This window comes from Balaenoptera physalus (assembly GCF_965194825.1).
Source record: "Balaenoptera physalus genome assembly, contig: HAP1_SCAFFOLD_789, whole genome shotgun sequence".
Taxonomy (NCBI): domain Eukaryota; kingdom Metazoa; phylum Chordata; class Mammalia; order Artiodactyla; family Balaenopteridae; genus Balaenoptera; species Balaenoptera physalus.
Genome location: NW_028125988.1, coordinates 1 through 144,179, shown reverse-complemented (window position 1 = coordinate 144,179; position 144,179 = coordinate 1). Strand labels below are relative to the sequence as shown.

The 144,179-nt window shown below is 35.6% G+C and overlaps 1 long non-coding RNA gene and 1 pseudogene across 2 annotated transcripts; both read left to right on the top strand.

Annotated features, from left to right (window-relative positions):
- Window positions 1-57,023: 57,023 nt before the first annotated feature.
- Window positions 57,024-57,889, top strand: LOC309653663 (mitochondrial proton/calcium exchanger protein pseudogene; annotated as a pseudogene). Its single transcript has 2 exons — window positions 57,024-57,707; window positions 57,830-57,889. The product of its transcript is annotated as a mitochondrial proton/calcium exchanger protein pseudogene (transcript).
- Window positions 57,890-72,242: 14,353 nt separating this feature from the next.
- On the top strand, window positions 72,243-133,886 carry LOC309653662. Its single transcript, XR_014259350.1, has 6 exons — window positions 72,243-72,257; window positions 72,291-72,491; window positions 92,868-92,938; window positions 98,856-98,914; window positions 104,984-105,046; window positions 132,205-133,886. It is a non-coding gene; the product is annotated as an uncharacterized lncRNA (long non-coding RNA).
- Window positions 133,887-144,179: the final 10,293 nt, after the last annotated feature.

Here is a 144,179-nt window from a genome sequence, read left to right as displayed (position 1 = left end):
ATTTGATTAAGGACTTAAAGAAAGATCTGCATTTGAGGTTAAAACAAAACAAAAAAACAAAAACAAAAAACTTGCTGTTAAGATTTCAGTTGAAAAAGCCATTTTAGGATATATTTAATGACACATCTTGATGGAAAGTCAAATGTAATGTAAATGTTACATAGATCATTTTCTCACGATTGGCTTATCAAATCTAGGTGACCCTCTAATCTTCATTCAAAAACAAACATTTACTTTAGTATAAAATGGGAAGTCGAGGCTTGCTGCTGCCATAAAACTGTGCCAAGCAGATCTCACCTGGTGGGGGAACACAGTTGACTGACAACTCTAGAGGATTCCTCTCTGTATCTACCACTGCATATGCTCCAAAGCCACCTTCCCACAGCTTTTCCTGGCTAATGACTGAGCAGAGCAAGGTGCTACTGAAGCCTGTTCCTGATCATTATAGGAGCGCACATCAGGCTTGGGAATATTGCATTGGCCGGGCCAAAACATGTTCAGAATTGGGCCTCTGTCTGTGACTCTTTTACCCAATCTTCCTTCTCTCCTTTCTTTCATAAGAGTCAGAAGCTTATAGTGACTGAAGCCTCTCCCTGCCTATTCCTGCTTCCTCCCCTCATATTGCAGAAGTGTTTTGTCCTATAAATCTCTTTCACATCTAATCCCATCTTGGCAGATTCAAAGTATCACTAATTTAATTTTTATATTAGCTTCAGGGGAAATATGTTTATATACATATATATATTTCTCATTCTTTTATAGGTAAAATGTATTATTATAATTAATAGATCCAATTTCTAATGCTTAAAAATATGCTTTACAGAATATCATAAGTAAAAAACTTTGAAAGGAAACATATTAATAGTTTATAGAATTCCAATGTGTGAATAACATTTACATCAAAGATTCATGTGGACTTTTTTTCTTCCCTTCTATTTAAGACACAACAATGTCTCTGTAGAGTGAGGGGGTGGGGGGAGAACTCTGCTATTTCTGAAGAAAGAGACATTTTTTATTTTGAAGCAAAGTGGAAAGCAGAACATTTGGAAATATCTGAGCACTGAAAAGATCATTTTCATATTCCCAGTCTGTATATGCAAAGTGAATTCAATTTTGTGTCCATTCAAGCAAAATATTGAATTAACCCAAACTGAAGTAAATAAGATATGATTTTTAAATAAAACTAAGAGAAAATAACACATAATCTATCATTTAGCAAAGCAACCATTTTATCATATTTTATTGGAAGCTTTTGTTTATTACAAACCACTAGTTTTGAGTGTAGGATATGAGGATTTGGGGCTATATTCATGTTCCTCATTTAGAAAAGCTAAGGGAAAATTCTGTCACTCTGCCCAAAGTTCATTAGATCAACATGTGTACTTTGATCCAAGGGACCACTAACTTATTGACTGGGTATCGAGTAGTTCGGCAAGAGAGTTCTGCATAGGAGGAATGAAAGTTTTTACTGAACTAATCAGAGCCCTGATTGCAAATACAGTAGAGGCAGAGACTTTGCTATGTTCAGGGCTGTATCTTTTTGTCTTATAATAATACCTGACAAAGAGTAGTGACTTGTTGAATAACAATGAATTCTAGGTAATTTGGGTGTAAAATATAAGAGAGTGGCAGCAGGGACAGGAGCTAAAAGATGAATTAAGATGATATATTAAGCTTGAAACATGAGGCAGGAGAAGCTCTACTTAAGTTGAAGGCTTGATTGAAAAATATTAAGAATTAGATGAGGGAAGGCTATGGAGAACGGAGAGAAGTTACATAGTAGTGACTTGTTGCAGAAGCAGAGACTGAGAATAGCCAAGACATGATAATGATGAGAAACTAGCTTGAGGAAGAATGCTTATGATGAGTTAACTGGCCACTTCTAAAAGGTCATTACTTCTATTAAACAAGAATAGGTCCTGATGAAAATGAAACGTTTAAAAATAGAGAAAATGTGGAGAAAATGAAAATTTCCATAGATACCATCAGTGCAGCTCAATTATGTGAATTGTTTCTGAGCACCAAGAGTTACTGTTTTTTCCTTAATAGTGGTTTGGTCTTCATTGGGTTTATCTATGGGGTCTTTGCTGTTCCAGTAATATTCACAGTAGTGAAATCTTCACTAATCTGTGTGACATATACATGTTTCCAAACCTTACACCCCCAAATAACCTAACACAGATATCATTATGTCATTTAAAAGGAATTGCTATCACAAGCCAATTAAATTAGGAAATATCAGTAATGGGGTATAATTTGTTATTAATACTAAGCATAATTAGACAAAGTAGATGGAAATAGCTGAACCATTATTTTGTGGGAAATACATTACTCCTAAAATATGTGTATATAGAAAATATTTGTAATGTGGTTGATTGTCTAATATCTGAAAGAATTGAAGGATGCTGTTTTAAGACCTTCCTTGACTGAGGAAAGGATGCAAACAGATAATGTCACTCCATCTATTGAAGAGTAGAGAAGCTCAGAAATTTTTTCTCTATTGCATTGTTCTATAAATCAAGAACTAGAGCTCAGGTATAACTTTTTAATTTTTTCAATTTCCCTGGGAATAGAGCAACAGTCTCTAAGGGTCTGAAAAGTCCTTTTTTCTAGTACATCTCACAGCATCATTCAGAAATATGTTGTAATCACTTGCCAAGTTAGGTGCTTGCTTAATGTCAGCAATTTTCTTTCTGAAACCAATTTTGCACTCAGCATCAGGAGGAAATATTGAACGGAGGCTGCGTGCCCTTTGTGGTTGGAAAATTTATATTTCCTGGGATTGAAAAAAAGCAACCACATTTATTGTCATGGGATCTTGAGAAGAAGTAAGAAGAAAATGAAATATAGAAACATTGTATTATTTGAATGTTCTAGAACAATTTCTCAACCTGCTTCTTTCTTTACCAAAAAAAAAAATCTAGAATTTGAACAGGGAAATCACCTCTTACTCTATTATGTGAAAAATTAAGATATGCTACAGTAAACATCTCAGGAGAATTTATAACAGAAGAAATACTGTCTTTGTATCCTTGCGTTCATGGTTGGAAGATCAATTTTAACTAATCAGTTCTAAAAAATGCACAGCTAAATGTTCATAAAAATGTTGATTACATTTTATATCTTTTTAAAAATAATCAAACTTCAAATTCCCTTTCTTAGATACTCAGTAAAAATTGTTAGGAGCCAAAAAATTTTCTGTGAGCTATACCATTTTAAATATCTGAAGTAATTTGACGTATTATATAAAAAGGCTTTTTCACTTAAAAATCTATCCTTTAAAAATAATTTTACAACAAGTAATGTCATTCATCTTAGAAGAACTATTAATTGAAATAGAAGTATCAATGGCAACAGTTACAGGAACTCAATGATGAATATTTTTTCTGTACCATGTCCTGAGTTCAGTATTGTACATACATTATCCAATTTCATGCTGATAATTGTAAATTGAATTGTAAATTTTATTAATCATACTTTATATATTTGAAGAAATGAGATGCAAAGAAATTAAGTAAATGCCTCACAGTTTTAAAGATATGAAACACAAAAACATGTGTCAAATCCAGATATTTCACTCTAAAGCACATATCTTTTCCAAATTATTATGCTCTATAAAAGAGAAAATCTATTCAATATTTTATCTATACTTATAATTGTGATATAAACACTGACTTGTTGTTACTAATAATCTGGTAAGATCCATCTAAACCATGTAATAATTACCTGAAGTAACTCCTACATTTAGGCTTTTTCAAATGGCAGAGGGTTTTTTGAGGATAATGGAATGCAGACACTGGGATTAAAACATGGGTTTAATATATAGTAATTTAAATATGAATGTAGGTAATTATAAATACTATTTTCTTTTAAATTATTTATTTAATTTATTTATTTTTGGCTGCTTTGGGTCTTTGTTACTGCACGTGGGCTTTTTCTAGTTGCAGTGAGCTGGGGCTACTCTTTGTTGCAATGCGCGGGCTTCTCATTGTCGTGGCTTCTCTTGCTGCGGAGCACGGGCTCTAGGGGCGCGCGCTTCAGTAGCTGTGGTTCGCAGGCTCTAGAGAGCAGGCTCAGTAGTTGTGGCACACGGGCTTAGCTGCTCTGTGGCATGTGGGATCTTCCTGGACCAGGGCTCGAACCCGTGTTCCCTGCATTGGCAGGCGGATTCTTAACCACCGCGCCACCAGGGAAGCCCATAAATACTAATTTTAATTTAAAAATATAATAGGGACACTGTCAATGTGGCGAAAGCAGTGGTCTATTTCCATCCAGCCTGAGTTGTTCTTTTTTCTTTCTTCCTTGAGCACCCTTTGTTTCCTTACCTACGGTCAGTTTTATGATTAACTATGTACATGTTACTTCTCACTTAAAACTCCTTTCCATATTTGCAGAGTCTTTATCCTGGAAATGTTGTGAGAGTTTCCTTTCCTACAATCTACTCTGCCATACTGGTTTAATTTGTTAAACATGGCAAGTGTTTTGTCTGTTTGCTTCACTGGGCAGCTTTCTCTAAAACCTGAATTACTGCACTCCTTCAACTCTAGCTGAGACATCATCATTTTCTCCAGGAGCTGAGGTGAAGGATGGCATTTTATTCTACCACTTTTGTAGGAAGAGGCACTTTATTGTCAAGTTCGAGTGGAAAATATCTCCTATGACTCTTTCTATTTAATATCATTGAACATTTTTCTGGCCACAGATTCTCAGCTACTTCCTAACCACATCATTCTCAGTAACGTGCCGGCTACCCCTACAGCACCCTGGGGTTTGCCATTTTGCCTGAATTTCCTTAACCTCCTGTCAATTCACCGAAGAGCATTTTCCTAGCCCCAGCATCCTATGCCAACCTCCAAATAAGTCCTTTTAAGTGAATGAACTAATTGGTTCTTGTTTTTGTGTATGTGTGACATATTATACTCAAGCTTAATTTTCCATTTAAAAGATAGAAATATGTTAAAACCACACCAAGACTGCTGTGCAAAATCTATATCTGCCTTAAGATTAAAATCAAGTGTTTTTTAAAACAAATTACCATGGGTCAAGGTATTCTAAAGAAAAATAATCAACAGAAATCTCAGTTAAATAGAGTTAGGAGACCAGAATTGGGAGCTCTCACACCCTGTGAACATAGCTGATTCCAACCGGAAGAAGAGATTCTTCTTTCTTCCAGGCAAGGACTCAGCCAGTGAAAAGCCACGGACTCTTTGTTTACTGCAGCCCTCCCTGAACTGCAATTCTCCGCTGATCCTAAATAAACATTTTTCTTTTCCCCTAGAGGAATAACTGGCAGTCCATTTGTTTTAGATTAACAATTCTCTATACTGGTTCAATACCATCTCTTCATTGTTTAGGTTTGCTGTATAAACCTAAATTTCAGAATTCCTGCCTAACAATCTCTGCTATAATATATAACTGAAATTTGGGGGAACTTTGTTACTGAAGTATGTAATAAAAATAAAATTATTAAAACTCTCAAATAATCATAATAGTAAGATATCAAAAAGAAATATAATAATATAGCAAAAATAAATTAGCATCTTCCTCTAGATTGTTATTTAAGGAAGGAGCACTAACTCTTTAATTTTGGAGCGATAATTTTTTTCTTCTTTTATTTTTGTTTTCTTTCATGTATTTAACTATATAATTTCCCTGGTGATGGATCAGAAATCTGAAATTGCAAGTAAATGTACTCCAAAATGGAAATGCACACAGGTTCATGTCTTCAAAGGTAAACATTAAAGACAAAGGGACTGTCAGTAAAATCCGTACAGAAATTATTATACTTTTTAATCTGCATACCTCCATGCATGATGGAGTAACCATTGACTAGGAACACTCTCCTCATTTGACTATGCATAACTGATTAAAAGGAGTTGCAAAGAGGCATGTTCTGAAAAAAACAGTAGTCCCTCCTGTTCGCCACACTCCATGACACAGAAATTTCAGCCACAAAGAAAAGACCAAGCAAGTCAGAGCAATGTTATTTTCTCCCAATGAAAACAACTTCAAAACCAAGTGAATCCCTCAAAAGAGAGCCAACTTCCCATATTTATAATTGGTTTAAAATTATATTTAGTTATGAATCTCACATTATTAATATACTAAGAGGTGACCTTAGAATGGGTAACCCTACACAAACAATTATAAACTCTAAACTTCATTAATCGTACAATCTGAAACAAATTTCTGTAATTTTCTGGTCCCTCTTCACTGATACCTAAACAAAATACTTTAAATATATAAAAAGAACATGCACATAAAAGCAATAAAGTATTTTAACATGCTCTACATTTAAAGCATCTGTGGAAATAATTTTCTACCACTTTTGGTAATTCAGAGCTGGGACCAGATAATTTGATTATGTGCTTAATGTGCAAGATGAACAAATTAATACAATATGCATCTCTCAAACTACCTTAGGCTGTAGAGTGCAGTAAGAACCAATCCAAAGGTAAGCTGATTTTCTGTAATGAAGTGGTAAAAAGAAGAAACTAATGAAAATTGGATACATGGCTTAGAAGAAAATCCTGAAAACTTTAAAATGGTTGTACTGAAAAGAGACATATTTTGGTCAGGAAACTTCATTGGCTACAGTCTATAGATTTAACCAATAAAGCAACTAATCCATATATACATTAAGATTTTCAAAAATTATATCTCAAACTTTCTAATTATATATCATTTGCAGAACTCTTCATATATGTTTTTGTTTCATACGTTTTACAGAAATGTTTATCGAAGCCAAGGATCTAACGTGAATAATCAACTGAGTAACAGTTCCGGTAGAAAGACAAAAGAATATTTTATAGGTAAAATGATTCCAGATGGCCCATGTGAAAAAGAATAAAATATCCAAATAGATTAATAAATAATTATACTATATCTACTCTTCAAAAAACTCCCAATATGTCCAATTTATAACAAGAATTTAAAAATTTGTTTCACTAGAATTTAATGCCTTTAATTTTAATGGGGAAAAAGGTAATTTTTCTCATACATATTTTTTGAGTTTAATAAATTATTCTTTTTAATGGTTGATATTGAATTTCATTTGAAAACTGAAATTTTCTCTAAGTAGTCTGTTAGTGCATTTAAAATTTATTCATAAACCTAATAGGTTTTAGTTTTATTTGTTTTTATTCTTTATTCCAAACTCTGGTGGAAGGTTTGGTTACATAAAATGTATCTCATAGCATTAGACTCTGGAGCATAAATCAAATTGCACAGTTTTCTCCAGTTCAGTTGAGGGTGGGCAGCTTTATGTACCCCTGGGTATGGTGAACCTAATGCAGGAAGCATGTGGATCTGAGAGTTGAAATGACTGGGTGGTGACCTGCCTAGACATTCTTTACGGGGGCCAGTGAGCCCATCTCCAGCTGCCTAAGTGTTGGCTGACATCAGTTTACTCCAGGGACTTGCCCTAGTCTGTCTGATGACAGCCTGTGTTCAATAAAATGTTTGCATATGAATCCTTGTCTTAAGCTCTGCTTCTTGGAAACTCAAATTAAAGGCTCTTATTATAAAGAATAAGCAGCATTTTTTTCTGAAATTCCTTTTCTTTCTTTTCTCTGTTTTCAATATAAAGTGGGTTGTTGTTTTCTTCTCTGGTACTTCAGATTCTCCCTCTCTCTATCCAACATTTATTGTCAGTCTGTCATATGTTAGGAATTATTGTAACAAATTTTCATAGTGATTTTAGCAGGTAGGTACCATTATCCTGCCTTTTTTTTTTCGAACTGATGATGTGCCTGGAATTTAGACACTAGAGATATTTGCCCAGGGACATTGTTTAATAAGTGATAGAGTTGAGATTTGAATCTGGGCTGACTTAGAGAGTAGCCAAACCATTAACTGCTGAGTGACCATGCTGCCTCTTATAATTTAGGGAGCCCAATATTGGTGAGTAGCTGGGTATATCCCCAGCTCTCTGATAGTCCATTTAGATGCTGATTGAATCTCCATTTCAAATTTTCAAGCATAGGGCAGTTTGACAAATTATAACTCTATATACGGAGAGAATGTATATGAAAATATTTTAGACTTCTAAGTAATTTAATGAAGTTCAGCCAGGTATGTAATCGTGGGACAATTCCTTTGCAGAGAGATTACAGAAAAGTCATAAAGATTTTTTAAAAAAAAGCAAAAGAAAAATTGGGGGTGGTAGTTCTGTTAGACATTTATTTTGTTCTTTTCACCTACCTACCAAGTTAGTGAATTTCTGCCAATGTGTAGTAGGCTTTGTTTCAGTCTACGTTGCCCTGCTTCCTTGCTTATGGTCTTCTCTCTTTTGTTCTGGGTTTCAACCCTACACATATAAGTGATCAACACAAGTCTGAGGGCAGGTGTTACTTAATGGACTCTGACTCTGCTTTTATTTTTTTCTCTTAATTCATGTTAGCTTTTTTTAATCCAAATATAGGGACTTAACCTCTTGATAATTACTTCTATTTGCCATAATAGTCTTTTGTTTAGAAAGCTTTGTGTACTTACTACTGTTGTTTCTCAATTTATTCATGAGTTATTTCCAATTTCTCTTAAAAAATGCTAGAACTGTTTTTATGCTTATACTTGTGTTTTACTTTTTTTTTCTTGAAACCTCTAAATTTTTAATATTTGAATTATATATGTATTTTTATATATCTGCAGTCTCTTGGCTATTTACTTGCAAAAGTACAGGGACTAACCCAAATATTTTTACTTATAACAGCATATTACCTGGCAAGTCTTCAAATTTCCCAGTGTTATATTTAAAGACCAAGAATTAAGTAATAAAATAGAAAAAAAGATATTCAAAAGATAAATTTTTAAAATTTCATTACTGGACTTTAATTGGAAAGAATACAAGTTTAAATGAAGACTATAAATTGTCCTTGGAATCCTTACATCTTTCTCCTGCCAAATTGTGCTTGGAGCATTTTTACAAAATTAATTGTACAACCTCATTAATGAGTATTCTTGTTTGCAGCTTGTCATAATTGTTAGAGGTCATTATGATTCTGTCATGTTATTTCAATCACTTATTTGGATGTAACAAATCTCTATGTTATTTGTATAATTTGGTGAAAATGAGGACATTAAAATTAAAATGAGTATATTAAAATTAGTTTCTTGGGAAAAAACATATCTCATTACTCTTGAATGAGTTGCATGTCTTTGTTCATGTTTCTAAGTATTTTTATTATAAAACAATTGTTTTCATAATAGGCATTGATAAATATTAAATAAGATTATCAGTTGTTTTTGACATTCAAATGCATAGGTCTCCTTTCTTTAACAGAAATGATCAGATAGTACACATTGATTTGATAACTATAAACTGAAAAACGTAGTTTTTTGATGTTAAAACCAACAAAACAAAAATTGTGAAGATATACGGAAAGCACAGAATGAATTGATTGGGGTTATTAAGAACAAGTGAGAAAGTGCAGTTAATAAAACTACTGCATATATATTACATATGTGTTATCCATATCCATGTTTATGAATATACATACACATGTGTGTGTGTGAGTGTGTGCATGTGTGTGTCTATATATTTCTTCTATAATTTAGTGTTGGAAGATGAACCTTCATAAAAACCTATTCTTGTGAGTAAAAACTAGGATTATAATTATTCCATACATTATATTTTTGTTTTACATTAGAGTAACCAAAAGAATCTTCAGATAAAATAAATTATTCCCTGACTGTGTCAGAATAACTTATATGAAAATTTTAATAAAAGACATTCTGGGAAAATCAGGTTTTGTGTTTTGTAACTATTAGCATGTGTAGTCCTTTAGTTGTCATCTCAAATTAAATTATTTTGAGAGAAATTATATTGGTTCCAGGAAACTATACAATAATTATTATATTTAAGGATGTAAATTATGAATAAATGGTCAACTAGTAAGTAAAAACAATTTACAGGAAACAATTTTTTCTTAAATTAGACACCAATTTCATGGGGGTAAGTTTTGTATGCTTGTAAAAATAAGATAAATCACATTATATTTCAAAATGATTTTGACTGCATGACAAAGAGCAGGCTTTCCCCAGATTGAGTTTGCTCTTAGACTAGGCCCCATACTTTCTTTCATCTGAACCATATATAAGGAGGTAAGAGAGGGTGATGATGATAAGGTCCCTGGGAACCAGACCTGAAAGGTAATAATGAATTAAAATGTAGATACAAAGAATTTTAAATCGTTAAGTATTTGGGGCATGCCTTATTTTTTACATTTCCGCAGAAAGTTGCAGCTAAAAACAACACAAATTTACTACCTTAACAGTTCTATAGCTTAGGAGCCTAACATGGATCTCACTGGATTAAAACTGAGGTGTTGACAGAGCTGTGTTTCTCTCTGGAGACTATAAAGGAGAATTTGCTTCATCGATTTTTCCAGTTTCTGGAGGCCACCTGCATTCCTTAGCTCTTGGCCCCATTCCTCCATGAAAGACAACAAAATTGCATCTCTCTGGCCATTCTTGCATAGTCACATCTCTCTTTCTGACCACGGCCAGGAAAGGTTCTCTGCTTTTAAGGATGCATATGATTAGACTAGATCCATCTGAATAATCCAGGATAATCTCCCCATCTCAAGGTACTCAATCACATTCGCAGAGTCCCTTTGGACATATAAGGTCCATATAAAGTAACATATACATATAAGGTAACATACATAAATCCTAGGGATAGCAACATAGACATCTGTGGGGGTCATCCTTCTGCCTACCACAGTGTGCAATTTCAGATTCATAATGAGGTCTTTCTCAATAATGATTTTTTAAAGTATTACATTCTCTAAAAGAAGAAAGTCATGAAATTTAATTATTTAATCACAGTCAGGGAAACTGGGTATGGGCTTTAACATGGTCGTCATACAGTATATACAGCTGTGGCAAATGTTAAACAGGAAGCTCACCAGCAGCCATTGGGAGGGTGCATCCCTTTGCCATGGGCAGTTCTAGTGAATTCCTGAGACCATATTTCAGTGATGCAAAATAGAAAACGTCTATATAAAATATGTCAAAAAGCCTATTCCTGGGCATTAAATAATTATCTATAGTAAATGTAACTCACACTCCAATGGACACAAACATTATGTACTAATATAGCCAAACTTTCAAGTTTTGACTTACGTAAGGCAACAGTAGGATTATAGCTGAAAAAGGTTTGAAAAGGGAGCAAAAAAATTGGAACATGCTTTTAAATTTTTATAATCATGACTATGAGTCGATCATTTAGCCACCTTATTCAGAGCTGACTCACAGAATGTGTTGCCCAGGCTAGAAATGTTACTATTTCACTCAAACAATTAGGGGAAAAAATGGTATAAAAAGTGACTCAGATGCAGACAGTATCTCATATTTCTTTTGTTCCCTCTCAATTTCTTCTTCATCAACTTCTGTTAACTGTTTTGCTTTGGTTTTTTACTTATTATCAAGCACTTTCCTACACAACATATGATTTATAGTAACATTTATATGTGAAAAATATATATTAAGCTGCTATTAGTATTTCGAATCCAATTAGTTCTAAATGTGTAAATAAAGTATTTAGGTTTCCAAAGTCTTTAAAATTTATCATATTGACTTCTTTTACATAATTTAATTACATATGGGGTAGGGAAGAGATCAATTGATTGTATTAGATGTATGATGGCATTTCTTTTCTTTTTATTTTAATTAATTAATTTATTTTTTGGCTGCATTGGGTCTTCACTTCTGTGCACGGGCTTTCTCTAGTTGCGGCGAGCGGGGGCTATTCTTTGTTGCAGTGCATGGGCTTCTCATTGCAGTGGCTTCTCTTGTTGCAGAGCACAGGTTTTAGGCACACAGGCTTCAGTAGTTGCGACATGTGGGCTCAGTAGTTGTGGCACACAGGCTTAGTTGCTCTGCAGCATGTGGGATCTTCCCAGACCAGGGATCGAACCTGTGTCCCCTGCATTGGGAGGGGGATACTTAACCACTGCGCCACCAGGGAAGTCCCTATGATGATATTAATTTGCCTTTTTTCTGCATTTGAGAATTCAGAGCAATTAAAAGATTAATCATAATATAAATACTAAAGTTTATTCTTCAGATTTATTATGAAAGACTATTATAATCATGTAAGAATTGGAGAAATCAAATTTCTTATAGTATAATAAAGTCATCAGAGTAGGCAGATGGAGAGCCAAGATAACCTTATGGAAGAATTCAAATGCTATAGAAATTAAAAGGTTTTTTGCAATATCAAAAGGCAAAGAGTAGCTTACATCTTTTAAAATTTATTATCATATATTTAACAGTAATTTAATATATAGGTCTATTCATCCCTTATTTTATTTATTCCTAATGGTCATTTAAGAGCCATATTTGTTATTATGATTTAATATTTAGCCTACTCTGCCATATCAATCGAAAAAGACAGAATGAGGACTTAAAACTTCCTTAATGATTTGATGATTAAATGAAAACCTACCACTTTCTTATATTTAGCAGATTTGGAGGAGAATGTTTTTTAATCCTCTTATAAATAATTCACAATTTCTCTCTCTCCCCACCCCTCTCTCTCTCTTTTCCAATCCAGGTACAGTGATGTAGTTATTGCTCTGTTGACTTGTTATTTTGAACTAACTTTTCTACTGGGAAATTATACCTGTCAGTAGAGTTCTTAAAGGGATTTGTATTAAGCCTTCCACAGATACTCTGATATTAAAATCATGTCTGAGTAAACAGGTGCATTCTGTGTAGTTAAGATCAAATGCTGCTATAAATATGCCCAGCCGTGTAATCCAATTTACTATTCACTTCGGAGCTGATATGAAGGTCAAAGGTGCCTGGCAATATGTTTGGGATTAGGATTATTTGTAGGTTATTTATTCTCCAGAAGTAGTGTAATATCTTCAGATAGAATGTATTATTTCTTACAAACTCCACCAATCAAAAAAGGACTGCTTTACATATTGATTTCTGTTGCCTTTTATTGTGTACACACAGAATCAATCCTTTGTTATTATAGAGCCAATTATAGGATCAAACCATAATTTGTTTTTATTTATTCTTTTTTAGTCAATACCTTGACCATTATAGCCAGGCTATGTTTTGTAATTTTTAAAGAAATGCCCTAATTGTAACTCATAAGCAATTTCCATTATTCTCATGATATCTGTATTATATAGATAAAAACAGTCACTAACAGTTATAAAGGATAACCAGGAAATATATGGTCATAAAAATGTGCTAGATGACATGCAGTTACAGAATATTCATTTAAATTGATCAGCATTGTTTTATCCACATACCAGTGGTTCTCAACTGTCAGTCAGAGTAACCTGGCAAGATTTTTTAAAATACATATACCCGATATACACCTGGAGATTCCTCTCTCTCTCTCTCTCTCTTTCATTACCCAGATGATACAAATGTGCAACCAAGTTTAAGAACTACTGATTTCGGTGAGAATACACCAGAGAGATGGAACAAATTATCAGTGTCCACAAAATGCAAGCGGTTGGCTGATTTGACTGAAAACTAGTTCCTAGCATTTTAATAGATTTTTGTCTCGAGTTGTAAGACAGAGTTAACATTTTCAGACAAGAACTAAGAGGGAGCATTTAATTAATCCAATGAACTGCAAGAGGAATGAATGAGTATTGCCCACTAGACTATGCTCTTCATGGAAGGAGGAATAACCCCTAATTTAAAATCTTTAGAAATATTTTGAGTGATGGAATAAATGAATAAACAAATACTTGTTTTCATTCATCCCTTCAATATGTTGTCATTAATGAGAAAGAGAAAAAAGTTTGTTATGCTTTCTATTTCCAAAAATATGTTTAAAAGTGTTAATAATTAGCAAATTATTATCAAATAATTATCAAATAGTTAGCAAATTCCAATTTCATATGATTACTTTGTCACAATAAATGAAGAAAGAATTTCATAATACTTTGTCATTATGGCAAAAACTCTGTAAGTTAATAGAAAACTATTACCATCAGTGTTATATATATGGTGCACTTATGGCAAATGACATTTTCATAATTCAATAAAAATAAAAGTAAATTATTTCACAGCTCAGATGTGCAGTAGAACTTATAATAACCCAAATCTATAAAGTGTATATATTTGTGATATACTTCCTTATCAAAAATTTCATAAATAACAGTAGAAATTATATTAGGATTTGTTGAAAGCATTTAAACCTTGAACTAAGAAAACTGATTTCTAATACTTTGTTGTAAATGATGAGTTGGATTACATATATTTCATAAGCTCTCTAGACTTCAATTGCCTATATGGCTGTGTTTACAAGGAACTAAAAATCATAAAATAAAACAAAAAGTTGATTTAAAAAAACAAAACTAAGTTTGTGATCCTAAGCGTCTTTTTGGAAAGGCCATTTAGAAACCTTTGTGATAGATTAGGAGATGCATTATGAAGGCCTGGATTGCTGGGGCAGATGGCGAGAAAGGATTTCAAAAGTATTTAGAAAGGGGGGAAAATGAAGAACTGAGATATGTTTGCTTTAGCATTTGTGAATTTAGTAGGGCTCTACTATCTAAAATTTATTTCATTTCTCGGAAATTCCTAAGGGAAAAACAAAGGATTCTCACATTTTCTCATCTCTCATCAGTAAGATTTTAAATAAAAATATATGGATGAGGTAATACTTTAGTGTGTTTAATGTTTATTCATTTTTCTATTAAAATATGTCACATCGCTTCTATGCTGTACTGGCGAGAGAATTAAACGCCTAGGACTATATTAAGCACTTGAGAGAGAGGCTTGTTAGTATGGAAAGGGAAAGGGAATTTGAATCCATGCCTGGTCGCAGAGAGGCCACATTCACATCTGAACTATCTGGGTTTTGAGAAATGTGGCACGACATGGAAAAGGGACAGTGGTTAGTTTGTCACCTTCTCCCTAACATTCACCACCACCACTACTGCCACAAGGACAGCACAAGGGCAACCATGCAGAGCACACAAATCCGTAACAGCCAGATATTCAGGAAGCACTTGTCTCTGCCCTGGGGGTAGGAGTCTTTCCTGGAGCCTGTCGCATACATTGCCCCAGGGTCCCTATCAGCTATTCAGTTAAGACCAAGGTCACTCTTCAGTGACATCTACAGGGAGTTTGCATTGGATCTTCAGGTTAGAATCCTTAATCCTTCACTAGTTCAATAAAGAAATGATGGTTTATTTTTCATCCAAAACTTATCTCCTTCAAAATTATAATCTCTAAAATGCATTCTTGATCATCTCCACAATGGGAGTATGAGTGTCTTGACTATGACTTGCCAGATCCCACAAAAGGTCTTCGGTCTCCTATTCCTCCTCTTCCCCTAATGATCCTCTTGCATTTCCTACTAGAGGAAACTGAGAAATCTTGAAAGCCTTATTTGAAGCACAGTTGTTAACTGTAATATGGATTCCAAGCCTGAGCTATCTCTTTTCCGTTAGCTACCCAAAAGGTAGAACCATAAATTCCCTGGGCCTTTTCTCTGATTTTACTTTATAAAGCAATATGGTTTATTTTCCCATTATGAGCCAAAATATGACATACCACAACGTCTAAATCCTCTAAAGGGATTGGGTCGCCCATGTTTTTATCCTGGTACCACACTCTGCTGACATAGTATTTTTCCTATCTATTTTTATTATGCTGCCCCCTACCCCCGGTAAACAGACAACATGACATTTACTGCTTGTTTAGGAGCATAATAGTTTTCATGGGTTGAATTGTGTTCTTCAAAAATTCATACGTTGAATTCCTAACACCCTATACCCCAGAATGTGACATCAGTTGGAGATAGGGTCTTTATAGAGGTAATCCTGTAAAATGAGGTCTTTAGGGCAGGCTCTAATCCAACAAGATGTCCTAAAAAAAAAAGAGGAGAAACTTATAACAGACATACACATAGTGAGATGCAATGAGAAGATGAAGGTAGAGATTATGGCAATGTTTCTGCGGGCCAAGGAACAACAAAGACTGCCAGCAAACCATAAGAATCTAGGAGAGAGGCATGAAAAAATTCTTCCTCACAGGCTTCAGAGGGAACCAACCCTGCTGACACCTTGATGGCGTACTTCTAGTCTCCAGAACTGTGGGACAATAAATTTGTTTTTTAAGCCACTCAGTTTGTGGTACTTTGTTGTGGCAGTCCTAGCAAACTAATGTTCTTGGTGATATAATTCCTTTATGTTCCTTTATCCTTTAGTCAAAGGTAGAGATTTGTGGAGATATGTATTATACTGATTTGTTTGTATTTTTCTTTTTGGGGTACAGCCTTCCTGAAATATTATTAGAGTTCGACAGATTTTCAGTTTGTAAAATTCTGTGAATGTCTTTAACTCTAAGCATATATATTAAACTTTTTATATATATATACACATATACATATGTACATATACGTATGTATATAACTTTAAATATAAGTATACATATTATTACAGTCTTTCCAGTGTAAAGCATTTCTACTAATAGCCTGCATTCAAAGACTCACTTCTGATTTTTGTATATCCAAGTGGGAAATTCATCATTAAAAAAGCAATTTTTCCTTCTTTTTCTTTTAACCATCCATTCAAAATGAAGACTTTCTTTTTTTTTTTTTTTTTTAATTTTAGCAATTTCATGTATCTTTATTTATTTATTTTATTTATTTATGGCTGTGTTGGGTCTTCGTTTCTGTGCGAGGGCTTTCTCTAGTTGCGGCAAGTGGGGGCCACTCTTCATCGCGGTGCACGGGCCTCTCTATCGCGGCCTCTCTTGTTGCGGAGCACAGGCTCCAGACGCGCAGGCTCAGTAATTGTGGCACACGGGCCTAGTTGCTCCGCGGCATGTGGGATCTTCCCAGACCAGGGCTCGAACCCGTGTCTCCTGCATTGGCAGGCAGATTCTCAACCACTGCGCCACCAGGGAAGCCCCCAAAATGAAGACTTTCTAATCCCCATAGGGAAATTACTGAGAACACCAAATAAAATTGTCCATCATGACAAGTATTTGATAAGATTTTGACTAACAAACATTAAAATCCACATATATCATCTCTAATGGTCTGACATATTTCATATCTGAATACTCTCAATAATTAATTATCTTGAACAAGTTCTATTCTTAATGTGTTGGCTGAGTTCATAAATTTAGAATTAACATTTCTACATTCTTGAATAAAAAACATATTATCCTAATATTTTTTAATCTTCCTTGCTTCTCTAAGGACTTGAAGTCCTCATGATTCACCCTCAGGATAACGGGACAGTATTCCTTAGAAAAACCCAAATGATTTCCCAGCTGGCTCATAATTGAAGCATACTACTTTCCCAAACAATATTCACGAATCACTGATACATTCTACCAGTCGCAGAGTGAGGATTCTACTCCTTCCTTCTACAGAGACATTTTTGTTCCTTCTTCCATTTCATTCAGCTCTGTGTCTCCCAAATAAACTTTCCTTAAATCTTCAACTCTCATCTGGGTCATAGCAATTGGCTCACAATTTCTTTGGGTATAGCTTTCAAGGAGATAGTGTGCCCTCAATTTTTTGCTGAGGATGTGCTGGTGTACTAAGAGTAAAATCGTGTAGCAGGGAGTCAGTACTTCTGTTATGCTACATCCAATAATGGATGTTGACATTCTGTTCTACTAGATTTATGTCCCAGCTTTGCTCTGTGGCATCCAGTTCAGCACCTGTAGGTACCTATGTGATTTGTCTATTTTTTGACGACAAATAAAAGGGTACTTCAGATAAATATATCCTTTGTATGTATTTATGACAACCCAGATCAACAAAATCTAATATATAAATTGGTTATCGTATCTTGCTAATTCCTTTTAATTTTTGGTTCTTCAGGCCTCCCAGAAAACTTTGCAAAAACTAGTAATATTAGGTAAGTTTACTGTATTATTTAACTTCATGGAAGTATTTCTATCATTTCTCTTGTAAGGTGTAGGTTTTAGTGGATGCCATTTGTCAAGTTAAAATTATTTTCTTCTATTTTTTGCAACCTAGGAATTTTTACATCATAATCTATGTGGAATTTTATCAAAAGTTTTCTACGTCAATTGAACTGATCATTTTTTCCCATTTTCATTGGTTGAAGTGGTAAAGTACATTATTTCCTGGGCTATCCAGGGAGATCTTAAGAATAATTTAAGGGTTCTACTAATTTTGAGAGTGAAGGAAGATTTATATAATGTTACATTATTTTAGGAATTATCATCTAAGGTACTTCAAGGAACGCAAGTGAAATATTTGAATTGACTTTTAATTTTTAAAAAAAATTTTCTAGTAACTTTCCTTTTGAATATATCCTAAGACTCCAAAATATATCATGCTTACATAGAAAAGTAAGCCCATTAATGCATGTGTAAGTACAACTAAATACATATATATACATATATATGTACTCATATATACATATACATACACACATTTTCATAGATGTGTATATATATGTTATATACATAGTATATATACATATAAATATGCACAATGTGTATGTATGTAAATATTTATATGTAAACAATATGTCTAAGATTTATCATCTGGGAATCACATTCAGGCAAATACATCTAAAAAAAATATTTTGTACTACTTAGAAGCATAGGTTCAGAATTTGACAGCTCCTGATTTTGGCTTTGAAATTACTAGTTATGTAATATTAGGCAAATAATTTAATCTTCTGAACCTCTTTTGCCACATCTATAATTTGGGAGACCTATATGTATAGCACAAATTTGTTGTGATGTTTAAATACAATGATATTTGTAGAGTGGCTAGCACAGGACCTTATACACAGCAAGTGCTCAAAACGCTATTATTATTTTCTTTGAAAAAATATATATTGTGCACATTTAGAATAAAAGTCACTCTACGAGGTAAGATCAAATTGACTAGAGCACCTCAAAAATTGAGTTGTGTAGATATTTTTCTCAGTTTCAACTTGCGGTAGTTTTAGTTATTTACTTGTTGAACATTTATTAAAATTTGTATAATGGGAAAATTAAAATCATCCTTGCCAACACTGTAGATATCAACTGAGAAATTAATTATGTCATGTCTAAAGCATCACTTTGAAATCCAGGATGCCAATTAAATTTTAAAATATTTAAAATGCAAATATGCAAACCTTTCTGGGTTTCAAATTTCTATCAAACCAGAGGAAAAAGTTCTGGTATAACTACTCATTCAGATTTTTAAGTATATGAGTTTATGATAATGGTATTAATTTTTCTTTAATTTAGAGAATAATTTTATATATCCTCATATATCATTATCTGGACATAGGGTAATAAGGTACTAGCTGGAAACAGAATAGTGCTAACACTAGTATTATTATTCTTGTTATTTCACAACAGGCTCGCAATTCAAAATCTATTAAACGTGCATCAATTTGCTAGGCTTTCCATAACAAAATACCACAGACGAGGTGGCTTAAACAACAGAATTTCTTTATCCTTACAATATGGAGTCCAGGAGTCTGAGATTAAGGTGTTGGCAGGGTTGGTTTCTCCTAGGCCTCTCTCCTTGGCTTGCCGATGGCCGTCTTTTCCTTGCTTTGTCTTCACATGGTTGTCTCTGTGCGCACACACGTCTGCTGTCTCTCTCTGTGTCCTAATCTCTTTCTATAACAACACCAGATATATTAGACTAAGGCCTACTTTAATGACCCCATTTAACTTATTTACCTCTTTAAAGACTTCAAATATTGTCACACTCTGAGGCACTGGGAGTCAGGGATTCAACATATGAATTTTATGAGGATACAAATCAGCCCATAACACATTGTTTATTATGCTACCAAATAAAGTATCAATTCAACTTGGAGCCTTCATTTATTTTATGGAAAATCAGCAGAATGGTACTGTATTTATAGAAATGTAAAACAAGTCACCTATTTCTGTCTGTGAGTATTGGTGGACACCTATGCACATGCATATGTGAAAACAAAAGCTATAAAGCCAGCGTATGTCTCAACACATGTGCTCTTGTGTACTTGTATTTTTAAGAGGATTGCCTTTCAAAGAGTTAGAACAGAGTTTCATTGCTTTAATATGGAGTTAGACTAGATGTCTGGTGGCCCACATATAGTGTTATTTAGGATTAATTATTTCAGCCTATGTTCAGTGCTATGATATTGTCTCCCAGACACAGAGGTCTGATAACCCCTGGCAGATAGGAGAGGGGGTGTGACACTGAAATAAATGGATATTTGTGCTGTCACCCACATTTAGAGTAATGAAGAAGCTTTGAATTTGAGGAAGAGCATATGCTCCCCCATTATTCTTTAAAGAGTTTACTGAGATATAATTGGTATAAAAGAAAAAGTGAACATACTTAATATATACAATTTGATAAGTCTGGAATTATGCATAACCTTGTGAAACCATTACCACAAGCACGGTAATACACAAGATCTTCATTTTAGATATGAGGACATAGATAACTGAAACTGAAGGGATGAATAAAGATATCCCACGCAAATGATAAAAAAGAAAACAGGGGTAGCTATGTTTATATCAGACAAAATAGACTTTAAGTCAAAATTTGTCACTAACGACAAAGAAGGTCCTTATAGAATAATAAAAGGATCTCCCTCATTATTTTTTTTATTGAAGTATAGTTGATTTACAGTGTTGTGTTAGTTTTCCCCCTTATTGTTTAAGCTTTGGAAATCAGGACACAGAAATTAAGAATCTGGTGAATGGAGGACTCAGAGTTCAGTTCAAACCAAAAAGAAATGGATGGATTGTAACTGAGCAGACCTTGAACATATGAAAACTTCCAGGGATCCTGATATTTGTCTTGGACCCTTGGGCCCTGAGAGTAATCACTTTTTTACCATGGGGAAGCCACTTTCTGTATTGCACTTCACTTCTATCTTAAGCCTCTAGAAAAGTTTTGTTTAAAATTGCAGCCAAGTAAAGGCTAAGTTCTGATCAGTGGCAGAAGTGACTTATGTCCAATTTTGGTGAAAAGTTGGTATGGGGAAACGCAACACAATCTGTGACTCTATGGAAATATGTATTGACCCCCAATGTGTTAAAGCAGCAATCAAATAAGACTTTCTGGGAGAGGAAACAAACAAACACCTGGATAGACATTATGACTGTGCAAATATCATGCAGGGATTCTCAGAAATGCCTTGCAGAAGAGAATTTAGTTTAAAAAACTGCTAATTGATTATTAGGACTCACATTTGTCGTAATCTGGATACTACAGTAAATAGATATACACAGAAACGTGAGATTTTCAGACATACCAATACCTGACCAATAACTCCCGAACTACACCCTATAATAATAGCTCTTTTATAAGTGTTTTTACTGCAATAATCAAAAACAATAACACCTCTTTTTATATGTACTTTTAATGTTTCCCCAATGAAGATAAGGGTAAGAGAAAAGAGGAAAGAATCTAGCATGTGTAATTTTATTTCCTGTATGAAGTCTACTAGCTGATCACATTTACATATGTATGTCTACCAGATCTTTCTCTCTGCGTGTCTCTCTGTGTGTCTCTCTGTCTCTTTCTGTCTTTGTCTCTCTGACACTATGAACACAGAACACCTAATTTTAGAAATGTATTTTATTTTTATCATCATGCCCTAAAAGTAAACATACCATTGGTTACGCAGTCCAGCTCCTATCCATCTCCAAGACCAGAATCTTCTCCCACCTCAAACAAAAAATAACAAAACAAAAACAAACACATCAATTGTAGCAAATTTCTACCACTATGTAAAATATGAGCATGTCCCAGAAATAGAACTAGTCCATGCTTTACTAAAAATATATTTCTTCATTAAAAGTGAAATATCAAATGTTACTAGGTCACATTCAAACAAGGCATATTTATATTGCTTCAGTTATAATTATAGTCATTCACAGCTAAAATATCTGGGATTGGTTTATGCAGATATTTATATTAGTCACCAGTTTTTCATTCAGCTTATATTGTTGACTACATTAATGAAAAATATATCAAAAATACTTAATTCTGGCAGGACTCTGAACTTCACTGTTTTCCTGAAAATATACTTTTGTGGGACAAATTGCCAATAAAAGTTTTCTGGATTTTGGAAGGCATGGCATGGTATCATAGTCAATAGAGAAATGAGGCCTGTGACATTTCCTTCACTATTACAAATATTTTGCATTACAATTATTCTTTTAGTAAATCATTAAATAGGTGTTTCAAATTTTTCTATTATGGTAGAATTGATTTTCACATTGTTTTGATATCCTGTGGACATTACCTCAGAAGTGTAAATGTGACCTTGAGATGCCTCTTCATTTTTATTTAATAAATCGAGACAAAAGCCCCCAGACGCATGCATGAACCCAACACTCTACATTTCAAATGTGTTAGAAGCTCTATTAAGAAATAATAAGATTTTAGCCACATTCCCCGCAGCACTTTGGGGTACTGCTGCTTCATGAGATTTTCTCTAAAGTAACCTTTCAAAGTCAGCCACAAAAGCTCTTATTCTAGATCATACTGGCATCTGACCTTTGTAAACTTACACACAAGAAAAAAATAGGAAAAAGGAAGATGCTAAGGGAGACATGGTTATCTATTTCAGACTGCAGTTATACCCACAAGCTACAGAGATATCGTGACCTATAAAGTTCAGAGTTGTGTTGATTCTTCCTAACAATTACCCACAGCTATTATGATTTTTCTCCCATTACTAAATATGTCATTACTGAGATAGCTGCTCCAGTTTGAGACGGTAGAAGATTTAACCAGTAACTCATATGTAAAAGATAGGGGGAGGAGGAGAAGTGGTTGATTTGATTACTGCCATTTTAAACTGCTAATAGGCCAGTGATAAGATGTCTCATTCTCTCTGAAACTTTATCGTTATTCAGGCACTACTCACAGTGTTTTATTCTCATATATTTCCTTGAGATATAGTATTTTTTTTCTTCTTTTAAATTGGCTCTGAGATGGCCAATGTCCAATCTAATTATGTGATAATGACAGTATTATCAGACCGTAACTGGGCTTCATTAATGTGTCTCATGATGATTTTCAGTCTCTGGTGGCACGTTATGAAGGAAGGAACTTGGGTGTTCCAGATTACATCTGAATGTAACAGTTACGATCCACAGCCAGGGGAAAAGAAGGTATCAGAGACACCCTTAAGCTTTTTCTACAGACTTTGCTTCCCCAAACCTAAGCATCCATCAATTCCTTCATAAAATCCACCATAGACCTTCAACATAATGAAAAAAACAAGGTCCTGACTTGACAAAAAAATGTGTAAGATCATTTGAACTGCCAACGTTGATATACTTTGGTAGAAGTATACAGAAGTCCATGTACAGAACACCGCCAGCTTGATTATCCATAAACAGGTTCAAACTGTTTAGACAGAAGAAACACTTAAAAGGTTTGCACATTTTTAACTGTGTTCACCTACACAAGTAGTAATACTCAAATGGGTATTATCAAGTTAGCACAGATTACAATTCCCCTGATGTGTCCTGTTTACTTCTTATAGTTTCTATTTAAAATAACTGTGTGTGTGTGTGCGTGTGTGTGTGTGTGTGTTTATGTGAAGCATGTATTAGGTTAACAACTAAATTGCTGTAAGTGAGAATCAACTAAAACTTTAAGATTTACTTATGACCAAAAATTGGTCTTATTAATATGACCTAGATTAAAAAATATGGGTAAGACATATCTGTCCCACACTTTTACAATTTAGGAGTTTTGAGAAATAAAGCTTTGTTATGTAAACAAAACACTTTTTTTTTTTTTTTCCTGAGGGAAAATGAGCCTTGTTGAATAGGCAATTGTAACTGAATCGCCAGGGATGTCACAAGGGCTCCACTCTAAATAGGATGTTAAATGGAATATGTTATTATATTTTCAAAGTAGAGACTAGGTTGAGGTTTATATTTGTATTTTTGAGTATATGTGATTGCTTTCTTATATCTAATAAAATAAATAAGGCTTGAGCATTCTTAGGGCCCAGGGCAAAAATAATAATCAAGACCCATATAATATATGTTTCAATATTTAAAAGTTATAAATCAAGTTAAACTGTTAAATAAAATATGCTTTGTTCTCCCACTTTGACAAATATGCTGTCTTAATAAAAGCCAGATGTGAACTACAATTCTTGGATCCTCAAAGTTCAACCCCAGATTGTGAGGGCATGAGGCAAGCTGGCCCCCAGACCTTGTCCCATAAGAGGCCTTGTGGGCAGGAGTTCAGCTGACCTGTCCAAGCTCAGTCTACCACCATTCCTCCTGCAGAAAGCTTCTTATTGGCCACTATGGTCTCTAGTTTTGTACACTGTACATGTAGCTCACACAAAAGACAGAGCTGAAGGAGAGGAACGTGGGTCCTGGAAGCAGCCTCAGAGCCCTCTGGGGACAGAATTCTAAGTCTCAATGTACCACAGCATGATCTAAAAGGTGGGGGTAAAGTGGATGTCATCGGCTCCAATTAGCCCCATCCCCTTAGCCTTGTTAAGTTCCTTTTCCTATGGGGAGGAAGATGGCCAGAGCAACAGCCATGGTGAAGCCCTCTAAAGCCCAGGGCCCAAGGCAGGGTATTCTCTGGCTCAAGCTTACAGTATTAGTTTCTATATATATATCGGTACTTGCGTGTTACCATAGAGTGATTTCAATTTAATACTGAGATAATAGAAAGATAGTGGTCTGCATAATGGAGGGGTCATTTGTTAGCTTATTCAGTAGGAAGACTAACTCTTTTTATAGAAAGTATCTAAAGCTCCCCAAAACCCCCTCTCTATTCACAAAAGAATACTGAATTTCTTCCATGCTAGAAAACAAGAAATATTGTGTAGTGATTAGAAAGAAGACAAATAAAGAAAAATAGCAATAAGGAAGAAAACAGAGAACCCAAACTTCACATACTTCCAGAGACCATTCTAGAGGGAAATGAAGATTTTTATAGAAATAGAAGCTAAGGAACAGATATTTAAGAATGCGCTTGGAACAACTGTGTGTAAAATAAAGTTTAGTACAAAAGTCCAGGGAAAAATATTTTGTATGAAAATAAGACCTCATTGAATATACGAAAATTGGATGCCAAAAAAAATATTTATTGGACTAATGTCATTTCCTTAGGCACTCTGATGAATACCAGTTCTTTAACTAAAGAAAGCTAGAGATTAACATCAGAAGGCTCAGTATAGCCTTTTTATTTTATTACATATAATTATTTTGGCCAGCTGTATAGCTTTTATTCAGAATACAGTTTCATTTAAATCTCAGCAGATGCATTTTATATGTTTATAACTTTCTGGGTTGAAAAAACAAAACCTCTTCCATCTAGTGCAGTAATTGAATATTTGGACCAGATGATCATTACATGTCTATTGCCAGTAAGATTCTCATGCAAGATTCATCACAAGAAGGCAAGTTGCATAGTTGATAATAAAGTTCTCAATGAACACTACTTTTGACTGAGTGTGTTTCTTGTTAACCCAGCAACGCACCATAGAGGTAAGTATTGGGACTTCATATGGACAACTTATAGAAATGTAAATTTGCTACTTCTATATCCAATCCATTTCTAAACATGATATATTTTAGATAAACATTTACTTTCTGTCTGAATAAAACATTTCTCCCAGGCAAGTGAGATGACTTTATATCATTATTAGCATGCACCAGAGAACATTTTTATGTTTTCCTTATCAATGTATTCTTAATTCCCTGTAAAACATTTTAAGAAAAATAAAAGAGAAATTAAGCTTAGACTATTCCCATGTATAGGCCTGAAGTCCCTTAAGATTCAATAATCACCACATAATTCTGTCCTCTTTTTGCATATAAAGCGTACAATAAAAGTAAATAAATTGAGAGTTAATTATTGGTCTCAAGAAAGTCACACAAATATCATTGCTCACCTTTCTCAAAAAGATATATTTTACTTATTATTGTATGGAATATGTAATGCTTAGAACTCTCTTGTGAGATATTTATAAAACTTATCTGTTTAATGTTTCAAGTTATTATTAAGGCAGAAGCCATTTCAAAAGGTATAAAAAGATGTCATTACTGCCCATGATTTCTGATCCAGGAACGGTTAGAAACGTGTAGACTGTAGTACTTCTGCAGCATACTGCAGGTAGTAGACAAAACCAGGCGCGTCACCTGCCCCCCCCCCTTAGGTAGGTATCCAAAATTTCACATGGTTACATAAAAAATGTCTCACCTTCCCAAAAAAGACTAAAGTCAGTGTGTTAAAATTACATAATACGAGTATTTTGAATACAGAATAAGCATTTCAATTTTTTTTTTAATCTCTCGATTCCCTAAAATGTATAATTTGTTAATTATTTTCAAAGAACAACAAAAAATAGAAGCTACCTGTGCTTATGGGAGGTACCTAATATAAATTGTTGAAAAATATAGGGGAAGTCAATGGAGAAAGATTATAAAATTCCATCAACTTGTGGGCACAGAGCACAGGGTCATATTCTTGAGAGCAGGCTGGAGCTCTAGAGGTTATAGGTACAACATTCAGTGAGAGATATACTTACCATTTCTCCAATAGTCAACTCCTATCCATCTCATTTTGCTGATGAAGAGGGTTGAGTTTCATCTCCTCGGGTTCCAAAATGACTTACAGGTAGAGAAATCTTGTCATGCTTGCCTGCTAGCCCATTCTTCTCCCTCTCCATCACCTCCTGGAGCAAGAAAGAACAGCCTGTGAGACTGAAAAGTTTTGCGTCCTCCCCCTCCTTGCCTTGTAATGGAGCGCAGCACCTCATGGGGGCTTACAGGTAGAGCTGACCCACATTTAAAATTAACAGGACTATGACAGTTTAGTGAAATCAATCAACTTCACTGAAAAGAATTTCTCATGTTGTTCCCTAACAGATTTCTTAGAGCAAAAATTAATTGAGGGACTCCTCATTTTATCTTAAAAATGAAGACTGCTTAAGATAAAAGAAAAATCCTTATTCAACAGTGTTTTAGGATGTGATGATAGATGAAAAGGGATCTAAAAATTTCACCAACTGTCCAGGGATCTGGCCATCTCTGTACAGAAGTCTTCAAAAATAAACTCATGGGCTTCCCTGGTGGCGCAGTGGTTGAGAGTCTGCCTGCCAATGCAGGGGACACGGGTTCGAGCCCTGGTTTGGGAAGATCCCACGTGCTGCGGAGCAGCTGGGCCTGCGCGTCTGGAGCCTGTGCTCCGCAAGGAGAGGCCGCGATAGTGAGAGGCCCGCGCACCGCGATGAGGAGTGGTCCCCGCTTGCCACAGCTGGAGAAAGCCCTCGCGCAGAAACGAAGACCCAACACAGCCATAAATAAATAAATAAATAAATAAATACTTTTAAAAAATAAATAAATAAATAAACTCATTAATTAAAGGATGGATGATCATAAGGATAACATTTCAAGGCCTGTGCGGGACTTATTTTACCTGTTAGTAACTCTTTTTTAATGTGGGAGAGTGCCTCTTTCTGACTTGACATTAAAGTGTCCATATTTCTGTAAAAGTGCTTTGACCTTTAGCAGTGTGGTATGATCAAAGGTATTATAAACTGATTTGGGTTTTTTAAAAAAAAAAGACACATGGGCTTTTCAGAGATTTAGAACTAGGTATCTGTTTGCAAAAACTGCATTCCTATATTTCAAGCACAAAATTTAAAACAATTAATTGAGACATAAGCCTACCCTTTGGAAAGAAATGTAAATGCGCGCACACAAACACACACACACACCTGTATACACACACATCACACACACACTCCTGATTTTCTGAAGCTTTTCTTTCAAACATGAATGCTTCAGGAGTAAAGTTGTAGGCAGAAAGAGACATGTTTTCAGTACGAAAAAACTCAAAAGTTGTGGCATTTATCAATTTGAAGCTGCTCACAAATTTGACAAAGCCAAAATGTGATTACTGTTTTAAACCAGTAATTTTAAATTTTAGCACTTAAAAGAAAAAAAAACCAAACATGTCTATTCTACTGTCCTGGAAATTGGCAGTACAACAACATAATCACAGAAAATATGCCAAGAATATAGATCAGGTTTTGGGTATTTAAAACAGATTTTTTTCTGAGAATAAAAAGTTGAAGAGGAAAAAGAACCAGGTTTTAAACTATTTGCATGGTCCCAATTTCTGAGCTGAGATGCAAAAAACTAAAAGACCTTACATATTACGTTTCATATATATGTATGAAATATGTATATGTATGCATTATGCATGTATGTATATGCATTTATGTGTATGTACTTATACTTTTATAAGTATATATATATGCATACATACAGATATATACATATACATGTACATACGATTGTGTATTTGGGAAATTTTGGTTTTCTTAATTTAAAAGAGAAAAAAATGTGAGTTATAGAAGCAGACATTTCAGTATTTTGCTTTATGGTAAATTTCTGCTTGGAATGTTGAAATGTGTTTTTGTAAGATTAAATTACTTAAAATTGCTTATTATTTTCATCAGGGTAATCTTATGGTTACCACAAAAACAAAATAGAGACAACAGTAAGGATACACTTTAATCCTTGCAAAAATTCAAATATTTTCATTACAGGTAAAAATGACCAAAACTTTCATTACTTCAATTCTTAAAATATTATACAGAATAAAATATGTAGTGTAATAAGGTGCATAGTATAAGATAACTACCCAGACTGGGAAAGGAGAAAGTATGGCAACATGGACAAATGGAAATTATTTCAGTCTTTCCTATGCGTGTAGTAAAAAATTTGGCCTTTCTCAAAGAGAGATCTGGCCTTTGCCCTCAGCTTCTGGGAGGTAATCTATGTCATACTTGATAGGAGTTTTATATAGTATCTGAGCATGTCTTAAATCTCAGCAAGAATAGCAATTAACACTGGACGCATGTAAGTGGCCATCCAAACTCATCTCCTACTTAAGGTTTTAAAGCACCTTTTAAAAATAATACAGATTTCTTCACATTTCAGAAATGTCGTTTTAACACTCACTGTTACCAATTAAATAGCTCAAAAGTACTCACTAAATATATGTCAGGAATTTCTACCACTTAAAACTTTTGACATATTTGATATAATTTAACTAAATAATCTGAAAAAAATATCAGGAATGTATATAATATCCCATGCTTTCATCTGGCAACTAGTAGAAGATGATGGAGTTGAGAACCCTGTCATTTTTGCAAAGTTTTATTATGTTCTAAAAGGGTTATATCGTGCAACAGTTAATATCTTGAACTGTAGAATTCAACTATCTGCATCTGAAACCATGCTATGTCACTTTCCAGTGGGGAAACTCCAAAAAATTACTTAATTCCCATGCGCTTAAGTTTTGCCATTATAACACATACATTTGCTGTGAAGCACACAAAAGCTAACATGCAATGCTCTTAGAAGAGTGCCTGGCACATATTAAACAATAAATAAATATCATCTATTTTAATAAAAATATTGAATTACAAAATTAATATTATTATAAATGTGAATATCTGATATGGAAAAATGAAAAATGGATAAAACAAAACAAAAAAAAGCAAAATAATAGTTTTTCTTGAAATATATTTGACCTGTGTACTATACCTAAAGTGCAAGACGTTTTAAAAAAAAAACCTTTTGAATGATTACATTACACATGGAGATGTATCAAGTAGCTCTCACATTAAACAAAAGGCACGCCTGCATATTTCCAGAGTTAATTTTTCAAGCAATAATCTATATCTATTCCTCACTGGACTGATGGCCAGGTACATTTGGGAGGGGAATTATCATAAGATATTCCATTATATTCTACTTTTCCTTCCCTTCTTCTCTACACAAATAAGAGAGAGAACAACAGAACAGAATAAAAAGTATATAACTCACAAAGCAGAAATAATATATTGTGGAAATATTTTAGGTAAAATATTTTAAAATATTATTGTAAATATTCAGCCATCAATGAAGACATGGATTTATATTTCAGCACTAATATATAATAACTGGGTATCACTGGGCAAGTAAATATATAAGCCTCAGAATCTATATCTTATGGAGAATACCTAAGGTCATTAAAGAGGTTAAATTTCACAACCAATCTGAAGCACTTAATAAATTACTTGATATACAGAAATTGCTCAGTGATTTTCCATAGTTATTATTATCCTCCCACAAAAATTATTTTGAAAACCAGATGTGTCTTTTTAAGGAATACTAAATCTGACTGGCAGCTGTCATCAATAGAAGTATCTCTCAATGAAACATTTTGTTTTTGACTATATAGTAATAATTCAATCATCACCAAATTCTTTATCTGTGGTAGTAAAGAGAAAAAATGAAATTGGGTTATAATAAATTATTGGCTGCAATTTTTTATTCTTTTCTCTATGCATGTTCTTTGCCATGAAACTTTGCAGTTCCTTTAGTAATTCAGAAGTAGTGAACTTGCTCTCTCTTGATTTGGGGGCCAGCCATGTGACTTGCTTTGACCAATAAAATGTTAGCAACTGATTCAAGTAGAGACTTGAAATGCGCTTGTGAAGTTTACTGTGCCCACTCCATCTTCTGTCATTGCCCTTAGAAAAGCATGCCCACCCTGACTAACCCCAGCTCATTGGAAAGGGAAAAGATACATAAAGCAGAGCAACGCTTGTCAAAATGGAGGCAGAAGAAGAGCTACACCAGCTGACCTACTGACTAATATAGTAGTTAACAACAGCATTTACCATGACATACATACATATACATATATATAAAATATATTTTAGGCACATTATCATCTTCCTCCTTCTACCTATGCAAATCTTTACAAGTGCAAATCTATTTGTTAAAAAAAAAAAAGCAAGCAAGATTATGAAATTAGAGCAGTTGCCTGACATTTATTCCTTTGGACATGTCAATATTAAAATTTAAAATGACAAAAAATTTTCAAATCATCTCCTGAATATGCCTATCTGAAATACACACACACACACAAACAGTTATCTCTAAAGCCTGCCTAAAGCATTTATCAGACATTTATTAGAACACAAATAATCACTTAAGGAGATATGGAAGGAGTTCTTGATTTTAATTAATTTTGCCTGAGATTGTTTCAAAGATTTGTAGAATTATTGCCTTTAGTAAAAATTGGGTATATATGGGGATTTAATGAGATTTCCTGAGGCAAGAAGTAGAAACAACATGATCATTCATTTTTCTTTCTATGTCACATAATCTAAGGATATAAATATTTGAGAAAAAAGAATGTGTTATATATATGACTCACCAGCATTTTCCCATCTAAATGCATCCAGTGTTAACTTTCTATGTCACCTTTTTTTCACATTTTCTTTTCTAATATTTACATTTGGCTTTCCACTCTGAAAAAGGTAATTTATAAAAATTTCATCCGACTATAGATGACTATAATTAAAGCAAAGTATCATCAACTAAAATTGACATTCTCTAGTATAAAAATATCAATTCTTGAAATATTATTCTTGAAATATTAATCAAGACTAGAAAAATTTGAATTCCTGAATACTGTAGTTCTGAAACATACATGAGTGTTAATGTAAATATCTAAAGGTGATATGTTGTACCACTTGGCTGCCCACCCTTTATCGTAAAAGTACTGATTTTTTGGGACTTCCCTGGTGGTCCAGTGGTTAATACTCCACGCTTCCATTGCAGGGGGCATGGGTTCAATCCCTGGTTGGGGAACTAAGATCCCACATGCCGCAGGGCACGGCCAATAAGAAAAAAAAAGAAAAGGTACTGATTTTTTAATAGGACCCTCACCTAGGTGGTATGAAAACTAGGACTTATCCATTCCCCAATTTTAATTCAATCCTAATGTTTAGCTTCAGGAAATTATGTGAAAAATGAAAGTACTATGGTAGGCAGAGTAATGCCCTCCTCAAAGGATTCCACCTCAATTCCTAGAACCTGTGAATATGTTACGTTACATGGCATGAGGGGATTAAAGTTGAAAATGAAATTAAGGTTGTAAACCAACTGGCCTTAAAATAGGAGGATTACCTTGGATTATCTGATTGAATACAATGTGATCACAAGAGTTCTCAAAAGATGGACCAGGGAAGCAGGAGAATCAGTATCAGAGTAATTCAATGAGAGAGAGACTTGACCAGCCATTGCTGGCTTTCAAGATGGGAGGGGAGCATGATTCATAGATTCCGGGCAGCCTCTAGAAGCTGGAAAAGGTAAGAGAATGGATTCTCTCCTAGAGCCTCCAAAAATGAATGCAGATTTGAGGACACCTTGGTTTTAGCCAAATAAGACACATTTTGGACATCTGACCTCCAGACCTGTATGGTAATAAATTTGTGTTGTTTTAAGCCATATATTTTATAATAATTTCTTACAGCAGCAATAGAAAATTAAAACAGGTACTGATATAAGGGAGATCTCCCCAAGCACAGTATAAAGTAGAGAGTGGCCTGTGTAGGGTTAGAGGAGCAGGCATGGAGGAATTTCTGCGGCACAGTCTCCCTGACATCTCATCTTCAAAACAGTACAGGGTTGACAAAAAGGGAAAATATTGTCAAATCATTGGGATCACTCTATGCTTTAGAAAGATGTGGCAGCTTTCAATATAGAAGATCAGTGACATTCTAGCATTATAAGGTAGATTAAGATTTCTCCCCTAGGAGAGTAACACTAGGAGACTTTACTCATCAATCAAGTTCTCAGAGCTTGAATTGATTTTTTTTAAAAAGCATATTCTCAATTTAACAATTCTGACGGCATTTAATGTAGGAGATCAAAAGAAGACATATTATTTCAATTTTTTAAAAAGAGAACATAATAGTGATAAAACTAACACTTTTCTAGGTTTTTTTTTTAAGTTTTTTTGTGAGTCAGTGGATTTCACTGTGTGTATTCAAGCGTGTTTGAATGTGTATGTGTGTGGGGGTGAGTGGGCATTGGGGCAGGGGTGCAAACAGGATGATTACAGCCAGAAGTTGTAAATGCCACCAAATGTTAAGAACAGTTCCCCAGTGACAGAGATTAAAAAAATCCTTTCAAGAACTGGGAGGCCTGAAAGCATTTACAGAGGAGAATAGAAGAGGCTGAAGATATAAAAGATAATTTCGAACCAGATTGGAACATTTTCCACATTAATGGTAAAAGAACTCCTGGGAAAAAATTAGGGGACTAAAAACATGAGGGTAGTCATTACTTTTTATCTTGCTCTCTAGAAGAAGATGGCTTTCCTGAGGACTTTCAACGACATAGTCCAGCTGCAAGTAGAACCAGCACCAGCTACATAATTTGTGAGGCCCAGTTCAAAATAAAAATGTAAGGCTCCTTATTCAAAAATCATAAAGGATTTCAAGATGGAGACAACAGAACACTAGACCAAGTGAGAGGCTCTTCTGAGCCTGGGACCCCGGGCAACTGCACAGGTGGTACACCCATGAAGCCAGCCTTGAGTGGAATGGTGTGTTAAGAAGGTCTAAGCTGAGGCTGAGAAAGGACTTGAAATAACTGCTTTTTACACCCCTGTTGAGTTTCTTTCTTTCTCCTGTGGGCCCTGGGGGCGAATCCATACGTTCCTGCACACTAGACTGCAGTTTGGAAGGGACTGAGAATGGACAGGTGTCTGTTTTGCTTTCCGAGGGGGTGATAACAGTGTAAAGTGGTTGAAGACATAGCTAATTCGCTGGTATTGAGAGCCCAAGCCACATAAAGGTGTGGGCTGAGTCTCAGCGTGAAAGCGTCAGCAGTGAGCCTGAAGCAGCTGGAGAACAGACTGCCCATCTCAGCCCCTCCCAGTCTCTCTATCCCAGTACAACATCACAGACATCAACAGTGAAGACAGTGGAGAGCCAACCAGGGCCCAGCTGACCTTTTCTGAATACCATAAAATAATGCCTAAGGCCCCGGAATACGGATCTTTTCTAATAGGAAGAGGAAATGAAGAGCAAGTGGGTATGTATGGGCGGGTGTATTAAAAGGTAAACTTGAGGGTGTACACCTCATTGAGGGTGTACTAAAAGGTAAACTTAATTTAAAACCAGAATTGCCTATGTACTTATACATGGAGAAATTGAGTTTTTTGCTACTCTGATATATGGGTAAAAGAATTTTGGTAAAAGAAAATTAAAATTGTATTTTTTTTTCATGAAACTTATAAACCGTAAAATGTATGTTTATGCTGTTTAAAATATAAAATGGAGACTTATAATTACTCTAATACACTTATGAATTAAGTAAATATTACAGATTTTTTAGTTTTACTACTTTACTAAAATAAAATACCAAAAACTAATCATTGACTTAATCATTAATTATTGAAAAGAGAATAACTGGGTAAATATATTTTTTCACATTTTCGAGTATAATATAATCATATAATGACTTACCACACACTATATATTTTAACTATATAACTGCTTTGTTATGCTGATTAATGGAGGATTATATAATTTGAATAAAGCATTGGATAATAAGAAAATCCTCAGACAACAAAACATAAAATGATGGACGTATTACAATAAACATCCTTTTTAAATCAATACTTGGAATTTCAGGAAAGTAATGGAAAAGAGGAGACTGAAAATGAAAGTTGTATGAAGGTTTGATGCTTTATTTGGAATAGAGTGATCTCCCAGAAATCAACGAATATGGTATTTGTTGCTGTACAGCATGGGAAAGTAGGTACTGAGTTCATACCAACCGGGGCAAATTAGTGTTGAGAATCCCACATAAAGATGGGAACCTTGAGAAGTCATTTCAAAGGTAAACTGGAACACAGACCTAATAAAAAAGGGGATTCCAAGAAAGTATGAGTATCTTATTTTTGATGCTTCAGAATTTAAAATCACTCACATAGGCTTGTAGAGAAATATATTCTCCAGCAAGGATGTGGTGTCGTCAAGGTGGAATATTTACATTAAAAGACAGATACTGAGGCAGGATTTCTGGAACGATAGAGTAAGAAGCCTGGTAGACTTTCTCCCCAGCAAAACAACTATTTAGCTAGTTAAAAAATATATTTTTATTACAATGATTTAACTTTCAGGAAACTGACATAAGGGCATGTAGCATATGGAGAAACATTCATTTAAAAAAATCTACTACATCTTTGTAAGTACAGCCAGTCAGTTGCAACCTGCTTCCTCTCTACTTCCCCATGTCATCCAGCCTCTCCTCCAGGTTCTCTACTGGAGGAGAGTCTGGGTGGCAATGGCCAAGAAGAAGGGGACTCTCTTCCTCTAGTTTCCAGTCTAAGACTAGAGTTTTACCCTTGGAGTGACAGACTGCTCGCACTTCTTAACCCCATCGAATGCCACCCCTCCACTCCAGCCCCTTGTTACAGAAAATCTATCCTGGGTGGACTGGGCTAAAAGATGGAGGCTCCCTTTCCCACTCAGCCCATATTAGCAGAGGAGAAGCTCCATTTCCAAGCACCAAAGGCCAAGAATCCTGGTGACCATGGATCCTACCTCAGCTCACTTACAGGGAGGAGATTTGACGCTGAGAAGGGCAAGCTAAGGAGATGATGGTCTACCCTCCCCCACTCCGATAGTGCCTGCTCGTTAAGCACGGGTGTCTCTCAGGAGAAGTGAGCTGCTGCCCACACTCCCAGCTCCTTTGTTTTGGTGCAGTTTCTTTCCAGGGGAAGAGGCAAGTTAGGAGTACAAAAGTTAGGAGTACAAAGATATCCACTGCTCCGCCAGAGGGGAGTTTGTTTGGAACAGAGCATGAAGAACGTTATGCCCAAAGACATTGTCAAAAAGAAACGAGAGCCTGGTGGAGAACAAGTATGAGGATCCTGACAGGTTCATGATGCCAGTGGCAACAAGTGAAAAAACAAAGCAGCTAGAAATTCATCAGAGAGAACCAAGTTGGCCAAGAAAAATAATACTGGGATCCAAGGAGCCTCTGATCCCTGCGGGCTGGGGAAAGCCACACAGCATGGGCTAACCCGCTGAGCAGCAAACAGAGTAGGGCATGAGTTAGTTCAAAAGCATTTCCCAGCCGACACACAGATCCATCGATGCAGGGAAGAAGCCTCGCAGGCACAAGGACCTTAAGCACAACCTCTAATGAAAACTGGCTGAAGCATGAACTTCTCTTACTCAGGGGCAACAATTACGAAGCCAGAAAAAAATCAAATTGCACACATCCTTGACAGTCTGTAGGACTGTACATGTTCAAGGATTCACCTTCTCAGGAGTGATCAAAGAGCAAACCTCCAAGCAACAGTCATTGTCTGAATATGAAGCAAAAATATAAACTCCCTGTAGCAGCTTCTAAGTCACACAAATAACCAACAAAGAGGAAAAATCTAACTGGCTAAAGGGGCTTAAGCACAACCTGTGACCAATAAGAGGCATACGCCAACCCAGTGGCGACACCCTAAGTAGCCAGTTTAAAAGATGACAACAGGAAAAATAAATTATCTGAACTGGGACATCAAAGGCAGCACAAAGCAAGGGAATTAGACTTCACAGAGACAGTTTAACCAAGTCACTAAAAAAATAAATAAAACAACCAAATAAACAACAACAACATCAAGCAGGGATGTTGTTACTTGAAGCTGACTCTGGAAATAAATGCGTGCTCTGCCAGAGCCTGCAGGTCTGTTTCTTTGTGACCTGGAATGGTCAGAGCAGCCCTCACTACCCCCACCCCACACCATTCACAGCACTTTTCCTCATTTAGCAAAAAAAATGTATTTCATGGAAGATATGAGGAGAGAATTGACTTAAAAATATTGTAGATAATTTCAGTGTTTTCTGTAACCACCCCCCAAAACAGCTGTGTCGCTAAAAATGGCTTAATGGCTCCAATTCTGCCATTTGCTCTTCCAAACATTTATACTGTCCATTATTTATAAAGGTGTGTTTGGAGAATTGGAAGAAAAAAAAAAAACAGATTTACCAAAAATAAAAATAAATGCAATTATTACCAAAATAAGAAAACTGTATTGAAGAAATTAGACAGTAACTGGAGTCCACATGAAGAATGAAGAGAAACAGAAATGGATAAGAAGAAGGTTAATAAACAACTATAAATTCTCTCTCTCTCTCTACATACACACACACACACACACACACACACACACACATATATATTTAGCTTTCCTCTTAGCTTCTGTAAAAGGCATAAGATTATATGAGTGTTAATTAAAACAATATGTTGGTGGGTTTGTAACATATATAGATCTAATACTTATGAGAATATTAGCACACAAGAGGCGGGAGGGAGTGGAGCTGTATAGAAATGAAGTTTCCGTATTTCACTGCATTCAAGTCAGTACAAATGTGAAGCAGATTTTGATGATGTTAATAGCCATTTTTAAGCCATAGAACAACCACTAAAAAAAACTAAACAATAGAATTACACATCACTAAATACTGTACTAGAATATGTTTAAGAAAAAGGGACACAGTATAAAAGGAACAGAGCTACAAAAAGACATGAGCCATATAGAAACAAAAATAAAAATGGTAGCTATAAATGCAACCATATCAATAATAACATTAAATGTGAATGGATTGTATAAAACAATTGAAAGTCAAAGATTGTGAGATTCTATAAAGAAAATCAAGATCCAACTATATGCTGTTTAGAGGGAGACACTTTAGATTCATATATAAAAACATATTGAAAACAAAATACTAGAAAAAGGTATGTGAAGAGCAATCATGAGAGCTCAAGTGGCTTTATTAGTATCAGAAAAAATAAACTTTAAAACAAAAAAATGTTACTAGAGATAAAGAGTGACAGTATACAATGTTGAGTCAATTGATCAGGAATATACACAAAAATTAAATATATGTGTTATTCAACAAAGTCCCAAAATGCATTAGGATGAAACTGACAGAATCGAAGGAAAAATAGATAATTCAACAATTATAGTTTTGAGTTTTTAATATTCCTCTTTTAATAAGGATGGAACAACTAGGCAGATTAACAGGGAAACAGGAGGCTATAACAACACTAATAAACCAACTAAACCAAACAGACATCTACAGAACACTCCACTCAGCAAAAGCAGAGTACATATTCTTTTCAAGTGCACAGGGAACATTCTCCATGATAAATCGTATGTGAGGCCATAAAAAAAGCCTCAATAAAATCAGATTGAAATCATACGAAGTATATTCCCCAATCTCTACAAAATTAGAAGTCTTTATCAGGAGGAAACTTATAAATATATGGAAATTAAACAACATACTCTTAAATGCCAGTGGATCAAATAAGAAATTAAAACGGAAATTTGAAAATATTTAAAGATGAATGAAAATGAAAAAGTTATAGCAAAATTTACATGATATAACTAAAGCAGTTCTCTGATGGAAATTTATAGCTCTAAATAACGGTATTAAAAAAAAGAAGAGATGTCTAAAGTTAACATTATAAAAGAATATTTCAGGTTCAGCCTGAGAGAAAATTCATAGCAGCAAAAAGGCGTACTTAAGTATTACCACAGAGAGGCAAGGCAAGGGAGAATCTGAAAGAGAGTTTGAGAGATGTGTATGCAGAATGAGAATGTCTAACACATATCTAGCAAAAGGCTAGGAAGCCATGGAGTGTGAAAGAGGGAATCCTACTTAAGGGATACCAACTGAGATTTTTCCAGAATTGATGAAGGACATGATGTCTTTCCCCAGATTGAGGCAGCATGATTCCAAAACTGTTGCATCCTACAGTCCTAGACGAGTGAGTGACTGGCACTTAGCAGACAATCAATAAACATTTGTTGAATAAATCTAAACACATTCAGGTAAAACTACGAAGAATGAAGTATAAAGAAGAGATTTGAAAATGTAACATTCATTCAGATTTCCTAAGAAATAGCAATTAAATGACAACAGAATTTTCAACAACAAAAATTGAAGCTAGACAACTTCCTAGAAAGAATGCTGGAAGAAAATAATTCTCAGCTTAGAACTGTACACATAACTAACCATAGATCAAACCTGAGGGAAAAATAAAAATATTATTAAATAAACAAGAGCAGAGAACTTAACATTAACAGACTTTCACTGAAGTTGTTGTATTTTTTTTAAGTGATAGCTTTCAGAAAGTAGGCATAGATCCTATTGTGATATCAGAAATGGTAAAAAAGGGTGGTGAATCTAAAGTGTTAACAATAAACAAATATTTGATGCTGGATATTTGGGGGTTAGAAAAGATGTAATTAAAATACAGACAATGTCATTTTAGAAGAAAAATGTCTCAGAAGGCATGAAATATTAATAATATTTTATATTGCTCACAAGGAGAACAGAGATCTATTTTTATGGAATTTGATCAGTCAAATGTACACGTAAAATTGTTAACTAAGAAACAGAACATTTAAAATAGAATGTGCAATTTCAAACTGATAAAGAGTAAAAGAGAAATGGAAAACCAAAAGTAATTGATAATCTCAATCAAAATAAGAAAAGTTCAACACTGTAATAATATAACTATACGAAATACAGGTTTTATGCACATATCATGGGACATTTGAAAGGTCAAAGATATTTCAATGGCTTGATTATTTTAATTATGTATCCTTGTTCTAAGTCCAGGTATGGAACTAAATCAAAAAGGAACTGAATTTAGCAATAAATTATGTCAGGCATTAGTAACTAGATTTTTTATTTGCTATAGACACTGAATACCTATGGCTATTGTTCAGTTACCTATTTTTCAATATTTCTTGAGGGCTAGTTTTTCACCTTCACTTCAGTGAAGAAATATACATTGATTCTGACTCTTTCAAAGATGAATTGCAATTCGTATCTGATGATACATTGACCCCCTGCAAAGAATTCATTAAGCAGATGATACCGAGAAACTTAGGTATAATTTAGTTCACATCATTCCAATTTGACACAGCCTATTTAAAACCATGACCCATTTAAAGATGATTGAGAAACATGTAACAGAGCCATTCACTTTCCTTATTTGTTCTCTAAAGAATTTAGAATGACACAGAGAAAAAAGTGTGCAATTTTTCAATGGCCCTGAAAATTTCCATTGAAGATGACAAAGCCTAATCAAAAGAAATTCCTTTAATGAATGTGACTGTAATGGAGACGATATTTTCTCAGAAGCTGGTGAATGTTACTGTCTTCATGATTTGTGCTCTGATTTTAATAAATTGTTCTAGACTTCACAAACTTTATGAAATATACTCTCAAGCAAAATATTTTATAATTAAGAAACAAAATATCATGGCCCATATTATCTGTATAATAAACAAAACAGTGTTTTGGGGGTTATGTTCTAATTTCCTAGATATTTTGAAATTGAATTATTTGCTCACAATATTTTCTTTTCTGCTATTAAGCAAAGCTGCAATGTGAAAAATTTTAGATTCTGAGAAATTGTTTTTAGTTTTCCTTAGGTAATAAGGTCATATCTTAATTTTTCTCATATTTAACTGGAACTCTTTTGGTACTGCTGAACTTTTAAAATTCTTTTGGATATACACTGCTGGTAAATGCAGTACAACGACAATAGAAGGTTAAAAATAAATGAAATGAAAGGAGAAACAATATTGTTCTGGCTTATTTTCCACTTAAAGAAAAGAAGAATGACTAGTCCCAGAAGCTCCTAATAGCTCCTTATAGGTTCTAACATAATATTTTGGTATGCTTGTTCACCAAATCTGCTTAGAGACCAAAAGGCATTTTCATACTCTTTTGCTCTAGTAGTTAATGTTTCAAAAGATAACTTATTAACCCAATGCTATGATTGTTATTTTACTATCCTGTTCTTGGAATCTGTTTTTGAAGTAGGTTATGCAGCTTATATTCACAGGCATATAACTTAATGTTCACCAATAGCAGAAACTTTAAATATAGCATAAGCATAGGCACATTTTATTAGGAAGGAGTGTGATCTACTACAAATTGACTTAATATGCCTTCAAGGAAAAGGAGTTTCTCTCATATAGTAAGTCCAGAGAAAGACAGCATAGAACTGGGGTAGGGTCTCCATGACAACATCACAGAGCCGGGTTCTCTCTCGCTTGTCCTCCTCTAATTCTCATCATGTGGACCTTTATCCTCACTCCTGCGGCCTCCTAGCTACCACAAGGCTGTTGTACCACCAGGTATCATGCCCAGGCTCCAGAGAGAAAAGGATCAAAGGGACAAGATATCATGATTATCTACTGCTGCATAATAAATTAACTTAAATTTAATACCTGAATAAAAAGAGTTTTTATATTTTGATTATTATTAAAAATAATGGCTTATTTCACAGATGCTGAAATCTGTGCTATGCTCACCTGAAATGATCTATTGATCTTGAAAGCTGGAGGATTAGCTGGAGACTTACCCAGATGATCTTTCTCTCTTTCTCTCTCTCTCAATCTATTGACCCAACTACTTTATCTCTTCTGTCTGCCAGAAAAAAACGCTTATGTGGTCACGTCCTCCAAGAGCCCAAATGCTATAATAGCTAGGCCTTCTAAGAGATTTGGCTTGGTATCATTTTGGCCACCTTCTACTCCTAAAAGTAACCCTTAGGCCCATCCCAGATTCAAAAGGAGAAGACTATGCAAGAATCTGATACCTGAAAGCATAGTTCATTTGGAGCTATCATTTAACAGATAACTGTAGTACGTCATCTGGCTCCTAAGGATTCACATTTCTCCCCCATTTAAAATACACTCATCTTCCCTAGTCCCCACCCCAGAACAGCAGATGTTTCTTTGCATCACAGAGTCAGGAAGTCAGGCTTGAGATGTGGAATATCATGAGGTCCACCTGTGCATAAGGATTTTCAGCTGTCAGAACACTTATCTGAAATCCTTTAAACTAAGTAGACAAGTAAACTTGCACACACACACACACACACACACACACACCCAGTATGCAATGTTGAGACTAGGACGGGAAAACAAAACAGACACTTAACTTTCACAAAGAGAGAAAGTAAGAGGCACAGAGCAGGAAGTAGTAGTTTATAATTCTGAAATCCAATCAGGTTCATGTTGCCAGTTACTTGATTAGGGCCCAGTTCTGCTCCATGTTTCTTGAGCACTCTCTGAGTCATCTTTCCTTTTCCATAAGAAAAGTTCTTCTTCTTCATCTAAGTGTCTTTTTGGCCTGTTTCTTGCCTGAGAAATTTGTGAATACTGAAGACTCTTTTAATTTGTTGTTTCATGTTACTATTTTTTTTTTTCTTAAGCTTATATAATTCTTTTGCAAAACTGTGTATCTCTCAGGTCTCAATAATCACTCCATTACACAAAGGCAAGATCACATAACATCTCTTTCTGAGTCATGCCCTTCTTCTTTGGACTGAGAATTAGGGTGCTGTGGTACAATGCCATCAGGATTCTTAGAATAACGATGATCTAGCAGGGACTGTCTAGGAGGAATGCATATAAGATTTTCAAAAGTCATTTTTTTCTCATTGAGTGTGAGGCATCCATTTTACATTTTCCGAGTGTCATCAAAGACTCTAAGAACCACACCCTGACTTAAGGCTGCTTTTAATGGTAGGACCCTGTATTTAGTATTTGTCTTAATAACATTTCTTACTTTGAGACTTTTGCCAAGAGGGACTGGGAATTAGAACCAGTTTATTTTTGAACCCAGTAACCACTGGCTTTTTCATATTTCCTCTAAATTATGCTTTAAACGTGAACAACTCCTTCTGTAGCTCATCTCACTCTTACACTATTTTATTCTAGGCAGCTAATAGAAGCCAACTGGTACTTTCAACATTCTGTCTGGAAATTTCATAACCATATCCACTAGTTCAATATGAGGACTTTCTATCTTCCACATTAACGCAGGCAACAGTTTTGCTGATTATTCTGCACTTACCTCAGCTCTACTTAATTAAGGTTTGTGATAGAAATTTTCTCACTGTCCTTTCAGAATTTATTAGCAGTTACCATGAAGCCCTTCAGATCTTTGTCTACTCTCCAGTTTCAAAACCAATGCCGCTTAATTTTAGGTTTCTGTTACAGAAGCCTCTCCCTCTTGTGTATCAATTTCTATTGTGATTATTTCTTATAATGAAATTCACTATTCAAAATTTGGTGACTTAACATCCATTTTATAATTTTTCACAGTTGTGCAATACTGATTGGGCCCATCTGGACATTTATTCTTCTTGTCTTGCCAGTGGTCACTCGTGTATCTGCATTTCTCTTGCCAGATGCCAGGGATTAGGTTTTCTCTTTCCGTGTAATCTCAGGTTGTCTCCATTTCCTCACCAGTGTCCTAACTGATTGCTCCCTGGGGATCTTCCATTAGGGTTGGAGGATCTCTTACACGATGGTTCTGATTCCCAAAAAGCACAAACACAGAAGGTGCCAGGCCAGGAACTGGCACAATACCATTTCCATCACATTCTATTGGCTAACACAAGTCTTGGGGCCAGGCCACATTCGGGCAGAAGGAACTAAACAAAGCACAAATACCAGGACATGTGGTTAATTTAGGTAAAAATCACAGGCAACAGACTGGCATACTCTAATGTTCACCAGTTCTGGGAGGTTTAAATAGAATACACTACAGCCACATTGTATTGGGAAGGAATGTGATCTACTAAAAATCAAGTAACAGCAGTTAAACTAAAAGAAATTTACGTTACATGACAAGGAAAGGCCAGAGGGAGAGAACGCATGCTTTGTGTAGACTCTCGATGATCATACTATGGGCACTGTTTCTTTCCATCTTTCCATCCTCTGATTCTCAGCAGGCTGACTTTCATCTTCATCCACCCTGCCTAATGATTGCCATGAGGCCGATTTATATCCATGTATCAAGACGTTATTGCAGGTGGAAAAGCTATAAATGGAACAAAATAGTTTTGAGAGTCAAGTTGTCATTAGAAAAGCAAAACTAGGAGATTTCCACTTACTCTTCATTGCACAGAGTTGTATCATCTGGCTGCTCCCAGCAGTATGGGAGATACTACAGGTTAGAAAGGTACTGCGCATTTTCTTTCACTGCAAAAACATCTGATAAGTAGGCCATTTGGCAAAAACCTATAGCTTTAGGGAAAGTAATTTTAATATACAAGAATACTGGTGTGTTTGGATGCTCCTCAGTTCCTTCAGTAAAAGTGTATAAAAGGTTTATAATATGGTTTGGAAGTAGTTTGCAAACAGAGATGAAAAGAAATATAGCTCTGGTAGCAAAAGCTCTGTCTGTCTATAGTCTGTAATCTAAATTGCCTGAGTTTTCAGTAATTTCAGGACTTGTAAGGTTGGAAAATTCAACTATTGCTGTACTCCAAATAATAGGAGAAGCAATGATTATTCAGTGCCCTTTTCAAGAACTTCCCATTAAATGTTCTCAGATAGGTAATGTGATAGAGTTCAGTGGCAAAGATGACATATAATATGTTGAATTCACACCAGTCGCAACCTACTGGCTTTCATCCAAATCAGTTACGTTCATGGCTTAGGTTCATGGCCATCAAGCTTGAGACTGAACTTCTCAATCTCCCTTGTGCCTAGGTGTTCCAAGTGCCTAAATTCTTACTAATGGGACACAACGACATCAAATACATCTTCTTAAATACAACTACCCATAACTCACTCTTTCTTTACCTTGCTCCCAAATGGAAATGGTAATGACCAGAACAACTTTTATAGCTGTGTGGTGTGGATAACAAAGCCAATTTGTTGAGTGCCTGGACTGTTTCATGGAGCACAGAATTCCTGGACCCATAATCCAAACAGGGAAATACACATGTGTGTGTTTAGACACAGAAATGGTGAGGTTTATTTCTTTAGCAACTTACCCTTTACTCTGGCCAATAAAGAATTGTGTATTGGAAAGCTTGCTGCCTACCACAAAAACCTAAAAAACAAAATGTGGCCTTGATATTGTAGTCAGGGTGAAAGCAGTGCATTTATTTAAAATGTCATCTCTGGTAACTGGAAGAGCACAGAGCTTGCCTGAGGAACCTGACGTTCTAAAAGAAGCTATTGGAAAGAGCCAGAATGTTGCCATGTGTTAGCTGTTTATTGCTTCATTTAGCTAGCTTATTTCAAGAATTAATGAGCTCAAGCAAGAAGTAGACAATTTTCAAGCAGAGATCGAAGGGAATAGAAGGAGTTCAGAAATGAGGGATCTGATAGGGCCGGAAAAGCCAACTGTTTTATCATCCCAACAGTAGGAGATAACCCTGCTGCTCAGAGCCTTTCTGACAGTGCCCATTAAGAATTCTCAGCACAGCAAATGAATCCATAGATGATCTGTGCCATGATCAGATTAAGGGAGTTACCTTCCAAACAAGCCTATTGCTTTATACAGTTTTACATTTTCAATAGAGCCATCATTAAAATGATAGCCCATGACACTCACTGGCTGTACAAGAGAACCGTTCCATAAGAGCAGGTTTAATAATTATTTCCAGAAAAGAGCCTTGGAGGTGGTTTCAAGCACATGGAAATAGCTGGAAACAATTGCACCAGAAGCTCAGTGAGTTTTTTTAAGGAATTTTTTTACCAAGAAAACCACATAGTTAGCCTTCAAAAATTCTCTAGCTCCCAAATCAGTGGGAGCAGAAGCAGGCCATAAACACTGCTGTGCTCCTGAGAAAAGCAATCTCTTTAATATCTAGGCAGATATGGCTAGGGAAGATCTACCACAAGAACACATTTTTTCAAAGGGAACGCCAGGGCCACAAAGGACAGAGCACAAGAACTTTTTTCCAATAAGCAGAAATGAATTCTAAGCAAGAAACTTACTCCAGTGATAGGACAGAGAATCTCTGCAGTTCTTTTCTAGCAAAATATTGATAGTATTGCTCTGACCAGTGACTGCCTGGTCATTCCTTCCTTTTCCAAATGGGAAATTTTATTATAATTTTAATATTCTTACTCCAAGTAAGTTAGGTATTTGGTGTGAATAATAGGTAGATAATTTATCTTACGGTGAAGACTGCTCCCAGATATCCTAGTATTTGATCTGGACGTAATGAATAGGGTCATAGGTTGTTTTCCTTGTGAAGGGAGTGATACAATTCAGAAAAAGGGTATGCATAGATACTCCTGTGGCAGATCATGGCACATACTGTTCTCTTTTCCTCCCATTAGTAATAACTACCCCTCCACTAGAGTCTTAGCTGGCATGTGTCACCTAGGAGTGGATACTTTACTCAATTTTAGTCAAAGGGATATGCACAGAAGTGATGCATGCAACCTCCATGTCACATCTTTGGGGAAAAAGTAAAAGCTGCTTTCTCTTCAAATTCTCTTCTCCCCTTTATGGTGAAGCTGTTAGATTGCATCTTTTACACATGGCACATAGATATATGTCCCATCCCTCATGTTCTTCTTACAATTAGGCATTCCCAATGTTTGTTGGATTCTATGTTTTCACCTTGTCAGTTTTACTGGAGACTCGTGATCATGCTGACAAATGGAGTATGTTAAAAGTGATGGAATAGGAATTCTGAGTCCAGTTCATAAAAAAAGAAATTGCTTCCATTTGGCTTATTTCTGTTTCTGGATATTCAACTTTGGAATCTAGCCACTATGCTGTAAGGAAGTTCAGGCCACATGGGGAGACCATGCATTGATGTTCCTTTCCATAACCCTAGCCAAGTTGTCAGAGAATAGTCTGTATCAATTGCAAGATACGAAAATGAACCAAACTTCAGATAATTCAAGTCTCTCACAAGGCAATGTCGGAATATGAAAGAAGGGAATCTGAACACTGGATGACTGTGGAGCAGAGATGCCTATTTTGGATTACTTTCCCTGCTCTTGATAATTAGGAGTGAGAAACAAGTATTTATCTTATTGAAAACATTGAATTTTGAGGGCTCAAACGTAGTGGTAGAATAAGATTGAAGCTTTTATAGCCTGCCTCCTGCTGTCAGAGGTTTGGGAAACACAGAGCTTTGCCCATATACTAGTCTATACCCCATGCCTTACCATGACCACTTAATTAGTTAATTATTACAACTATTCACTCATAAATTCATTCATTCACCAAGTATATATGGACCCCCTATTATATTCCAAGTAATGTTCTTGCTGCTGGGAAAACCACAGAGAGCAAGTCAGTTAAAATCTCTGTCCTTGTATTAGTTTCCTATTGCTGCTATAACAAACCACGAACTTAGTGGCTTAAAATAACACAGATTTATTTTCTTACAACTCTGGAGGTCAGAATTCAAAAATCAGGATGTTGGAAGGAGCTGGATTCCTTCTGGAGGCTTAGGGAGTAACCCATTTCCGTGCCTTTTCCAGCTTTCAGAGGCTGCCTGCCTTCCCTGGCTCATCCTGCACCACTCCAACCTCTGGTTCTGTTACCACCTCTCCTTTTTTTCTTTTTCTTTTCTTTCCCCTTGTCTTCAGTCTGCCTGACATGGACATCTTTGAGAATCCATCATTCAGTCTACTACAGTCCCCGTGAAACATACATTATCTTTAGGAATGTTGAAAACATCTTTACCGGGAATTAATGATTTAGAAACTTAATAGCTGGTTTGTCTCATTTATTAATGGTCTTTTAGTTCACGTTCGTCAGTGAAAAGGTTCACTAAGTGATTTTTGGTTGCATTATTTGGGATACAAACTCGAGGTAGCCAAAGTAGTTTTCCATTCTCCATTCCTCCCTTTATGAAAAGTCTCTACTACAGCTTACATTAACCCTTTATCTGCCTTAAGATAGAATTCTGAAAGAAAATAGTTTATTCAGAGAAAACATTAGATATCTCTTAGGTATAATTCTGTTGCTCTATGTATATTAAAAAAAAATTGTGGTGGTGTCACCTGCAAAGCATAATAACAATTCCTAGGAAACAAATAATAGAATCTGGGTAATAAAATATAGTCTAACCTTTCTTCTTTTTCTCTGTATTTAGTATAGTCTCACTTACTCACAGGGGGACGCGTGCAGAGGCCTCGAACCCGGCACCTCAGACCAGAGTTTCTTGTGCGAAACCGCTGCTCCCCACACCTCAGCTCAGGGATCGTGGGCAGAAGGACACGCCTCTCAATCCAAGATGGCAGCGGCAAGCCATGCGCAGAGACTCCGCGAGATTTGGAGCCTGAGCCACGCAGCTGCGTCTGCCTCGCGAGACTCCGCCCTCTTCTCGCGTAACTGACGAGAACGCCAGCCAGCCGCACCGTTGAGGATCCGTTGGGAAGAGTGTGAACTTTAGAACGTGAGGTCGGACCTCTCCAGAATTGAACTCAATTTTGTTTTATCGACACGGGTGACACCAGGAGGACACTTTTGGGGGCCTGACAATTTCGGCTCGCCCTGGCTTCAGCGAGAGGATGGCGGAGGCTTTGGGAGGTTTGTGTGAGGATGACTGGCTCTGGTTTCTGAGTTCACCGAAAGGTTACAATGGCGGTAGCCTTCAGCAGAATTCAGAGCAACTCTGCCCAGGAACCCGATACCCGGGTGTGGTGCGCACACAGTGTAGCCCCTAGGGGCATCTGCACTTGGCCCCCTCGAGGGGATCACACCGTGCCGGCTGTCACTGGGGCTTGGAGACTGATACTCATGCGTATCTTCCAGCTGCTTGTGGCTGTCCTTCCCTTGGTGCCAGATGCCCAGGGACGGCGGGGTCCTGTGGACGAGAAAAAGCCGCAGCAGTCTGACCCGCTGTCTCGCCAGCAGTGCTGCCTGCCTGACCCCTGTACAAGGCAGTAACGGCTGCACCAGGACTTTTTGCCCTCCTCGCTGACCTGGGTCAACGGTATATTCTCCCTCATCACTTGCAGTTTGGTAGAGGAACTGGGCAGCCCATGAGCCAGGAGGCGAGACCCGGGAAGATCCAGGTAGTGAGGACCGCCTGACAAAATGGATAAGGATGCATCTCTGAGTTCCTGAAGTGGGCTGGGGGCCCTGTGAGCCACTCGCGGGACCGTGAGCTGCTGGCGAGAACAGGAAACACCCACCGCCCCACCGCCCCACCTCTCCTCCCCCTCTGCTTGTGAGGCAAACCTTGGGTGATTCTTCATCAGCCAAGTTTCCACGGGCTCTCCTCTGGGATCAGCACAGGATACCAGCTGACCCGGCAATCTGGTAAGTACTCCATGGGGATTCCTCATAATTTTAGCTCTCAACTGGCTGGAGGTCTGAAAACTCCTCCTTTTTGGCTGAAAGGGGGAAAGAGAAGGCCCCTGCCTCAGACAGCTGTGCCCCCCCGCTAAGGGACCACATAGGTCAGGAACTAAGGTGGCTAAGTGGCTCTGGCTCAGAGGTAGTTCCGTTTAACCTCCTGTGGCACATTCTGACTGAGGAGGGACGAGTGGGTCATTACACATTCACGTGGCACCCCCAGTTAAATCAGAGTCCACGCCATTTGACCACCTCCTGTTTTGGACTTTTGAGGAGTCCATTAACAATTTGGTGCTGGTTCAAAATTTCCAGAACCAGAAATCTTATTTGGGTCAAATCTTGTGGAATTTTCATACCAACAAATAACTCTAACTCCCCCCCCCCCTTGGAAATTGGAAACAAATCTAAAACAGAATCTCTAAGGAATGGGGAGCCAAATGTCCACCATACAGAAGGATAGCCCATTAGGGTGCATCCTGCAGAACGGGAAGATTTTCGGGTATCACCCCTGACCCCAAAACACTTCATCTTCCTATGTAATGCAGACAGGCTCCAATACCGGCTGGGAGATGGGGGAAGTTGGCCCATCAGTGGGTCTCTAAATTACAGCAACCTTTTACAGCGGGACTTGCTATGCCAGAGACAAAAGAAATGGAATGAAATTCCCTATGTCCAGTTTTTTATGGCCTTTTATCTGAACAAAAACCCTCAAAAGGGATGTGGGCACTCCTCCACTGAGGTAATACCAGTCCTAGACCCTCCCCCTGAGGACCTTCTTAAGCTCCTCCCTCACCCTCCTTCTACTGCTCCCTCCCTACACCCTTCCTTCATGTGTTCCGATTTCGGCCACAGGCTTGAGGGTCCCTCTTCAGACCAACCCCCTCCCCCAGAACACAGTCCAGCAAGTACACGAAGTGAGGCTAATTACCAGCCAGGATCCAACAACCCGCCAGAAAAAGTACTCCTTTTGAGGCAGGTCTGGGACGGAGAAGGAGGGCTCATCCAGGTGTGCATCCCATTTACCACTTTTGATTGGTATAACTGCAGAAGTCATAGTAAGGGATTGAGAGAAGATCCAGAGAGCTTCCTGAATCTGATTAGGGGAATCTTTCAAGCCCATGACCCCACCTGGGCTGACATCCAGAGCCTCCTCAGTGTACTCCTAACAAGGGAAGGAAAGGCCATGGTCTTTTCAAAAGCCCAAGAAGAAGCAAAGAAAACAGAAATATGCTATTTCATGCTATTTTCAGACTGAGGAATCAAGGGATCCCAGATAACAAAGCCAAATGGGACCAACAAGACATTGGAGAGTGGAGTGGAAGACAGTCTGACCCGTTGTCAAAATATGATCCAAGAGGGAATCCAGGCAGTAGGAAAGAAATCTGTCAATTGGAATGAGATAAAGGAAATCAATCAGGTTCCAAGACAAAACCCCTCAGCATGGCTAGTGCACCTCAAGGAATGCCTCTGAATCTGTACCACCACCGACCCTGAGTTGTTGGAAGGGAATGCAATCCTGAGGTCATATTTCATTTCAAAGTGCCCCTGACATTAGTCCTAAGCTTCAGAAACTGGAAATAGAATTAGATACCCCTATCTCTCCCCTGGTTGAGTTTGCCTACTGGGTGTTTAACAACCAAGAAAAGTCAGAGGACGAAAAGACCCGGAGGCAAGCCCTTCAATGTCAGCCAGTCAGCAGGGGAATCTGGACTAACCGCCCAAGGAGATTCCTGACTCCAGTGAGTGACCCCTGCCCCCCACTGAGGGATAGCAAGCCAAGGAAACTAGGACACAATCAGCATGCCATATGTAAACAAGAGGGACACTGGAAGGGAAAATGCCCTTGCTGACCCCGAAGGGGGACAGATATGGCATATCCCAGCCACTACCCTCAATGGCAGATGGTCCAAATAGATGAAGAATGACAGGGCCAAGGGGCTTCTAAGCTGGCACTGCAATTGACTCCCGAGGAGCCCTGGCTGACTTTGGGAATAAGGGGAAGCCTATCCCTATCCAATTCTTAGTCGACACTGATGCCCCTTACTGGTTCTGAATACCAGATCAGGCAAACTTGGTCACAAGAGTTGTAAAATTATGGGGTTATCAAGTAAGGCCCAAGAACAGGCATTGATAGAGCCATTCGAATGTAAATTGGATGAACACACACTCACCCATTCTTTCCTGTATGTCCTGAATACACTACACCCCTGCCAGGAAGAGAGATCTTCGATAAATTGGGAGCTACTATCCCCCTAAACGGGAGACAGATTGGAGACTGCTGTCCCCTTAGACAAAGAGCAAAAGATGATGTTAATGGCTGTGGACAGACCTCCCTGGACAGAGCAAGTCGATCTCCTCAGAGTAAATTCCAAGGTCTTGGCCCAGGGACCAGTGGGACGAGCTGTAGGAGTCAGTCCCCTGATAGTCCATCTAAAACCTGGACATACATGGCCCAGTAGAAAACAGTACCCTCTCTGCAAGAACTCTGTCCCCCTCCCCAGTGACAAAAACCCTATAAAGCAGCCCCACCCTCAGACTCTCCGAGAGAGTTTGTGTCCTAGAGCACAAGCTCACATTTCTCCATTTTTTGATCAAAGAATAAGGCTTTTCTTTGATTCCAAACTGAAGCAAACTTGGGCTCACTCTGCTGGCTCAAAGGACACCGGACAGGAGGACCCTTTCTGGGGACTGACTCAGGGGGGTCAGTAAAAATGGTGGAAGATAGATCTTGGTTCCTTTCACCAATTTTCTTAAGATAAAGAGTAGTTCAAGAACTAAGCTATTCTGGCAAAGGTAGACTTGAATTTTCAAAGTGCAGTAAAAAAGTCTACTTATTTTGTTTCTAAGGGGAAACAAATATGGGAAACAAAGCATTTTCATAGTCTATTTGTATGGAAGAGTGTATTCCCCAAAGGACTTCTGTTGTACATGGAAATCCAAGAGAGTCGATATAATCAATAAAGCCAGAATTTGGGTGTGAAGGAAAAAGCGATGTGATATGACAGAGCAATTACAAAACATCATGTAGCATTCCCAAAATCCAGTGTAAATCTTCTGACATTTAGAATCAATTGTGAACTAGTTTATTTTTTCCTTTGTTCTCAGTTTAAATTAAGGTTGGATATTTGGTTCACTTTAACTTCTAAAAATGAAAAATAAAAAGGAGAAGCAAACAAGGCAAATCTTAGTAGTATTGTAGGGTAGCAATTTGTACTGATGACTTGTGATACTGATTCAAAAGTAACTGAAAAAATAAAAATTAACTCAAGCCTGGATTCCGGAGTGTTTTTGCTGCTGAGGAGATGGAACATTCAAGAATTAAGTAACAAGGTGCAGAGCTGGCCAGGCAAGAATTAATGTAAAACTTATTCTGTGTTATCTAGCAGGAGTATTTTTCTAGCAATCATTAACCTGAAACTGTCAAGTTCTGTGGACTTGGCCTGAATTAGAAGATTGTAACTCAGCTATTTCTAATTTTAATTTATCTCCAATATGATACTGTAGGACATATTTCATGTAATTTTAGTTGTGTTTATGTGTGCTTGCTAAGGAGAAAATCAACAATAATCTCAAAGTTTTTAAGAAACTATCTATCGTGAATGTTGGAGAAATATAGAACAAATATCCTAGATGGAAACAAATTATAACAGTTAACTATTTTTAAAACAAACACAGATTCTTATGCATGTGTACATTTTAATTGGGAAGTGGCTTGTAGTTTTACTTCTACCCTTTACAGCTCATTTACTTCTCCAAATTATGTACAATTTTCACTAATCAAATTATCATAGGTTATAGAACAGGTTGTTTCCGTATTATAGCAAGGTACTTTATTATTAAAGTAAAGGATTTTTTTTTCCTAATTACCCTTAAAAGCCAGCTATCGTTGGCAACAAACTCTTTATATTCTTTAAATTACTTGTCAAATGCTGACATAATATAGAAAGGAAAATTAAGTAAAATAAAGCACCTTTGTAAATTTAGGATAGTGCAGTTTCTCTGAAGTTGTCAGGAAGAAGTCATAGCCATACTTTATTTATTTGCTAGCTGATTTTGCTGAATAAAGTTTATTTGCATGTCAATTCCATTTGATTTGTTTAAAATGATATTGTATAAATATTTTTCTTCCATTATGAATACAGTAAGTCCCCTACATATGAACTGTCAAGTTGCAAACTTTCATAGATGCGAATGTGCATTTGCATGTCCAGTCGCGTAAACTAGTTCACGTGTCTGGCGTACATCGTTACGTGCATGCACCCTTTACAAGTGGTTGTGCTTTTGTGTACTTTACAGTACTGTATAGAGTACAGTAGTACACTATCTTTATTTCAAGCCCAGGATATCTGGAAGCAAGCGTAAAAGCAGCAGTAATGTAGCTGGTACTGATAAGAAGCGCCAGGAATTGGAGGCCCAGAGAAAGGCTGAAGAGAGACAAGAGAAAGAAGAAATAACTGAAGGACCAGAGAGATTCATGACACAGGAAATGGCAAGGGGATTTTCTTTATTTGAGGAGGCATTGTTAGTTTTTGAAACACAGAACCTGAACATATAATAGTACACGAAGGTTGCAGCAGCTGTACAGAATACATTCTAGGGCTACCGTATTATCTATGATGAGAAAAAAAGAGCTACTACCCAGACATCACTGGATCATTTTTTCAAAAGAGTAAATAGAATTGAATCCAGCAGGGAACCAGAACCTGTGCCATCAATGTCAGGCGTGAGTGAAATTGCAGCTTGCCCTCCGTCTCCTCTTCCTGATGATCATTCAGCTCTACCATCTCCCACCTCTTCTCCCTCCTCCAATCAGTAACTCTTCTTGCCTGTTCACTCGATGCCAGCCCCTGTATGCCAGCTGTTGTACTGTGCTACTGTACTTTTCAAGGTACAGTACTGTAAGATTAAAAATGTTTTCTTTACTGTGTTTGTTTTTTATATATTATTTGTGTGAAAAGTATTATAAACCTATTACAGTACAGTACTAGATAGCCGATTGTGTTAGTTGGATACCTAGACTAAATTTGTTGGACTTACAAACAAGTTGGACTTACAAACATGCTCTTGGAATGGAACACGTTTGTATGTAGGGGACTTACTGTATAATGTAGCTAATGTCATCTGATAAAAAGAGCAAAGATTTAATGGAAACAAATTCTGTTGATACAAAATATAATTTGATGAGTTTGAACAACCAACTACAGTGCCTGAAAAATCTGCTTTAATTGCTTATGAAGATACAACAAAAAGGTAGAATGTGACTATGTCTTTTGAGTTATAGAGGAGAGAAAACACTATGCCAAGATCTAGAAATTGGTTATTGCAAAGAGGAAGAGATTTGATATAACCAATATCAGTGAGAAAGATTTTAAGTACGTTCCTGGACTACATTTTTTCCATTGCATACCCTACACTAAAGCAACTTCAGTGGCACCTAAACAAATATATTTTCCAAAAGCTAAAGAAGATTTTGATTCACATGCATTCTTTATCCCTAAATTCTAGACCTATTTGTTGGATTCACTAGAAAACAGAAAAAATATCCATCAATTTGAGAGGAAATTTCTTTGAATCACCTAAAGCTCAATACTTATGTGCCTCACCCATAAACTAATCTCTTTTTAAATCAGACTATAACTTGGAATTCATAATTCCTTTGACAGGAGACTTTCTCACTATATTTAATTTAGTATGGAAATTAACCTGTCTCCGTATGCACAAGAAATAACACAGGATTAGTTCTAGGACAAGGAGAAGTTCAACATGATCAAGGATACAGCACAGATGTGCAATTAAATGTATTAGTCAGGAAACGTCTAGTGAGAAAAGAGGGTTCAAGTTCAGAAAAGCAGACCACTGCTATGCAAAGTTGAATATTAGGACCTCAGAATTCACCTAGGAAAAATATGTATTTCCCTGTCCTCACATATGATACAGGAGAGGAAGATTGCAACTTGAGCCTTGAATTTATACTTACAACACAAAGATGAATAAATAACAAACACAAAACCAAACAAAGTTGAATGAAGAAAGTATGGCAGCTTAAGGACAAGAAAAAAGCTCAATGTATACATGATCATATTTCTAAAAATACTTCTGATCGGAGATAAAAACAAGTAAGAAAATACTCAGATAAAATGTGGTGTGAAATCTATTAGCTAAGAGAGGGGAATCATAAATAGAAAATAGGCAGATATAACTTGACAAATAAAAAGGCTTGCTGAAATTAATAATAATATAAAAATGTATATAAAATCTTTAAGAAGCCAATAGAAATATATTTGCCATTGAGAATATTAACCATTTAGGAAAAAACCATGCATTACTCTTACATTAAAATAAAACAAAGTAAATTTGAGGTGTATCATTGTATAGATACATAATCATAATTTATAAATAAATATACTTTGGAATAATTTTAGATTTACAGAAAACATGCAGAGATAATGCAGAAAGTTTCCATACACACTTCACTCAATTTTCTTAATGTTATACAACCATGGTAAATTTTTCAAAAATAAGAAATTAACATTGGTACAGTGTTCTTAAGTAAACTACAGATGATATTTGAATTTCTGCAGTTTTTCCACTAACATTTTTCTTCCCAGGAGTCTACTCAGGGCACCACATTTTATTCAGTCATCTTGTCTCCTTGGTCTCCTATGATCTGTGACAGTCTTCCCTTGTTTTTCATGGTTTCGACAGGTTTAAAGAGCACTGCTCAGGTATTTTGTAGAATATCTCTTAATCTGAGTGTTTCTGATCTTTCCTCATGGTTACACTGAGTTTATGGTCTTTTATGAAGAATACCGTAGCAGTCAAGCGTCCTTCTTATCGAAATATTTTGGGAATGAATGGTATCAACATGATTTTCACTAGTGATGTCAACCTTGATCAATTCAATAACATTTTAATAGAAAAATATAGAGCAAATATTTAACTGGCAGTTGAATATTTATGAACCTGCTACATAAAATAATTCAAACGTACATATAATTAAATATATATCTTTATAAATTACATATAATTATGTGTGTATATGCATATATGTAAATATATAATTATATATTTTTATCCATCCATGCATATACATATTTAAAACTAGATTTGGCTACCTCAGTTTTTTAAAAGTATGTGTCAATTACAAAAACAATTACATAGAAAATTATAAGTTGTGAATATATGTAACAAAGTAATAGAAGAAAGATTAATTTTTTAAAAATTTATTTTTGGCTGCATTAGGTCTTTGTTGCTGTGCCCGGGCTTTGTCTAGTTGTGGCGAGTGGGGGCTACTCTTCGTTGTGGTGCGTGGGCTTCTCATCACGGTGGCTTCTCTTTTTGCGGAGCACAGGCTCTAGGCCTGCGAAGCTTCAGTAGTTGTGGCACGTGGGCTCGTTAGTTGTGGCTCGTGGGCTTTAGAGCACAGGCTCAGTAGTTGTGGTGCACGGGCTTATTTGCTCCATGGCATGGGGAATCTTCCCGGACCAGGGCTCGAACCCTTGTCGCCTGCATTGGCAGGCGGATTCTTAACCACTGTGCCACCAGGGAAGTCCAGATTAATGTTTTTAATATCTAAAGAATGTAAGCAAATCAATTAAAAGTCTGTTATCCCAACAGAGGGTGGAATGAACGAAAGTAGAAGAACAACAGCCAACAAATTGTAGCAACAGAGAATAAACTGAAGAGATTAGATTGTTATTAAATTTTTGTAAAGTTCTACCCCACTAATTAAATGGAAAAATACCCAACCAGCATAAAGCACTTAATTTAACCCAAAACTAGAACCTATAAAAATGAGTCATTATGCTGCTGTTGTAGTAGACATGAAAATTGAATGCTCAGATTGTGTTGGGAGGTTAAATTGGTGCAATTATTTTTTTTTTCTGAGAGCAATTTGTATTTCCTTATAAATATGAATGTCTATTAAATTTTTCAATTGTATTTAAAATTTTTTTCTTAGGGTACATTGGAGCATAAACAAAATTGCTTTAAGAATGACCATCATGGTGACGTCTAAACAGTAAGTTGAAAACCCCCTAAATGCTTAACAAGGACAATACAAATTTATTATAAAAATGAATGAAGGAGCTGAGCGCCAGCCGCCTGCAGCCAACCGCCGTTCTCAACCTTCCGCGGGCGGGCGGAGGCGCCACGGCCGCCGCGGGGGAGGAGCAGCAGCATCAGAAGGCCGGCGGCCGCCGCGCAGGGCACATGGCGTCCATTTTACTGAGGAGTTGCCGCGGCCGGGGCCCCGCCCGCCTCCCGCCGCCCCGCGCCGCCGCTCCGAGGGGTCGTGCGGGGGACTGTGCCTGCCTCAGTTGTGCCAGCACCGCGGGGCTGACGAGCTACGTGAAACTTCCGTTTGGCGGCTGCAGTCCCGTCCACCCCGTGTGCCTTTCCTCGCGAGGTGATCCCCTCGGCCGCTGGGCTCTGAGGCCCCGGCACACGTGCGTGGTGGTCGCAGCGCCGAGGTTCCTTCCTGTGCGCTGCTGGCGCTCGTCGCCCCCGCTGGGCGATGACTCCGTGGTGGAGAAGTCCCTGCGGTCCCTAAAAGACAAGAACAAGAAGCTGGAAGAAGGCGGCCCCGTGTACAGCCCCCCCGCAGAGGCGGCCGGGAGAAAGTCCCTGGGCCAGCGGGTCCTGGATGAGCTGAAGCACTACTACCACGGCTTCCGCCTGCTCTGGATCGACACCAAGATCGCCGCGCGCATGCTCTGGCGCATCCTGCACGGCCACAGCCTGACCCGCCGAGAGCGCAGGCAGGTAATGGGCGTGGGCCCCTGCTGGGCTCACCTGTCAGTTGCTTTAAGTGTCTAAAGTCACAGCAAGAGATTGTCCCGCAGTAGCTTTAGTTCTCGCCTGAGTTAGCTGAATGTTTCTTTCAGACGCCTCAGGGTCCCCGATTTTCCGCTGGGACAGTGTGTGGCTGACGCAGCTCTGTAGAGAAGGTGCAGCCGTAACCGCGTGGGTGGGCTCCGCGGGGCTCTGTTCTCTGCCTGAAGTGTGCTCACGGCTCCGCCTTTGGAGTTTGTGGGGGTTATTTTGTTTGTTTGTTTTTTTAAAAAAACTTGTTTATTTTTGGCTGCGTTGGGTCTCCGTTGCTGCGAGTGGCTTTCTCTGGTTGTGGCGAGCGGGCTACTCTTCGTTGCGGTGCGCGGGCTTCTCATTGCGGTGGCTCGCAGACTCTAGAGCGCAGGCTCAGCGGTTGTGGTGCACGGGCTTAGTTGCTCCGCGGCATGTGGAATCGTCCCGGACCGGGGCTCGGGCTCGCGTCCCCTGCATTGGCAGGTGGATTCTTAACCACTGCGCCACCAGGGAAGTCCTCCTTTGGAGTTTTAATTGCTTGCTTAAGGTGTAGCATGTTGAAGGATTGACACCCTCACCATATGAGTGATTCTTTTAGAATGATTGAACTGCTAATCCATCCTTTTATGCCAAGTGCATTGTTGAAAGTTTCTTTGAGTTGTCACAGATGAAGCTGTTGTTTCGTGACTTAGTTTCTGCCTTTGTTAAATTGCTCTCATCAGATCCTTGGTCCTTCATGCTGTCAAACCTCCTGCTCCCTTTCAGTCTGGGGACCGGGCCTAGCAGCAGTGACACCCCAGTAGCAATGAGCACCCCTGACTCCCAGCCCTTGGCGTCTAACCACCCCCATGAAGAGGAACCGGGGCTGTTTGGAAGCATAACTGGTCAAGGGCTGGGACAGCAGTGGTGCTAGGATAACGTGTGTCAGAAAATAAGAAAAGACTGGAAAATAAACAATGGGGGCACTTCTGGGGACGGCCAGTGAGGAATAAAACGGGACTTTTTCCATTTCCCTCAGCAATAGTGTGTGGCTTCATATTTTTTATGGTATTGTGAATGGAATTTTTTCATTGTGGTAAAATACACAACCTAAAATTTACCCTTTTTAAGCATTCTAAGTATACAGGCTGTGGCATTAAGTACATTCACACTGTGGTAAAGTCGGTACCACCATCTGTCTCCAGAACTCTTTTCATCTCTTGTCATCTTCCTAAGCTGAAGCTGCACCTGTTAAATAACAGCTCCCCACCCCTTGCCCCCAGCCCCCAGCATCCATCATCTACTCTCTGTCTCTCTTAATCTGAACCCTTCAGGGCCCTCATATCAGTGGAATCACACAGGATCTGTCCTTTGTGACTGGCTGGTGTCACTGAGCAGAATGCCCTCAAGGTTCACCTTCGCCGTAGCAGGTGTCAGAATCTCCTTCCTGTTTTAAGGCTGAATGATATTCCGTTGTGTGTATGGACCACAGTTTGTTTATCCATCATCCATCCGTGGACACTTGGGTTGCTTCCACATTCTGTCTGTTGTAGGTAAATAGAATTTTAAAAATTTCACTTTCCATTTGTTTATTGCTCGTATATAGAAATACAGTTGATTTTTATATATTGATCTTGTATCTTGCAGACTTACCAAACTCAGTTTTTAGTTCTAGTATCTTTTTTGTAAATTCCATCAGACTTTTTATTAGGAACAGATTTTGGATTTTGTCAGATGCTTTTTCTGCATCTATTTTTTTTACTATTTATTTTTAATTTTTTTGACGTATAGTTGATTTGCAGTGTTGTGTTGGTTTTGGGTGTACAGCAAAGTGATTCAATTATATATATTTTTTTCAGGTTATTTTTCATGATACAGGTTGTTGTAGGATACTGAGTATAGTTTCCTGTGCTATAAAGTAAATTCTTGTTGTTTATCTTTTCTGTGTCTATTTAGATGGTCGTATGGTTTTTTCTTTTTCTAGTTTTATTAACTAAATGGTTGATATTGTCAGATTAAATAAAAAAGCAAGACTGAACTCTGTGTACTCTACAAGGAACACATCTAAATGTAAAGACACAAATAGGTTAAAAGTAAAAGAATGGAGAAAGGTAAGTGGTGCTAACACTAGTCCAGGAAAGCCAACGTTAATATCAGACAAAGTCGATGTTAGAGCCAGGATTACCAGGGCAGAAGAGGTCACTCATGGTGACGAGAGGGTCAGGTTGCCAAGAGGACATGATGCTCCCAGACGCTTATACGCTCGTAACAGGAGCTGGACGCTGACTCCGTGCGTGGAAAATGTACAGAAAAAGCAAATTTGTAGAAACAAATCAAATCCCTGTTTGCCTAGACCCCGGAGTGGAAATGGAGGTGAACTGCAGATGGACACAGTGGGACTTTTTGTCACGATGAAAATGTTCTAAAACTGGATTTTAGAGATGGTTTCAGTCTATAAATTTACCAAAATTTATTGAATTACATACTCACAATGAGTGAATGTTATGGTACGTAAATTAAACCTCGATAGAACTGCTAAAGATAATTTAATGGAGGAATGTCAAAAAACATAGGCACCAACTTGAAGGGTCATATCCGGGATCATTTGAGCATAAAAATATAAATGATAATGAATTATAAACAAATGAAAAACATGGGATTCCTTGAGTCCATTTTGATAATAAATAGAAAAATGAAGGTGAAAAAAAAAAAAAAAATGAATGAAATGCATGAAATGCTATATTTTTGTTACCTTTAATCCAGTTAAAGAACATTGACATGGAAAAAGAATCAAATTGTTAATAGAAATAAAATTCATGTCATTTAATAATGTTTGTAATACCATAGCAATATTATGAACAAGGAAAACAAACAAAAACTATATGTGCAAATAATTCCAGAAAGTTATACACCCAAATGCTGATATTAATTCTTAATAGTAAGACTAATAAATATGTGATTATTTTTCTCATCATTATTTTAAATATAAGTGTATGTATTTTTACTTCTGTGAAGAGAAAAAATAAGCTAAAGTGAGACACAATGAGATGTGATGTTTCCCATCATAATGACATATGAAAAAAAAGCAGTTCTTTCCTTGTCTTTGAGAGAACACTGAGATTTTATCATGTGCTGCTGATGTGTGGATATACAGTATCACAACAGATTTTTTTTTAACTCAATTTTACCGTATATAGCAAGAGGTTTACATTTATTTCACTTCAAGGAATCTGTTTTGAAATAGACTTTTATTGACCGTGTTTATGTCAGATTTATTATATTAATGAAAAATTGGACTTTCACTAATACACTGACAGTGGTGAATAGATGAAAGGCATTTTGTATATCCATGTTTGGAGTACATTTTAGCCTCTTTCAGGTGCAGGGAGGAGAACTAAGCTGGGTTACTTGAAACATCATTGAGTCTGAAGATCTACTAGGAAAGGAGGAAGACAGGCCTACTAATAGAGGCTCAGAATGGATTGAACGTTGATCTAAAACAGGCAAGGAGGCTCCCAAACCTGTAACGTTGACCAAGGTTGTCGAAAATATACAGGGACCATCTGGAGCTATTCTGTAGAGTTCTAAAAAGAGGGGTGCAGCAGGGCAGCAGGCATTGTAAAGCTTCCCAGTAGAGCAGCAGGCATTGTAAAGCTTCCCAATAGAAGTCTGCATAGTACAGTAGGTAAGGCACTCCCTTGGTCTGGTCAGTAAGGAATTGCATGAGTTGGTTAATGTAAATTAGACCAAGTGTCAGTGTTACATGAAGTCTGCCTGCCTCTGTGTGATGTAAAGAGAAAGAAAAAAAAAAAAAAAAGCCTGATTCTGTTTAGATTGTAAATGATAGTAATAAAAATAGTAGAAAACATTTATGGAACACTTAACTCTATGCCAGGAAATATGCCAACCATTTTCACGTACATCATTTCACTTACTGTCGCATCAATCTGACAAGTTTTTGAAATGCTTCTACCCATTTGAAATGAGGCTTATGAGTAACTCGTCCAAAGTCACACATTGGTAAATGGGAGACCCAGGATTCAAACCCAGGCAGTGTGCCTTCAGAAACTGAGCCCTTCACCTTTACATGGTAGATATTATCAACTTAATTTTATTAGTAGTATGATTTAAAAGTAAAGATAGACAAGCTATATCTTTTTTTCCATTGTCATTCAGTTTGTAGGGTTTTTTTCTGCCATACTATATTGATATCTGGGAAATATGGATAGGATTTCTTAATTTATCTGTAGCAAATATTCTACGTGAAAAAGTCCTATTAATGTAATGTAGAGCAAATATAATACATAAAAAAATATAAATATAGGTAAAGATGCATAGAAAAAAGATTGGAAGGAATAATGCTACCACACTGACAGTGTTAACCCTGGGTTGTGGATTGATATATTGGGTAATTTTAATGTTCAGTATTATGACTTTATTTCAAGTTTTCTAAAATGATAATAAACATGTGTATTATAGAAAAACATGATGTTGATTTCAAGAAAAGAGGCAAATTGCAAAACATCTGGGGAAATATAATATGTATAAAAATAAAAGACTAAATGGCACATGTCACATAAGTTGGTAGTGAAGCTAAATTTTATAGCTTTGGAGACTAAACATTCAGCATCTTTCATAAAATTTTATTTTTTAAAGTGTTGTAAAACTTAAGATAACTGGGAAAATGAATTTAATAGACTAAAATATGAATGTTATTTAGATTAACTTATTTTTAGAATGATATGATGCATTATCTTTAAAAATAGGATAGAGTTTAACATAGTTTTGTAAATTTTATTTTCACAAAATTAGGAAAATTATTTACTGACTCTGCTATTTCTCTGGGATTTTAAGAATTTCCTTCTTGTATTTATGGTAACTTTCAAAACTGCTAATATACCATAAATTTCAGAATATTATGATAAGAAAAGTAAAGGTAATAGTAACAAAATGAATTAATATATGAAAACCACAAAAACAATGACTGGCATACAGTAAACTACAAACATGTTAGCGATTTTTATAAAAATGATACTAATAATTATGGTAGTTGTATAATTAGTTTTTAGTTGTAGTTTTACTAGTCTTAATAACTATGTTATTATTTTAGTCTCCATGTTAAACATCTTACTTGTATTGATTTATTTTCTCTTTATGACAATGTTCTGAATATATGTTAATATTATTGCCATTTTATTGACTAAAGTCGTTTGCTAAAATTAACAAAGCTGCTTGATTTTGTCACTAGTATTCACAGAAATGAGTCCAATTACAATTTATATGCTTTTAGTTTTTATGTGATACTCTTTTCATATGACAGGCTTTTTAAATTTACCAAAAGGCTATTAAATAAGCGTTTAAATACACCTGTATTTCCTATTTAAAATGTACAAAGTCATTCTATCATTCTTAAAACAGTTTAAAAAAATTTTAGTGATGTAGTATATTTCATGTTATTTAACTAGCTATGTTGACTGATATAATAGCATAGTTTTCACAAGTTAACAGAGCATTTGTTAAAATTATGACCCCTCTGTTATTTTTATATGTTAATAACAATCTAACTTACCTTAATTTTTAAAAAGTAATTTCATGAAAGTACTTAACTAAATGCACCCAATCTTAACTAAATGTACCCAATCTTAATTTTAGAGCATTAAAATTTCATAATCTCCCAGAGCCATTCAGTTTGCAGATCTTTTTCTGCCACACAATATTCACATGTAGAAAACATGAACATGTGCATTTAAGACATAAAAATGAATTAAACAAATATTAAATTCAATTTTTGATAGCAGAACATAAATGCATATGCTGCCTGCCTTACTGAAACAATTAGTATTTTTCAAAATGAGGCAAGGAAGTGGTACCCAAAAGATAACAAGCACATTTTCTTCTGTACAAAATGATAAGTAAGTTTACTGAGAACATTACATAAATAAGGACATGGCAAGGCATATACTCCTCAGATTCCCATAGCTCCTTATTGGAACTGTCACCTGTGCGTGACTTCATCCAGCCTGAGTAAGGATTTCACTGGAGAGGAAAAGCTCCCTTCCCTGGATTGTGAGAGTTTTCTATCCTTACCCAGCTCTGCCTCACTTTTCTGGAGACTCTGACTTTGTGCTTTACTCCCCTTATAAGGTAAAAGTAACATTTGTGGTACAATTGAACAAAATTCTCAGCACATTTCTGACATAAATGTCCAGTTTTCAGGAGCATCCTTTGACAGGCTCAGTCTTTAGTTCTGTCTGTGGTTCAGTTTTGTCCATCACACATTAATGTCAATGGTTAATATCAATGGAGACTAGCCAAGTTGAACAGTAGGGAAGGATTTAAATGACTAGCTCTGCTCAAATCATATGAAGTTGTCCTTTCATTACGTAACAAGTGAAGCTTTGAATAGTCTTCAAGATGAGTCTCGCGCAGTGTCAACCGTTCTAATTCAATTTTAAGTTCTCTAAAATACGAGGAAATTATCTATGAAATAAAAATTCTCTGTCCTGTCTACTTTAATAAAAAATATTAGAAATAAGTTATTCACAGTTCCTGTATTAATGCATTGTTTTCTCTTTACACCATTGAATATATGTTTTTCCTCCACATCTCACACCCTAAGTTTATAAAATATATAATGAAACTCATGGAATTAAAATTCTAAATTGATTTTAACCCTTCCTCAATAACTACTAAGTTTCCATATTCTTCCTTACCTTCTAAAATTGCTTATTATTGGCAGCATTTCCAAGATGTACACAAATAACTCTCCAGTAGGAGAGCTCAGGAACTGTGGGGTCTATCATATATATTCGTTTCCTTAAATTTCCTTTCTCTTGCATGCACTTTTTTAGTAAATTAATGGCAGGGTACAGCTGGATGCTTCTGGAGATGTTAATCTTTGATATCATTGAAGTGTGGACCTAATAAGAAATTAGACCTCTTGACCCAAAATGGGCTTAAGATGTGCATAATTGTAAACATTTGGATGTAATGAGCGGCTGGATTTGGGAGGTGAGCAATAGACCAGAAAGCAGTAAGTATGGCCTTCTGTGGTGAAATAACTGACAAATGACAGATTGGTCTATATTGTGTAACCTAGAGAAAGAGAGCAGAGCAGAGTAACTAGAGCACAGGCTCTGCCTGGAACCAGACAGACTGGATTCAGAGCAAGCTCTAGCATTTATTCAAATTCTGCCCCATAATTTCCTACTGTCTCAGCCTCTGGAGCTGTAATCTCTTCCTCCTTAACTCAGTAAAGTGAGTGGGGTCTGCTCACATTCTTCTGCTTCTGAAAATTGTTCCAGCCAGAAAGTTTAGGTGATTGTAGAGCTAATAATGTTTATTTCCTTTCTGCCAAGGAGTATCACATCACGTTCCCAACGTTTTGGAGTCAATAGTTTGATTTTGCCCAGTTCTCCTGTTGTTTGAAGTCAAAAGTTAAGTCTATTCTTTGTTATTTTATCATGGCTTGAAGAGGAATTCTCTTATTTACTTAAATTTCTATATCACCACTTACAATCTAGCCTACCTAGGCTTACAAGAAAAACCTTACTTCTCTCCTCCACTTATGCTACCCTCTTTTATAATCCTGGTAAGGTTGCCTTTGTCAATCCACAAGATTGATGAATTTGAAATGATAAATAATTAAATCCCAATTTTTAAACCATATTTTCTGTTGTAGTGCTCTAATTCATCCAGTCATAATATCTCACCTCTTGATCTCTTACTGATCACTGGTCATAAACTATATTCACCTGAATTTGGCTTGCCTTCCTTCCTTCTCTCTTTCCTTCCTTTATCTTTCTTTTACTAGGGCCGCCTCCCAATGGTTATCATGAAAGCAAGTCAAACTCAACAGTCCAAAATAAAATTCATCAAATTTCTTCATTAAATCAACTTATTTTATGGTGGTTTTTACTTCATTAAATGGCACCAACAGCTATCCTAAGCATCTTCATCTCTTCCAACATCCATTCACTTACCAATTCCAGTCAACTCCACCTCCTAGAAAATTTTGGATTCTATATTTACATTCTACCCAAATTGTCACAATTCCAGGTCAGTTAGTCCTCTTAACCTGAATGATTGCAATGACATCTTAATCTGTTTGCCTGTCTACTTCCAATCTATACTGCAGTCAAAATTTAAAATTTATTTTTAAATATAAATCTTAAAAATATAAACCATACTTTATTACCTGTTCAGTGAAAACTCTTAATAGTTTCCCATTTCCCTTAGGGAAGGGAAAGCTACTTAACATTTGGCATTTGAACCCTGTTGACATCTGTAACATTGTATTCTCAGCCTTCCCACTGTTGACAGAAATAATAAAACATCTATAATAATAATAGAGAAATGTTTTATTCCAGCCAAAATGAGGACTACAGCCTGGAAGACAGCCTCTCAGATAGCTGTGAGGAACTTCTCTATAGAAGCATGGTTTTCAGTATAGTTTTATATCTTGTCAGAACAAAAAAAGCAAGGAAGGTACATTCCTTCCAGGTTTAAGGGGGAAAAAAAAGACAGAATAGTATGTACACAGTGGATCAGTGTGGCCTTGACACCTGGGAAGGGAGTCTTACCATTGAAGGAATAATGGCAATTGCATCCCAGGAATGGAGGCATTCATCTCTATCTTCAAAATAGACGTTCTTTACTTCTGGACAATGCACCCTTTAATGGTTAAAGCCAAAATGACTTCCCTGTACCTTAATAGGTGAAATTTTCTTTCATTATTTCCATGTTTTGATTGCAAATCTTTTGATATAAAGCTTTGATGATCAAAATATTTGTTCCTCGATGCCAGGGTGGTACTACCTGCCTGCAGTGGGTGCATCGTGTCCCTCAGTGACAGGCTTTTTCATACATATATATATATGTATTTTTTCCTAGTTATCCATTTTGGGGGGAAAACTAATCAGATGTAGTGAACAAGCACAGAGGTATATGCTGACAGGGAAACATTTTATAGGCTACACATATTATCAGTGATGTCAAACTGTTGAACAAACATTGTATTTGTACTTTTAGCAGTAGATTTAAAGCAAGCAGTGATACATGTCATGCGTAGATTTATAACTAGGAAAAGAATAGTGATACCTACTATGACAATGATAAGCATCTGTAAAGCAGAGTGGGAAAAAAATTCTTATTTCTGAGATGAGCCAACTGAACAGATCACTTAGAGTCAGTTTGCCTTACATCTTGTAACCATTTTATCTTTTGGGAATGTTTTTCCAGGTATATCTCTTCTGCAGAGGTATTGATATAAGGGCAACAAGTCGTGTGAGCAGTAGCACAAATACTTCCTTGTTTAGCCAGTAGAAAATCTAAGGCAACCCTGTTATCTTATACTTTTTGTCTGTTCTGAAATGATTTTTATAGAGCCCTCAGCTATTTGATGGTAGCTGATAGATTTCTGATCATATCTCTGTTTACATATACTCTTGCACTAGGAACCAAGATTCCCAAAAGACTTTGCTACCAAGTATCTTGATATCCTGCTAACATGGATTTATTGCCTCTGTAATAAAGAGAGAAAGAAGGTTCTTCTATTTCCATATGTATAGACAATGGGATAACATAATATCCTAATAGACATAAACCTTCTATTTGCCAGCTATTAAGATATTTCTGTGCACATCCTTGAGAAGGTGGGTCAATTCCAATACTAAGACAAAACCTGGGGGAGCACAAGTGATTCCTCCCAGAGTGCTCTCATTGATAGTCTCATTAACTGGAAGTTTAGTTAACACAATGTTAACCCATGAATCATTTTTCCTGCAGGCTTTCCAAAAGCCATCTGTACTGTATTTAACATATGGGAGTTACTGGCATAACTTACTCATGTTTTTTCTCTTTAAGACATTTGTTCATCAAGTAAGAGATGGGGCAAAGGAGCCTTGGGGTAATCTGTGCTCAGTCTCTCAGAACTGAGGATAGTATCAGACAAGGGATGGATCCATTAATATGTTGAAGAATTTGAACCTGAAGGCCAGACAGAGGTTAGTCTAGTTGAGTGGTAATTTTAGGAACATCTGAAAAGTCGGTGACAGGAATTATGAAGGGCTTATATCAGTATTTTTATTGACTGAGGAATTTGATGAGAGATCCAACCAATCGGTTAGATTGCCCCCAGTAGCTATACTTTGTGACAACTTTACCAGATAATTTTCTTTCCATAATGAGCATTGAGGCAAAAGTATAGCTAGAAGTAAAACAATAACTTTCATTTAAAAAAAAAAAACTTTCAATTTTCATAGTGAGACAGATGTTTAGAAACCAGTTCATTTGAACTAGTAGGATGGGTCATACAGTCCTGGTTCTGATTCTTGGGTCAGCTGTCTACCACTGCTGTCATCTTCTCCTCCTGGTGTGGGTGTTCTTTCTCCTCTGTTTGAGCACTGATTTAAGTCTGAGGTCAGCATTCCTCTCTACAGACCAGTCCAATGCAAAAACCCTTTTTGAAATGAGGGATGTGAATCCCTCAGTCTATGGCTTTTACTTTGGCAGTGCATGGAGTAGTTAATAATACCTAATAAGGTCCTTTCTGACATGGCTACAAAAAGTCTTTGATTTGATGTGTTTTCTAATTAACAAAATCTCCAGATTGTAATCCATGATCCTCAAGGTCTTTGTTTCTGGGGAGCTCACTGTGAAAGGAATTAGCTACCAACTCTGCATTTCTTTTAAGTGCCTCAATAAGACCCTGACAACAATGTAATATATCTCCCTTGAGTAAGGTTGGTTCACATATTCCCTCATCTAATTACATAGGGTGTCCTGTTATTATTTCAAAAGGAGACAGCTGATGTTTAGCTAAGTGTATAGACCTAAGTTTGAGAAGCACTAGCAGAAGAGCTTTTGCTCATGAGAGATGAAATGCTTCTGAAGGTTTTGCCAATTGAGTTTTGATAGTGACATTAATTCTTTCCACCAGTCCCAAAGATTGGGGGTGATAAGTGCAGTGAAAATGCTGCATTATTGGCCATATGTCACAAATAGATTTAATTATTTGTCCAGTAAAATAATTTCCCTGGTAACTGTGTAACTTGGAAGGAATTCCCCAAACAAGAATTATCCTTTCAAATAGCAATGTAACCTTATAGCCATGGCTCTTCTTCAAGGAAAAGCTTCAACTCAGTGTGAAAACATACAGATCATTACCAAGATATATTTATATTCTTGAGACGGTGACATTCAGACCAAGTCCAATTGCTATACCTCGAAGGGACCCTTAGGAAGAGAAAGTGGCCTTGTGACCCATGAAGTGATTTTCTGGGATTATATTTAGTGTAGATACTAAAACAAGCATATACTTTATGAGCCATCATGGGAGAAAGTTTCCAAACATAGTGTTTTCCCCATAAAACCATTTTCTCAGGTGTCCAATGAGTTAAAGAATGTACATGCTGGGGTAATGGCATTTGAGCTCCAACAGGCACTATAGTTTGTTTGTTTAATTATTTCCAAATTATATTTGTGTGACAGGTCCAAAATTCCCCCTTATTGTTGCCCTATTTATTTCTCTTCTTCAATGGCATATTTCTTGAGCCGGCAGATGGAAATCTTTCACTGGGTTGGCAGGGTTAACAGAGAGCGCTGACCATTCTCAAGGCTAGACAGAATGGGTATTTAAAGCTGCCTGTTTGGCTGCCTCATCAATAAGCTGATTTCCTTTAGCTTCCATACTGTCAGATTTGGAATGCACTGGTATTTTAATAATTGCCAACTGTTTTGGTAGTTGTATACCACTTAATAGTCCTGCAACCTGTTTTCCATTTTTTAATATTTTTTAATAAGCTTTCCTGATTATAGCATCAAGCTTTAATAAACTCTTGATGTTTCCATAGCATTCCAAAGTCATGTGCCACTTCAAAGGCATAATGACTGTCAGCATAAACATTTGCTACCTGACCTTTAGCTCATTGATGAGTTGATGAGCTCAAGTTAAAGCAATTAATTCTGCTTGTGCTGACTTTGTTTTTTGGTAAAAAAGAACTTTCAGTTATGTCCATTGTGGATGTTTCTGCATATCCATCTTGGTAATGCCCTCAGTCATTTTTTAAGTAGGACCCATCTGTAAACCAAAGTAGACCAGCATTATCAATAGAATTTTCTTGTAAATTATTCCTAGGAGTAAGAAGATAATCTGTTTCTAAAATGCAGCTGTGGTCATTTTCTTCTTGTGGTTCTGGAAGCAAAGTTGCAGGGTTAAGGTTATTTTTGTGACATACAACAATTGTAAAATAATAACTAAAATTATGACTAATAACATTAAACCAGAATATATCCAAATTTTAGCAATTTCATATAATCTCTACAACATATGTTTATATCATTTACCCATACTATATAACCTAAGAAGATTTACCGTCACTCATTTGACAATGTTTCCCATGTGATTTAACATACCAAATAAGCCTAACTAAGTTTATTTTTTTAACTTTGTATTTTATATTGGAGTATAGTTGATTAACAATGTTGTGATAGTTTCAGGTGTACAGCAAAGTGATTCAGTTATACATATACATGTATCTATCCTTTTTCAAAATTTCTTCCCATTTAGTTTGTTACATAATATTGAGCAGAGTTCCCTGTGCTATACAGTAGGTCCTTGTTGGTTACTAATATTGGAATGGATTTAATTAAGTTTAATTTCTATCTTTGAGATGCTTCAGGTGCCTTCTGAAGCATCCCAAAGTTACCTAAAGGTCAAAAAAACTTCATTTAGAATTTGATTTGAGGAAGTTTGTCAAAGACATCAAAAGGTTTTAAAAACATTTGGCTAAGTAGGATCATAAGTCAGTATGAAACAATACTTATGCACTCAACCAAAGTGACAATAAATGATTTCAAGGGCAAATACAGAAAGTTACAACAGACTGCTTAAAAAGTAAAGAAACTTTACAATTTGTTATCAAAAGCAGATCAATACCTCAGGAAAACTCTGTCACCTAACAGAGAGAAAATCTAATTCAAATTTTGCACCAACTGACTTTTAATATCAAAATTCACTTAATTAAATCCATTCCAATATTAGTCAGTCCCGAGAACTCTTTTCTCAGGGTTCCTTTTCCACAGACCTTCTACAACTTTCTATATCCGCATTAGTTTGTCACTTATTTTCTTTTGAATTTGGAAATAACCAGCTTTGGGACAAAATTACTTTATTTTCCCTCACCAAAAATACATTTCCATTCCTCATACCATCTTTTATGGAAAACACACACCCTACTTTCCTTTCATGGAAATATTTCTCTTATTATCTTTAGTAGTTCCAATCACATTCATTAGTCAGAATTCTTAACCCTTGAAACCCCAATCTCTAGCACAAACCAAGAAGCAAGCAATTGTGAACTGTCTGTCATACCAGCATTTCCTGATTGGTAAATTTATAAGTATATTCCATAACCTCTAGAAACATACATTTTCTAACAACATAATTACTTTCCTCAATGTGGTACAAGATGTGTGTCCAATAAACCAAAGCATCTTTAGTTTTTCTTTAATAAGACAAAATAGGTAAACTTTGACTTACTTAGCAATTAATGTTTCAATATTTCATCTAATTTGAAAATGATCTGGATATTCAATGAATCCCTATCATTTAACTTAACATAGCAAAGCTAAAATTTCAAGTTATCAAAAAGATTTGGAGAAACTAATTGAAGTAGACATACCATAAAACATAATTATTCTTAGAGTTCATCTGAAAGCTTTTATCTCATTTATATTACTTAATTTACAAATAAATCATTATACCAAATTTTGGCTTTCTTGCTGACAAATCTGTAACAGAGATAATGTGAACTTATTTGACGTTTAGTAAACTTAGGTACAATAAAAGTTCTATACTTCAGGTTGTTAACTGTGAAGATAGACCTATTTAATTAAACCAGTAAATGTAAACTTGTTTTCATTCATTAAAGAATAATCTTAGATCACTTGATCCTTTAAAAAATTCAGTTTGGTTTCCATTACATTTAGACATACTTAATTTTTAAGCACTTATTTTAAGTCAATTAAATAGAGCTCTTTTACAAACTAATTTTGATAAGATCATTTGAAGGTAATGATATATCATGTCTCTAATGTACGCACAGACATGTAAACAGACACAATCAGAGATCTCATAGCTTCATTTTAAAACTTAGTCGTGAATCAGGTATTACAATGTAAACTCACTAGTTTGTAAATAAAAGTTGGAATAAGTTAAATTTACTTGCTTGAGGTTAAAAATGCCTCTTTCCCACCCCCCACCCCCGGGTTTTTTTTTTTCAGTTTTGGGTTCTACTGATTGAGCAAAGGATGTAGTCTCAGGCAATGTGGTCTGTGTTTACGTTTCAAGGACATAATAAGAGTTATAACCTTAAGCTTTCTCCTAGGAGTACTTTTGTTCCCTTAGGGTCAGAATTTTGAAAAGATATTTCATCAAGCCAGCTTTTTTTTTTTCCTAGCTGTGTATGCAAAAAAAAAAAACAGTTTAGGAATGTCAAAAGAGCCCCATCTTGGCCAATTAAGAGTTAAGTTGGGCCCCCGGCGTCCAGAGCGCGCACGCAGGGCACGCACCGGCGTCCAGAGCGCGCACGCAGGGCACGCACGGCCGGCGGGGCCGGCGCTCCAGGCCGTTGGTCTCCCCGCCCGGATCGCGCAGTATCTCGAGCGTTGGGAGTAAACACCCCGCATGGAGCTCTGAGGCGTGTTCGCCGCGGAGGCGCCGTTATCCCGGGCCGGGCGGACCCAAGCGTGAGGCCGCCGCAGGTACGTCAGGCGGCCGGCTCCCCGGAGCCGCCGCCTCTCCATACCCACGCGGCCGTCCGCGCTCTCCGGCGTGCCCGGCGTGCTCGAGGCCCCGAGGGCGGGGGTCTGCGCTGGCGGGGGCCTGCGCTGGCGGGGGCGGCGGGCGGCGACTTGGCCTCGTTGCGCCCCGGGAACCGCGGGGCGCCGACTGGGCGGTGCGAGGGCGACGGATTCTAATGCTTAGAAAATAAAAAGTCAGGTATCACATTAATTTGATAATAATCTAAGTAAGTTAGATACAGGAACTTGGAAAAACAATCTTAAACTGAGGGTAAGATGAGAAAGAAAAAAAATAAGAAAAATTATTAGAAAGACAGAAAATAAATAGAAAAAATAATAGAAAGATGGAAATAGTATATGTGTCAATAGGAAAATGGCTAATTATGGCAATACATCCCAAAAATACTATCCAGGTGTTAAAACTAGTGAGGCTGGGTTATAAGTGTTACAACATTGGGAAGTTCTTTAAGACGTATTAGGCAAAAAGTTTGCCACAAAGAAATTGGAATACATTGACTCCGTCTATATTGTAAACTGTATGTACATATATATATAAAATATACACATATACATACATATGTATGTATGTAAATAAAATAATGCACTACCCTTTACAGAATGTTTTGGAAGTTGAAGAGGTTTATTTGTCCTAATGAATGGGAGTTACCAAGGGCATTTTTAGGTGGAATTATTTGATGCCAGTAGTTACTGAGCAGTTGGGCACAGAAGATAATATTTTGAGCACCGCAATTAGCAAAATATTCTTCTCTGCATTTGTGTAGATGAAAAGTCTGTTAGTGTCTAATCTTGAAATTTGATTCTTTTTAAAAAATATAAATACAACATCTTCATGTGAACATGAGGTTTTCATATAGACTGAGTCTTTTTTAGGTATGCAACTACCTGAACATTCAAGGTAAGACTGTACTTTGTTTATTCCAACTTTACTCAAATTCGTTATCCATTTAAGTTGTTGTGCTTACGCTCATTTTATATGTGGTGTATGTTTACTTCATTATGGCTCATGCCTCCCTGTGCCTAAAGTTTTCTAAAAAATAGGTATTATTATATAGCATGCTTTAATTTCTCCTTATCTTTCAAAGGCAGCATTAAATTGCTTTTATTAGTAAATTGTAAAGTCAGATTATTCTCTCTAAATTGAATTTTGGCATGTTAAAGAGAACACTCAAAATATCTATTTTTAAATAATACATTGAATCTGGTAAATTTAAGCACCACTCTTCTATATAATTCTCTATTTGTTGAATGTCATTATATGTATATAAAATATATATACGTATATGTACACATATATATTATAGTAATTTTTAAATACATACTTAATATGAGTTCTGAAGCCATAGAGGTGTGCATTTAAACCTTGACATTGTCACTTAGTAGGTAACCTTAGAAGATTTGTTTTTAAAAAATTTTTCCCATATGTTTACTTATTCTAGAAATAAGAAAGAATCACACACTTGTAAGATTGCTGTATTAAATTAGATTCACACACAGTAAAAAGCACAAAGTTTCACACACAGTGAAGATGAAATGCATATATATTTGCATTTATACATACATAAGTAAATAAATTCATACTGTCTTAATATCCAGGCCCAGTTGTCTGAAATGTCCACAGTGTCATGGGAAAATATCTCATTGCACATTGAAGCTCCAAATAGCATCTGGTGTATAACTGCATTTACATTAACTTTCAGCAGAAAGAAGACCCTGGCTGACCCTTGCTCCTTACCTTCCCATGTGTTTCATATGCTGATTATTCATAGACTTGGGGAATGGGATGGCTTCTAGGAATGATCCTGAAATATTCAGTATTTGAGCAAAAATCTATTGACCAACATGTTTCCAAACTTTAAAGCCTGGGCTAATGCTTTCCTATCGATTTGATAGTCAGAGATGATGCTGTCCTTTGATAAGGGCTGTTCTCATGAAGTAGCAGACTAGGTACAGCCCAGCAGTGCTCAACAAGACTCATTGAAAGCACAGCCTGCAGATCGAAAAGCAATTAGCATTCTGGATTGTGATAATTACCCACAGTATGGAGGCTTCTCTAAGACAGAGCTTCTACCGTGTCTAGTAATAGGATTCCTTAAACGGTGATATATTTTTATAGACACACCACCATCCTCATTTCAACCTTGTCACTTATATTGGATAGGGAAATAAACATCCTTCACACATTTTTTTCTTTCCTGAAGTATGGCTCCCTGCTGTTCTGACAATTTGCAATGTCACCTGAATGTTACCTTGAATCATGATTTAATCGGCCGGGGCAAAGCAACATCTCATTTGTTTCTGCTGTTTCTTTGCCTTGCAATGCAATGATTGCCAAGACACAAAAACTTAAATGGAGCTCTGATTAAAACTGAATGTGGAAAAAGATGGAGCAGTTGTGTGTCTGGCATAGTTTGCCCCTTATTACAAAAGGTCAGGGTGACTCAAATTTTTGTTTACTTGGCTAAAAACAATCCTGGAACATAGCATAAGCCACATGACAATTTATTTCACTCAACAAAAATCAATTCCTTCTGAATAATCAGTCCTTAACATGTTGGTCTACATATGCTTTTATCATTAATTGGAAATTATGTAAGATAAAAAAGATATGCTAGGTTGTTTTAATATTTAGGTGTACTTCTTGAATAATATTGAAAGTATTTTATAATTCTATTGCTTCATCAAAGATAGCATCTTAAGAGCTAGATTCAGGACTTATTATTATAAATAAACAGTGAAGACTAGAAGGCTTGCTCTTCTCTAGGAAAATTTTAGGCTCATAAAATGTCTTACGGGTTAATCCTGTGTGTTTATTATTATGCTTTCTTCTACTTTAGTTCAGATCTCTGTGAACATTTACAAATGACATTTGCTAATTGAATTTTCAAGCTGCTTGGTAGCTCACATTGGGGCAGTTATCTATACATTCAATTCCTTGTCAATTCAAATTAAATAACATGTAGAGAACATGCATATAGCAAAAATGCATCAAATAATTAATAAAATGGAAATACTACTTTTTAAATATGTGTTTTCTTCTGCACTTTTATGTATCTGATCTTCTCCCTAGTGATTGGAGGGTAGTAGATGAGTACTGTTTTACTAGGAATAAAAAGAAAAAAAAAAAAAACCTTTTCATGTTTTTGCCAGTATTTAGAATCAAAGATTTTCCAAGAGGAAATATTTTATTTTAGACACTTTTAGCTCCCATTTTGTATATCAAGAGCCAAAGATGGTGGCCTAGATCATAGTGTTTTTATTATTTTAGGTATTTTTATTATTTTATGTTTTAAAAGTAGTGGGACATCCACTCCATCCAGACTGAGGGATTTTGGGAAGAAAATGGTGGGAACATGTAGGGAAGATCAGAAAATTAAGTCTTGTTAGAATATGAAACAATAGTAGGTAAATACAGATGGAAAAGGGTCATTTGTCTCAGTTTCTGTTTGGGATAATGGGAGAAGATAACCTTGTGGGGTGTTCCATTAACAACCTCAAGCTACAGAGGGTGACAGAGTTAGCACTTCTCAACCACTCAGCAATTGTACTATAAAGGAATTCAGCTGTCCCTGCCTGCCCTGTGGGGAGATGGAGGGTGGGTGTCTAGGGCTGGAAGGCAAGCTGATCAGAAGAAGGTTTGCAAAGGTGAGAGACGTGGAGAGCAGTACTATGGTTCTTTAGCTGAAATCTGGAAGATCCTCAGCCTGGCCTGAGGATAGGTAGATTATCGCTGCTGGGTATCAGGTGGAGGTAAATGAACAGGGGCACCACTGGGCCTTCCTCAAACCAAAGAACAAACTTTGTATTGCAGAAGCTCATGCATTAGTAGTAGACCCCAGTAAGATGACAACTCACCAAATAGACATCAGCCACAGCGCATCAAATAACAAGACGTCAATTTTGTCCTCGAATGCATTTATCCTCGCGCTAGTCATAGTCTTAAAATTAGGATCGCTAATAATATAGTCAGTGATCAGCATCTAAGCACCTGCTGTCCTGTGCTTATATAATATTTAATATTGCAATCCTATCTATTTTGTTTTTCTGTATTTGGCTGAGCCTTCTGAGTAACACATTCTTTTTTTAGATGTGTTAATAGTTGTAATCAGGCTAATGTCAAGTCCTGCTGGCCTGGGAGCTCTCTGTTCTTGAAGGGGTTGCTGAGCTATTCTCGGCTCCATTATGAGTTTACCTAAAACTTTCACTGTCGGGGGATAACCTTTCCACTGTATTTTCAAGTCAGCCTTTTGAAGTTTAGATTTACTTTTGAGTTATTTGTAAAATATACTAGAAAATAATCATTATACTTTCCCTATTTTTCATATACTTAAACCTTTAAAGAATTATCTTCAAGAATTTTTTAAAAATCCCAAAATTTTTAAGAAAATTTTTTTTCCAGGAAGCTGTTTAAAAATTTCAAAAGAATTGCAAATTTTGACATTAATGAACTAGCGGCTCAGTAAAAGTTGTCAACATTTGTCACAAAGGGATAAATGTTAGTAAAATTGTAGAATTGATGGGACTACATTGTATTATTTTTTGTTTGGATAGTTTTATTTTAATAATTAGTTTTTGCATTAGGGGTCACAAAGTTGAATTTTGTTTGGCTTACGGTATTAGTGCAGTGAAAAGAGAAATTATTGACAAATTCTCAAAAATAGGATAATTTACCAACATTTTAAAAACTTGAGATTTCACAGAAGAGTCAGGGGTTCTACTTCTTAAGCTCTGAGTTGGATTACTCACCATATGGTAAAACAGTTGCAGTTGAGTAGCATTAAGAGGAAAAATAAATATTTCTTCTCTGTTGTCATTCACTGTTAAAAGTGCAAAAGTAAGAGCAAATATAGAGAGCCATACATTTTAAGTGAAAAATGAAAGAGTATATCTCTTAGTCTAAATAGAGAATATTCCTATGTTATTTACACTAATTTGTTAAAGCAAGATATTTTGTGACATCATTGCCAGCCACGTTCCCTCATCTATACTACCTAACCTGCTTCTGCAAGGCATTTCAGTGTGTGATTCTTGCCATAAATCATTTGCTTTACCATGTGTGATCTCACTGACTGGCTTGCAAGCTTGTGGTGCTAAGTGGTTATAAAGATCTACCCTGTCAAGGTCAACACCTTGATGGAGATGCATCAAGGTGATGTGACAGTAGGCCATTGCCCTCAATGGTAACTTTGGTGAAGTGTCACTACAGAAGTTTAGTGATGCCATTACCAACATGAATGGCAGAGTAGCTGATTGTGAAACAATGAGTTTGTGATTTATTAAATATGATATCTTCTTGAACGTACGTATCCTTGAAGCTTGCAACTACTAATGTCATTGAAATTTTAAGTGATTGATCTAAGCCTTGACTAATCTGAAATTTTGTGGCCAAAATTACCTAGTAAGCCATGCTTTCTAAGTAGCTTAGATCTTATCTTCAGCACCAAATAAAAGAATAACTGAAAGAGAGAAATATAGTAAACCTAAGCCATGGGAATCACCCGTATGACTGAATTTTTGTTATTTGTTTTAAGAAAAATCCATAAATTCCTCAAATAAAATTTTTTTTTTTGAAATTCACATGTTCTAGGTAAAAGGAATATTTCCAGTGAAAAACAGATTCAAATGAAAGTTTAAAAATATACATTTTTATGAAAGTACATGGAAAATACATGCCATTATGGCAATTCTATTTGGTGAACTAGAAAATAAAATGCATTGTCAAAGAATAATTGATTTTAAATAATCAAGCTGCATTTTTCAAAAAACATTATACAAAAGAATAATTTAATCTCTTGTGTTTATAAATTTAACTCTTGTCAGGAAAGCTCTGTTTAGTGTTGGGAATATGTATTGAAGGTGGTTTTCCCTTTTTATATAAAATTGAATCTTCCTTTGTCCCTTTCATATAAAATTTCCAGACAGCTAAACACATGATCTTATTTCACATGCTTAATTATCCATGTTGTTTTTATCTTTGTACAGTAAGTGTGTTTAACCCACCATTTGCAAATGTTTTATTTGACAGACAATTGAAAGTATATATCAGGTTTCATTAACATACATACAAATATATTTTCTGTGATATTCCTTGACATAAGTAATTAAGTAAGCACAGTTTTCTTCCACTACAACTTTTAATTCTGGGGAATCATCATTAGCTGTAATCTGATTAATAGTTTGTAGACAAAATATAATCCAGTTCTTTAAATGGACCTTCATGTTTTTATTGTTCTAAGCTATAAACACTTAAATAATATAACACTGTAATGGATATTAGAGGTTATTTTCTTCAGTCACTTTATTTCTTGGCATAAAAAGCACACACGCAAAAACAGAAGCCATAGAGAGATTGAGAGACATAATAAAGATGTTAATATAGCAGTATTGGAACTGAAATTTATCAACTCCATGTGGCACGAAAAACTTGCAAGAGAGAAGCCTTTCACACTTGTGATTGATAAATTAACAATTTCACCATTAAAAATACCCCCTGATTGACTTAAGATTAAGGCTCATGACTTTCATATAATGTGTATTTCCTGATTCTTTTTCTGAAATCCAGTGACCCAGGAAGTGCTCCATTCAGTGTTACTTAGTATTTCTTCCCTGCCCTCCCCTTCCCTTCCCTCCCCTCACCTCCCCTCTCCTCCCCTCCCCTCCTTTCCCTTCCCTTCCCTTCCTTTCCCTCCCCTCCCTTCCCTTCCCTTCCCTTCCCTTCCCTTCCCTTCCCTTCCCTTCCCTTCCCTTCCCTTCCCTTGCTTCCCTTTTGTTTTCTTTTTTCTTTTTAAAGCTTATACTCTGTGGCTAACATCTCCCCTTTCCTTCCACCCCCCCCCCCACCAAGCCCCTGGAAACAACTATTATATTCTCTGTTTCTATGAGATTAGCTTTTTAGATTCCACATATAAGTGGTATCATACAGTATCTGTCTTTCTGTCTCTGAATTATTTCACTTAGCATAATGCCTGTAAGGTCCATCCATGTTGTCACAAATGGCAGGATTCCCTTCTTTCTCATGGCTGAAAAATATTCCAGTGGGATATATACATCCCACAACTTCATTATCCATTTACCCATTGAAGGGTATTATTTTATCTCTATATCTTGGCTATTGTGAACCAAGCTGCATTAAACACGGGACTGAAGCTATCTCTTCAAAATGCTGATTTCATTTCCTTTGGATATATACACAGTAGTGGGTTTGCTGAGCATCTTTAGAACAATTGTTTGGAATTCTTTGTCAGGTAATTTTTGGCTCTCCATTTTTGGGGGGCCAGCTATTGGAAGTTTCTTGTATTCCTTTTGTGGAGTCATGTTTCCCTGACTCTTCCTGATCCCTGTAGGCTTGCATAGGTGTCTGCACATTTGAAGAGGCAGAAACCTCTCCAAACCTTATGGACTGACTTTGCTATGGGAAGACTGTTACCTGCATGGGGCAGGGGAAGTGCTGGAGTGTGCCATTACCCTGGGTCTACTGGTGCAGGGCACCAAGTGTGGGCCCATGTGCCGGCATACAACCCAGGGTGGCATGATGTCTCTTCAGCTCAGGCTGCTGGGTTCCGCAGTGTCAGCAAATGTGTGGTCCTTGATAAGCGCTGAGGAGCATCCATCGTGGCTGTGGGGTTCTCAGAAGCACCTCCAAGGGCAGCAGCTAGGAACAAGGGCAGGTATTGGTGGCGGCCAGAGCTGGTCCTGTGCACACGTGTGATTGCAGGGCCCAGCTACAGGTGTCTGAGTAGTGGCAGGTGCTACGTACAGACACACACATAGTGGTGTACCAGGGCAGACAGCAAGGGCCTGGGCCAGCTCTGGGGACCTTTGTAGCTATGGGGGCGCTGGTTGCCCAAGTATGTTACTGTGGCTGCTGGGTCTTGCCATAGTCTCATGGCAGTGGGTGCAGATGACAGGGGTCAGACCAAAGTCAGGTATGTACACAGGTGGAATAGTTAGCTACATGTGAGCACAATGGTGCAGGCCTGTGACTGAAGATAAAGTCTGATCTGAGCCTACAAGCCGTGGCGGGGCCTGACTGTCAGGCATGTTCTCCATCAACCAAAAAAGGAAAATATCAAAAGCCTGCAAATAAGAAAAGAGTTTACAGTTTTGAGTTTTTAATATTCCTCTTTCAATAAGGATGGAACAACTAGGCAGATTAACAGGGAAACAGGAGGCTATAACAACACTAATAAACCAACTAAACCAAACAGACATCTACAGAACACTCCACTCAGCAAAAGCAGAGTACATATTCTTTTCAAGTGCACAGGGAACATTCTCCATGATAAATCGTATGTGAGGCCATAAAAAAAGCCTCAATAAAATCAGAAGCATTGAAATCATACGAAGTATATTCCCCAACCTCTACAAAATTAGAAGTCTTTATCAGGAGGAAACTTATAAATATATGGAAATTAAACAACATACTCTTAAATGCCAGTGGATCAAATAAGAAATTAAAATGCAAATTTGAAAATATTTAAAGATGAATGAAAATGAAAAAGTTATAGCAAAATTTACATGATGTAACAAAAGCAGTTCTCTGATGGAAATTTATAGCTCTAAATAACGGTATTAAAAAAAAGAAGAGATGTCTAAAGTTAACATTATAAAAGAATATTTCAGGTTCAGCCTGAGAGAAAATTCATAGCAGCAAAAAGGCGTACTTAAGTATTACCACAGAGAGGCAAGGCAAGGGAGAATCTGAAAGAGAGTTTGAGAGATGTGTATGCAGAATGAGAATGTCTAACACATATCTAGCAAAAGGCTAGGAAGCCATGGAGTGTGAAAGAGGGAATCCTACTTAAGGGATACCAACTGAGATTTTTCCAGAATTGATGAAGGACATGATGTCTTTCCCCAGATTGAGGCAGCATGATTCCAAAACTGTTGCATCCTACAGTCCTAGACGAGTGAGTGACTGGCACTTAGCAGACACTCAATAAACATTTGTTGAATAAATCTAAACACATTCAGGTAAAACTACGAAGAATGAAATATAAAGAAGAGATTTGAAAATGTAACATTCATTCAGATTTCCTAAGAAATAGCAATTAAATGACAACAGAATTTTCAACAACAAAAATTGAAGCTAGACAACTGCCTAGAAAGAAGGCTGGAAGAAAATAATTCTCAGCTTAGAACTGTACACACAACTAACCATAGATCAAACCTGAGGGAAAAATAAAAATATTATTAAATAAACAAGAGCAGAGAACTTAACATTAACAGACTTTCACTGAAGTTGTTGTATTTTTTTTTAAGTGATAGCTTTCAGAAAGTACGCATAGATCCTATTGTGATATCAGAAATGGTAAAAAAGGGTGGTGAATCTAAAGTGTTAACAATAAACAAATATTTGATGCTGGATATTTGGGGGTTAGAAAAGATGTAATTAAAATACAGACAATGTCATTTTAGAAGAAAAATGTCTCAGAAGGCATGAAATATTAATAATATTTTATATTGCTCACAAGGAGAACAGAGATCTATTTTTATGGAATTTGATCAGTCAAATGTACACGTAAAATTGTTAACTAAGAAACTGAACATTTAAAATAGAATGTGCAATTTCAAACTGATAAAGAGTAAAAGAGAAATGGAAAACCAAAAGTAATTGATAATCTCAATCAAAATAAGAAAAGTTCAACACTGTAATAATATAACTATACGAAATACAGGTTTTATGCACATATCATGGGACATTTGAAAGGTCAAAGATATTTCAATGGCTTGATTATTTTAATTATGTATCCTTGTTCTAAGTCCAGGTATGGAACTAAATCAAAAAGGAACTGAATTTAGCAATAAATTATGTCAGGCATTAGTAACTAGATTTTTTATTTGCTATAGACACTGAATACCTATGGCTATTGTTCAGTTACCTATTTTTCAATATTTCTTGAGGGCTGGTTTTTCACCTTCACTTCAGTGAAGAAATATACATTGATTCTGACTCTTTCAAAGATGAATTGCAATTCGTATCTGATGATACATTGACCCCCTGCAAAGAATTCATTAAGCAGATGATACCGAGAAACTTAGGTATAATTTAGTTCACATCATTCCAATTTGACACAGCCTATTTAAAACCATGACCCATTTAAAGATGATTGAGAAACATGTAACAGAGCCATTCACTTTCCTTATTTGTTCTCTAAAGAATTTAGAATGACACAGAAAAAAAAGTGTGCAATTTTTCAATGGCCCTGAAAATTTCCATTGAAGATGACAAAGCCTAATCAAAAGAAATTCCTTTAATGAATGTGACTGTAATGGAGACGATATTTTCTCAGAAGCTGGTGAATGTTACTGTCTTCATGATTTGTGCTCTGATTTTAATAAATTGTTCTAGACTTCACAAACTTTATGAAATATACTCTCAAGCAAAATATTTTATAATTAAGAAACAAAATATCATGGCCCATATTATCTGTATAATAAACAAAACAGTGTTTTGGGGGTTATGTTCTAATTTCCTAGATATTTTGAAATTGAATTATTTGCTCACAATATTTTCTTTTCTGCTATTAAGCAAAGCTGCAATGTGAAAAATTTTAGATTCTGAGAAATTGTTTTTAGTTTTCCTTAGGTAATAAGGTCATATCTTAATTTTTCTCATATTTAACTGGAACTCTTTTGGTACTGCTGAACTTTTAAAATTCTTTTGGATATACACTGCTGGTAAATGCAGTACAATGACAGTAGAAGGTTAAAAATAAATGAAATGAAAGGAGAAACAATATTGTTCTGGCTTAATTTCCACTTAAAGAAAAGAAGAATGACTAGTCCCAGAAGCTCCTAATAGCTCCTTATAGGTTCTAACATAATATTTTGGTATGCTTGTTCACCAAATCTGCTTAGAGACCAAAAGGCATTTTCATACTCTTTTGCTCTAGTAGTTAATGTTTCAAAAGATAACTTATTAACCCAATGCTATGATTGTTATTTTACTATCCTGTTGTTGGAATCTGTTTTTGAAGTAGGTTATGCAGCTTATATTCACAGGCATATAACTTAATGCTCACCAATAGCAGAAACTTTAAATATAGCATAAGCATAGGCACATTTTATTAGGAAGGAGTGTGATCTACTACAAATTGACTTAACATACCTTCAAGGAAAAGGAGTTTCTCTCATATAGTAAGTCCAGAGAAAGACAGCATAGAACTGGGGTAGGGTCTCCATGACAACATCAAAATACCAGAATAACTGGAACAGAGGTTATCTAGGGATATAAGTAAAATGTTCCAGCCCTTATAGGAGACTGAATAACATAGACCAAAATTCTCATTAGCTTTGAGAAAAAATAAAAGTCATTCACATGTATTAATTCTGATAATAATTTGTAAAATTATCAATAACTAAAAATACTTCAATTATTGAAAGGGAAAATATTTAAAAAGAAAGGGCTTTTGAATAAAGAAATAAACAAACATAAGCAAATCATAAATCAAAAAAGACCATAGCTTTTCCTTCTGAGACACTATGGTTTAGAAAGTGTTCCCTGGTTACAAGTAACAGAAACTGATAGTTGGAAACAGGATTGTTCTGAGGACCAACATGAGGAATCAAAAAGGTGAAGATAATTAGGGCAAATTCATATGAATCACAATGGCTGAAACACAGAATATGAGAGAAACAGGGATGAGCTGAATTTGATGGTGTGGTAAAGAGTGCTAACAATCCTCGAATATCCATTTTCTGCTTCTTCCTTATAGAGAATTTCCCAGCTGTTAGCTAGACTTTCCATTTACACACTCTATTTCATTGTTTTCATTTCATTTACTATCAGTTGCAGACTAAGTTTGGGTCAATGGAATGTGAAAGGAGAGATGGACAGTTTCAGATTGTCCATGGACAATTTCGGATTGTCCTTAAACCCAAACTTGTTGGCCCTAGAATTCCTTTTCTTCACTTTTCACAGTCTGGAATAGGAACATCTCTCTGAAACTTGCTTGAATCATACAGATAACGGAAAACTTTGAGAAATATTTGGACAGAATAATGAAAGGGACCAAGTTCCCTTAAAAAGGACTAGACCAGAACCTAGTGATATATACTTCTATCTTTTCAACTACTGTTTGCTTTTTTGTTTTGGGGGTCTATTTAATACAGTATCATAGACTCTACCATAATTATTACAAGCAATTCTTACAAGCCTTGGGCTAGACTTTGCAAAGTATAAAGAGATAACCAGAGAAGTAATAATATCAGGTTTTTATTTTAGAAAGATCTCTCTGGCTACAGAGTGGGGATCCAATTAAATTGAATGGTTTACAAAGGAAATTGGTTTGCTAATACAGGCAAGGTAGGTTTAGAACTCTACTGAGTAGGGTAGATATGATTTACATAGAAAAGAAACAGTGGAAGAGGAAAAGGTTTGGGAGGGAAAAACATTAAGGTTTTGAGGTCTGTGGGAAATCTATATTTTCCAGTATCATCATGGAAATACAGGTGTGGAGTCTACAATGTTGGAAAGATTGTTAGAAAGATGGTTGAACTAATAAAAATAGAGTTGTGTGTATTCTAGCTATGATTTATTCTAATAGCTTAAAATAGAACTTCAAATGGTACAAATTGGAAAATAAAATTCAGTGGTTTTGCTTTGTTTTGTTTTAGAAATGTCACTATTAAATAACATTAGAAATGACCTGCATTATGTAATTCAGTGGCATAAATATACCAGTTTTTGTTTTTGTTTTATTAAGGATGCTCAGAAAATGATGAGTTAAGGGAAGTCATAAAACACTGTCAACTTTAATAACACTATTATTTTATACCATAATCCAAATTCTATCATTCAAAAGATCATCTTCAGATTAGAATTCTGTGTACATAAGGAAAAAAATTAAAAATACATTAGGTCAATGTTGAGGGTGAAAATAATAAAACAAATATATGATTGCAGCTACTCCTATTCTTTTTGTGCCCAGCTTACAAGTACATGTGTACAATGTGTATAGATAGAGAAATTTCAAAGGAATGTGATCACTCTTTTATGTTAGTATGACAAGCTTCTATTTGCATATGTACAGAAATCCATATTCTAATCTGTGATTTACTAGAAACTAGGATTGTCACCAGTGTTTCAAAAATAGAGTGAAAGCATATATGTGCTAAACAGAATTTTTGTTTAGGTGAATCTTTAAAATATTTATATGTTTTGTTCTTGCTCTGGTAAATGTTGAAGAGTGAGAGATGCATTATTCATTTCCCATCTGAAAATTCTAGTGGAGCCTCTGAGTTGTGAGATATGGACCATCGCCCAGGGCAGAGTTGGAATGGGGAATATGAGGTGTTTGTATTTCAGTGATATCCTGAAGAAGAACCATGCGTGTTTAGGCTAATCAAGGGAAAGAGGTTCAAGGGTTTGAAGGAGATAGAGCTGGAATAATTCAAGAGAGAAATATTGAAGTTAGTTGAAGATAGGGAGGGTTTGATGGAAAATCAAGGGTAGAAGTTTGCAACCAGTTTGAGAGTTTGAATGTCTTGATAGGCTGAACTATCTGTCATGGCCAAGGGAAAAAAAAAATCCAGCATTGACGAGGTTGAACCCACTTGTCTTTCAACATATCACTCACATGTCAACGATGAAATCTCAGTAATCATCATAATGGAATGGAAAATATTGTTCCCCTTTCCCAATTTTCTTGTGCCATGTTAGAAAAGGAAACTGACCTCAAAATGTAATAAGTGGGATACTATAACTCTGGATTGGAAGGCCAACAAAATATATCTAAATCAAAATATTAATATTTTGGCACACAAAAAATACATAAATAAAAACATTTATTGTAGCCCTTTCAAGTGTGAGCCTTATTCTTTTAAACTTGAAATTGGAATTTTTAAAGATGGGCGTATATATCATATTCCCAAATAATCAAAAGCTGCTTGTACAATTTGATTACAGTATACCTAGAGGTATAATTATTAAAAATGCGAAGATAATTTCTTATTCATGGTTTATCAGAGACATTTGAACAGAGTTGTAAAACTGAAATACACTTTTCCTACTGTAGAAGATTTTGTATTTGCAGCAACTGGAGTAAGTACCAGAATTCATTCTATTCCAGGGTCCCTCATGCAGCAGTAGGGCTGTGTTCACATAGAAGGAATTTTAATCTGAGTTTAGATGTCTATAGTTCTTTTTTTTTTGATTTTTTGAAGGATAGTTGATTTACAATGTTGTGTTAATTACTGCTGTACTGCTAAGTGATTCAGTTATACATATATATATATATATATATATATATATATATATATTCTTTTTTTTTAATGTTCTTTTCCATTATGGCTTATCATAGGATATTGAATATAGTTCTCTGTGCTATACAGTAGCACCTTGTTGTTTATGCATTCTATATATAAAAGCTTACATATGCTAACCCCAACCTCCCACTCTATCCCTCCCCCACTCTCCTCTCCCTTGGCAACCACCAGTCTGTTCTCTATGTCTGTGATTCTGTTTCTGTTTCATAGATAGGTTCGTTTGTGTCATATTTTAGATTCCACATATAAGTGAAATCATATGGTATTTGTTTTCCTCTTTCTGACTTACTTCACTTAGTATGATAATCTCCAGTTGCATCTATGTTGCTGCAAATGGCATTATTTCATTCTTTTTTATGGCTGAGTAGTATTCCATTGTATATATGTACCATATCTTCTTTATCCATTCATCTGCCTATGGACATTTAGATTGTTTCCACGTCTTGGCTATTGTGACTAGGGCTGCTATGAACATAGGGCTGCATGTATCTTTTAGATGTCTATAGTTCTTTAATGATTCCTGCCATTTTATAAATCTCTCTTTACAGGTTGGAAACAAACAAAATTTTTTCCAAATCAGATCTGAGAAATAGTATGTTTCACAGTATTCACAACTTCCTTTGGGGGAGAATTTTGCATTCCTGATAAAATGTCTAAGCAATTTTGTGATAAATTTAATGGTATGAAGAAGACTTCTGGGAATCTAGTACCCAACAAACCCAAGTAACTGTCAACCATATGTATTATTATTTTATTCAAACATATTTTCCCCTTGTTTTTAATCTAACAGTCATTATCTAAAGTTTCTCTTTTGTAAACATCCTTACGAAAAAAGAATCTTGTAATTGACTTCTAGAGTTATCTTTTCGGCAACATGTTTGTAATAAAACTTTGACACTGTTTTTAATTATCCAAAATTTGTTGGTTTTGTTTCATTTGTAACAAATGCAGCATTCACTACAGTTTCAATGAACTGTGACTAAAACTGGAACATGGTGCAACCAGGAAAGAAATATTTGGAAACTTATATACAAATAACTACACTTTCCACTGAGATGATTATGTTGCATTACCTGATTTCTCTAGTGAATTGTGCTACTTCCTAAAAATATTTTAAAAGCATTATATAAAATAATATAAACTGAACTTATGTTAAAATGAGAATATTTAAAATATTTTGGGGGATGTGGCGCTATGTTCTATCTGATACTGTAGTTTTATTGTTTTTAAATGTTAAATAACTGCATGTCAATTTCTTTTTAAATATATATTTTAAAAAATTATGATCATATAGCTTAATCCTAGAATAAAGACCCCAGATTCTTAAACATTTAGTATCTGTAATAAATAGATGGAAATATTCATTTCAGTAGAGGAAGTGCATCACGAATAGTTATGGTAAAGCTGGACCATTAGGGTGAACCTTGGGATTTTGCTGTTGTTATTGTTTGGGAAGGAAGAATTTGGCTATGTTTTCTTGGTCTTTTAGATATAAGTCCTGTTGTTATTTTTGCCTACAGGGTAGCATTTTTCTTAAATACCAAATGACTTTAAATAATTAATCACTTATTATTTTAAAAAAATAAAAGCAAGAAAACAAACACCCTCTCAGATTTATAAAAAGAGACCTTCATAACTGCTGCATCAGAAATTATAGCTTAGAAAAACATCTTGGTAGCTGTATCCTTCCAAAATATTTTATTAAATTCTCCAAAGATTTTAATTATCTCTCTCCATAACTTAAGAAAAACTGCGTAAATGTTTAGCTTCAAGATGCCTAAAGACAGAGCTATATATGGACTCACATTTATTTGAGTGAAAGAAAATGAAGCTGTCATTTTGAAACCGACAGAATATCGTCTCTTAAACGATGATATTCAAACATAGATTTTTGGTATTTTGAATTTCTTTATATAACCCTAATTTGTTTGTAGGATGAAATACCCATTGTCTTTCCTTTTAGGGTGGGAATAGTCAGAAAAATTGTATAGTATAACTTGGATCCTCCTTTTTCCCTAAGAAGTGTGATGTATGCTCTTGACTGAGAATGGATTAGAAGAAAGCCTTCAACATGTTTTCCCAGATTGTTTTAGTTTTGTTTGGTTTTGTTGTTAATATCCTTTTCAGTTAGGTTTTTTTTTAAAATTTTCCTTCCAATTGGGAAATTGATTCACAGTTGTAGGCATTCATTGTAATAAAGTACCCAAGATGAGAAAGGGTTATTTAAATTATCATAGGTACCTAGCCAAACTTGTCTCTTGTTATTATTCTTTTATAAAAAGAGTTGTTAGAAAAAACACTTCTCTTTATGAAAGTTTTGACTATACCTGAAATGTTGGTGAAAGGAGTTGAAGGAAGAATTTTCTCCCTTTGTGTCCAAAAGAAAAAGAAAAGGGTTATGCTGTATATAAACAAATGAGAGGTAGAAAAATTGCACAGTGCTAATTACATATTTTTTTCTTTGATTGTAATTTACTTTATCAGTGTTGAATTTCAGGAGATCTCAATAAAAACAGAAAGCTGTATGTAAAATAACATCTACTTAGTATGGAAAACCATTTTGGTCACTGTTTTATTTCTAAAATCAATGTGTATATGTAACATTAAAAATGCTTAAAAATGAAAATAAGCCAGTTTTTAAAAATATGAATGAATATATCTTTCCTTGGAATTTATCACAATATATCGAATAGGAGAAAATTACAGTTTTCTATGTGGATTCTTTTATAAAACTCAACGCTGTATGTGCTGCCACCTTTTAAAAGTTTATGATTGAAAAGAAAAAGTTAAAGACCTCTTCACAGCTTTGATAAAAATTGCTTTATAAAAGTCTGGCCATAAGGAGATATAAATATCATAAAGAGAGTAAGTCAAATGGTACATTATATAAATAGAACCAACAACATCATACATTTATAGGATACTGCAAATCATCTGGATTTTAGCTCTCAGAGACAATAATCGTTTCAATGTTTCAACTCAGTATTATTCAGTAAAGTAGTTTTGTTGTATTTTTATAATATGTTCCCTCCTGTATACTTGTCAGTTTCATTCAATATTTTCAATGACAGAGTTCGTGCATCCATCTACAGAAGAAAATCATGGTTAAAAATATTTCAGGGATATGACATAAAGGTCATAACATTTCAGTCATTAACATTATTCCCCGATTATTTTCTAGATTAGATATTTAACACTTTTAAAAATGACTCTGAGTTGAAACTTTTTAAAATTATGAATTTTCTATAGTTTGCAATTTATGCAGCTGTGTTAAAACACATCTATTCCTTTGTGTCACTACAATTACCTATAGTTGTTTGTCCCTACTATTAAATGATCATTACTAGGATCATAAATTCAGACTAATCTTGGAATGACCAAAAGCTTATGACAGACAGATCGGCTCTGGGAACTTACAGTCCTGTGATAGAAATATAAGTATAATGAACTTGAATTTAATTAAACACTGGCCAGAAAATACAGCATGAAAAAACCTCCACATTGGTTGGATAGAATTTTATAAGTATTGTGTTTCAATGTAATCATTTTAAATGTTTTACGGGTCCATTAAAACTGTCTATTTTGTCTTTACAAGTTACAAAAGTCACACACAATGGTCAGTAATTTTCTAGATTCTTTTTTAATAAATTTATTTATTTATTTATTTATTTTTGGCTGTGTTGGGTCTTCGTTTCTGTGCCAGGGCTTTCTCTAGTTGCGGCAAGCGGGGGCCACTCTTCATCATGGTGCGCGGGCCTCTCACTGTCGCAGCCTCTCCTGTTGCGGAGCACAGGCTCCAGACGCGCAGGCTCAGTAGTTGTGGCTCACGGGCCCAGTTGCTCCACGGCATGTGGGATCCTCCCAGACCAGGGCTCGAACCCGTGTCCCCTGCATTGGCAGGCAGACTCTCAACCACTGCTCCACCAGGGAAGCCCAAGATGGCATTTCTTGATTTGGATGCTGGTTGCACAGAAAGTTTAATTCATGAAATTCATTCATGTAATTCACGTATACGTTTATGATTTATACACATTTTAGCATACATATTACTGTTCTCAAAAGGTTTTGCTTAAATAAAAAAGGAAGACTTCAATATGAATTAAGGTCTAAGTGATCATATTTGATGATATTACTGGATCCACAGACCATGGATATATTTCCATTAATGGAGCAATAGTCTCCACCCTGTTCAACCTGTTGCAGTGGTTTGGGTTCAGATTTACAATTCATCTCACAGCACAAAACAGGCATCACCCTGTTTTAAGGTGGCTTAGTTTCAAGAACTAAGAAAGAATTCATGACAGGCAACAGTGTAGCATGCAAAGCAACAGCATAACTTAACTTTCGAGACTCGGAGGCACAAATTCCCATTGCCCTAATTTAGCAGTTCAACATGTGGTCATGATGATAATGGTTGAATGTTTACCCACATTTATCAGTGATGACTTGCCAATTTTAAGCTGGTCATATAGCCTGAGACACCAGTTCACCTGGTAACTGTCTTTTAATTTGATCAGACTTTTTCTTCCTCTTAAGGTGCACTGTTGGAACATGGCCAGTTTCCTTGAAAATAGCTCCCTCTTGTGTTCCTATCTAAGTTAACAAGTCTTATCATACCCAAGGTGAGCCTCCAGAAAAATCCTTTCCATGTCCAGTCCATACCAAATCCAGTTTCCAAAGCCCTAAGAACATCTTACTACATTGGGGCAAGTGATAGCTGAGTCATCAAAGTGCTGAGTACTTGTGGTAATGGTGAAATTCAAGTAAATTATATGCACCCTCAACAAATATGTCATCTGGGCAATTGTTAGCTGATCATATTCAGAGATGTGTTTCAAGGTGCATTTCAATCAATATGCAAAAATGACTTTGCATAAATATCTTTTCTGAAGTTTCAGAAACAAATTATCACTGATCTTTAACTGTTAACATCACCAACATTCATCATTTCGGACGTTATGCTGTTTCAATAGCCACTTTTATAATGATCCCTCCATACTCATATGTGGTCTAAGAACAAAGCAGAATCTGATAGAGGAGCAGGCAGTAAAAATCCCTTTGCTTTGTACCCATGCAGTTGTCTAAAAAAATGCCATCCTGGTTCACGGCCACATGGTGCACCAGCTGCTCTCTGCCAGGCATAAAGCATACAGTCTAGTCCTAAGGTAGTATTTCTTTTAAGATTATAAAAGAAACTATATGATAACACAACCAAGGAAATGCTACAGATGTGATAAATTCAACTGCTGTTAATCAGGATATTCAACAAGAAATACTGGCTGATGTCTTTTCTTCAAACGATTCAAGTTGTTTTGGGGTAAATCTTAGGATTTGGCTTCAGTTACATTCTCCTTTTCAGTGGAAAAGACATCTTGGGCTTCTTCCAACTTTGAACATAAGTCAGCACTACATCAAACAGAAATGGCCAAGAAAATCATTATCTTGCTTTGGGAAGCTAAGTTAGATATGGAGTGATAATTTCCTTTTCTGGTTTCCTTATCCATCTATAAACTTCCTTTCAATCAATCACAGTTTCTTCCTACCTCCACCCCGGTGTACCATCTGTTAACCTAGATTTTGTATCCCTGATAGTGATAATGAAAACCCACAGGGATAGCCTTAGCATAGCTTGCATTGTACATATTTCCAGGAAGAAGGAATAGATTTAGAATAGATTTAGAATTACAAAAAGGCAATGTGGAATAGTACAAAGAGTTTCCATATACTCCACACCCAGATTCTCGTATTAATGTCTTACATTAGAATAGTCCATGTGTTACCATTAATTAACTAATATTGATATATTATTAACTAAAATTCAGTATTTATTCAGATTGACTTAGTTTTTACTTAATTACCTTTTTCAATTCCAAGAGCCCATCCAAGATACCATATTGAATTTGTAGTCCTGTCTCCCTAGGATCCTCTCGGTTATAATGGTGACAAAGACTTTCACTGTTTTCCTTGACCTTAACAGTTTTCAAGAAAGCTGGTCAGGTATTTTGTGGAGTGGTCCTCAATTTGGATTTGTTGATGTTTTTCTCATTATAGACTGCAGTTGTGGGTCTTACAGAGGAAAACCACAGAAGTAAATCATCATTGTTTATCACATTATATCAAAGGTATGTATCATAAACATGGCTTATTACCACTGATGTTAACGTGGAGTTTGTCAGGTTTCTCCACTGTTAAATTAATCTTTTTGCCCCCCTCCATACTTTTCATACTATACTCTTTGGAATAAAGTCATTTTCCCAGTCTACACTTAAGGAGTTATGCTTCACCTCCTTGAGAGTGAAGAATTTACACAAATTATTTGGAAATTTTCTATATGGAAAATTTTTTATTGTACCCCATTTATTTATTTATTGAATCATTTATTTATAACACTTAGGACACCTGGGTATATATATTTTATATTAAAGTTTATAATGCAATACTATTTTATTTTGTGGCTCAAAATTTCTGGTTTTAATTATTTGGAACTCTTTTGGTTGGCTTCTCTGTCCCTTTGACATACTGCCATCATTGTTTCTTTTTCGCTTATAAGTACTTCCTTACTTTGGCAATGAAAGATGCTCCAAACTCATTTATTTTCTGCCCCAGTCCTAGAGTCAGCCATTTCTCCAAGGACACTGACTGATTTCTTTTATTGGCGAATGGTACTAGAAACTGGTATCTTCTGCTAAGTGTGCTCATTGATCCTGGGGTGTCACTGCTTCTAGGTTTTCTCAGCCAGCAGGGCGCAGGAGTACATGTATAGGTACTAACCTGTACACATATACACTCCCTCTCTCTCTCGATCTGCACATGGGTATGGATCGTTGCGGTCCATTTTTTAATACCTTGTTAGAGTTTTTTTTTTCTTTTAATTTTTGTCTATGTTCCTGACTACTGTTGTTCTGAGGGTTTTTTTTTTTTTTTTTCTTGTAATGTCATTATTGACAGATTACTGAGTCAGAGTGGAGAAAGTGCCTTAGACAAGACACTGTATAAAGTGTTCTCTGAATGGGATTCTTACTCTAGGAGTGCTGATATGTGTATGAGCATGGCTGGCCTGAAGGATGTGAGTTCTTGACTGCAACTCCTCCTAGAAACTGCAATGTACTGGTGTGGGAAGGGCAAATTATCTTCCTCCCTTGGCCTTGTGAAGACCATCAGGCAAAATCTTATAATTGCCTATGGTCACATCTGAAAGAGCTAGGATTTGGGGCTAGAACCAGAACTGAAGAGTTGAGGAACTCTAACCCTTGATCCTTTAGGACCTGAGTGAGTAATGTAGGCTACCCATCATGTACTCAAATGACTGCAACATTAAGAGGCTGTGAGAATAACTGGTTAATCTGTCTGAGGCAACAGCAAACCAAGATTATAGTAGAAATTATTCCAAACAGGATGACAGGCTGCCTAGAGAAGTGAACATAGCCAAGAGCCTCAGTCGTTACCAAACCAGGAAAAGATGTCCCATAGGCCAATAAGTTCTTTTCTAGAAGACCCAGGAGGTCTTGTGTTCAAGCCTCTTATGGACTGTCGTACTTTGTCAGTTTCATTGAGCCAGATGTAACACTATGAGTTGGCAATGGAACATATTGTTCCAGAACCATTTGTAGAAAATGTTAGGGAATTATCATCCAGTTTCTCACCATTAAGTATCTCATCATTAAGTGATGGTAAATATCTCAATATTAAGTATCTTACCATTAAGTATCTAAAGTCTCAGATCCAGTTATTCCCTAAATTTAGTCATCGTACTGGATCCTCTATTACGCCATATTAATTAACCATCCTCAGCTAGTAATATGTGTATACTGTCACAGTTTTAAATTCTTCTTTGACTTTTTTCTCTGAGAAGAACGGACATGTGGACACAGGGCGGGAAGGGGAGTGTGGGATGAATTGGGAGTTCAGGTTTGACATAAATACACTACCATGTGTAAAGTAGATAGCTAGTGGGAACCTGCTGTATAGCACAGGGAACTCAGCGCGGTGCTCTGTGATGACCTAGATGGGTTGGATGTGGGGGGGTGGGGAGGGAAGTCCAAGAAGGAAGGGATATAGGTATACATATAGCCGATTCACTTTATTGTGTAGCAGAAACTAACACAACATTGTAAAGCAATTTTACTCCAGTAATAAAAAAAAGGAAAGAAATACATCAACCTATTATTTCTATAATGAATCCATTTTATTTTAATAGTGATGAAATTGAAATTTGGTTTCTGGATTCAATATGCTTGCAAATTCAGATACCCTGCATGAATGGGAGGATGGTGATGTACAGTAGTATAAAAAAGTGAATTTTACTTCGTTTCCTTTCAAAGTTAGAATAAAATAGGAAGCATTCACCAAGTTTGTGTGAGAATATCGATTCCTTTAGACTGTGGGACTTCCTGATTAACTTTTATCATGTCTGATACTGTGTAGGGTAAAATGCATGAATTTATTCTAACCACAATAATCAATAGTTACTCTTATGAGCCATTTAATTTTTCACAGGGCACTCAAGACAGATGTATTGCAACTTGGTGGGGATTAGTGCCCTTTCTTTCAACATTTCTTATTTAAAGCTGATATTTCTTGTCCTTGTAAAATGTGATACTACTTAATATTCACTATAAAGTAAGGTTTTGGGAAGTTTTAAGTATTCTCATGTAGTATGACCAATTAAAACCGGGCAAAGGGGACACTTGCCCAAAATCCAACCATAGGTAATAAATGTCAAAGCCCTCTGCACCTCAGTCCTATCCCAATCATGCATTTATGAATGAGTGATGACACTATAAGGTCTACTTTTCTTTCTTGTTTTCCACTTTGTTATTTCACTATAGTCTCAGTGTCCTCCACTACAGCATCACTTCACCCACCAAGATCTACATTTGGCTTACTGATAACCCCCTCACATTCTCCATCAGGTATTGCAGTACATTGTGCACTGGTTGGCAATTATCATTATCCTCGGGTTCATTTAGACAACAGCAAATGCAGCAAATGGTCCCTGATCTCCTGCTGGGTAATAGGCAAAAAGTTTCTAGACCTCAACTCAATCATCTTTCTTCCCACTGCCATAAGAAATTGAATACATTTAATACCCTGCTCTAATACCCGTTTCCCAGTTCTATCCACCGTCATTGGATTTATATTGTTTTACCACAATTGCCCTTGTAAGTTTATCAATGACTTCCGTATACTTATTTTTCAATCCTCATATTTCTTTGTTTTTAACATCTTTATTGGAGTATAACTGCTTTACAATGGTGTGTTAGTTTCTGCTTTATAACAAAGTGAATCAGTTATACATATACACATATCCCCATATCTCTTCCCTCTTGCGACTCTCTCCCTCCCACTCTCCCTATCCCACCCCTCTATTCACCTCATATTTCTTGATTTCAGTCGATCTCTCATTCTTCTTTAAAACTCTGTGTCCATGGACTTTACAGCAGAACACGTCCCTATTTTTTTTTTTCCTTACAATCTGAATACTTTCTGGATCTTCTGTTTAGATTTCTGTGCCCTCCGCCTTATTTTTAAATGCAGAATATTCTTATCCCTCTAGTCTACACTGTCTTACAGTCTTTTCTTATAACTCTATATTCTCTTGATAATTATGTCGGGGACTCAGCAAACTTTACTCAGTAAAGGACCAGAGAGTAAATATGACCAGAGAGTGAATATGGCTTTGTGGATCATCTGGTCTTTGTCATAATTACTTAGTTCTGAATTGTAGTGTGAAAGTAGCATAGACAATGTGTAAACCAATGGTGTAGCAATTAAAAAGCAGCATTTAATTTACAAAAATAGGTAGTTTGGCCCTTGGACCATACTTTACTGGCCACTGATCTTGTTCAGTCTTGTGAATTTTATTTGTCTCTGTACTATTACAATATATGTACTTTCTAGCCAAGAACACTTTTGTTACCGGTAGAGTTTTTGTTTAACCCATTATTTGATATCCCCATTTGGCTGCATCACAGAATCTCAAATTCAGGATTTCAAACTATAGTCATAATTTTCTATTTCAAAAATTTCTTTCATCTCAGAAAATGCCAATATTATCTTAAATCATTCTTTCAAGACAGAAAATTATGAGCTACATTTGACTTCTTCCTTGTCATAATCTCTTACATCAAATCAGTTTTAAACTTGTGTCAATTATTTTACCTAATTATAATATAAATATGCACCTAGATAGTTATCCAAGGGAAAAGAAATCATAGCTATCCAAGAGAAAATAAAACATATGCCCAGATCAAGAACTACACATTAATATTCATAGCAGCATTATTCATGGTAGCCAAAACTTGGAAACAATCAACTACTCATCATTTGGTAAACTGACATACTAATTGTATGTATACTATACATATCCCATAGTGGGTTAATCAGAAAACAAACAAAATTTGGATCCATACTTAAAACAGACTATGTGGAAAACATTTAAATACAATAGACTATGTATAAATTACATGATTCCATTTATATGACATTCTAGGGGGAAAAAAAACCCTATAGTGATAAAACAAAGCAAATGATATAGATGGTTGTGCAGGAATAGAAGAGAAAATTAACCACAACGGGCCTGGATGGAATTCTTTGGAGTATCTGGTACATTAAATATCTCAATTATGGTGGTGGTTTTATGACTCTATAAAATTGCCAAAACTCATCAAACTGAATACCTTACAGGGAGATTTTTTTGATATATAAACCATACCTCAACAAAACTGTGAAAACAAACAAAATATAACCAAATAGAAAAAAATCAATCGACTCTGCTCTATTGAAAAACATTTTTCTGACATTTGACTATCATGTAGGTAACATGACCTACACAACTCTTCTTATTTCGACTCCTACCTTTCTATCAGTTTTGTCTCCCACCAGTTGATTCCTGTTTGTCTGCATCAACTGTTTCACTTTAATAAAGGTTTCAGTTTAATAAAGATTCAGTGGTTTCAGTTTAATAAAGACTCAGTGGTTTCTCCTCTGTTCCTCCTTCTCTGCCATCTTCCTTAGCTAGCCCAAACACAACTTTGAATAGATTTGAAATAACTCCATAAGGAAAAACTCTCATGATAAACTTTACTTAGGACTCCTGTTGTCTGTTCTCATAATGAACTGTACAAAAGTTTTTCACACTCATCAAACCTATCATTACATATGCAGTATTAGTTATTCCCACTCTGAGTGTATGTTAAAGTCAGAGATGGTGACTTTCTTGTTTATTGCTTTTATATTGTGGAGAACCTAGTGAAAAGTAGATTCTGAAATATATATTAAATGTATACATTTTTAAATATCAGTTGTAATCTGGTAAATTAGTTTGCTAGGGCTACCATAACAAAATATCAGAGACTGGGTGCCATGTACAACAGAAATTTATTTTCTCACAGTTCTGGAGGCTAGAATTTCAAGAAATGGCAGTGTTGGTTTCTCCTAGGGCCATTCTCCTTGACGTGAAGATGTCTGCCTTTCTCTGTGTGTGTGTATATCCCTGGTATCTCTTTTGTGTCCAGAATTCCTCTTCTTACAAAGACACCAGTCATAATGGATTAGGGTCCACCCTAGTGGCTTTATTTTAACTTAATCATTTCTTTAAAGACCTTATCAATGTACTAGGTATTAGAGCTTCAACATATGAATTTGGGAGATGGACACAAGTCAGTCCATAATATCTGAGAAATAAAATCAAATGTAGATGGCAAAGTACACATTGGCTTTTGTTTTGGGAAGGAGTAGTCTAACAATCTCTCTGGAGAGTGAGTTCTCAAGGACACGGTAATGTGTTATTTTCCTTTCCTTCTCTCTGCACCTAATAGCCTGGCACCTAGTAGAGAATTTAACCAAAAAAAAAAGTTTGTTATATTTAATTTCATTAAACTGAATTAAATACAAGGACACAAAATAAGCTCCTTTACCACTGAGCAATTGATATTCACTTAGCATATACATATTCTTAATGCATTAATTATGTGAAATACACACAGAACTTGAGGGAGAATCTGGATATTTTCAGTGCTGTACTTTTTAATTTTCTAGCTTGGATTCTGCTGCAAAGTAGTGAAGACAGGTGAAACCACCAGTATTGCCACAGAGAGGTAATCAAACCAAGTTTTTTTTAAAAAATAAATTTATTTATTGTATTTACTTATTTTTGGCTGCGTTGGGTCTTCGTTGCTGTGTGAGGGCTTTCTGTAGTTGCAGCGAGTGGGGGCCACTCCTCATTGCGGTGCACAGGCTTCTCATTGCGGTGGCTTCTTGTTGCAGAGCATGGGCTCTAGGCACTTGGGCTTCAGTAGTTGTAGCGTGTGGGCTCAGTAGTTGTGGCTCGCGGGCTCCAGAGCGCAGCCTCAGCAGCTGTGGCGCACTGGCACAGCTGCTCCAGGGCATGTGGGATCTTCCTGGACCAGGGCTCAAACCCGCGTCCCCTGCATTGGCAGGCAGACTCTCAACCACTGCACCACCAGGGAAGCCCCCGACTTTATTTTTTAAGATTAGCTTTTAAGAATTAACCGAGTCTTAGTTAATTCATTGCATGTTTGCTCAGCAGACTAAACTTGGGATTCTTTCTAGCACAACTTACTCATTTTATTATTTCTTTAAAATCATGAATTTATGGCAGATGATTTCAACTGTATGGGAAATAGTTAAAGATGCCTTACATTTGTGGGTTTTATCTATTAGTACTCTTTACGCAAGTTCAAGATGTTTAAGTCGTAGCTACATATACAGGGTGAAATTAATCAGGCTTTCTAGAACATTAACATCTCTCAGAAGTGGAAGGGTGTTTGATCATTTTTGGAATGTAAATCATGATGAAAGCTGATGTGATATGCTTTCACATAAGTATTTATAGCATGAATAAATCAACTCAAAACATTTGCTCCAACAATAAATGCTGGAGAGGGTATGGAGAAAAGGGAACCCTCCTGCACTGTTGGTAGGAATGTAAATTGATACAGCCACTATGGAGAGCAGTGTGGAGGTTCCTTTAAAAACTAAAAATGGAACTACCATACGACCCAGCGGGACTACTGGACATATACCCTGAGAAAACCATAATTCAAAAAGAGTCATGTACCACAGTGTTCATTGCAGCTCTATTTACAATAGCCAGGACATGGAGGCAACCTAAGTGTCCATCAACAGATGAATGGATAAAGAAGATGTGGCACATATAGACAATGGAATATTACTGAACCATAAAAAGAAACGAAATTGAGTTATTTGTAGTGAGGTGGATGGACCTAGAGTCTGTCATACAGAGTGAAGTAAGTCAGAAAGAGAAAAACAAATATGTATGCTAAAACATATATATGGAATCTAAAAAAAAAAAATAAATGGTTCCAAAGAACCTAGGGGCAGGACAGGAATAAAGACGCAGACATAGAGCATGGACTTGAGGACATGGGGAGGGGGAAGGATAAGCTGGGACAAAGTGAAAGAGTGGCATGGACATATATACACTACCAAATGTAAAATAGATAGCCAGTGGGAAGCAGCTGCATAGTACAGGGAGATCAGCTCGGTGCTTTGTGACCACCTAGAGGGGTGGGATAGGGAGGGTGGGAGGGAGACACAAGAGGGAGGAGATATGGAGATATATGTATATGTATAGCTGATTCACTTTGTTATAAAGCAGAAACTAACACACCATTGTAAAGCAATTATATTCCAATAAAGTTAAAAAACAAAACAAAACAAAAAGCATTTGCTACTTCATATGAATCAGGCAACAAATATCACCTTTCATAGCAATTGATTTTTGCCATTAAATATTTTCTGCATATATTTTTCAAATTAAAACCTTGAGAAGTATACAAATAGTTTTATCTTTTCCAAGTATATGATATATGTCTTTCATAAAAATTGAGAAACAGTTAATGTTCATTTACTTATGGGATAATTACTCATTTGGGGTTCTTTTTTGTGTTTTGGGGCCAAGATTGGTTGAAATTTTTTAACTGCTTTACCATTTCTGTTTAAGCAACTTTTTCTTGAGCCAGAGTTAGTGCACTAATTTTTCTCAGTGAAAATGATGAAAAGATGCCCAACTTAGACTAGAAGGGAAGACCGATTTCACCTAGGGATTAATGATTGTGAGGAGTGCTAAGAAAGGACAACAAAGGATTCTCTGGAAACAGTAAAAAGACATTAATACAAAAGCACCATTTAGAATAAGAAGGAATAGAAAGTGCTTAGATCAGTAAGGATTCCCAGCTCTGGACAGACTTCAGCAACCAGCTCCTCAGTGGTAAAATTGCCACAGGCCAAGAGCCATGGCTCTCAGGGGGCTCATCTTTTTTTTTTTTTTTTTTTTTTTAATTTTATTTATTTATTTATTTATTTATTTATTTGTGTATTTATGGCTGTGTTTGGTCTTCGTTTCTGTGCGAGGGCTTTCTCTAGTTGTGGCAAGCGGGGGCCACTCTTCATCGCGGTGCGCGGGCCTCTCACTATCGTGGCCTCTCTTGTTGCGGGGCACAGGCTCCAGACGCGCAGGCTCAGTAGTTGCGGCGCACGGGCTTAGTTGCTCCGCGGCATGTGGGATCTTCCCAGACCAGGGCTCGAACCCGTGTCCCCTGCATTAGCAGGCAGATTCTCAACCCCTGCGCCACCCGGGAAGCCCGGGGCTCATCTTTTTAATTTTGCTTCTCTCTGGGATTGTAGCCTTGTGATGCCTGCCATTCACTAGCCAGAAACAGTTATTTAATGTATATTATTCATTTTTAAAAAATTATTTATGGTGGTAGGGCTAGTCTGGTATCGTTTTCTTTACTTTTACTAGAATTAAAGTGTTTATTTTATTTTAAAATGCTCCTAAAATATATTTTCCAAATGAAAAATGATGCTGAGCAACTTTTCATCTTATAGGGCATTCAAATATTCTCTTTTGTTATTTACCTCTTTAACTTTTATTCATTCCTTTAAATGATGTTTTAAGCCCCGAGGTTGTCATCTTTTCTATTTTGCAACTCTCTGTACTTTAAGACACCACCATGGTTCCCGCATCACTTGAACTCCTCATTCAAATTATACTAGTCAAACATACCTGCTCCCTCTGCTGACGTCTTGTTTCTAGTAGGCTACTTTTGTGATAATGTAACTGTTTTGCCATTGTGTGTCATGCACTATTGATTTCCATTTCCAAGAAGACTAGAATCATCTTTGCATTCAAAGCCAAACAGTTCAGATAAGCAATCCCAGATTTCCAGTTTTGAGGATCTGTTACTTAACTTTATTGTTAAACATTATGTCTATCACTGTTCAATCCAGGGAAGATAAACTATCTATCATTTTACCAGAAAGAATTAAGTACAAATATTTAGGTAAATAATCTTAGAAATGGCAGTGTGTTAGTTTGCTAGGGCTGCCACAACAAAAATACCACAAATCAGATGGCTTAAAACACAGATTTATTTTCTCACAGCTCTGGAGTCTTGGAGTCAAGATCAAGTTTCTGACAGGGTTGGTTTCCTCTGAGGCCTCTTTCCCTGGCTTACAAATGTCTGCCCCCTTGCTGCCTCTTCACATGGTCGTCACTCAGTGCATGTGTGGCGCTGGTGCATTTCTGTATGTACTAATCTCTTCTTATAAGGACAATAGTTAGATTGCATTGGGGCCCAGCCTAATGGCCTCATTTTAAATTAATTACCTCTTAAATACCTTATCTTCAAACATAGTCCCATTCTGTGGTCCCTGGGGTTAGGACTTTGTCATACAAATTTTGGGAGGATGCAATTCAGTCCACAACAGGTAGGATACACCAGCTCTAGGTTGTAAATCTAGAAATGGCTTCCAGAAAACCACAAAACTGCCTCTCTAGGGATTTAGGAACACAACTGGAACCAAGGAATTCAAGTACACACTATTAAAACTGGCCTCAAAGTGTTACCGAACTCAGGTTTGGCTCCTTACCACTCATAAGCCAATAATTCAAGAGGCAAGTCTCAATAGAAAGGAAAGCTGCTTTAGTTAGGAAATCCAGCAATCTGGGGAGATGTTGGACTTGTGTCTAGGGACCAACTCCAAAGATTCTGCTCAACCATGACAATTCTTAAAGGAAAAAATGGGGGGAAGAATCTCAGTGAATTATCCAGGCAGGAGGTTGGGTTCTGCAGCAATCTCCATTGCATGCAGACTGGTTGACTCTCTCTTCAGATGTTATCTTGCCCTCATGATCTGCCTGCAGGATTGCTTAGGGGGCTGTTGGGGGTAGAGAGCTAATTATTCTTTACTTAATTCTTCATTCTTACTTTTTATCTAGGAAAAGAATCAACAGGTTAGACAAGGCATGGTGTGCATTCAGGAGAGCATAAATCAGGAGTTAGGTTAAATTGCCCAGTGATCTCATTCCTATAATTAGGTTATTTTAAGGTTAGAGGGGAACAGAAGTGGGCAAACAGGAAAGGGGCAAAAGATCTGCTTTCAAAAGGATCAGGAAATGACTGAGAAATGCACTGCATTGCTTGTCTGATACCCTACTCAGAACTGGTTAAAATACTTTAAATCCTCATCTCTTTTTAAAATGCCTTTAAAAAAAAAATCTTTAGCCTAATTAAATTTCTGATGGCTTCAATTTTCTTGATTCTTTGAGTACAGATAGACAGGTATTATGATTTTGTTTGGTTTTGTCTGGGTGGACATGGCGTTGTAACAAAACAGCTTCAACCGAGTAGGTCAACGGAAGACCCTCACCAGCAATCGGTTCCAAGATAGTAAGCAAAGAATTGCAAAGTACCATGTTAAGCTTAAGCACAAAGCAAAGTTTATTGAAGCATAGGTACACTCTCAGAGCGGGAGAGAGAGAAAGAGAGCGGGCTATGTCAGCGAAGTGAAGCAAGCCCAAAGCAAAGTTTATCAAAGCAAAGGGTACACTCTCATAGAGAGAGAGCGCGGGCTGTTTCTGCGAATTGAAAGCAGCATTCCCGTACAGGCTTAAGGGCACCTTTAAGGAGCATTTTGCAGGGAGGAGGGGTTGAGTGACAAGGGATCATTATTTGATTGACAGTCGCGAGGTATGTAACAAGTTTACTGCTGCGCATGCTCTCACCCTTGAATCGCTAAGAAACGCCCACTCGGGGGCAAAACCACATGTAGATTTTATTATAATTGTGATATAATGAGTTTGGGTTTACTATAGGTTATACGCCTGTCTGGTCTGGGCACGCGCAGCCCGGGGAAGTCCCCTCATGTTACTGTGCTCACTCTTTATCAGGATAAACTGCCCACCACACAACCATAGTTTCGCCCATTCTGGGTGTGGTCAAGGGAGAGTTCCCAGATGGCTGGGTGTGAATCGATTTCTTCTTGTCTTTCTCGCCACTGTCTCCTCTTTGCTGCTAATGACTATCTACCAGTTTAATTATTGTCATTAATTGTGTACATATCTTTCTCAATATATCACCATTTTTCCCATTGACAATTGCATTAGTCATCAATTGTTAGGCTTCACCTTTCAAATGTTCATTTTGCAATTATATTTATTGGGCATGTTAAATATTGTGCATTTGTAAAACACATTTCCCATATTGAAATAAAGTAGGTTTGGCTCAGAACACCTTCGTTTTGTTTATTATGCTGACATTTTGAATCTGTAACTAGGTTTAATTTTAGCTTTATAATACTCCTTCTCAGGTTCACTGTCATTCATTCTATAGATGAATGTCTTAGTTGGAATATTTGTATGAGACATATTCAAATGGAAGTTTAAACATGAGACAGGTTGAGGATGGAAACTGTAAAGTATATTTTATAACAGATTAAATATGAGTATGGAGGAAACATAGAAATCCAGCAGTATAATTTATATATTTATGGGTGATCCTTTCAGTTTTTCATTAATTTTGCTACAAGTAATTATACATGTTAATTCCCAAAGTTATGAAAAATAGATTTTACTTAAATACAGTGACTGTTTTCACTGAATTCCCTTTTGTTGCTTTGGATTGTTTACCTGAGTGGAATCTATATTGATTGCATTTCTCGTTACTATGTTGGTAGAGACTTAGAAGGAAAAACAGATGAATTTGGGATTAAAAAAAGAAACTAAATTGCCTTTGCATAGCTGATTGTGGTGTTAAAAAGCGTTAACCTAACAAATATGTCTATCTCTGTGTCTCTGTATCCACTTTCTATTTCCCTGTTTCATTACACCTTCAACCCAGAAAAGAGGCAAAGTCCACCTAAGTGAGGAGATTCCTGACCCTGATTGGATCATGTTTATCAAGGTACAGTTCTCTGTGTTGAAAAGTCAAGGGCTTTCTTTTGTCCCTTCTAATTTATGCTTCTTAAGCAATGATATAAAATATAAGGCGATTCCTGGATCTATATGGTAAATTAGTATTCTTGCTTACTTCCTTTTTTTTTCTTCTACAAGATATTACGTTCTTTGATATTCTATTCACTTTGGGTTCGTGACCAACTGAAAATTAGAGAGTATTAGAAATTAGGAATATGTCAACTCTTAGAGGAAAACATAGGCAGAAACTCTCTGGCATAAACTGTAGCAAGATCTTTTTTGGTCTACCTCCCAGAGTAATAAAAATAAAAACAAACAAAAAAAAACAAACAAGACATAATAAAACCTAAAAGCCTTTGCACAACAAAGGGAACCATAAACAAACAAAAAGACAGCCCACAGAATGGGAGAAAAGATGTGCAAATGAAGCAACTGACAAGGAATTAATCTTCAAAACATACAAACAGCTCATGCAGCTCAATATCAGAAAAACAAACAACACAATCAAAAAATGGGTGGAAGATCTAAATAGATGTTTCTCCAAAGAAGACATACAGATGGCCAAGAGGCACATGAAAAGATGCTCAACATCACTAATTATTAGAAAAATGCAAATCAAAACTACAGTGAGGTATCACCTCACACCAGTCAGAATGGCCATCATCAAAAAGTCTGCAAACAATAAATGCTAGAGAGGGTGTGGAGAAAAGGGAACCCTCCTACACTGCTGGTGGGAATGTAAATCGGTATAGCCACTACGGAGAACAGTATGGAGGTTCCTTAGAAAACTAAAAATAGAGCTACCATATGATCCATCAGTCCCACCCCTGGGCATATACCTGGAGAAAACCATAATTCGAAAAGATACATGCACCCCAATGTTCATTGCAGCACTATTTACAATAGCCAGGACATGGAAGCAACCTAATGTCCATCAACAGAGGAATGGATAAAGAAGAGGTGGGACATATATACAATGGAATATTACTCAACCATAAAAAAGAACAAAATAATGCCATTTGCAGCAACATGGATGGACCTAGAGACTGTCACACTGAGTGAAGTAAGTCAGACAGAGAAAGACAAATATCATATGATATTGCTTACATGTGGAATTAAAAAAAAAATGGTACAAATGAACTTATTTACAAAACTGAAATAGAGTCACAGGTATAGAAAACAAACTTATGGTTACCAAGGGGGAAAAGGGGGGAGGGATAGATAAATTGGGAGATCGGGATTGACATATACACTCTACTATATTTAAAATAGATAACTAATAACCTACTGTATAGCACAGGGAACTCTACTCAATACTCTGTAATGACCTGTATGGAAAAAGAATCTTAAAAAAGAGTGGATATATGTATATGTATAACTGATTCACTTTGCTGTACAGTAGAAACTAACACAACATTGTGAATCAACTTTACTCCAATAAAAATTAATTTAAAAAAAAGGAATATGTCAAGGTCTTGGCTGAAATTTTTGCAGAGCTTAGCACTGACACCTGCAGAAAGATATGAGATATATACTTTCTAGATAATAATTAAATATTTCATGTTCCTTCAAGCATCTTACAGAAGAACAGGTGATAGTTCAGGAAGAATTCCTGTATTATCATTTTTGTCAAATTCATATTGAAACCCTATCCTTATCAAATATATCTGTACTGTCAGAGCAGAAAAACGAATATGTGACAGGACAAGAATCTGGAGATTCGAGTATCATTTTGGCATAAATAGCTCTAGAATTGGTAAAATACTTTCCCTAATAATTGGAAATTTCCATTATGCCACAGACACTAGCAAGAAACGGGTTAACTCTTGGAGTTAGAAAAGATCACCTGGATAACAAAAGTAGAGAGCAGCTATTTTTTTTTAAAATACCGTTCTTGCACTCAGAGGATCATTTTGTCAACACACCATGCAGAAGAGGCAACTGCACTTCTTAGGAGTAGGATTCCATCATGTGGTAGACAGTTGCCACATCTTGCTTTCTCAAAATTGAAACTACGTTTTTAGCAAGTCCTCCATGTTGTAAGTCTGGTGAAATCTCTAAGGAGGGAAACTGTCTTTCTCTCCACTTGTCTTAGTTAGTTCTCAGACATGGTCCTGATGAATCATCACACCTCTCAATACTCACATCTTAGTGTGGTCCCCTCACCTATTAAATTAGTCAGGCCCTGTGATTCACTTTAACTAAATGTGGCAGAGGCAACCTTGTGCCAGTTGCACAGTTTGCCTTATGAAGCCATAATAGTTTCCACTTTTCACTCCTGGAAACCCTGAGTTATTATATAAAAATTAAGAAACACTACTGGGAGAACACATGGAAAGGCCCCAAAAAGAGGCCATCTGGACACAGCAAAGCTGCACTGAGACTGGGACTCAGGAATTCAGTGTCTTACGGAGCCCCAAAACCAGCCTTCCCCAGCAACACAAGATACATACACGAAGCCATCTTGGAGCAACCATCTGACCTTAGTTACATAAGAGACTCCAAACAGAAGGGCATAAGGACACCCAGTTGGGCCCCAGTCAAACAACAGAATTATAAGGAATAATGTAATTATGGTTTTTATTAAGCCACTAAGTTCTAGAAAAGTAGGTAACACAATAATAGATCACCAAAAAACTACAGGCTGGCAACTAAGGCCTAGGTACATGACCAATCTTGGCCAGTTGTTTGCTGTCACTGGGAGAAATCTGTCCTTGTTTAACTGGGTTAGTTGAAAGTGACAGCACTGAAAATTCAATTCATATTTAGGTATGGGACTTCAGTATCCCACAAAAAACACTGGCAAAGGAAATATTTTTATTATTACTTGGAGACACCTGGAATGTTGTAACATGCAGTGCAGTGAAAGCAGGTTTTTGCAGGAAGCTTTTTTACTTTCACTTAAGGGACGGTAGAAATGCAAGAGCTTTGTGGGTATACTGGCTACTTCATTAAGTGAATTAACAAACAAACCTGAAAGCACAAAGTTTTCCCACCAAGAGAATTATAGTATTTAGATAAAAATACTGGGAGTGGGGATCTGGAAAATGTGTGGTACTAGATACCATATTAACAGATCCTGAGGGTGGTCCACTAAAAAGTAAAGAACGTGAATATACATGAAAAAACTTATTTAAATATGTACAAGCAACTAGATAACAGTGTGGTAGGTCTAGCAGCTTTGAATGGTTTTAATTATTTCTTAGGCTAATTGACTAAGACCTGGCCTCAGTAGCTATACATAATAAATTAAGTGGCAGTGCTGGAAATTCTTTAGTATAATTTAGATGAAGAAACTGTAAGCCTTTTGGGGATTTTACTTCTTGAGTGACATTTACTTGTTATATATAGCCAATATTACTACTCAGAAGATATTTCTGCTGATAAAGTTCAGAGGCTAGAGGAGCCTAAGGAAACATGACAAGGCGATGTAATGAGGTATACTCATTGGCATCCTGGAACAGAAATAAAAAAGGATATAAGTAAAAACTAGTGATATACAAATAAATTAAGGACTCTAATAATAATGATGCATCAATATTGGTTCATTAGTTGTTACAAACGTACCATAGTAATGTAAGAGATTAACAATAAGGGAAACTGGGTATAGGGTATTGCAAAAAGCAAGGCTAGATTTTCTTGAAGAGAACCATACAAATATTAGATGTATATCTTCCTTTTCGCTTTCTCTCAAGGGAATTTCAGTCCATGGTAGCTTTGCACTAAAACAAAAGGATCTGACCTGGCCATAGAATTATAGGACATTATTTGTGAAGTGACGTTAATACCTGTGGACTCAATAAGTCACCTGATATATTGGTGAGAGGTGGGGTTTATAGTGGACTGATTACATAGACGGTTTTGACATGAATACGTCCCAAAGAAAGCCTAGAAAAAAAAAAGACTGCATCTTGTGCTTACTTTCTTTGTAATTGAGTTTATACTCAGAATAGTGATGCTTACCAATTGGCAAAACCACTACGTTGGATCACTGAATAAATGGGCAATGTATATTTAGATAAGCACATCCAAATAGATGACTTTAAGCTACTGGAGATCTCCCACTCCATCTTAAGAATGTATCCAAAGGCATCTCCTGCTAGGAATCAAAGTTAAAATCCTGCACTACCAAAAATAAAACAAAACAATACCTCACCACAGAAATAACAGTTACACAAGCAGTAGTGGATGAATACAAAAATATAAAAGAACATGGAAAATTTGCAGGTAAGGAAAACTAGTCCCACCTTCTAATCTCTACAAATGTTGCTCCCAAGCAGGTGAAAATTGTCAAAAATATCAATATTGATTGAAAGAATTTTTTGTAAAAAAAGTAAGAATGGTCTCAAAACAGATATAAAAGACTCCTGATTGACAACAGAAGAGGGTGAAAAATAAGCTAACAAAGTTCAAGAAATATATAGAAGAGAAGTGGAAATGATTATAGAAAATGACCCCATGTAAGAGGCAATACATAGGAAAACAGACACCGCTGAAAATAGAGTAACATAAAAACTAAAACTGAGAAACACAATATTCTATTTTTTAAAGATCAGAACTTAAAAATAATTGAGATTATAAATTGACCAGGGTCTATATGTTTATCTAAAATAGACCAGAGTCAATTTATAAGAAATTGGCATATATGATGATATATCATATATAATTATGATATATGATATCATTATTATAATAATTATAAAGCAAAATTTTTAAATCTAATATTTGGAAACAGTGACTGTATTTTCAGTTGGCCAGAGCCTTGGATTATGTGGGAAGTCCCTAAAGCAGTGAGTGAGTTAACATTGAAGTTAAGAAGGGACAGATCTTACTCAGGGGGAAACCACTTGAAACTGTTTGGAAGATGCACTCATGGTCCTAAATGCATGTCCTGTATCCAATATCTCAAACTCAGATTGCTCAAGATGATAATCTCTGGATTGATAACAACTCTCTAGTAACTGTTATCATCAGACCATATTATTTGACTACAAAACAGTTGAGAAATCAATAAGTAAAACAAAACAAACATGAAAACTTTAAAAATTTAAGAATACATCAACTTTTAAAATCAATAAAAGTAATTTTAATAATTCATGATACAATTAGATCATAATGAAGACCTGAACATCCACAGAAAATAATAATGTAATTCTAGATAACAAAATGTCTAGAATTAAGTCAAAACACATTCATGGATATTGATAGCCTTACATTCTGCATCAGACGGGGTAATAATAATAAGTTCAACATCAAATTTATAAATTAGAAAAAAAAAAAAACCTAAATCACTTGAAAGGGAAGATTTAAAGTTAAAAATAGCAATTAGTAAATAAAGAAAAGAACTTTTAAAATTGTGAAGTTAAAGCTACTCTAACCTATTTTGTACAGAATAATAGACATATAGAAAAAAATACTGAAAGCACAAACAATTCATAAATGTAAAGGGAATACAATGGCATTTACATCAGCAATTAACATATAAGAGAAAAATTATAAACTACTATAAACTTACAGATTTGAAAACTTATTTGAAATCATCAATTTAGACAAATTCCTAGAAAAATATTACTTACTAAAATTAGCCCAGGGCATTAGTTAAGCTTGAATGTTTTGGGGAAATTTTAAAAAATTAAATCAACAATAATAACTTTTATAAAACCAAAACACTTAAGGAAGATAGTATTATGAACATATTTTATAATATAATAATTCTGGCCAATTTTTTTCTATTCTGTAAAGTGGGTAATGCAAAGCACCTGTAAACAATTCACAGAATGTAAAAAGATAAATGGTTCTATTTTTGACTTTCTGGAATAGGCAAAACTAATCTGCAGTGAAAAAAATTGGATTAGTGGTTGCCTTTGAGGAAATAGGGTCAAGGAGCCTGGGAAAGAGATTGAAGGAACTTTCCAAGGAAATGGTAATGATTTATCATGATAGAAGTTTCAATTATATAATATATGCATTTCTCAAACCTCTCATGAAGAGTATACCCAAGATTTGTACATATCTCTGTGTATAAAGTTTACCTAAAAACAGATGAAAAAACATGTAAACAAATATTGAATTCTAGTTACTTTTGTGCATGCTGAACTCTTTAGGGTTGAAATGGATTATGTCTGCAACTTCATTTGAAATGCATCAGAAAACTGAGATAGATTGACAAATGAACAGAAGTATTAGTGGACAGATAGATAGATGATAAAATTATATGTTCATTCTAGAATCAAGGAGCTAAATATATAGGTGCATTATTTCACCTTCTCTGTATGGTTACAATTTTTCATAAGAAAATATTTTAAAACTGTAATGACATATGTTTTATTTATTCGTATGGGTTTTTTCCCCCTCTCTCCCATCAGAGAAATGTATCACCTTAACTCGCTTTCTTAGGCATTAATAAAATTATCTAGTTAATCTACTGGTAGATTTATCTTCTTAATTTGTAACACTTTTCCCTTCTCCTTCCTCTCTTACATTTTGAATGAAGTTGGAAAAATAAGGCAAGATTGATAGAATAAATATAGTAAGCAGTTAACATAAGTGTGTAAAAATAAGACAGGAAACCCTCCATAGTAGAGGTGAAATCACATATTTGGTCCAGGAGTTTGTGAAAAGAAAAATTAAATGAGTCCCAATTAAACCTAGCATGAGGCTTAGTAGACCTGGTGTTTATTTTTTCATTAGAGATTGGAAGAACACACTCCTGGGAATAGAGTGTTTTAAAGGAAGGTCCTTGTTTTCATGTTAATTAAAAATCAGAACTAACCTCAGACTGAGTAAAGAAATAGCAATTGCTTTTTTAACATGGGCAAAGCACCAGAAAGAGCTTCATGGCATTTAATTGCTATGTGTGAACTTGAAGTTAATAGTATTTCACTCTAATAATTTATCACTCTGTACTAAAAAAGCCTCATAAGCATTTATTGCCTGCTGGGCTTGGGTATCAAAATGATTCTCTGGGTCACAAATTTTGGTTATGATTTTGTGTTTTCTTTATTAACTGTAAATAAAATAATAAAACACATTTTTCTAAACATGATGGTTCAAACTTATATAAACAAGTCCTTTCCAAAATTGTAAATAAATCAATTTTGTCTACTTAAAATTTTTATTTCTTTTCATACAGAAACCTTTATTTTGCCATTGAAATTATAAAATCCATTGCAATGCATTTTCAAATAGGGATCAAAAAATAATTTAAATATATCCTTTTCTGAGAATAATGTGGCTGCATTGCAAACTTTGAAAAAAATAAAAATAAAACTTTAATATAAAAATATTTTGTTATATCTTTTTTCAAATAATTTGTAAGAATCATATAAGTAAACTGTGTAGAGAACAAATCCAATAAATTTCCAATCTAAAACCAGAATGTTTTACAGAACTTTGATTTAATGCATGGTAGTCTACTAAATATTTTAGATTAAGAATCATATATTTTAAAAATTATTACAAAAAGTAAAGCAATCTGAAAGATTTTAAAAAATATTACAGACTCATAAAATTTTCTTTTTTTTTTTGAAAAATAAAATTTATTGTGTATTCATTATAAAAGTAATATGTGCTCATTATAGAAAAAGTTAAAACATAGAGAAAAGTAATGATGAAAATAAAAATCAAGTATAATACTACCATCCAAAAATAACCACAGTTTACAGTTTGATGTTGGTTCTTCTATTCTTATCTTCATATTTGTAGTTACTAAATTGGTATTATACTCTATACAGGTTTTTTTTTCCACTTGTTCTGTGTCATTAACTGGTCTTCAGAAACTTGATATTAATAATTACAGACTATTCCATTATGTAGATATACTATTGTTTATTTAACTACTCATTTATTATTAGATATTTATAGAGGGAGGAGTTCCCTGAGGTTTGTCTCTAAAAATAAATGACAGTCATGTTTGTTTTGGGAATCCCAAACCCCCTGGCATTCAAAGCCCTTCACAATTTAACTCCACCCTGTCTTTCCATCCTCAGCTGCCTAAGTCTCCGGTGCAGGGCAGATGTTTAGCCTGTGTGCACGGATGGAGCTGTCCTGTTTGTAAAAATACTAAAATACTTCAGCAGAGGGTTAAATTGCTAGGAAGCCATCTCTGACTGCTGTCCTGAGCAGCAAAATGTTTATACCTCTAGATTAAGGGAGGAAAGCATTGGGTGAATGAATAAAATCACTTCTAGGGTCCTGTTGTCTGTTCCAGAAACAAAACAAGAGAATTTCAAAGCAACAAACTAAAGTAGAGTCTATAAAATATATTTCAGAAACAATAACTGACTTTCAGACTAGAGGTTTATAAAATTAGACATTTTTACAGATGCCATCTTTGCTGAAGTATTAATCATAAAAATCATATGGAAAACATGTATTAAAAACTGGTTTGCCCTTATGTATAGCACTTAAAACAGTATAAACTCCTAAATTTAAGACTCCAGTTTTAAAGGCCAAGGTACTAAAATGTGACTATGCTTTGATACAGCAAAATTTGCATAAGGATAACTTTATTGAGCTTTATTGACGAACTAATGAAATTTGAAGTTTCTATGCCCCAAAATATGATTATGTTACAAATGCTAAAATAAAAAATTATTATTTTAAGTAATAACATAATTGCTGTATCAATTTATACAAAATCAAAGAAAATTTAAAAATAAAAAAAATTACAAAGCCCCAAGAGCTAGGGAGAAATCTTATAATAGTGAAATAGTCTACAGATTCCAGTAGTGTTCCATTCCGAGAAACAGTGCATAAAAATAGAGAATAAAAAAATTATAATACCCTACAGAATGCATGTCTCTTCAACAAAATATGCCTAAATTATTGAAATTCAATTTTTATAATACAATTTTTCCATATGCAATGTAGGTCAAATTTTACCAGTGTGGTAACATTTTTATACCCTGATCCAAATTTAAAATTAATAAAAGATCTACAACCCAGAAGAATATGGGCTCAATATATGCACAATAGCTCACAGAGAAATATACACAATTGCCTTTTAAATAAATGAAAGTATGTTCAGATTTCTTATAAAACTGAGACTGTAAATCAAAATTACAGTGAGATATATTTTCACACTTTACAGGTTGAAAAAATCTGTAATTTTAAAACCCTTCTGTTGTGAAGAAAGAGCCAATTATTGTTGAAAATACAAAATGGTACAATTTCTATGGAAAAAAATTGTAACATCTTTGACTTTCAATTTTGGGATTTTTAGAAAACAATTCCTGAAGTAAAGATAAGTGCTCATTCTTATTTGGTGAGGACAAACCCAAGACACTGAGAATGAGGACAAAAGAGGGGAAAAATAGAGAAAGAAGGAGATCTGTTGGATGCTGGGATAGACTCTCCCTGCACAGAAGAGCAAGGTATTCTAGGCTATTCAGCCAAGTAAGATGTTATCAAACAATTTGATTCATAATCTATGCCTCAGATCAGTTCACAGGTGGTAGAAAAGAGAAGGGATTTATTAACCTAGTTCTTTCCTCTCTCCTAATTCTCATGGTCCAGATTCATCTTATGGACTGACAACTTTACTGCAATTTAAAGTCTTATGGTTTGGCTCCTCTCCTTACCAGGCAGGAAGTCAGTTTCCATCTCCTTTATTGTTTCCTTTGGAAAACAAAGACTCTGGGCATTGGTTGGTCATCTGGCTGCACCTGAGAAGCAGGGTTCAGCACCAGTGGGCAAGCAGAGTCCATCAGCTGTGAAATCACCTGAGGCACAGTAGGCAGCTGAGGGTTTACTGGAGGGACCTCGGCAATCTGAAGAGGCTGATCATATGTACTGTTTGTACCACTCAGATCCAGTTGTTTGTCTGCATTATAACAAGCTTCCACAGTACAACTTAGTGTCACTAGTTTTTGTCAGTACAAAATATACTCAATTTTCCTAAGAGGATAGATCACAGAGTCTCTTTCAAGGTGGTTCTAAGTCACAATCCCCTGTAAAATTTAAGGATATAGAAAAACAAAAGCACAGTCCCTGCTGACTCAGCTGGTCTCAAGGTTACGTAACAGATATGTATCATCTTTCTTCCGCCAAACCGTTCTAAATAGCCCTCACCTCCTGCCAACGCTGTGACTGGTTTAGTTTGCTTACCTGTTGGAGAGACTGAGGTCTTCAGTCTCCAAAGTGTCTGAACTTTTTAATTCCTGCTAGTGTCTGGATTTTTATAGTGCCCAGGGACAGTTATTACTTGACTGGGAGACACAAAAAGACATCTAAGTAAATTCTCTGGATTCCAGAGTGGTCCTTCTTACCCTCATTATGTGGTAGTAACCTTAGTTTTTCGTGGTAATGAGGATTGATTGTTTTAGCAAGTAATTTTTTTTTTCCTTTGCTTATCCACTATCATGAGGAACCCAAAGTAGCAGAGTACTGCACATATTCCAGATCAATGAATCACTTGCCAGTCCTCTTATAAGGTGTTGCCTCCCCTCCATGAACAGTTTTTGTAACCCAACAGACCCAAGTTCTTAAGAATGGAGAGCACAAATGCCAGACATGGAAAACTGAGTTTGACAGTGAGATAAGCTAATCATTCTTACACTCTTTGGTCTAGAAAACCATGTGTAATAGCAGTTGGAGACACAATCTAATTTATTGTTTGTTTTAGTTCAGTGCATCTATCTCATTCTATATAAAAGACTGCACATGTTTAAACTCCTTAAGATACTCTTCATCTGAGTCTTCCTCTATCTAGCCAGATGTTTCCCTATTGGTATGCATTGAAAGTTAACTCTATAGTTAGAAGTCTATTGTTACTGCTCCTTTAATATAAAATTTTGCTTTTGTTCTGAGAAGATTGTATAGCATACCATGCTGGTATTTAAGGCATTTTGTAGGACTCCAGATTTTAGTGTTGGTAAACTACACACACACACACACACACACACACACACACACACACACACACACACACACACACACACACACACACACACACACACACACACACACACACAGGCAATGGCAATAGGTAGATCAAGCTCAGTGAAACGGAGCCTGTATGCTTTAACCCACGCAGACCCCTTGCCCACTTATCCGAAACACTCTATCTTTGGCTTATAGAGCAAGCACAGGTATAGGCAAGAAGAGAGGCTGGCTTGCTGGTTTAAACCTGCTTGGTGTGTGCAGCCTCTGCAGTGCATACTCTCTAGTGGGCTTAGATTTGAGCCATAAAGATCATCACTCATTATATACACCCTGAGAGCTCTATCCATGTATCTTTTCCCCACAACTCCTTGGTTGTAGCTAGATCACTCTTGATGAGAGGAAGTCCATATGGTTTACTCCTACCATTTGCTTCTTGGAATTTTGAGAAGTGATGTTTTGGCATCTGTTTTGTTTTGTTTTGGATGTGCCACTAGATGGGAATCTTGCATTTCTGCCATGCCATATGATGCAGACACCTGGGGGTTTGATGATCCAAAATATCTTGTATAACAAACTATGTGCAATATAATTACCATGGACAAGGATCTCATGCAATATCAGAAATCAGCTACAAAAATTCCAACATCACATATTATCACAACTCTATAACTAATTCTCAGCATAGACATAGTTTTTAAAAAATTTTCCTGCTTATATAATGTTTTAGCTATAAAATTTTATAATTGTTACAAAATTCTAATGTTTCCATTGAAAGAATTTGTAACATGATGGTGATATAAAGGTTCAATTTGAATTAACTTTTATGAGTTTTGAGTCAATAATATTTCTAAAGTTGAGGTTTGCTAACTGCTTTTGAGTACCTGTCATATACTCCTAATGAATATCTTCATGGTTATAAGACATAAATCAATTACATTTTAGTAAAGGGATGTTTTCATTTTGATTATAATGTATCACCACATGTAGTAGATTAAATTATTGTTCTTAATTTCAATCCACTGCAGTAATATTATGCACTGATTATGGCATCCTAGTGAATGGGATTTTATTTGCTGCCTTTGAAATTAATATTTTTCCAAAACACACACTTACATATGTGTGTGTATGTGTATATAAATATATATACACACATATAAAAAAATCTTAAGATTTTAAGACTTTATTTTTTAGAGCAGGTTTAGATTCACCAGAGTGGTACATTTGTTACAGTTGATGAACCTACATTAATACATCTCTATCACCCAAAGTCCATAGTTTACATTAGGGTTTACTCTTGGTGTTGTACATTCTATGGATTTGGACAAATGTGTAATTAATGACATGTATTCATCATTATAACATTATGAACACTGTTTTCACCGCTCTGAACATCCTCTGTGCTCCACTTATTCATCTCTCTCTCCCCTCAAACCCTGGGAACCACTAAACTTTTTACTGTCTCCAATGTTTTGCCTTTGCCAGTATGTTATATAGTTGGAATCATACAGTATGTAACCTTTTCAGAATGACTTCTTTCTTAATAATATTCATTTAAATTTCCTCTGTCTTCCAATGGTTGGATAGTGCCTTTTTCAGTGCTGAGTAATATTCTAGTGGGTGGATGTATCACAGTTTATTTATCTATTCACCTATTGAAGAGCACCTTCATTGCTTTCAAATTTTGATAATTAAGAATAAAGCTGTTATAAACATTCATATGCAGATTTTTGTAAGGATATAAGTTTTTAACTTTTGGAGTTATTGCTGGATTGTATGGTAAGAGTGTGTTTATTTTGTAAGAATTGTCTTCCAAAGTAGCTGTACAATTTTACATTCCCATGAGCAATAAATGAGAGTTCCTATTGCTCCATATTCTAACCAGGATTTGGTGTTGTCAGTGTTTGGGATTTTTGGTTATTCTAATAGATGTATAATGTTATCTCATTGTTGACTTAATTTGCATTTTCATGATGGCATGTGATGTGGAACCCCTTAGATATTTTTATAATGCAATCAAATATAACAGAAATGTGAATTCAGTGGTTTACTAAAAAGAATCTTCGTAGGAAAAAATTGTAAATGTCTTAAAACACATGAGCTTTAATGGGTTCATGGAATGGCTCTCAGACCTAAACTCACCCACAAATAATACACGATATTCACAAAATAAACTCAAAATCACTGGGCAGCCCTGGCAGCTTATAAGAAAGGGTGGACCCCTTTCTTTTAAGAAAAGACCTATATAAATTTATATGCAAGCTCAATTAAAATCAAATTACCTAATTTGTTTTTTAAGCCAAAAACTGGTACTTATTAGATGATTTCAGTCATAAAAAGTTATAAAAAGTACTGGAGTATGTTTACTATATTTCTCTAAGCGTAAAAATATTGTTCTTTTAAATTTTAACATTGTGAACATAAATATCAATTACAGCATAAGCTTTAGCACATAAAGAATTACTTTTAGCTTGCCATCTAATTTATCTATATGAAATAAAAAATTATCTGATGATACCAGACAAATAAAAATACCTATACTTAACTCATCATGATATTGATAAAAAGTAATGATGTTAAACAAAAATGAATGAATTTAATATTACACACCACACAAAATTTTACATTCATTAGTGTTAATAATTTTATAACTTAGAGTTGTACCATAAATACTAGAACCAAAATCTTTGACTGTCAAGTTTTAAATTATATTTGTTATTCACATGGTTTCAAGTCAAAATATTACAAATACTTGAGTGATTTGCATTTGACCAGTATAGGAATGCACATAAGTCTTTCTAAGGAAATAAATTAAAAATTAATTTATAGCAATTCAGAGTAGAGACCACATAAAATCAAAATGAGCCCAGAAACACTGCTGATCCAAAATGATAGATTATAATACATCCACCTGACAGTGCAGAAACCAAGCCATCATGAATAAATATAAGAAGAGCCTTGAACAGCTTAATAAATTCCTGTAAATCACTGCCTCAACTCCATTTACTGTGTCAGCAGCAACAAAGATACACACATTGGTAAATATGATGGAACTTAAATTCTGATGATGAGGAAAAGATTGAATAAGATTAGCAACCATAGTACATAGACTTCTTTGTGAAAAATTTTGGAGCCATACTTATGTATAGAAATAATTATTTCTTCTCTTTATAATATGATGTGTGTAAATTTTGACATTCAGATGTTTATTATTTTGAAAATATTTTCATCAGAATGTCTAACTATGTGTGTGCGTGTGTGTGTGTGTGTGTGTGTGTGTGTGTGTGTGTACAATCTGTCAAGAACTTAAATGTTCATTCACATATGAGTCTGAAAACAAAATTTCTAATTAGTTTAAATGCCCAGGGATTGTGAACCTAAAATAGTGTTGAGCAGTGAGGAAGACTACAATAAAACGTGTGCATTTGTGGAATAAAAGTTTGAATTAGTGACAATAAATTAATAAATATATAAAAGAAATTATTTTTCAGACACTTTCAACTCTAATTTTTAAAGCTTGTGTTATTCAGAAATTTTGAAAAATATATTAATACCCAATTACTTAGTTTTGCTTCCTTTTTTTCCCCTCTTTTTAAGCCCATTGATTTAAATGGCCTTCTCAGAGATTCTAGACATAGAAGTAAGGTGGCACCCAGGTCTCCTCCTCATCCTTATTTTAACCAGAATGTCTTCCTAAAATACTCCATTTGAGGAAATCCCTAAACTATTTAATTTTAAAAGCTGTTTTTCCCTTTCGGCACTAAAAAGAAATGAGCTATCAAGCCATGAGGATACATGAAGTAATCTTACATGCACATTACTAAGTGAAAGAAGCCATTCTAAAAAGGCTACCTACTGTATGATCCAACTCTGTGACACACTGGACAGGCAAAACTATGGAGACAGTAAAAAGATCAGTGATTGCCAGGGCCTGGGGAGAAGGGAAGGATGAATAGGTGGAGGACAGAGGATTTTAGAGTAGTGAAAATAGTCTGTACCATAGTATAATGATGGACACATATCATTATACCTTGGTCCTAACCCATAGAATGTACAGCAGCAAGAGTGAAAGGTAATGTAAACTATGGACTTTGAGCGATAATGATGTGCCAAGGTAGAGTCATCAGTTGTAACAAATGTATAAATCTGGTGGGGAATGTTGATAATGTGAGAAGCTATACATGAGTGAGGGTAGGGGTGGTTAGGAATCCTGTGCTTTCCCCTCAGTTTTGTTGTGAACATAATACTGGTAAAAAAGAAACTCTATTAAAATAATAATACTATACAGAAATTTTCCTTTATTTAAAAAAGAGTTTCTATTAGATTTTGAATTTGCTTTTAATGTATTCATTTCTCAGTTTAGTGTTTCTCTATTCTGGATAGCTCTCTGTTCTTTTTTGCAGTAAATGTCACTTAATATTGAAGATGAGGTATAATTTTTGTCATCTTTATATTTCATACTTCAGTAGATTTTTTAAAAAATATAAGTATTTACTTCCTGCAATTCTCTGGCATAATGTATTCTTTCACTTGTAATGTTCACTTTAGTAACAGATTGTTTGTATGTTTATTTTTCCTTTTTTATCCTACATTAAGGTAAATGTTTCAAACTTTTTATTTAGTCTTCAGACATAATTCACACATTTCTCTTAGCTCTTCTCACTGTACACCACAGATATAATTTACATGATATCTTTAGCTTTCCTCATTGTATACCTGGATGAATTTCAGGTTTTTTAAAAAAAAATCAGGTTTAGATATTGAGTGAAGATAGATATGCCCATCTCAGACCAATATCTCATGTTCATCATAAATGTTAGTATTCTTCAGACCTCAATCATCAGTCACCTTATCTTTTCAACTTTTTTTTTTTTTTGGTCCTCCCAGGCTGATTTCATCCACATAATTTTTGTTTCAACAGTACCCATAAGCTGATAAAATGTACACATATATTTCTATTTAATTCCTTTTAGTTTTTCCTGAGTTCTAAACCACATATAATTGCCTAAATATATCTCAATTTGGATGTCTCTTGAGCAAGCCAACAATTTCAGCATGCCAAAATATTAGCTCATTTTCCATCTACATAAGAACTTCTTTTCATTTAATCAATATTTATCAGTCTGCTCCTTTACCCTCCTTCTAAATACAAACTGGTTTATCAGTTATCACTTCTTAATGAAAATTTGACAAATTCCTGACTTTGCCTTGGATCTTTTGACTATTCAAATCATTTCCAAAATTCTGGAAACTGGGGTTTCTAAGTCACAATAATTTTTCTGTTGTTAACATTCTTTTCTAAAGCAAATAATATTCTCTTTGATATAGTTTGATTTTCCTCGATTCATTCTAGAAGTCTCTGTCTCCCATCAATTTACTTTATCTCTAAACCTTCCTTAACTATATCTTCACCAAGAGCTCCTACTACATGAACTAAATTAATGTTCTTCTAGAGCCATTTCCTCTTATGCCTCAACATCTGTAAATGGCACAGTTTCTGACATTTCTTTACATTTACCCCAAATTAAACTCTTCATCCTCTTGGAAGTATTTTCTAAATCTTATCTTTCTTTCCTATATCTGGAGAGAGAGATATATATATTATACACACATATAGATATGCATATATATCTGGCTATATATATACATAAATATGCATAAATTATATGCGTATATATAAATTATAATGTAGCTGATATTTACTTGTTTTCTCTGCCACTACCTGGAAGATAGATAATGTGTTTTTAAATCCTGGATTCCTAGCATTTAGCACAAGTGTGGCTGGAGACACATCATACTTTTTATAAGGGAGTTTAATAATTGAATGCTTAAATTTCTAATATATGTATGATATATAGATGATATTAACAAATAATTAGTAACTTATCTGATATTTTTTAACCTTAAAGTGAGATAAAAATGTAAAGTGCATAACTTTGTATAATTTATATTAAATCTCTTAGATGACCTCACATCTCTGCCTACAAAAACTCATCCACCAAAAACAAAAAATTATGTATAGTGTGTAGATAGTGGGTTTTGTTTCAAATTAAATATTAAAATTAATCATAATTTTATGTTGTAATAGAACAAAGCTAGACAAATGTTTTTATATTTAACTTGTCTTAAGACTCAACTATTGAGTCAATAGGATTTTTTATTTTTCTCATTTCTGGTTGCATAATGAAAAGAACATTTATGTTACTGAGTCCAAGCTCATACTACTCATGGCATGACAGGCCAATAAACTGAGAGACGAGGTGTTGAGGTAAGGAATAGCGACTTTATTTGGAAAGCCAGCAGACCAAGAAGATGGTGGACTAGTGTCCCAAAGAACTGTCTCACCAGAGTTAGAATTCAGGCTTCTTTTATACTAAAAGGGGAGGGAGTGTGGCTGGTCCTTGCAGACTTCTTGTTGCCGGCCAGGTCCTGGAGTGGATCTGATAATCCTTTGTTCTTGCAGCTGCCCATGTAGATCTGGTCATCATGTTTCTGTAAACCTCCAACAAGACAAATGTTATTTTCTGTTCTGCCACTTTTTATCTCTATAGGAATGAAACGTTTTATGGCTTTAAAGGTCAAGCCTGGGAGGCAGAGCGTTGAGAAAGGGCTATTATGTATCCTTCAGGCTATAGGCAATATTCTTTGACTGATTGAAGAGACCAAGGTGCTGAGCCTGCATGACTAATCACAGGCAACAGAGCACAAAGGTTAGAGCTAAAGTAATAGATCCAATATGGAGTCAGGTTTGTTCTTCTCTGTTGTATTGAGACTGGAAGTTGCAACTTCTACTAATGATATAAAAGACTTCCATATAATGGACTAGTGAGCAGCTGGTTGTGATTTGACTGAATAAATTTGATGTGTTTAGCAATTAAATAAACAACCAGATACCTGAACTAAGGTTGCATCAGCTGTAATTGCAGTCATCAAAGTTATGATGATGGCTGAGATCCTATATTACTTTTCTGGTTCTTAGACTGGGGAAGATAGTAGATTATCTATGATACAGGGAAGCTTGGAAGAATAGAAATATTATGCACAAAGAACAAGGTGTGAGAATTTGGGGTGGGCACACCGAATGATAGAAATCAATTGAAAATATTTTTATTCAATTATTTGTTGATTCATTCTCATTTCAGTTATTCAATAACTGTAAATTAGAAAACTATAACAGATGTTCAAGTTTAAGAAAATATTAGTGTCTTAGTGTTTATTGACCATGCATATATTCAATACATTAAAAAAACCCACTTGGAATACACTGAAAAGAAAAAACAACTTAAATATAGTCTCCTTGAGTTTAAAACATTCCTAACATATTATATTTGCATTTAGTAGTTAAAAAAAATGATAAAAATTTTATCAGGTAGTCAGATTTCTACCTCTTAAAAAGGTAGGAAACTTATTGCTGCTTTTTCTCTTCCACAGTCCAATATTTGAAGATGTCATAGGCGCCAAAAAGCAACTAATATGAGAGCTTAGTTTAACCAAAAAGAAAAAAGAAAAAGAAAGAAAGGAAGGGACGGAGGAAGGAAAGAAGAAAGCAAGAGAGAGACAGGGAGGGAAAGAAGGGGGTGGGAGAGAGACAGAGGTGGGGGTGAAGGAAGGAAACAAGGAAACAAGGAAGGAAGGAAAGAAAGTCAGAGCCCATTATGAGACTCCATGATCTGTTGCTCAAAGTGTAAGAGGAAAAGCTCCCAATGATAAGAAATTAAGAGAAATATTTTAGTTATATATTTTATTTTCTCTACATTGTGCTTCTACCCCATCACTACCGCAAAGCAGAAATGCAGCAGCAACCGTATGTGATGGAGTGGAATCGTCACACCAAGCCAACTCACAAAGCATGGCAGGCGTGGGAGCTGATAAGAGACACAGGCCCACTGCTCAGCCCAAATGCATTTTCTCCTTACCTCTAGGGTACTGCAGCTCAAGAGAACTTTTGGAAAGAGCAATTCCTCTCACAGAGCACAGGGAGAGTTTATTCTTTGGTTTGTGGGTGGGAGGAAAAACAGCAAGTGGTTGAGCCAGACTATAAAATAAGAGCAGCTAAACCAAGCTAAAACCCACAAAAATATTCTCTGCTCTGTCAGCAGCTATACTAACCAGGACCTGAGCTCTAGGCCCTCATACATAACCCACTGAGAGAGCATATAGCCCCAGAGTAATATGAGTCTAATGGTTAAAAATACCAAGCAACTCAACTGGCCTAAAAGAAACATCACAAATGAAACAACCTATAGCAAATGAAGCAGAATCATGTACCCAGGACAAGTTAGTATTGCAAATAAATTTTCATATATTCCCAGAGTTTAGAAAAATTAGAAAGTAGGATTAGAACATCCAAAAGATGAAGGAGAAAGTACTGGATAAGAAAAGAAAAAAGTGAAGTCAAAGAATTACCAAAGAAGGTAATGGGTGGGTTCAATATCAGAATAGACACACAGAATAAAGGAATGAAGTGGAATAATAGTCCGAAGACCTATCCTAGAAAGTATAAGGGAGAGAAAAAGAGAGGCAATATGCATCAGAACGCTTAGGTGACTGGAGTTTAGATTTAACATTAATATATTGTAAAATATTAATGACAGAGAAGAAATAATTGAAGAAATGACTAAAAATGGCCTATACTTAGTAAAGATATTAGCCCTCAAAATGAAAGAGCTAATGTATTTCTAGTAGGTAATAATAAAACATCACTGAACCACACTACAGTGAAAATTAATAATAAAAAAAATTGGAGAAAAATCACTAAGCCTCTAAAGAAAAAATAGATCATATAAAGTAAATAGAATCAGATTGAAATAAGATTAATCAACTGCAAAAATGGATATAAGATGACAGTAGACTAGTAATTTCAAAGTAATACTGGAAAACATCTTCAATTTTATATCATGCAAAATAATTATTTAAATCTGAAAATAATAAAAAGATATTCTAAGTCACACAAGATCCTCTTGAAAATAGAAAAGCTTGGAGAAAATCAGTCATAAAAGAAATGCATTTACAAGAATGCAGTTGTGAGAAAAGTAAATAATTGATTCATTTTCCAGTCACAAAAGTAAAATAAAATAACAAGAATATTTATAAACACACACACACGTTGATAATATTAAGACATTTAAAGAGTAACTTTTCAAAACCCAGCCTCTCCTCTTGATTTTTTAAAGTACCATTTTATAGAATATAGATGACTAAAAATGCTTGCCTATGCAGACTTACCTACCTGGGTGGGAGGGGGAGAGGGGGTAGCTGGAAAACATGTCTGACCATTGAGTTGAAAGGTGAGGTTTATCCAGAAAGATCCTTACTTTGCTAATAGAGTAACCCCTGCCTGATTCAAATGTTCTGTTTTCACCTGAAATGTAGGCAAATTGGGAAAATTTCGCCAGTCATATTAAGACTAGGGAGCAACAAAGAGTTGGACTTGTGAGATGTACTCACAAGTACGACATAATTAAAATATGGCAAGTGTCTGGGTTCTGCTATTATCACTGAACTATTCTGTTTTCTTCCCTTCAGTTTTACTATTACATGATGAACATAAATTCCTCTCTGTTTATGCCACTGTAGCAGAGATTTTTTAAAATTTTCAGCTAAATGCATTTTACATTTTAAAAATATCAATGTATCTAAGCCAGAAAATAAGACAATAAATACTATTTTTTAAAAAAGATAATAAAGAGAACCATGAAATAAAATGGCAGATACACCCTCATTATAATACTTAACACAATAATAAATGTGCTTAACTCACATACCCAACAATATAGGTGAAGGTTCTATAATTAACAAACAAATATAAACAAAACCAAAAAATAACTTTTAAAACTTACAAACATGATCTGCAATTTATTTTCTATGAAACACTTTAATGGTTACATGTGGAAATACAGAATGGCAAAATATTTAGAGAACTGGAAAAAGATGCAGTAGATAAAGATGACTGCAAAGAAGAGCAACTTTAATCAAATTTAAAGCTAAATATCTTAATTGACAAAGAGGAACATTTATAGATATATTCAAACTTTCATCCAACTTTTATTTTTTCACTTCATGTAGTCCTGACTTGTTTGAAAACTTGAAGATACAGAGGCCATAATGTAAGCTACCATCCCCATTAAATTTGCATCTGATGGTATTCCTAGCTATGACTGGGTGTAATAATAATAATACACGGAATATTTACTTGAGCACTGGTCCCATTCCTTCCAAAGGGCTTTTCTCCTGCAGTTGTCTCTTCACTCTTCATTTCTTCCCTTTCTATACAATAATTATCCTAGAAACTCCATGAAATATTGCAGTGCATATGGTAAATGACTGAGGTAGCACTCAGAATCAATCTTTACCTCCTTCTAGTGTAAATTCCAAAACTAGAGAGGCTGAGATACTAAACATTTTATTTCCCAGAGCCCTTGTAATGAGTGTTTTGGATATCAGGTAGGTTCTACCACCTTGCTGCATCATGAGAGATTTGGAAGCAGCACTGGGATAAGAGTGTGTCTTCTAGCTCTTTTACTGTCAGGCAAGCACAGTCATAGAAAAATTGGAGGGATTTGACAGCAAAGTGTCCACCACGTCATTAGCTTAGTCTGGAGACTAGCTTCATTGCTGTTACGTGGTGATTGCAAGAGTGGTGGTTGCTTCGTAATCGTTAAATACCAGCTACCTTGAAGTCAGTAGTTCCAATGTAGGACTTAGGATTCCCTGCATTTAGGGAGGGGACTGTCTGGGAAGGATTCCCTGCATTTAGGGAGGGGACTGTCTGGGAAGAAAATTCACCCCAAATATTTCAAATGAACAACTGTAAATGGATTAATAACAGAGGTGTGGGCAGGGGTAAGGGATCACAGAAGGGATATTGATGCGCCCAGCATTAGTTATGTCACTTGAGCTGAGGAGGCAAGGTGAATACAAAGTGTTACTGTAGCCCTGGGAGAGCTCCACCCCGGGGAAGCTCTGCTCGGCAAGAGCTGATGTCTTCTACTAGATTGATGTTGTTGTTTCAATATCTAATTACATGTCTCTTTAGTCTTAAAATCATTGTGTAGTGTTTCTATTTCCTGCCACAAAATCCTAAACCCCTACTTATAAAATTGCTGTCTTGATTCCACATCCTTACTGCATCATTTCTATGCAACTCTTTACTGCAGCTGAAAAGTTTACACACTCCCTGTCTCCATTTCTTCTCTAATTTTCTATTTGACCCAATCCACAACGAGTCATCCCTACTCTTTCGCCCTCACCTTTCTTCAGATCAGGTTCTTGTCAAAGTCACTAGTGGCTTTCATTTTGCCAGAAACAATGATGAAATTTTAGTTCTCATCTCTCTGAACCCTTGAGTAGAAACTTTCTGTAACACTCTGTTGTTTCCTCCACTCTTCATGAATTCACATAATCCATCACTGAATAACTTTCATCATTGCAATCTCTACATATCTGAGACCTTCCCGGTTGCAGTTCTCAGACCTCTTCTCTTCCTTGTCTTTACTTGCTCTTCAACTAATCTCATTTAGTCCCATGGTTTTAAACACAATCTCTATTCTGATGATTCACGAATTTATATCTCCAAACCTTCTTCCCCTTACATTTAAGACTTATATAGAAATGTCTCCTCAACATCTATATTTGTATATCTAATGATTATTTCAAATGTATTGGGCTTGAAGCAACTTGATCTTTCCACAACTACCCAACTTTCTAAATGGTATTTCCACATTTTCTCATGTTCAGGCAAAAATATTTGGAGTCATCCTTGATCTCTTTCTCTCTCATACTTAATAGAAAATATGCCAGGAAAGGCTGCTGGATCTATGTTTAAATTCATTCAGAGGCTCTCCACCTGTCACTATAATCACAGCTAGCAATTTGACCCAAGTAATCATAATAACTTTGCCTGGATTACCAAGACAATTTCCTATACTGTCTCCCCATGTTTTACCAATTTTACCCTTTATTCTTCATACAGAATTCAAAATGGGCCTTAAAAGCTGTAGGTTAGGTTGTGTTATTCCTCTGCAACAAACACTCTAAATGGTTCATATCTCACTCAGAGGAGCAGCCAAGTCATTCATTCCACAGACTAAAAGCCCTACATGAACAGCCAGCTATTTCTTTTCATATTTCCCTACCTTATCCTGCCCCAGCCAGGAGGGGCTTCTTTATTTCCCTTGAATACCAAACTTGCATTTATCTCATGCACTTAGTACTTGCTATTCTCTCTGCTGGGCTATTCTCCTAGAATATGTCTGGTTCACTTCTTCACATTTTTTCTCAATATCCTATGTCAAATACCATTTTGCTTTTGATCTCCATTTCTTAAATTGCCTGTATGGTCACTTGGTATATTGTTCTTGTGTGTTTGTGTGTGTGCATGTATGTATATATATATTTCTTTGATGCCTCTCCTCCAGCAGTAAAATGCAAACTCCATGAAAACAAACACTGTAATTCAGGGCTCATAGTAGGCAGAATTCTAAGATGGCTCCCACTGATACCCACCTCTTTGTTTCCATGTCCTGTATAATCCCTTCTCATTAGTGCAAACTGGGCCTAGTGACTTGCTTGTAATGAATAGAGTGTAACAAGAGTTATGGGATGTTACTTCTGAGATTAGGTTGCAAAAGACAGTTGATTTCCACATTGCTCTCTCTCTCTGTCTTTCTGTTTCTTTCTCTCTCTGGTTCTTCTTGGGTACTTGCTCTAGTAGAGCAAACTGGAGGGACCCATATGGCAAGGAACTGAGGATGGACTCTAGCCAATCACTAATAAGAAACTGAGAGTTTTGTTCAACAACCGTTGAGGGACTGAATCCTGAATCACATGAATGTGCTTAAAATTGGATCCTTTCCTAGTGAAGTCATCAAAAGAGACCAAAGACCTGGCTGACATTTAAAAAAATTTTTTATTGGAGTATAGTTGATTTACAATGCTGTGTTAGTTTCAGGTGTACAGCAAAGTGAATCAGTTATACATATACATATATCCACTCTTTTTTAGATTCTTTTCTCATATAGGCCATTATAGAGTATCGAGTAGAGTTCCCTGTGCTATATAGCAGGTTCTTATTAGTTATCTCTTTTATATATAGTAGTGTGTATATGTCAGTCCCAATCTCGCAATCAAAGCTATCATGAGGTATCACCTCACAGTGGTCAGAATGGCCATCATCAAAAAATCTACAGACAATAAATGCTGGAGAGGGTGTGGTGAAAAGGGAACCCTCCTACAGTGCTGGTGGGAATGTAAGTTGGTACAGCCACTATGGAGAACAGTATGGATTTTCCTTAAAAAAACAAAAAAAGAACTACCATGTGACCCAGCAATCCCACTCCTGGGCATATACCCAGAGAAAACCATAATTCAAAAAGATACATGCACCCCAATGTTCATTGCAGCACTATTTACAATAGCCAGGACATTGAAGCAACATAAATGTCCATCAACAGAGGAATGGGTAAGGAAGATGTGGTACATATATACAATGGAATATTACTCAGCCATAAAAAAGAACAAAATAATGACATTTGCAGAAACATGGATGGACCTAGAGATTGTCATATTGAGTGAAGTAAGTCAGACACAGAAAGACAATATCATATGATATCGCTTATATGTGGAATCTAAAAAAATGGTACAAATGAACTTATTTACACAACAGAAGTAGAGTCACAGATGTACAGATGTAGAAAAGAAACTTATGGTTACCTGGTTGACATTCTGATTGTAGCCTGTGTGAGATTCTGAAGTAGAGGACCTGGGTAAGCCATGCTAAGACCCTTGACTCTCAGAAAATGTGAGAAAAATGTTGTTTTGCTCCAATAAGTTTTGTAGTATTTGTACACAGAGCATAAATAATGAAGTGCTATATCCCCTCCATAGAGGAAATACTCAGCAAATACTAGGAAAATCATATTAAATTGTCATTTTTAAGGTAAAAAATGTTCAAATGTCAATATTTTCATCAACTTTAACATACATTTGTTGAATGGAGTAATGAAGAACTTGCAGAAATGCAAACAGGAACATAAAAGTATAAAGTTCCTTAAAGAACTTAAATAATTTAAAGTAGTACTTAACTCATTTAAAGTAATTAAGAGGTAACCAGGATAACTTAGTGGAAAAAAAACAGTGGTTTTGAATGTCATTTTTCCAGTTTCTGGCAATGAGATATTTGGTAAATTATCCTCAAATATTTTTTTAATGGATAATATTAAAGGTCATGAAGAACCTAGTGGCAAGACGGGAATAAAGACACAGACCTACTAGAGAATGGACTTGAGGATATGGAGAGGGGGAAGGGTAAGATGTGACAAAGTGAGAGAGTGGCATGGACATATATACACTACCAAACGTAAAATAGATAGCTAGTGGGAAGCAACCTCATAGCACAGGGAGATCAGCTCTGTGCTTCGTGACCACCTAGAGGGGTGGGATAGGGAGGGTGGGAGGGAGGGAGATGCAAGAGGGAAGAGATATGGGAACATATGTATATTTATAACTGATTCACTTTGTTATAAAGCAGAAACTAATACACCATTGTAAAGCGATTATACTCCAATAAAGATGTTAAAAAAAAAAAGACAAAAAAAAATTATTTTGGAGTATTGTTATGAAGATGAAGTAATAAAAACTAGAGAGCATAACTAGTTTACTGTTTGACATAGTGAGTTTTTAAAAAATAAGTACTGTTCAAGAAAAAATATTGCTTTATTTTACTATATGTCAATATAAATTTGGGGGGGTTTTACCATAATATGAGGAAACTGAAAAATAAAGAAAGCCAGCTAAATATTTGGTATAAAAATATTGGGCATAAATAATCTTTCTTTACACAATCCACTTTCTAACATTAATCATTTATAATTTTATTTGGAATATTTATTTCTATAGAATCAAGATAAAGCTCTTAGAAGTTATTTAATCAATTAGATTTAAGGTCAATATTCTCAGATAGCCTCATAGTTCAAAAGGAAATGATTATCTTAGTTTGAATCAAAGCCATATATTTAGGTTCAGAATTAGACTTTTCAGTAACAGCTTCTATAAAATATTCAAAAGCTAGAAGACATTTATCTTAAATGTCAAGTAAGGGACACACATTTTAGAAGCAAATCTCGGTGATTTATGTCTGATGCTTTTCTATTTTTTGTTAATACAGATATATTAGTAAGTTAAAACTTTAACAAAGGATAAAGAAAAATGGTGGAAGAAATCTCTTTATATTTAAGAAAGCTATGAGAAATATTTTCATGATGGTTGTCCAAATAGAAAAACAATACTAATTTGGGGAGCATATCCTTATGTCCGGAAAACATAGGAAATATGTATGTATAGTATATGTCTGTCTCATTTGAGGAAGACGGTGAACATTAACTGCTAATGATCTCACCTTATATTCACAAATTTTGTTAAAACAGTTTGTTCTCCGTTATAAATATTTATATACTATGTTTTGCATTTTAAAATTATGTGAAACGCCAAAATATTTTATTCAATTTGTATGATTCCAGATATGCCTTTCTTTCAGTAGACATTTGAAATATACAGAGTATGGTTTCACATAGATAAGAAATGTAAACTATTGCCTGAATTCAATTCAATTATAACTAAACACAACTATTTATGAAATTGAAGAGCATATTATGATTATGAACTAAATATATTAGTATGGTATGGACATTGGTGACATATAAAGAATGAAAAAAATATGAATAAATATGTAAATGGCACAATCATCTTAGAATGCTAGAAAATATTAATATTATTATGGACTTTTATGCATTTGTAATTTTTTTGCTTTAGTTGTAAAAAATGTAAGCCTATTGACAAAATTTGTATTTTTATTTATAAAACATTAGGTTGATTGTAAAATATGTATGTGTGTACACACATGCACAGAGTACACATATACATATATACATATATGTAAACATATTAAGACATGTATACATACATAAAGTGGACAGTACATTATAAAATCACACTTGCATAAAATATCACCAAGAATGACACAAGAAATTTAATAACTGGATTGACTTTGAGTAAATAAAGTGGGTGACTGAAGTAACAATACTGTGATATAGAATGTTTCCTGTCTAACTGTATCAGTCATTCCTTACACTACAATTTAAGTTCTTGAGCTCTCACTGGTGCAGTCTCAGCTTGAACTCTAACTGGCTTCAACTGGTAAAATACAAAATGCTTCTGCCTTATGTTCATAACCCCCCCGCATTTGGCTCTCTCACTGGTGCTTCTCTGTAGATTTGAGATGCGAGATCCCCTGGGATCCACCCATAACTGCACAACCAAAACTATAGGTGAGTTATTAACCATGCGGTGAACTCTTGATAAATGAGAATTGGAGACAAGCAAATTAATTCTTTGCTTTTCTTTTGGCTCTCCTACTTCCCTTGCCTCACTGGCTTTTTTTCACCTTACCTCTATTCCCTGGAATTATAGTTCCTAATAGAATGGTAGTATATAAACTTCTACTGTGATTTCTGCTTGTTGGGGGGCATATAGGCCAAGACAGTTGGTTCCAGGAGTGTTCTTAAAACCAAACCCTCAGGGTGGAATTTTGGAACTACATTACTCATGGTCCTGATGGCAACAAGTTGGTCTTAGTTAACCCCTGGCATCTGTGGAGTCATGATTATTATCATTCTCAACTATTATTAATTGAGATCAGTACATTTGGCAAATGACCTGTTGACATATGCAGTAACTGTGGGGCTTGAAGAGTAACCGACTCAGTGATAAGAAACATTGTCCAAACCAGAGTCACAAGGATTTTCTCAGTTTCTTGTATCTTTTCTTATAGGGGTTTTATAAGTTTTAGCTTTTACATTCACATTATAATCCATTTTGAGTTTTATTTGTTTGTTTTATGGTGTGATTATTGGGTTGAGGTTTAGTGTTTTCCCATCAAGTTGTTAAGGCAATATTCTTTTAGAAGACTAATCATTCCCAATTATATTGTATGGTAGCATTTGTTGAAAACAAGTTGACCAGATATATGTGGATCTGTTTTGGCCTCTCTGTTCCTCTCTGTGTACCTTTATGTTCATCCTAATACACCCCATCCCCCTACCCCTAACAAAATCACCATCTTGATTAATGGAGATTTTTATTAAATAGCAATTTGGTAATATAAGTTCTTCTACTGGGTTTTTCCTAATGAAAATGTTATTAACTATTCAAGGTCCCTTGCATCGTCAAATAAATTTTAGAATCACATATATGTGTGTGTGTGTGTGTGTGTGTGTGTGTGTGCGCGCGTGCACATGTACACACACACACATAAAGTGGGTGGTGTTTAAATAGAAAATGCAAGGAGTTTATAGATCCACTTGGGGAGAATTGAAGTCTTACTATGCTGAGTCTTCCAATCTATGAACACAGTACATGTCTCCATTTATTTGGGTCCTGTTAATTTTTTCTCAGGATGGTTTTGTAATTTGCAGTGTACATATTTATACATATTTGTTAAATCTGTTATTACATTTTCATCTTTTTCGATATTATTGTGGGTTTGAATCAAATTATACTCACCATAAAGCTAATGTTGGTAGAATTTTTATTTGTCATAAGTGATCCATTTATTCTCCACAGAAAATTTTAGTGTTCTTTTTTGTTTTTGTTTTGTTTATTTTGTTTTCTTTATAACATTCCTTTGTGTGGGTTGTTCCTTAGATTTTTTTTTTTTAATTGTCTATGGGCCCTTTAATTCTAACAGCTACTTTTAAAAAATTATGTAATTAATCCCCATCTTTTCTTCAAATATTTTCTTGTCTGTCTTAAATTTTACTTCTTTTGAGTTTCCTGGTTTGTTCTTCTGTGCTTCATTCTGGGTGGTTTCCTCAATCTTGTGTTCTTATTCACTTATATCTTAACTCTGTTTGCTATACAGACAACTTATTGTGTGCTCTACCTCTCCAATTATGTATTCTAAAGCTGATTATTTGCTAATTTATAATTATTGGCTGACTAATTCTAATGTTGCTACAGCTGATGAAATAGATAATCTAGAATACTGTGTTAGACACTGCTCTGTCAACAACATACAGGAAGGAAAGCTATCGTACTGTTCATAGCATCCCCAGAAAGCTGTCTGTAGTAAAGTAGATGAGTCTTTGGGTGGAAGATACATAAAATTGAAGAGGAAATCACAGTTAATTAGATCTCAATTCATAAAACAACTTAAATTCAGAATTTCTCCCTGCACCCCAAAGTTAGACAGTTTATGAGGTGAAACTTACTAAATGGCAGTTGACCATAATTGGACTATAAGGGTGACTGCTAGTTATCACTTTGTCCACACATATTTGTCTCACTTCTAGTATACCTGGGCTATGTTCTGAGTTGGGGGCGAGGTCTGTGGTTTTAAACAATAATGGAGAGGAAGCAAGGGCAGAACTCAACAATTCCTTTCCTATTTTGTCTTCTTACAACTACTGTTTCATTTTTATCTTTGTACATATAAAAAGGTGGCTATTTTACACTTTTATTTCTTCTATATTTAGCTAACTTTTTCATTGTACTTCCTTAATTTTAAGAAAGTGTATTTAGCTATTTTTGTGGGTTTGAATTCTTATTCTTTTTTCCAACTACAAATTTTTAAATATGATTTTATTTCCATTTAATAAAAATTACCTTATTTTTCATTTTATCAGAGCTTCATTATTCAATAAATCCAATAATCTCCACATTGCATTGTAGATCACTCTGATCCAGTATTTTAATTCTACCCTTTTTTTAACCCCACAAATTATCATCTGTGCTATTACTGGTGATTTTATTTTTATTTCAATATAAATATTTACTAATATTTATTACATACTACCTACTCTTTTGCTTACTATTTATTCTCACATCTCCAGAATTCCTTCTGAGTTCATTTCCTTCTTCTTTCTGGATTCTGTCCTTTAGGACTTCCCGAGCATTGTGGAGATATTTGTATTTTTGTACTCTCTCTTTTTTGATCTCCCTGACTCTCTTTCTCCTTTGCCTTTGTTTTTTCTTTCTTGAGAAAACTGATTACTGATTCATTGGTACATAACTCTAGGTTAATCGTTATTTCCTCTCAGGACTGCAAAATATATTTCATCTGTTCTCTGTGATAATTATAGGTTTAATTTTTAAAATATATTTCCACTCATATGTTCTTTTGCTGCAAGTGTGTAACCTGTTTTATAGATATCTTTCACCAATTCTAGACACTTCTTAGCCACTTTCACTTCACATATTGTTGCTCACTTCTATATTTTCTACATTCCCTCCTTCTGTAGTTTGAACTAGATATTTTGGACCTCACTTTGCCCTCTTTTCCTTTTATTCCATTTCTAAACTTTCTTCCCTATTTTCTTTATCTACTTGGCATTCAGTAATTTTTCAGATATATCTTCCAGTTTAACTACTCTCTATTCAGCTATCATTCACCTGAGTTATTTAAACAACTTAAATATTGTCTTATTTTTAAAATCTCCTGGATTATTTTTGATTGTATCTTATTCTTTGAGCAATATTTTAATTATATTTTATCTTTCTGAAAATCCATAATTATTACTCTCAATTCTATAATAATAATTTCATTTTTTATTTCTTTTTCTGCTATCACTTCTTTTGTGTTGTTTCTCTCTGTGTTGCTGACTTTCACTGGAGAACTTACATTTGCTTGAATTTACTTTGTGAAAGCTTGGAAAAAACTAAGTAAGGATGTTGTTTTTGCCCTAGTTTGAATTTGAAGTTGCTTCTTTATAACTAAAGTGTTCTACTCATCTCTGTTCACTGATTTATGGTTCCTAATATAGACTAGTTTTTCTCTCCCACCTCATCTTCATTGCCACTTATAATATTGATATTTGCATTTTCTTCAAAATTAACACCACATGTTTTAGCTCACCTTTTATTTCTTACCAGATTTGCAATAAGGCAACATTATGTACTATTTAGGACTTAGTGTTCAAAAGCAGAATATTTTATCAAAGTGTCTGTTCTGCCAGATATAGTACCAAACCCATTTAATTATCTTTGTATGTGGCCAACTGCCTACTAGCAAACAAAATATGTTAGATAATATTAGGAGTGATTAGGATTAGTATTAGTGTGATTACCATATATAAAAAGATCTACATATTTATTTGAAGCAATATAAATTCTGATATTTTAAAAATTTTTCCTGTAAAATAAAACACCACTTATCATTAAAAAAATCACTAATTCAAACATAAGCTAATGAAATATTTTCAACTTTTTAGAACTCATACAATCGGATTTTAAAGCAGCACTTAATTTTTAATGTACACTCTTCCAAAGAAATGTGTTAGTTTGTACTTATTTGTATGTTTTGTTCATCTAGCGTGTATTGTAATGTATTCTAAAAGTGTGTCCTTAGAATCTCAGATTAGTTTATAAATTTATCAATAGAAAGGACATATTTCTTTCCAAATTTGGAATTACCTTATGGTATGTAGCATTCAATTTGGTAAAAAAAAAAAAAAAAAAAAAATGTAATTTTGCAATTCTTTTTCATTTTAATCATTTGAAATTTGGTTATTAAAATATGCAATATTTGGTGGCAGACATAAGCAAAGTAGCTGTGAATCATAAAATCTCAACTTCACAATTCAAAAAAAATAGAAAAATAGGCAAAATTCTCAGAAAAATTATGAAAAGGTAAAGAGTATATGTTAGTGAATTTTTCTACAGTAGCAAGTAATTCCCCCCAAATCCCATATCTTACAAGAAACATCCATACATTGTTCTCATTATATGCCAAGGTTGTGTACTACCTGTTGTAGCATTTTCTACTGTTTTGACCTTCCAGGATAGAAGTTAAAGTGATCCCCTACTTGAGATGTATCATTCTTTTTGTAGAGGAAAAGAGCATGAAAGCTGGCAAAATTTGCAATAAGTTAAACCTTTAGTTCAGAATTGTCCCATGGCATGCCTACTCAAAGCTCTTTGGTCAAAGCAAGTCACATGCCCAAGGCCCTACCTCAAAGAACATGTTTTCAAATTGCAATAGATAAGGAGATATAATCCTACTTCACAAAAGAGACGAGCAAGTATTGGATAAAATATAAATACTGACTGTAATAAGAGAAAACACACACAAAAAAACCAAGAATAGATTTGTTTGTACTACTTTTAAAAGAATAGGTATAGTAACTCTTTGTTTGTGATGAGAATGCTTGAGATCTTCTCTCAGCAAATTTGAAGTATACAATACAGTATTATTAACTATAATTACCATGCTGTACCTTGGAGCCCCAGAACTTTTTAATCTTATAACTGAAATTTGTACCTATTGTCAATTATGCCTCAATAAAACTGAAAAAGAAAGAAAAAAAAGGAATATATGCAGTTCTATAGCTGAACAATAATGCTATGTTTTCTTTTATAAACTATATTTATTTAATTGAAAGGATATGTATGTCACGCAGCCTCTACTCCATCCTCCATAGAAAAGGCTTTTGTTAAAGACTACTATAATTATTTAAATTCTGTTACCTAGAATTTAAGTGCGTGATTTGAACATTTACAGAATGTAGATCTTATAGGACTAAATTATTTTTAGTTAACGTAAGATGACTGGCACATAAAAGTGAAATGAAAGAAATCTATTTAACTTTGTTTTGTTTCCTAAGTCTAGGAATGTTTGAATTCCATAGCTTTCCCATGGAGAGAGATGACAACTGTCATCCCCTAGTATTGAAATTTGTAGCTTATGTTTTGTGTCTTTTTTCCTTCAAGATCCTGTCATGGTAGATCAGTAGAGTTATCAGCTTTCATTGTGCAAGAATATATAAAAATAACAGAGGGATAGCTAATAGTAAACTGTTTCAATATTTTCCAAATTTGAAACAATAACCATATGATATTGTTAGTATTACTTTGTTAACCTAATATGTCAAAAAGCTACACATTGTATCTATACAGAAATGTGGGACTCAGACTAACTAAATTCAGGTCAGTGATAACACAATTATAAACTAATTTCTAAAATTTAATTTTAGAAATTAAATTTTAGAAACTAAAAATTTCTAGAAAAATATAAAAATTTTTAGAAATTAAATTTTACTAATTTATGTATATAAAAAATTATAATGTACAAATTATTCTTCATAGCAAACAGTGGTTTTTCAAGAATTTTGTTAAGTTCAGCAGAAAATCTAGAATTAAAATATTCATTTATAATAAATAACCAAATTTCAAACTCCAAAACTACGGTTTTGGTGGCATTGCTGATGATTTCACTGTTTCCTTTATGTCATTCTATTTACTGTTTCTAGATCTTGCTCACAATTCTATGGGAAGAGCTATATATATTCCTCAGAATTACATGTTTTAAATAATACTCCGAAAGGATATTTATTAGTGTTTCAACAATATCATGGTCATGAAAATTCTCAGGTCTCTTGCTGTGGGTTCACACTTCTGGAAGCATTACCATACCCATGTCTAGGATGTGCTTCCCAGACTGCCCACCAATCAATGACTGAGGATGGTAGATACAGCAGAGCCAAGACACGCCTGACTCTAAAAAGCATGGTTTGAGATTTCCCATGGACCTGGCCAAAGCTTCCTCAAATCTAAACTACAGTCTGAGCCACATCCTGCCCAACTCCCCTTATTTCTCTGTCTCATTTTAAGGGTTACATCCCTGCATGAAAGACTGGAGCCTCTCCTTGCCTGCTCCTGCCTCTTCGCCTTTATCTTTTGCAGGTATCTCCTCAATAAAACCACATTTAATTCCCTTTAGAAGAGCTTAACTGACTTAGGTAGCAGGAAATGGTTCAAGAAAAAGGTGGTAGATTATTCTTGGGTTACTTACTGCCTGGCAAGCTAGGGAAATGTCATTTTGTGTGGTAAGTGGGCTATGGATTGTCTCCAGTATAAGATGGAGTCCCAAATGCTCATGATTTCACTTGTGGTGACTGGAGAAAATGGTCCAGTGAAGAGGACTGCCATTACACTTACAGTGATTCAGGCTTTTGAAAGATTTGGGGGACAATACTGCCTTTAAGGAATGAGGAGTTGACTGGTTTTTGATGACCTGTATTGATGTCCAGCAGAGAGATTATAAGAAACTAGGGCCATTGTTGGTAAAATCTAGGATGCTGAATTGGGGGACGGGGACATCTGGATAGACTCTCTAGACAGATGATCCTGAAGAAGTTGTCTGTGCTGGAGCCCTGGAATCCTCAGAGTTCACAGAGGTGACTCACCAAGTCCTTCCTAGTGAAAGCTAACAGTTTATGCCTGACAGAGAACACTGTAGTAGCCTCTCTCACAAGGGCAACAGGTGAACACCTTTCCTCGAGAGATTCATTTCTTCTCCCGTGGGTCACAGGCTGGGAATTAACATTAAATTGCAACCTAATCCAACTGGAATGTGTTGATAAGAAAGAGCATACACACTTATAGAGGAGATATAAGAATTAGCTTATATTAGCAGGAGTTCAAGGAATGACCCAGGGATTGCACTTTGGGGGTACTTGCTGAGTAGGCCAGAATATAAGACTGCATAAGCAAGAATTCTCAGGACATGAGGATTTAACACTCAGGCAAGGGCCCCAGAAAATAGAGCTATCTCAACACTCTAGAAGAATGAAGAAAGAAATGTCCCATGTTGAGCAACAGACATAGCTGAGTTGCCATGACAGAATAAAGAGGCTACAGGAAGAGAGAAAGCTGGATAGAATAAATTACGTGAGTCCAGAAAACCTACCAGAGGAGAGGTTTTCAGGAGGAGCCAGAATACATACCATTCGCCAGGGCCATCCAAACTGCATTGATGAGCGGCATCGGCAACACAACAGGTTAAGTGGTAGCGCTCTTCCGTAAGGCTGAGTTGATGACGAGGGAGGCAGTAACAAACTTGGAATTGTTAATCTATGGATCTCAAAATAACAGGAGTGACCTCCAATGTCAGAAAAGCAGCTAAGGTTCATGTGACCTAAAGGTGGTGGTAAAGATAGTGAGCATCGTGTTCCAAAGGGCAAAAGAGACAGGCAGCCAGCTTGGGTGCTGTTAACGTCTTACAGCAAGAAAATGGCACGCATGGCGGAGCAGAAAGAGAACCGTAGTCACTCCAGTAAAAAGTCATAATTCTCTACTCAGTTTCTGGAACTGTGTCTATTTGAAGATCCATAGCTCATTTATTGGTGAAGAGCCAGATAGCTAGAACAAAGGGTTTTTTGCAACAATGCAGTCAGTACATATGACAAGGATTTCTTCAGTTCTTCCGCAGAGAGACATATGGCCTTTTCCTTAGGTGACAGTAAATTAAGGAGAGAGCTACAGTTTGATTCTGAAGGCTGTCTGCTGGCAGAATTCCCTTAAGAGGCTAATTAGCTATGGCCCACCCATATTATAGAGGGTAATCCGTTTTACTCAAAGTTTACCGATTTAAATGTTAATCTCATCTAAAAAATACCCTCACAGAAACATCTAGAATAATATTTGACCAAATATCTGGTTGCCGTGGCCTAACTAAATTGATACAGAAAAGTAACTATTCCTTTATGTAATATTTTTTCTGTCTTCATTTTCTCCTTCCTCTTCTCTCTGTTCTCTTCTTTCTCCTTCTCCTTCTTCTTAATATCCTTATGCCTTTGTTTGTGTAGAAAGGAGATTAAGAGGTAATAACCAAGAAAGATACATGCAAACACTAATCAACTGCATTCTTATGGTAACCTATAAAGATCAAACTGTGAGAAATCATGATTATTATAAAATAGTGTTATTAATCATGACACAGAGGTTTTGTGTGAAATGAATATTTTGATTTTATATTTTTCACATGCTGATTCTTAATTTACTTCCCAATTAACTTACAAAGTTTTTCAGTTTTTGACGGCAACGATGATTTTTTTAAAAAAAAGTGTTACTCATAGTTTTCCTGACAGCAATATGCAAGAAAAATGCTATGTTTGATAAGTCTGAAACTTACTTAAAAGATTGCAGTCTTTACTTCTGTGTTCTCTGTTAAATGTCAGCTATGTTTGGCCATTTACTTAGAGCTAAAATGAGTAGTCAGTTAACCTGATAAGATATAATTCACAGTGCATTTTTCAAGATGATCTGAGGGAGAGTCAGGTGAGGTCCCCAAAGCAAGTTGTGCATTCCATTCCTGTTGTTTCATATACTGAGAACTGTTGTTTCGTGAAGAAAAATTCAATCTACGCTTTTTATTATTTATTTTTCTTGTTATGTAAAGACATGCAATAATATTTAGAAAGGGCTAATTTCTACTTCATGCACTTTGGAAAAGAAGAAGTATGGAATGACAAAACCCTAAACTTTTAGCTAGTTGGCATAACTTACTGATGGGAAAATCTTGATACATTCATTTAACTAAGAAGTATTTTTTGTGTATACTATATCAGGTCAGGCACTGTACTATACAATGAAATTATGGTAAATATAAGGTACATTGTGTGCTTCCTCTTAAAGCTTGTAGACTATGGAAAAGAGATAGAAATAAAAATGTCAAAACCATTATTATAGAATGGGAAGTACGGGGTGTTATTCCCTGGGCCCCTAATGAAGAGTCAGGGAGTTTGATTTATTCAAGTATAATGGAATATTTAGAAGACAGGAAAAAAATATTCCTGTATCAATTGGTAGAGAAGTCACTAGTATTTTTGTGTCTGGGAGAAAATGCAAACTATCTTTTGGATTACCATTCTTTTTCAGACTTTTCCATGGCCTGGACCCTTCTCAGTGATGCTGGCTTAAAGGGATTAGGGATCTTTTTGCCCCAGGAAAAGTTACAACAGTGGTGGCAATAGCTAGAACAGATAGTGTTACATCCTGTTGCAGATACTCCTTGAGAGGAGGGGATGATGTTATCACAGATTATGAACCTGGTATCTTCTCTTTGGACGAAAAACATGATTAGAACCTCTTTCTAGATTGTCCAGAATGAAGTCCACTCACATTAAAGGCTCCAAAGACCTCAGAGGGGAACTCACGAGGAAGCAAGAGGGCATCTTTATTTGAGATCCAGAAATATCTCCAGGACCTGTTGGTTTGTCTAGATTATTCCTCTGTGGTTATGTTTTGAGTCTTTGCAGCACCAGCCACCCAGGCACAGTGGCAGACCCCCAAAACAGAGACTGGATGTGACTGTGCATAAGAGTTCTAGCCTTGGACAATAAGCGTGAGCCTTTGTGGGACCCTAGAGAATCTTTCCAGGAATATGACTCACTAGATGAATCATCAAAATAGAGACCAAGATTCACTAGAGTGTGCTAGACATTTTTTTTCCAGTTAAGGTTTATTGGAACTCTGTGGTCTAATTTACAATGCTCCAATCTTCCAGCAGTCAAGGAAAATTTTTGCAGCTGATATTTTTGTAATTTGGAGCTTCCGGCAAAGGGAGGCAGCTTCCATCCAGACGTGCCCCTTGGGGTTTTGGACTCCCTGGGGTTTTAATGACCCTGACATAACTAGTAGGTACGCTGCTTTTATTTTTTGTTTTGTTTCTGTTGTTTTGGTTGTTGTTTTGTTTTGAAGACAAGGTGTTAGAAACCACAAACACTTTTTTGTTTAATTTTTGTTGAAAGAGGGTAAGATTTAACTGGGTTGGACATATACACTATCCACTGGGGTGGGAAAAATTACTTTAAAGTTTTTTAATATAATATATATATATATATATATATATGTATAGATATATAGACACATACATACTACTGTATTTGAGGGAGATCTGATTATTGTTATAGTAACCTCTAAATACCTGATCAAGTATTTCAAAATGATTTGCTCAGTGGTCTGTTTAAAATTGTAATTTGAGTTTTTCTTTATAATGAAAATTCCCTGTAAATATTTCCTCTATGTCTGTATTTAGAAAGTGTTATTTTTGAAAATTAATTATACACGAGTAGACCTGTATGTTTATGTTACCTGAAAGATTGATTATAGTAGGTCTATCTATACATTAGACTAAGCATTGAGGGGATGAATATCCTTGTCTGAAGTTTCCAAATCACGTCAAAGAAATAGAGCAAAAAATATATATGTAATTAACAATGATACAAAAATATTGGTCACTTTTTACATTTCATAAAGAATCATGGCTACAGATGATTTTAAAGTATTATTACTATTTTTAATTTCAGGCAGTTTTTATTTTATTGGAGTATAGTTAATTTACAGTGTTGTGTGAGTTACAAGTGTAGCAAAGTAACATTTTTTTTGTAATACAGTTTATTACAAAATATTGAGTATCGTTCTTTGTACTATACATAGGTCCTTGTTGTTTATCTATTTTATATATAGTAGTATGTATATGTTACTCCCAACTTCATAATTTATTCCTGCCCCCCACATTTCCCCTTTGGTAACCATAAGTTTGTTTTCCCCTTTGGTAACCATAAGTTTGTTTTCTTTATCTGTGAGTTGGTTTCTGTTTGGTAAATCAGTTCATGTGTATCATTTTTTCTTTTTTTAAGTTCCACACTCTAGTGATATCATATGGTATTTGTCTTTCTCTGTCTGACTTAACTTCACTTAGTATGATTAACTCTAGTTCCATCCATGTTGCTGAAAATGGCATTATTTCATCTTTTTCATGTCTGAGTAGTGTTCCATTTTATATATTTTTATATATATACATATATATATATACCACATCTTCTTTGTCCCTTCATCTGTCGATAGATATTCAGGCTGCTTCCATGTCCTGGCTATTGTAAATAGTGCTGCAGTGAACACTGGGGTGCATGCATCTTTTTGAATTATGGTTTTCTCCAGATATGTGCCCAGAAGTGGGATTGCTGGATCATATGGTAGTTCTATTTTTAGTTGTTTAAGGAACCTCCATACTGTTCTGCATAGTGGCTGTACCATTTTACATTCCCACCAACCGTGTAAGAGGGTTCCCTTTTCTCCACACCCTCTCCAGCATTTATTGTTTGTAGACCTTTTGATTATGGCCATTCTCACTGGTGCGAGGTGGTTCCTCATTGTAGTTTTGATTTACCTTTCTCTAATAATTAGCGATTTGAGCATCTTTTCATGTGCCTGTTGGCCATCTCTATGTCTTCTAGGGAGAAATGTCTATTTAGATCTTCTGCAATTTTTTTCATTGAGTTTTTCTTTTTATATTGAGCTGTGTGAGCTGTTTGTATATTTTAGAGTTTAATCCCTCATGGGTTACATCGTTTGCAAATATTTTCTCCCATTCTGTAGGCTCTTTTCGTTTTGTTTATGGTTTCCTTTGC